Below are 121896 nucleotides of genomic sequence, written 5' to 3'. Positions count from 1 at the left end.
TATAACGAAAGAAATTAAATCACACGTTAATGGCTTATTTTTCGTCTTGTGAAAAATGTGGCGGTGACTCGGGAAACATGAAGCTTGTTTGGTTTGAAAATTCCAAGGTATAATATATACAGCAACGAGCTTATAGACAAAAAAACTGTATTATAATTAGTTTGCTTTAGGTCTCGTTTAATGGGAAAAGGTAAAAAGCTATACGATAATTAAAATGACAAATTTTGAAGAAAAAATGCGAAAAATAACATCCACTTACGCTACCAGTATACCTATGTATATAAGTTTAAAATCATTTTCTAAATTGAGAAAGCAGCCATTAGAGACTAATTTATTCCTCTATAATATTACCAAAAATGAAGTGACTCAAAGCTCCTAGTCAACAGTATATAATAATTCAAAGAAAAATTTCCTGACTACTTACAAAGAACAAACTTCAAAGAAAATTGTTCATCAAATTTTCAAAAGAAATAGTATTCCTTTAAACCTCCATGTTCAAATTTGAACGTCAATCAAGATCCCACAAAAGCTCCTCCCTATTAATATCAATACTCAATCACGCGCAGAACTCGTACGTTCTAAACGTTCCAAAGTGTCGGCGAGCTTATATCGAGAGGCAGTTATATAGCCGAACGACGAGTGGGCAAGGGGCGAAATCAAACGGCGAAAGGAAGGATCGTGAGCAGCGAACGTCGAGGAGTGCTTTAAGTCGTGGAAAATTGTTAGCAGAGTATCGCAGCGTTCGCTTACTCGGCTCTTGTCATTTTTACGATTTAGACGAGCGTATACACCGTCTTATCAAGCATCTCTTGACATTTCGTTCGTTAACAACGTGTCCTTCTGATTTTTCTATTTTCCGTCTAGCAGACCCCGGGAAATTACACATTCCGCGTGGCTTTATCTGCCCCCCTCCCTCGACCCCTCTTCCACCCTTTTGTTCCTCCTTTTTTTTTCCTTTTTTTTTTTTTCAGAAGAACATGAAAACGCACGAGCAGATAGCCTTGGCCCATACCTTTGCCCGTGTGTCGGCCACCGTACCCACTGGTTACCCTGGAAACGGTATCGATTTCAACCCTCAGCTATGCAGTAGAAACCAGCGGCACACCATGGGGGTCTCTTCGTCTCGAGTTTCGACAAGGGAGCCCGTTTAAACTACCCGATTACAGCAGCCTCCATCTCTATTATCCTTTCGTGTTTCGTTTCGCCTGATTCGCAAAATCGGCCCATTTTCGAACGTCAAAGACGCAGACGTTGGGGGATTACTCAGGGAATTTTTCGCCACCCTTCGTCGACCACCCTTTTGGCCACGGTTCATCTGTGGTGTATTAATTCTTCTTTTTTGGTTCAGAGAGAAGCCATGGGTTCATTGGGAAATTGTGAAAAGTTGGAATTGGAAGTTTAGTCGCTGTTCTTTTTTTTTTTCTAATTCTGGTATAATTTATTGTAGTATTTGCTCGATGTAGAGGGTTCTATGAAGGCAGAGGGTTTATAGAGAGGGAGGGGTGTGTTTTTTAAATTTGTTCATGGGTTAGTCAGTTCTTTTTCGTATGGTGGAGGATTGAATGAGAGGAAATGAGAGAATTTTAAGAAATGAGAGGGGTAGTGACGAATTTATAACGAGAAAGGACTGGGATTATGATAATATAGGGTTTTCGGAGTTTGAAGTTAGAGGGAATGCACTTGAAATTTAAATTTCAAGAGAAAGTTGATTTCTGTTTTGTTACAGTAATTCCTATCAACATCCGTTTAAATCGTACAATTTTAGAGGTATATTATTAAAGTATGGAACACTGTAAAATTGATATTGAAATTTCGAATGAGAATATCTTGGTTCTTTAAGGAAAAAAGTATCAAAATATACTATTCTATCAATCCTTCTAAGTATTTGAAAAATACCATCAGGTTTATTCTCCATCTTTTCTAGACAAAATTAGAAAATTTTCCAAAAAGAAGAAGTAATACCAGCACCACAGGGACCTAAAATTAACATAGTTCTACATAGATATAAAACGATACACATATATCCATGTAGGTATATAATAAAATTCCTTTTTAAACCATAAAAATTAATTTCGATACGAAACGAACATATTCATTTTCTTCATGCATCACTTCCTCAAAATACTTTTCTAAGCCACTATGAAAAACACCATTGTCTCTTTATTCAAGTTTCTACATGAAAAATACTGCTAGTTATCAATACTCATTTAATAAATTACTGTATAATAGTGACCAAATCTTACGAATCCTTGCTTTTACAATCTTGTAACATATTATTACACGCTATCGTAAACAACAAGTAATAAAATTGAATCGGTCACATCGACTCAGTAATCGTGAAACATCGTCTCCTTATGTTTTTCGTTCCTCCTCGACTTCGTACAGTCCGCAAAGTTTATTAGCTGGCACTGCTTTATCTGAAACACGAAACGAACAGTTAACACAGTAAACGTTTCAAGCCATAATTAACGAAACGCCAAGCTCGGTATGAAACGGTTAGATAGTATTGCGTGAAATCCACTGCTCAGTCCGTGGAACGAAAATTGCACGAGAACAATTAGCGTACCGATCATCTTCGGGTACGCCAGATTAAGGTTGTTCATTATGTCAACAAATTCATTTAGAGATTTGGTTAATCTCGGATTAAAGGCCTTCTCCTCGGCCACCGTGGTTACTGTTCGACCATTGTAATCGTGGGCTGGGTAGAGTTTGTAATTCGACGGCAACGTAAAGATTTTCGTGTGGACCGACTTGTACAAAACTTCTGGGGAGCCACCCTGCGATACAGAAATTACCAGGATTAAGAAACTCGCGAGTTATAGCACTGCCTTGCGACTGTTGCGTTAGTAGGCGTTTACTGTTCGAGTAATCCTTCAGATTTTCGTTTACGCTAGGGAATTCGAGAACCAAAGGGAGCACAGTTTTATTGTGGTCAAAAGAAGCTTAACATTGGTATTATTTTTTTTTTTTTTTGATAATAAAAACAACCCTTCTCACGATCTGTGATTTTATTTGTAAGAATATATTCTAATTAATAGTGTAACTTATACCTTTAAAAATGTAAATATGATGAATATTTTATTAAAAAATAATTTTCTATATAGAACAAGGACTGAAGATCCTATAATATTTATTTATTTTGTTTCTTTAATATAAATGAAAATTGAGAAGGGCCATTTTTATAAGTAGGAGTTCCTTCTTTAATTTAGTACTGGATCTTATACATCATGTTGGTACTATTGATTCTTTAAGGGGATTTCCTGAAATCTGTGATACTGAATAAATTATACACGCTATTGGAAATATTTGTTACTTTACGTGAATATTTAATTTGATATTTCTTATGCAGTACTTAATATTAAGTACTTGAGAAGATACACGTATAATTAAAGTAGATAGAAACTTATAATAGAAATGTATAGCTCTATGCCTTAGCCAAATTAATGTTAAATATAGTATCTTTGTTGATTATAACTTCGAAACTTTCTTTTGACCAGCATTGTACACTCTAATCTTGAAAAATATACACCACCTTATCACTCCTAAATGAACGTTCACTTATCCCGAAAAAATATGACATACCTCTTCAGCCTTCATTCAAAAATTTTTAAAAATTTAATACAATAAAGAAAGAAAAAAGAAAACTGTTTTAAACTATAAAATAATTTTCAATAAAAAAAGATTCTCTTTGGAGAACTAACTTTTCTGTTCAAATTTTATTTCGTTTTATTTTTCCTAAAAGAATAGCGCAATTTTTAAAAGGTCCAGAATAATGGAACGTTGATTGAAAGAATTTTTACACGTCGTTTAGCCCGTAAAAAATTAAAACTACTAAATAAGTAATGATTTTTAGTGTGCTGGAGCTACCGCGTAGAATATCGAACCAGCACAATTTTACGTCAGCGCTTCTCACCGCCTGATTTTAGGATTGGATGTTTAATATTACCCTCCTGACGTTCGATAAATTATTAACTGCGCAAACGCGATTTTTAGAGTACACGATTGCGTCAATGAAATGTTGTGTGAGCAAGCGAGTACGAGGAAAGATTGTGACCTGCAGCGGGATTTCTGTCACTCAAACCTTCGTTTATTCAAATGCTTTATTTACTATGTTACCGTACTATTCATTCAAGTAAATTACTTTCTTATAAAAAATTCGTTTTTTTCCTGAAATAGTCTTTCTTATAACTATTAATATTAATTTTACATATATGAATATTGCAAAATTTCGAAAAATCTACAATTAGGAAAGTAACCTAAGCAAACAATTTTAAAAATTGAATCATCACTTATTTTGTAAATTAAATCAATGCAATACTAAATAAGTGATAAACTAAACTTTTTTACATTTTTTTTAGTTAAATCACTTCCGTAATTTGTGGCATAATTAACAACATCAATATTTTCATTTATAACTTTATTTTCTCAAATAAAATAGAAAAAATTGAAAACTATAATTTCTGATTATTATGGTTATTATGAATTCCACTTTGTAAAATTTTGTTAAATATTGTGCAATTTAATTGACGAAATTACATAAAACAAATAGATTAAAAATGATCGTTTCTTTATGTTATTCTTCATTCTATTTGCTGCTGTTTCTGTAAGTTAAGATGTTCCCCATGAGATAAGTGAACGTTGTATTATCTACAGATTTTCTTATCCAAATAATAATGGCTGTCTATTAATTTAGGAAAATGAGGTTCTACTTTATAAAATGAATAGAGAATTTATCTTCATAATCTTTATGAATCGCTTTTATCAGAGGAGAACACTTTTTCATTTTAATACGAACCTGAAAGTCGGTTCTACCACATCCGCGTATTAAAAGTGCATCACCCGTGAATGCAATGCCTTGCTGGTCGCAGACATAAGTAACACAACCTGGAGTGACAGAGAACAAACAAAAATCGTAGATAAAATGTATGATGAACTTTCAGTGATTTCAAACACTTTTTCATTTTACTTTAAAATTAGTCCTAGTTCTACGTTTCGAATTTCTCGAACGAAAAATTATTTTTCATCTCTGTGAGTCTCTGCTCGCTGCAAGCTCTCATGGCGAGACCTATTCAATCAACGATAATCCAATATGCAGCAAATTTCGAGTACTGTTTTTAATATCTGCCACGTACCGAAAGTTTAAAATATTTCATGGAAATGTAATATAATATTCAGGGTAATTTAATATGATTTGATAGCCAAAGAAATTCGAAGTGTTTTAGTGTTGTACTTCATCGATCCATGTCTCTGGTGCCTACTTGGATTATTGTCAAGATAGCAGGACATGTGAAGCTTGAAGAAACTCTGATCAAATGTAAGAGAAAATGAGATTTGTAATATTCCAGTAAAATAGGGAAGAGGGGTAGATTTGTTGGAATATTTCTTGAGACGAAACAGATGGGGACTTTCTCTAAAAAATGTACGCTTCAAGAAGATAAACTATCCTTGGGAATATCCACAAAAAGAAGACCTCGCAAGTGTTCTACAGTTTAAAATGTGCAATTTATAATAGAACAAGTGAGCTCAATACCGAAATTCTAAAACTAAAATTTGTTTTGTTTTTGAACATTTTCCTGAAAAATTTCATCAATTTTGAAAAGTGTACTCGAAGCATTTAGGTAGATTGAAATTTTTGTTTTATCATAGGACACCCTATCATTTTACCTTTATGTAATTGGTAGTGGATGAGACCCTACCGAATTGTACGTATTTTTACATCACCAATACAACACGCGTTGATATTTGATCACTATTGATGCTACTCTTTAGTTATGTCGCCTAAATACAGACTTATTCAACAAATTCGCTATTCCTGAATGGTTTACTAGTCTTTGATATTTAATCTTTAATTAACTGCTTGCTTCATTAGCGAACGTACTGCATGGTTTACCGAGCCCATTTTTAGAAAATTTTTAACATAGGAAGTAATTATTTTAACGAGTTAGAGATAATTTATAGTGTATTTAAAATTTAGACCTGTCGAATTCATAAATTTTACCATATGTAAATAATTAAGAATTTTAATATAACTTTCAAATAGTTCTGTGTGTTCATTTTCTCTAAGAATAAAGAAAATAGGATAACGAAGCTGGAAAATAGAAAATAATGGAACAATGTACCTACTTAAAAATATAGTTAGCTTTCTAGCTACTTTGGCTAGAGGAAAGGAATATGTACTTAGCTTTCATTATTTTTTAGTGGGCCAACTGTAACAAACGATTTGAACATCCGTCTATTATTCACAATTTTTCGTTTGTATAATATACTCTTATAAATGAAGGAAAATAAGTACTTCATTAAACAAACAAGTCCCAATTATAAGAAATTACATTAATTTTGCAATTCTATTGAAATAACAAATATTGCAGTCATTACTGAAGCCATTAATTTCAAATTAGGAAGAACTCTGTTAATTTTCTAATGAGTAATTAACCATTCGTCAGCAACCACAAGCTCGTAATTATCAGAATTTTTCTGACGGATACAGGGTGTCCAAGCTGAAACAGGTGAACTAAATATTTCTTCTCTTTTCTAATAACCCACAAAAATCCAAGAAAAACAAAGAAATGATCCTACTATATCACAGAGACATTTTAAAAACGTCTTAAAGACATCCAGTAAAATTCAATCCAAAAATTTCCCAAAAATATAAACTCCACTCCAACATAAATCACTTCCCTCTGTATCACTGTACATACATAAAAGCTCCAACAAAATGAAGTAATATCTAACAATTTCACGGCGTGCCAAGAACTGAAATTTATTTCCCAAACATAAATAAAATCGATATTAAATCCTTTCTAACTGTCCTGTACTTCCTCCATCCATTAACATTCCCATCGATATACCCACACCGCCCCTAATTAGCATTCTTATGTCACAAACATTCTCAATGCCGCGGTACCTGACCTTCAGTGTGCCCAGGCGTAGGTAGGACGCGCAGTTGGTGCCTGCCAAACTTGACTTGGTCGTCTGGATCCAGATGCAAATCGGCCTTAGCGCCGCTGGTACGTGATATCACTGACAGGCAGCCAGGTAACAACGACTTCAGCCTTCCGGTTCCGGTGATATGATCAGCGTGCATATGCGTATTCACTGGAAAACGTACGCTCATTAATTCCGTCGCTCCTCCGCCGACCAGGCCTCAAAATGAACATTTTCGGCGAGGTACCGATGGTACTTCATCATTCAAAGCGCCTAAATATTTTCATTAATTTGAAGGAGGGACCAGCGGCGAACGAGCGCCATTTTGCTAATTACGTTTTACGCCGAACGCCCCACCTCCTTCGAGCGCATTGAAGACGCGAAAGGGTGAAAAGAGAACGTGGCCCCAGGATGAAACGAGGGAAACTGGAAATTTGTTGGAGCATTAGTTTCAAGCCCGGGTCTCTCATACGTTCGCGGGATTGTATAATATGTATTAATGCTCGGCGACTTCCACGCGCGCCTTTTTCTCTATAAATTGAAACGAAAGTAATTGAATTATTCCAGAAGACCCTCATCGCGCTTCAACTCGCGCGGAAGACTTCGAGTGGCAATTTGAACAATTAAACGTTCGGGTTGCTTAATAACGCTCGTACCTTGCCCGATTATCGAATTATTAACTGGCGCATTTGCGTTCAATAGACATTCTACTCCAGTTAAGAAGTTTTAAGGGGGGGGAACGTTTTTGACCCAGCGCACGACAGATATATCAATGCAGGGAATTAAATCGCTGCTGTCGCTTTATGCATCGTATCATTTTCTCTGCATAATGTAATCAAATTGCAACGATTGATCGTTAATTTAGTTCGTTCGTTTCAATTGAAGCAAATCGGCTGAATAATTGACTTTGAACAAGGACGCTGTGCATAAATAGGAGATAATGCATAGAGATATTATCTATGTGAAATTAGAAATCGTGAGATAGTTAGAAATGCAGGGATTTTTTAGGAAGAATGTATGAAAAACGTAAAATTAATATATATTTTTTAAGTTTCTCGAAATTTAAGTATTTTTGTTTAGTGTAATTTATAGTTGACTAGAAGAAGAGATTTTCTAGAATTTTCTAAATTTCCTAGGATCTAGGATTTCCTAATTTCTTATAAGAGTGAATCTTTTGTTACTCAGCATTGTATAAATGTATTTCATGTACCATAAATTGAAATTTGAAGTAGAGATTATATTTGAATACTACTAAAAATAAGATAAGGTACATATACCTACAGTTTAGGAACACTTGACTCTCTTTTTATCCAAAACGTGTTCATCAATCTTTTTAAGACAATTATATCTAATTATTCTTTATTTAAACACCGACAATTTTAACGTTGAATTTCAATTTTAATGATCGTGTTAAGTTATTTATCATATAATTTTAGTTTTACTTTTTATTTTGAAATTAATTTTTTAAGTTGGTTTTCAAATAACATCATATTTTTCATCGATGAATAGAATACTCTTATTTCCAATTATTTCACGAATTTCATCCTACGTAAATTATGAAAAAAGGTTCGATATATCTACAATCACATAATATTTAACTTACAAGCATATTTTAGAGTTAATCCCAATTCCTCGATAATTTTTTTATCGCGTTCCGCCCACTCAAGGACCGGATCGATTAAGATCGCTGTCTTATCGTTAATATCCGCCAGTAGATAAGTGTATGTGCAGGAAACGGGATCAAACAGCTAAATGTATCAATTAAAAATTATTTTAGAAAACTAATATAAAATAGAAGCACATTAAAGTGATATTCAAAATTCGAACACAAAAATTACACCATTTTCTGAAGATATGTAAAAATTTTCTATATAATTCGTATTTCAAAAATTCGAATTTCAAAAATTTTAAATGCATGGTTATGCGTATTTGAAGTAATAATAAATTTATTTTACTATACAAATGCTAATGATACTGCTTTGAAAAATGGTTTTTCAAATTAAAAACAAAATCACGATAAAATAATTCTTATATCAGAACATAATTAAAAGTTACATAATACCTTTCCAAAAATTGAAAAATTGATTAAATATACCATTAAAACTGAATTATTCTCTGTGTAATTAAATCTTCTCAGAAACAGAACATGTTATCAAACAATCTCGGTATCTCAAACGACGTAAACAAAACTTCGATTCGAAGAAGCCAGAGAAATTTCAAGGCTACTATATAGAATCAATTTATAATTGAAACCAGAAACGAAATATGCATGATACCTATTCATAAATAAATACATTACTGTATATCTCTATAATGAAATAAAATTTACATTTCTTTAAATATACTTTTACCACTAAATATAATTTATAATATAAAATTGCTATAAAAGCATCAAACTAATTTAGAATGAAACTGTTGCGGAAAAGTGACCTAGATTACACAGAAATCATTAAAAAATATAAGTCCAGCAAAGATAATCATTTGAATTCGCTGCTACGCAGCCTTACTACTAGATGCCACTGTACACATGATATAATGAACTATATATACTATATACGAACATGTATGGTTGTGTTAGCACGCAACTACGATCTATTGACTCACCTGACGAAAGAGGAAATCTTGTGAGAAAGGAATCGGTACCGTTAACGCTGTCATTACTGCGTAATTTCGTTTACTATCTAAATTCAAATTAATCTTAACAGACGGTAATCTTATAAACTGCTGGCAAATCTTTCTGAATAGAACACTCATATTGGAAATACAGCTGTACTTTTTAGGTAATAGTAGTACACATGCTGACTGTCACTTTTCGTTCGGTAGCACTGACGCAAGTGACGTTTACCAGTATCAAACCTAAGGGGCCAAGGGGGGCAATTATCTTGGTGCCAATCATGTCATCAAGCGCAATCAACATATTGTAACATATGTAATATTACAGATTTCATGCACCATAAATCTAATAAAGAACGTTCGTGCATCCATATTGCTATGAATATGCATAAGATTAATTTCTAATTCTCGATTTCTCTCACATTAACTGAAAATATTGAATTGGAATTGTAGACGTTACGAAAATAAAATATGAGTTACATATTGGGTCATTAATTATGCTTTAAGGGTTATTTGATAATAATATTTGTAACAAAAGTGGCCTATTAAGCTCGAAAGATTTAATCATCGAGTCTCTGATCTAGATAATAGTATTTCATGACCGTTTCCTGCTGCTACTGCCATCTTGTAAATTGCTTCTCATGCCATCTGAATTTCTCTCTTTCCGGTTAGCTTTCGAGCAAAGGTGTGTATTTTCGGCAGTTTTGTGTAAAACTTGCTACTTTAATGTAAAAAAGAGTATTACATATTGTGACACAAAGGTGTGAACGATACTTATGTGTTATTCATACATATTTTTCAATACGTGACGTACTTTATTATAGCATTCGAGTAATTGTTGTGGCTAATGCACGTGTATCGAACGAGACACAAACTTTGTGTTTACTACACTGTTTTATTTTATATATTTGTTCCAGATGCCTTCTGTAACATTGAAAGACGTTGACCAACACAAGTTCGTCAAGGCTTTTGCCGCGTTCTTGAAAAAGTGAGTAACTGCTTGTGTGTAAACGCACCTAACCTCAACTAGGCTACAGTATGCAATAGTTTTGTCTAACGACAATAATCTTTATGATATTATGTATAAGTACTGTAATTTATGTTAAGAATAATATATTAATTTATTTTAAATTTTAGGACAGGCAAAATGCGAGTCCCTGAATGGGTAGACATCGTGAAGTCTGCTCGTTTCAAGGAACTGGCCCCATACGATCCAGACTGGTACTACATCAGATGTGCTGCATTGGTACGACACATCTACATCCGTAGTCCAATTGGTGTCGGAGCAGTGACAAAAATTTTTGGTGGACGCAAGCGTAATGGAACCCATCCAAGCCACTTCTGCAGGTCCGCAGGTGGTGTAGCTCGTAGAGCTCTTCAAAGCTTGGAGCAACTGAAGCTCATTGAGAAGGCACCTCTTGGTGGTCGCAAACTCACCAGTCAAGGTCGTAGAGATTTAGATCGCATTGCGGCACAGGTCAAAGCGAAAAGCAAAAAACAACTTAAAATGCAAGAGACGCTTGTTCTATAATCATTCTGTTTGTGTAATAAAAACGAAAAACTCATACATCTTTGACTTAAGTTTTATCTGAACCTTCATTATTCGGTAGAAAATTCGATCGAAGTAATCATTTTTGACATTTATAATAGAAACCACTCTTAGTATTTTTGCAATTGTAGATGAAATACAATTACAAGCTAAGATTCGAGCATTGAAGAATAAAATTTCTGAAGTTTAAGGCCGAATAGGAATTTTGCTTCGTTCTGGTAGGAAGTTTATATGGAGAAACACGAATTTCAAGGCTCATGTAATTAGCGAAAGTACACATAAAGTTTGTCTTGAATAATTTGAAGGTATGATAAACGCAGCCACGAACTTATACAGTTACGTCAACTTAATGATTACGACTCTAGTGTAATATGTACCCGTTATAAGCTTGTCACTGTTTTTCCTTTTCTTCTAAAAAAATCACTGTATTTTGAGTATCACTTCATCGAGCGAAGAATAATTAAAATATTCTATCGCATTATTCGATAGAATTATCGAAATTTTGTTTATATATTTATTCTCTATGTTCTTGCGAAAAGTATAAGCTACTTAATTTGAGAAAATATTAGAAATATAAAAATATTTTGTTAAACTTCGAGGAATATATTACAATAGAATATAAATTTTTGATTTTGTGCTTAATATTTGGGTGAAACACTTTGAATTTTTAAGGAAATTAAAAGTTCAAGATTTTGAAACGCTTGAATTTCGCGAGAAGTGTGTCTGACTTAGGACTCATTCTACTGTCGTCTTGAAGTAGTCAAGTCAATGAAGTCGGACACTGCGGTCAGTAGAATAAGTCTCGAGTTGGACACATCTCGCGCAAATTTTAGGCGTTTTCTAAATAATTAATAACTCTGGAACAAAGCTTTAAATGCTATTTTCTCATCCTTGATGTTCGCTCCCTTTTGACACGTAGAATCATCCCTTAAAATTTCTGAGGTTAAAAATTCTGCCTAATTTCCTTAATTTTAATCCAAAGAACAATACATGTTTGGAATTCAAACACAAATTGAATAATCCCTCGCGAACAGATTCATTATTTACTCGCTCCATGCAGCATTGCTTCTGCAGCTCCCTCTGTAGTCTCTGCTAAACATAATTTCGAGACTCATTACTATTTAACAATCAATAAACTTATACAAAATAAAAAATACGGCGAGCAATTCACAGATTAGTAATTCTCTTTTATGCAAGTAAAGCAAAGTACGAGAATCTAAACTCTCTAATCTACAAATCCATAAAAAGTAAATACCCTATATTTCAAGTCTGTTCATAACAGTCACAATCTACTTATCTCCCAATTCCCAAATCAACGCCCAATCTTTAACTATATAAAACCGACGACCCAAAAAGAACAATTTTCAATAAAACAATTACACAATACTTCCTTGCTATAGTCTCGCTACTATATTTCTTATAATATAAAATTACTTCTACCAGGGGAGTTGTATTTGCTCTCATTGTCAATGCCTCACAGAACCAAAGTGAAACACTGAGCGCGAATAAATTTCGTAAATCTGTCACGTTATAAAATCGCCATCGAGCATCGAGCCTATATCGAGAAAACACTCAACCAACTCCCCTCGAGATGCCGCCACAGTACCCTCCTCCACTCGGCGCTCTCCCTTCGCACCTCATCCTCAATGGTGAAGGTCCCAACGCCCGCAGCGCCGCCTCAGTGGAACTTCGACCGTGGAGGAAAGCGTTTCGAGCAGGGACCAGGTTGATTTTGGATCGAGCGGCGAGTAGGTGCAAATCCCGTGGTTCTGGGACGTAGCCGCGTACGCGCGTGAAAGTGTGTATGCATCGCGGTCCGCTCGGGGCGGAAAACCAGAGGACGAAATATGTTTCCTCGCGGCCAGTGGGGGAAACTCCTCGGGTCCGAGATGTTAGGGAAATAATCGTGTCGCGCAAGTGTCTCTCGCTGGCAGAGAAGACAGACCCGTGCTGTACTCGCTTTCTCTCTCTCTCTCTCTCCGTCCCCTTCCTCTCTCACTCTCACGCTCGCGCCGTCCAACCCCCTTTCCTCTCCCCTCCCCCTCTCTGCGTCTCGTTCCCCTGGCCCCTTTCCTCCCTCTCCCCTTCCCCGAAGCGATCGTCGTTCCTCTCTGGGTCCGTTGGTCGCACCGGGACGACGTTTACCGTGCGTCACGGGAAACGGCACTGGGAGGAGACAGAAGGTGACAGCCCTCCCGCGGAATTTATGGTGGGCACGGGAGAAACGGTGAAGTGAGTGGTGTCCATCAGTGAAGTGAGGTGCGACGGCACGAGCGGCCGCCAGATCGGTAAAGGTGCACAAGGGGCTGGTCACCATTCGGGCCAATATAGGCGGAAAGAGGGAAAAAATGCCGGGCCTGATCGCCGTCAGCGAGTTCGTCGAGGAGACGAGGGAGGACTACAACTCGCCAACCACCTCCACCTTCGTCTCGCGGATGCCACAATGCAGGCAGACGATCACGTCCCTCGAGGAGGTAACGCGACCGTTTACGTTCGTACGTGCCCAGGAGTTCGCGGCGTGGTTGCTCGAGGGAGGCGAATCGATTAGCGTTTTCTTAACAGCATAGCGTCGCACAGTTACCCACTTCGCGCGAACCACGGGCAACCTCGACGTCGGTGCCTGTCGAACGCGTGCTACGATGCGTGGGCGTTCCGCGGACCGAACCGCGAGCCACCGACGTGCAGCACGATCGGTCGGGAGATGCGTGGACAGACCACGGCGGGATAGAGCGATTCGGTGAAACAGCGGGGTATGGGTCCTTCGCGATTGGAACGATCGACTTTGGGGTGAGAAAACGGGGACCCAGGTACGAACCAATGTATGTTTTCGTGAGTCCTTCCAATTCGGAGCCCAGGAGCTGCAGGAGGGATGTGATCATTGGTACAGCATTGTCAATTAAGCACGCAGGAGCTAGTTATGGAAAAATTGCTAGAACTCATCATTTAACATCTACTTTACTGACATGTTATACCGTTTTTCTGTGTTAGTTTCTTTACGATTTGTAATGTTTGATTAATTATTAATACTGTACTGATGATAATAAATTGTTGAGTAATGGATCCTGTAGAGTTAAGACTTGTTTACCCCTTTTGCTAACTCTGGAGCCCTGGATTGGTGGGAATTAGGAATAAATTTGTTGGTTCGAACCTGGGTCCCAGTTGGCCATCGCAATGCCAATTGTTAAAAGTGTGAAGGACCGATACCCTGCTGTTTTACTGGAATCGCTGTATCCCGCTGTTGAGTATACTGTGCAGAACTGGGGAGGTTGCACCTGAGACACAGGTGGATGTAGTAGGAGTTTTTGGGGATGTAGGGGATACGTCGATTGAATTAGTAGTTAGGACCACTTTGGCTGATAATGTACTAGGAACTAATCCTAGTCCCATCACTAGATGGGAGTTCGAATCCTAGCTTCCAAGGGATTCGATGTTTTTCGAGACTGTGAAGATTTGAAGCACTTCGAACATGATTTGAAGTTTAACAGTCTTGAATGTCTTGAAAGACAACTCCATTTTGTCAAACAGTCTCTAGTGGTTTATGTTAATAGTGCTGTTTAGACTTAGACAGAAATTGTATATTGGAAATGCTTCTAGGATATTCAATTACTACCCAGCTCCCAAGACCTATTGAATATTTTACAACTTTTAAAAGTATGAAGAGTTTCAAGACACCAAAACTTCTAAGAATTTCAAGACTCAAGACCTACCATAAATTCAAGATTTTCTAGAGTTCTAAGCTTCGAAACACGTTCGAAACACGTTCGAAACGATTCGAATTTTTCGTCATGTGTCCAGATTCGAAACGATTCAAAGTGTTTTAGTTGTCACCATTAACCTAGGACCAAAAATGCATGTGAAATTAGTGGTCCTATCTACAATAACCGAAGTTTTTCTAGATGCAATCTTGCTAGTTCTGTACAGTATCTCTGCTGATGGAAATGCATTGGGTGTACAAGGGCCGAGATTGGCTCTATGTCTCTTCTACTCTTGGTGAAATTTGGGGATTATTGGGTTTCACTAGGACTTTTAGACTGGGATATGGATTTGTGTGAAATTCACAAATTTCCACTACTTTTTTTTTCTTCCTTCAGGATAAACCTAGGCGCACGCGATCGACAATTTCGTCAGTCTAAAGGCTGATTGCAGCTTTAACAGAATTTTAGATATCGATTGTCTTCTTATCTATTCGATAGAGATAGAAAAAGAAGGATTGTTCAGTCTGTAATTCCCTATATTAAATGATCTTGATCTCTCAAATATTCAAGTAGTCATGTGTCTACTTACACAAATGTTCATATTTTTCAATATTGGAGTACACTAGTATTCTAATTTTCGATTGATCAGGTTCTTAAGTGTTCAAATGTGCACAAATATCCCAATGTTCAAATTCTTAAATATCCAACTGTATAAGTACATCAATGTTCAAATTTTTAAATACTCAAATATTCAAATTCTTAAATATTCAACTGTATAAGTATACCAATATTCAAATTTTTAAATACTCAAATATTCAAATTCTTAAATATTCAACTGTATAAGTATACCAATATTCAAATTTTTAAATACTCAAATATTCAAATTCTTAAACATTCAAATCTTCAAATATTCAAATTTCAGTTTCCACAAATCCTTAAAACATTCAACTAACCAAGTATTCCAATTTCCTAAATACATACATTTACACATTAATCATTCGAATATTCAAAGCTCAAACATTTAAAACATTTGTCCCTCTATGCACACAGTGTCTATCGCTTCGATACAGGTTCACTAGTAATCAGTAACCTGTTCAAGGCATGCAAGAAACTCACTTCCATAAGTTCACGCCTTAGCAGCTCGAATTTGCCTTCTCGAAGTCGAGGACAAGCCGAAGTGAAAGAATAGCTCGAAGGGGAACTCTCGAGTGTCCATCGAGCTTGTACCGAGGCAACACTAGACCTCTGTGCTTTCGACCGAGATAGGCGTAACGATTTTTCGGCGTATCGAGCTCGCATCGCCTTTTCCGCGGATGTCCCTGGACGAGTTAGGCGCAACTTTTACCACGGCTCTGGCCTGCATCTTGCTTCCACGTATCGGTGATGTAAATACCCGCACGAAGCTGATACGAAGCTCTCCCATTTCGGGCAATGAGCGCAGGTCGGTCGATGGGGCCCCGCTGCCTTTTCGTGGCCGCGTGATCGCGAGGAATTCTCGATTGCATCGCGGGCATTGAGATCGCCTCGAGTGGAATGTTTATACGGTTCTCGGCCAATCGCGTATCCCCGCTGATCGATGACAGTGTTTTCGTTGCGTTACGTGTGCAGCTCATAACGAGGCGTTACGCAGATTAAGGCGCTCGTGCAACGCTTCGCGGGGATTTCGTGCTAATTAGTGGGGCGCAATCGGATTCGGTGTACTTAGGAATTTGAATAATTTGTGTATTTGAGTTGCGTTCGGGGGACAGGGGTCGATAATAGGATCTACTTGGTATTAAATCCCATTTTCACAGCGATTTATAGATTTATTAGTATATAGGTTGATCTTGGTAGAAGCGGTTTGAAATGTTTAAATACTAAAAATTTCAAATATTCAAATACTGAAATTTTCGAATATTCAAACATTCGAATACTGAAAATCTCAAATATTTAAATATTCAAATACTGAAAATTTCAAATATTCAAATACTGAGAATTTCAAATATTTAAACATTCGAATACTGAAAATCTCAAATATTTAAATATTCAAATACTGAAAATTTCAGATATTCAAAAACTGAAATTTTCGAATATTCCAATACTGAAAATCTCAAATATTTAAATATTCAAATACTGAAAATTTCAAATATTCAAATACTGAAATTTTCGAATATTCAAACATTTGAATACTGAAAATCTCAAATATTTAAATATTCAAATACTGAAAGTTTCAGATATTCAAAGACTGAAATTTTCGAATATTCCAATACTGAAAATCTCAAATATTTAAATATTCAAATACTGAAAATTTCAAATATTCAAATACTGAAATTTTCGAATATTCAAACATTTGAATACTGAAAATCTCAAATATTTAAATATTCAAATACTGAAAGTTTCAGATATTCAAAGACTGAAATTTTCGAATATTTCAATACTGAAAATCTCAAATATTTAAATACTCAAATACTGAAAATTTCGAATATTCAAAGACTGAGAATTTCAAATATTTAAATCTTGAATGCTCCAAATCTTCATACCTAAAAAAGTTCAATTATGTATTCAAATTTTTAAGTATTCCCATTGAAAAATATTCAAATATACACGATTTTATTCCTATTATCAATGTCCTATTTGTTTCAATTTTCGGAGTTATATCTTTTATTTCTCGTGGAGTAAAGTTTATAAGCGCTTTAAAATTACCAGGTGAAATTCAAATCTTCTTGTAATACGCGTAATTCCATCTTTATTTAATTAGTGCAGTAACAGAGTAACGTAACGCGCCACGTGAAATGCGGGACCGAGATTCTCGTTAGGCAGAGAAAAGAAAGAATAGTGTCTCGCTCCATTCTTTCGCACAGATGTAGATAATGGGACTGTTGTAAGAGCAAACCATAATATGCTGACGTAATTATCGGCAAAGAATGTTATTGCGCGAGCCTTTCGTAATTTAGCGGCCATCGTAATACCTGCTGGCTGCACTGTTTGACGGAAACGTACATAAAATGTCAATGAAAGGAGTTTAGTCTGCTTGAAATTGAGACGAATAAGTCGATAGTTATTTTGCTGCATTTTTGGACGAAAAAAGTTGAGTCAAATCTTAAAAAAAAGTAAAAATAAATAATTTTGAAATTATCGATTACGGTAAATGTCTCGATAGTTGACCATGTCCCGATATTTGGACACTAACATTAATTTTATTCAATTTTTGGCTTAAGATCTAGTATATTAAGTATACTTATTTAAAGGTAAAAACTAGTGTCATAAAATAGTGTCCTCAGTTACTTAGACATCGTAAATTAAGTATCAAGATATGCAGTTTTAGGCTTGTTCACTTACTGGGTCATTTGACATCTTAAGCGTTCAAATATTGAAACATTTACCTTAATTGACTATTTCTTTTTACTATATTTATATTCAGGATGATTTAACAAAAACAAGCCGATTGATTGTTATTACATCAATATTAGATTGATATTAGATGAGCTTACAGAGCATAAGAAATGTATATTCGAAATAAATTCATGTGCGGATTCTTGTTTCATAAAAAGCAAAATACGAAAAAAAGAATGAAACTGTGATTCCAAAAATATAATGCAAACAGCGACGAACTTATACTGAGAACATACTCAATATCTACTCTATAGCAGCAGTACTCCAAAACAACAAACAATTCAATAATCTCAAATACTTTTAATAATCTTTAATAAAGTCATTTGCAAATGTTACATGTTTTGATATTTCAAGAAATTTTCCTCCTTTCATTGCTCATTTTTTTCTTATCACTAACCGAAATCGTCGATGAGCTAATGCACCAACGCGCAATATTCTTGCGTCGTTGGAAATTGCTTCGTTACACATGTAACGCGTCCATGCGCATAACCTGAGCTGTCCTCAAATTTATTTTCTATACTCTATTAAATTACAAGCAATTGGCGATAAACCGAATGCTTATCGTTGCGACACCGCTCGTTTGCATATTATCGAGTCGTGGGCGTATTTTGTAACGTGCGCGCAGATAGGGAAGTTCGCGCGGAAACTGTGCCACGCTGCTCGGAAGTAGAATTTATGCAGGGGAATTATTAAAGTTTCTTCTGACAAAGGAAAACTGGGAAAACTGGCCGCGATTTTAAAGTAGATAGCGTGAAAGAGCTGCCTGGGGACGATAACACCGTGTTGTTAGCCGCACTACGTTACAATTAATTAAACACAGTGTTGGTTCGTTATAAAGTCGACGCTGTTTCCTTTAGATATTTCTTGAAATAATTCCTTCATTTTTTTCCCACTTTTGCTTTTAACGAGACACTAAATAATTTATTATGTATTTAGTTCTCTGTACCTCGAACAGTTAGTAATTATTAGTTAATAAGTTACCTCAGTCCCAAATGGTTTAGTATTTAGTTTCATTTAATTGAACGATGGAGAATTTCTTAAGTACCTATAATGAGACAGTAATATACAGAAATAATAATAAAAAATAATCTCATGTATAGGAACAGTAAAAATTATATTTCATAATGTGTAATTATGTTTATAGATCTCATTACTCGCGCTGTTAAAATGTAATAGTGGAAAGTCTAAAAATATAGAAATTATATTTCACGTGTTTCCTAGATTTTATCGTATAAAAATCTAGAAAATTCACAAGTTTCTGTTGCTTTCGTTTGAAATCGATATCGCTGTTGCCTGCACCTATAACGATACTGAATCACTTTTACGGTGCAATTCGACTGATGCTCTTTGGCGAATGACGCTCGACCACTTCCGCTTGCTTTGATGCGCCAGCATCTTCCGGGTCAATTCGTTTCCTCCTTCTCCTTAACGATCCGAAGGAATTTTCAGCAAGGAACGTGAAATAATTTCGCGTGAAACATTTTCTATCGCAAACTCCTGATACACGTTTTGTAACAAGTTTTTCAAATGCAGGATATGAAATATAATTTTGGAACCGTGAAAATTAAGTTTAATAGGAAATAGAGAATTTTCATTTTAGAGAGTTCATTTTGTTATTAATAATAGATAGTTGGCTAGTTGGTAAAACAAAACTGTTTTGGTAATTGTTGTGAATTATGGTGACCTTGAAGTGTATGTAATATATATTTTTTAATTGTTTATTAAATTGAAATTAGATTGAGTGAAGAGTATAACACTTTAATGTATTGTTAGAAATACCTATTTCTGTGAGCGAAAATTTGGAGTAATTTTTGTTATTTAGGAACTACAACTGTTATTCATTATAAGCTCGTTGTTCTATATCTGCTATAGCTTAGATTTATATAAGCAAAAGAGCTTCGAGTTTTGAATATTACAATTATTTTATAATAATGATATAAATTGTCTGAAACTAGATACTATAGAGTATTCTCTCGATATAGACTCATAACTCGTGACAAACTTATATCGTATGAGAGATGTATTTTTTGAGACTCACTTGCCAATAGTTCATTTCGTTTTATCTATAGCTAACTGAAATTCTTTGTACACAAGTGTACACAAAGTGATTAATCTAGTGCCCCAAAAAGCTAGAGTCCCCTCGCTCTACCCAACTGCTAAATAAAAAGCAAATGACTTATTAGACACATGGCCCGTTTGCGTGTCTCTTAATTAATTAGCACCGTGGCCTAGGCGACACATCGGTCAGAAGCGTAGAATGCTAATGTCACGTTCACACTGACGAGCATCTCGCGAATTATGTTCGTCAATAGTGTACACATTTTTAGGGAGCTCCTTAACAGCAAACACAGTTCGCTCAGGAAGCAGTGCACACTGTGTTCCCCTCAAGAGATGACCCCCAGGACGACACAGGGGCAAGAGGAGTCTCTCAATCTGCATGTGCGTGTAGCTGCCATGGCGAATCGTGCGCGAGAACCGAAAATACATGTGAAACTGGGCGTGTCCTATTCCACTCTGACCAATTACACCTGCATACCTTTCGTGGATCATCTCTCGAGCAAAGCATAGTACATCGAAGGCTCTATTCTCGAGCTCACTGCCTGCAACTGTACAAAAGCAGCCCTCGAGCTTAAATCTGGTCACGCTGCTTTCCAATCTGCTTACGAACAGTTCTCTGCAGTGTGGACCCGCCCTAACGCGCCAGCCACGGAATCTGCCTAACCCAGTGTCGTCTTCGTTTACTCTTGACCCTGAGTGGTTGTAAGTCACCCACTTTCCCGCTTTAGCACCGCAACTTACGACACGTTGCGCGACGAAAATTTACGTTCCGCGGCTATTTTCGACGTGGCGCGACCGCGGTCTATTCTCGTTAGTGTCGGCCAGCGGAAGAGCCGAGCGACACCGATCCTCCTCCTCACTGTCTCTCTTTCTCTCGTCTTCTGTTCGCTCTCACGGTTCCGCGCGATTTCCTAGCGCCTCGTTCGCCAGAAATCGGAGTCGAGTGCTTCGTTCCGCGGTCTCGTCGCTGAAACGCGTCACGGAAGTGGATACACGCGAGAGATGGCGCATCCGGGTGCAGACACTACTCGAGAGGATTGATTCCCTTCTGAGACCGCGCTTGGATGTGAGAGTAGGTACAGGAGATGGTTAACAGTTTCGTGAAGAATGATTTATGCTTCGAGCACTTTGCGCCTCGAATAGGGTATTGTCTCGATACAAGCTCGCGTCTTGACATCGGTTGGGACTCTATGGGACATGGGAAAGTTGGTATGGAGGTTCTTTTAACCTGTTAACCGGGGAATAAACTTTTGTTCAACTCGTTTCATAATGGGGACTTTTGTTTTCATAGTTATATTATGACGAAAAATGTTGTCATGCCCATTGCAGTAGTAGTTCGTGTATGACGAAGTATTTCGTCATACCTAGTTAACAGGTTAAGCATTAGGGACTTGAATTTCATTTCTTGGTTTTACGTCAGAGTACAGGGTTTGCTCGATGAGAGCTTGGGATTTTTGTTTAAGTCTAACAAGTAGAAGACTTAGAAAGTAGGAGTTGTGTCTCTGACAATGAGCCTATTTTAGAGTTCGTGACACGTTTTTGAGAAAAATTGTGAGATGATGGTTTTGAGAAGTGAAGAAACCATTGATGAGTTTATAACGAGTAATACTGTATGGGTTTGTTTAGTAATTGATAACCTTCTGGGGGGAAATATTAATTTTATTGTAATTCTTAGGAGTTTTGTGGATACTATGGTATAGTATATACTCGTTATGAGCTCGTTATTGCCTTCTACATAGTTATTAGGAACTATTATACCATTTGGCAAACTGAATACCATCTATTGACACTTATTTCAACATGTTTCATTTGACGTGAATTTCCTTCAGAAATATTAGAAACGTACTGATAACGAGGTGCGAGGTTGTAGCGAGTGCAGACTGTATTAGATTGTTTTGTATAACTATGCAAGTTTCACTGGTTTTAAAAGTGGTTCAGATAAAATGCATGAAGTGATAAGGTTGTCTGATAACATATCTTTTCCTGGTATTTTGCAATACCTGCAAGTTTTTAATACATTTATACATAAATACTTTGCAATATGAGATGTATCTTCAAGTACTCCTTTTTATTTTAAAAAAATATTTATAATATTTAATATATATTAAATTTTATATATATAATAATTTATATAATATATTAAATGTTATAAATATTTTTAATATTTTTAATATTTTTTAATATATAATATTTAATAAATTTTTTTATTTTAAAAAAATATTATAAAAAGTGCCTATGATAATAATAGTATAATTCACACAAGACTAGAATTTCGATGGAGGTACTAACAACTTGTAGAACAATATTGTGTACAATTATTTCTAATTACTATAGTTAATAGTTTCCTGAAGAGAAACTGTCATATTTTGTTAAAATATGACAGCTCAGAATTGCTGTATTATCAAAACCATTTATCAAAAAGACATGTCAGTAATTTCCATTTATCTAAACCGAAAATTGGAACAAAACAAGCTGTAAGCATTGATAACATAGAAGTTACATCAGTTACACATAATCTCTGCTTTCAACTGTATCCCACCATTTTGTTCATTAAAAAACCATCAATTTCCAAGCAGTTACATTTATTGTTCATTCACTTTATTAATGAATTCTTTATTTACTCCTTTAATGTCTTGCTGATGAGTATCTCACTACGTGTATTTATTTAAAGTTGTAATCATGTGAAGATTTTGTAGCAGTCTTATTTCCATACAATACTCTATATTACTCTACGTTTAAGACATAATTGTCTCACGTGATCAGTATCACTCAGTTTCAATTTTGTAGTCGTAATTAGTTTGAAAAAGTAATCGGTGTTGAAACTCGAACACTTATCGAGACAAAATAGTAGGTGCCTATTATTTTCAACACAGAATGATCCAGATTCTACCCTCTTCTACTACCCCCATGGTATGGGATGAAAAGTTTGCCAATGACGTCAAAAAACTCTAGTTCGAGATTCAAATTTTGAGTATTATAAATCAACTATTCTCTTTTAAAAAATTCTCATTTAAAAAAAGAAAAAATCAGGTTTACTATACATCGAATTTCCAATCACAAGAACCAATTACTCTAATAAGAAGAGCCCACGGGCATGGAAATAGCTTTTAGAATAAGACTAGGTATAATTTGTGGTGTCCACATAGTGTAATAAAATCCTCATACCATTCGTGAAAATGAGTTTTCGTTCTTGAGAAATTTCGCTTTAAAGTTCTATCATAAACAACTTGGCCGTAATGAATGCCTTTTAAGACTCCTAAAGACGTACTGATTTGCAACATCAGATATCTCAAAGACGTCTTTTGGACATTTTTGGGACTTTACTGTATACCTCGAAGACGTTTTTAAGACGTCTCTGTACTAAAACTTCAAAGTGAAATTTCTCAAGAACAGAAGCTCATTCTGACGAATAGTATGGGACTCTGAATACACCATGTCCATCCTCCAAATTACACCTACTCTTATTCTAAAAACGATCTCCATGCCCATGGGCTCTCCTAGTCAGCTTCGAAGGTAAAATAATCGAATAATTTTATGCAGCAGTACAGATCGTATTCTCAGTCAGTAAGGTTTCCACTTGGACAGCCCTGCACTTTATCGATTGAAATACTTGAAGGAAGCATGTTGCGTGTGCTTACCCTCAAAGACGGTAGAAGAGGAGTACCGGTAAGCTAATCCCACTGGAGTGAATTCGAACAGCATGCTATTGGATTTTGCGTAACCGGTCGTTTACACGCTGACGATACATTAACACGCTCCAGATCGTTTTTTGATAATTGTTCACACCGCCGCGACACCTTCCGCGACAGTGGACGTCTTTCCTGGATCATTTTCCTGTGTTCTATATTTATGTTTTGTTTATACAGGGTGCTTCACGCGACTGGGCCAGGCTGTAGCTCTTGAACGATAAGAGATAGAAGAAAATTTTATTGGACGAACTTAGACAGTATTGGATGACGCGTATTTCAACATATATGTTTACTTCGAAAGTGGAAACGTTTCAAAGATGGAGTAGTCTCTATTATTTTTTACGAAACTATACATTTTTTGTACACCATCAGATGCTTCTCGTTATCCTCTATAAAAATGTGTTAAGGCACTTGGGTCGAAAATTAATTCATTCAGACGACATTTTAACTTTACTGTTCTCAGTTCATGTTCGACATTGTTGTCTTCGTCATACTCATGGACGTCACGACGCTTCCACTTTCGGAGTAAACACATATGCTGAAGCAGGCATTATGTGATATTGTTTTAGTTTGACTCATGAAATTATTTTCTATCTCTTATCGTTTACGAGCTGTAGCCTGGTCTAGTTGCGTGGAGCACCCTCCATGGGGGGTGGTCCATAAAGCGTGAACATTAAAACCGAATGTGCCATGTAGACATAGTGAAAAGTGTTTATAGAACTGTTTAATCTCCTTAGGAATGTTTTTGAATTAGCTGTTTTTCTGTTTTAATAACTCTTAGCAGAAAATAACTAGGAAATAACTGGATCTAGTTTTTTTACTGGAGTCTGTTCTCAGAGGAAATTTTGCAAATAGTTGGTTATTTGGTTTATGTTATAAATAGAATTTTGAACAATTCAGTTAATGCATTATTATTTCGTTACGAGTTCGTCACTGTTTTTCTCCTTTTTTACAAGCATTTTTTTATTCTTCACTTTGTTTTTTAATGAGATTTAAATGAACCACCAACGCTTATGTCAAGCTTGCTCACAGTGAGCAAATATTCTGCCATTGTCATTAGCTAATAGAACAGTGGAAACAGTGAATGTGTAGGGATGGCATTGATTATTCGAGCCCACATTGTAACGAGAATTATGAAGCACCTTGTATGTTCAGCGCGAGGAGCTAAAAGTGTCGTAGGTTGTTGCCTTTGAAACTGAGAGTCCATTGTCATTGTTGAGGATAAAAAGGATTTTTTAAATAATTCTAGGGATAATTTGTCGTCACTATTTAATATAGGGAAGTGAAGCCTGTTTTTTAGAAGTTTTAGTGAAGATAAGTACCTTACGCAATATGAAATTGTCAATTCTATTGCTCTCCCTTGTTAAAAAGTCAAGACGAGATGCAAAGTGGATTGGTACATAACCAGGATATACGTAACATATTTTTATATTATTTAACTTCGACACATTATGAAAGAACTGACACTATTAATATTGTTTTCATTCATCAACCTCAGTTTCATTTTCTTTACTCTTACTACGTAATTGAGGATTAATAATATACTTTCATGAGTAAAGCAATTACGAGAATTAATTACATTATGAATACATATTGTATTTAAAATAATCACGTAATCCCACGTTATGTTTGCATCATTATATCAGCGAATGAAAGTTATATTTTAAGATAGATATTGATCGTTAAATCATTCAACTTTTTGTTGTATCTGTTACACAAGTTTCTGATGCTGATGACTCACGATATTTATCAGAAACGAGGCTTTCATTAATTATTCATTAATTCATTGACTACTCGTTGAAGCAAGTCGAGAAAACAAAGGTTATGTAAAACTATGTACCACTTATTCTGACTGTTATTTTTCAACGTGATATTTAGTTTCTGTTAAAGATTTTGAAACTTTTTTATTCTTCTTTTTTTAAATAAAAAATATTTTTTAAATCATTTTCTTTATTTCATATGCTCTGAATTTTGTTTTATGTTCTGAAATTATGTTTCTTTGACTTTCTTGGCCATACTTTGATCAAAATGAGTGAAAAATATAACCACAGGACAGACATGTTTCTGAGAAAAGACGATAATTCACTTCTCACTTGATGACTTCTTAAAATAAAGTTAGATGAACTACTACTCAGAACGAACTAATATTTTACCCAACTATGTAGAAAGATGAATGATGAGAATTTATAATTAAAAAAAGAAGATAATTTTTTTCATAAATTTTGGCTTCTGGGATTCTCTTAAAAATCACTGTTTCGAGTCATTGCCTCATTAGTGATTTATATCTAATAAATATCAGTGATCTAAAAAGCGTTTAGCCTCTTGTGCAAGTGTTTTAATAAAATCTTCGGAGAAATTTAATTTAATCACACGGATAAAGGAACACCATTTGGGTTTACGTTTATCCGCGATCATAAATGCCAGTGTCAACCTCGTAAAGGCTCATCAGATAACAGGAAATTTCGCCGCGCAATAAACGCTGATAAAGCAGCAGGCGCAGGATTTCCATTCAGCTGATTCGATTAAAACGCTGATTTCCGCTGGAATGTTTCGCGGAGGTTAAAGTAATATTGAATTTTAACCTATCTCGGTTGAATCACCGCGATGTTCTGTATCAGTCTTGACGATTCGCCGATACAACCTGCCTTTACATATTTGCCAAAGATACATCAGATCTACCTAATACTGTCATCCTTTGTTACATTAACATTTTAATGAAAGAACTTCGTACAAAGTAAAATAGGTATGTTAAGGACTTCAGAAATTTAATTTTCTGAATTTGAAATAATTTGTTCCTTAAAAACATGAAAATCTCGTTTTCATTTACCTAGAGCAATTTTTTATTATCAGTACTGTTAAGTATATTAAATAATTATTCAGTCAATTTTCAACTAAAAAGTAGAAATTGAAGAATTGAAAAAAATTTGAAAGTTAGAGTAGAAAATAAAATTGTACTAAAAGTATAATTTATTATAGAAAAATAAATTCTGAGATTCTATAAATTATTCAAAGGAAATAAATTATATTTGTAATATAATTCTTAAGTCAAAATGAAAACTGTAAGAGTAAAACTGAAATTAAGAAATTTTCTATTAAAGAGAAATCTCACTTATCAAGCATATCTATAGACACTAATAGAATCTACTTGGCACAAGTGTTGTCTCTTCATCTTGAAAATCGTCAGGTGTGCCTGCCCCCCTGCGCCATGCTACTCTATGCAATGAAATGGAGCATAATCATTTGAGAAGCTCTAGACAGAAAAGAACGTTCAATCAGACGAAGTGCCCTGATTGTTTCAAGCCGCATAATTTTCTCCCCGTGTTTCTATGCGCGTTGTTCAGATGAGAAGAGTCCTCGACGCTGCTGGAGCACCACAGACGCAGCCCCCTGACCGTTTGCAAATCGGTCCAGGTAAACGACTCGGATATGAACGACCTACCAAGGTCGCACGACCAGGTATTTCTTTCGTTCTTGGTCGCCTCACCTGGTTGTCGCGCGAGAAAGAGAGAAACAGAGGGACCGAGAGAACCTGACTCAGGCGGTTTAAAGGTGGATCCACAGTTGCCCTCTGACGATGAGTTCCTAATTGGAGTCTCTAATGGCTTTCTGAGGCGATTTAGAAATCTCTTGATGCCATACGAGGTTGTGAAAATGATTTTCAAAGAGAAATTGCATTAGTGTCCTATTCATTCTGGAGAAATGTTTTTTTATTTTAATTATTCATTTCCTGAGTACTGTGCATATGGGGAGTATGCTGTGTAGATTTTGTATGTTTTGTGTTTCCTTTAATTTGACTCTAGGACGTCTAAGCCAATCTAAGGTGTTAGAGATATTGAACTTAATAATTCATGGAAAAAATGTTAAACTGAAGTTACTGAAGTCTCTTGTAGAATTTACAGAAGAACTCTAGCAGGCCTGAGTTTAATAGAATCAGTAAGAGTTGGCTTTGTAGATTTAATAAAGCTGATGTTACTGTAGTCAAGGTACCTTTGTTAACTTTGCAAAGGTACATAGCAGATCCTACCAAAGTCTATTTTACTTGAATCTACTTAGAAGACTTCTGCAAGATCTGTATGATCATTTCTTCCATTTAATAGTAAATTCGAAAGAAGTATCTAATGAAGAATATTAGATCCTTTTTTAAATGAATATTAAGCACAATTATTTTGTAATATATGATTGAATAAAGATGTTGATGACCTGCTGGAATTATTCGATAGCAAAAGTTACTGTGTCTGACTCCATTTTAGTCCGACTAAAATGGTGGATTGATTTAACACGAACCTCGGTTCTAACTCGTCCCAAATATATCAGAATGCATTAAGATTCTAAAAATGGAAACAGCGAAGCAAAGGATAGAATGTCTGACGGACGAGAAATCACCAGTATCGTTCCCCTTATCTTCGTAGTTTATTATTAGTTTAACGCCCCCGAGGAAAGGAACGCGCGAACTTCTGCAGATTGATTACTTCAGAATCGAATATACGAGAATTTTTGTAATCTCTGCTATTATTAACTGGAAGAAAAGAACCTCTCCACTCAGTGCAGATCAGTTTCCCTTATTAATTAGTAGTTATCAATCACTGCCAGGCGATTGTTAATTATTCTTTGAAAATAAATCAAGAACAGACTGTAGCTTGGTACAAGCAACGAGTTTGCAGAAAATAACTGATTATTCTTCAATGAAAGATACATTTGAACGAAAATAGTAATTCGCGAAAGCGCATCCCCAAAATAAGTTTGTGATCAATAATGAGGTCACCTCTAAACTGGGTCATTTGAGTCCAAACACACAAAAAAGAAGAGTGCAATAAGCCTCAGTTTCTTCCAGGCATTGAAGCCAGCGATTTCATTCATCATCTATAGTTAGTGATACATAAAGACCACAGATAGAAAAATACATACAAAAAAATATTGCACCCAAAACTCTTTAAAATGAACATTCCTGGAGGATTCCTTGTAGGTATATGAAACACGCGCAAACAAAATAGAAGAGTGTAACAAGCCTCAGTTTCTTCTTCCAGCCATTAAAGCCAGCGATTTCATTCATGTCTCATAGCCAGTGATACCTAAAGACCACAAATAGAAAAATACATACAAAAAAGTATTGCACTCAAAACTCTTTAAAATGAACATTCCCATTCTCCTGGAGAATGGGAATTCTTAATTCTTAATTCTTTGTACGTATATAAAACACACAGAAACAAAATAGAAGAGTGTAACAAGCCTCAGTTTCTTCCAGGCATTGAAGCCAGCGATACCTAAAGACCACAGATAGAAAAATACATACAAAAAAATATTGCACTCAAAACTCTTTAAAATGAACATTCCCATTTTCCTGGAGGATTCCTTGTACGTATATAAAACACACAGAAACAAAATAGAAGAGTGTAACAAGCCTCAGTTTCTTCCAGGCATTGAAGCCAGCGATACCTAAAGACCACAGATAGAAAAATACATACAAAAAAATATTGCACTCAAAACTCTTTAAAATGAACATTCCCATTTTCCTGGAGGATTCCTTGTACGTATATAAAACACACAGAAACAAAATAGAAGAGTGTAACAAGCCTCAGTTTCTTCCAGGCATTGAAGCCAGCGATTTCATTCATCTCTCATAGCCAGTGATACATAAAGACCACAGATAAAAAAATACATACAAAAAAATATTGCACTCAAAACTCTTTAAAATGAACATTCCTATTCTCCTGGAGGATTCTTTGTACATATATGAAACACACAGAAACAAAATAGGAGAGTGTAACAAGCCTCAGTTTCTTCCAGGCACTGAAGCCAGCGATTTCATTCATCTCTCATAGCCAGTGATACATAAAGACCACAGATAAAAAAATACATACAAAAAAATATTGCACTCAAAACTCTTTAAAATGAACATTCCCATTTTCTTGGAGGATTCTTTGTATGTATATGAAACACACAGAAACAAAATAGGAGAGTGTAACAAGCCTCAGTTTCTTCCAGGCACTGAAGCCAGCGATTTCATTCATCTCTCATAGCCAGTGATACATAAAGACCACAGATAAAAAAATACATACAAAAAAATATTGCACTCAAAACTCTTTAAAATGAACATTCCCATTCTCCTGGAGGATTCCTTGTACGTATATGAAACACACGCAAATAAAATAGAAGAGTGTAACAAGCCTCAGTTTCTTCTTCCAGGCATTGAAGCCAGCGATTTCATTCATGTCTCGGGCGCGAAATTTTGCTGAAACGCTGCACATGCACGCGTCACCGTGTGCCGTATATTAAACGAGGTTCATTGGCTGAGGAGCGAGCGCAAAACCTGTTCCATCGGTTTTACCAGTTCCTCGGCGTCGGCGCGGCAAGCGTAAGGGAGGTCAGTTCCGGAGTGGGCCAGGTTCGCCAATTTTCCCTGACTACGTGGTACTGGCCAGCTCGCGTTTCGCAAGTTTCCAATTCGAGAGTCCAACGCGCGATTTCTGCGCTCGATTGCGCCACATCCTCGGCGCGTTCCGCGCCAGATTTGTCTAAATCAGGGCGCAGGATGGTGTTGGGATGGCTTGAGAGGTTCCACTTCCAGATGACCCAAAAAGGATGAAACTTGCCCTGTTTAACTGTTTCAGTAAATGGGCTTGAAAGCATCTTGGTGGAATTTGGAGAACTGAGGAAATTGGGGATTTGGGAATGGTAGTTTTATGAGTGAGAGTTGTAATAGGGAATTGTTTGGATGATTTTCTTGGGGTGATTTTGAAGCTGTTGAAGGTGGTAGGTAGTTAAGATAATTTTTATGTTGATTATGGTTGAAAGGATGGAAATCTTGGTTTAGGTTGCTTTATAATCTCTCTAACTCTCTTTTTCTTTAATTATTTTCTGTTTAATTGATTTTAATTTGCTTTTTTCTTGACTAATATTCAGTATCTACCTATAGTATCTAGAAATCTTATTATAGATAGTTTCATGATAGCTAAATCTTAAAATGTGAAGTATGTGATAATTACACTAAATTAACAGACAAAAAATAAGGAAACAGATCAATTTAATTCAACATTATGGCAAATAGAAATAAAAATAAAACTATTTTATTTGCTTACACAGAAAGTCATTTTTATGGTGCAAAAGCAAATACTTTTCAAAATTTATTTTACTGTTTGCGTTACTTCATATGCAATTCCTGCAAAAGCGAATTTTTAGCTGAACAGAAAATGGTTAAAGGGTTTTAATCCTCTCTGAATAAAAATAAAAAAAGAGCATACTCAGAGGATCGATAATTCCAGAGATAAAACTTTATCTGAAGTTCAGGCATTCACGAGGAAATTACTTTTCTCTTTTTAGGAGCAAGAGATCTTAATCAGAAAATATTATTCTAAATTCTTACCCTGCTTCTTCGCAAAAATAATTATTTGAATAAATTCTCTGCAACTGAATATTTAGTCTGAATAATAATTCTTGTGTTACTTTTGGAAATTAATAAAGTAGGTATTCATTTAAAAAAATATTCTATAATTTCTTCGCCTTGTTCCATTAAAAAGCAAACTTGAAAAAAAAACAAATTTTTCCATGCTGTTATTTTATAAAGTCTACTACTGTTTCTTCCATTTTTATATTTTATTTCTTCACCGAAAGTACGATCGTTTCCTATGCTAGTTTGTTTCCCTTTCACATTTTCCGACCTCTCTAAAGCGAACAAAATTAGAACAAAGTTCCTACCTTATTATAAACTCTCAAATATGGACCTCAGAGACAAAATAAAATACTTCAATCTACACGAGAAAATGAACTAAAAAGATTGCAAAATAGCAGCAAAAACAAAGGCAAAATTTCACTCCTCGCATAATACAAATATCCCCTTTAGTCTTTGCCTCTCCCTCGTGCTACAAATTCGATAAAAACCCGAGTGTTTCAAGCCTCCAACTCCGACGCAGTTCCTGAAGCCGAGGTTTCACTGTGCTTTCACACGTAGGAAAACAGAATATCGACAGCACGCGTGAAACAGGATTCCGTTATAGCAATGCTGGAATCTGCTCCGTGCTGAGACTTAACGGAGCTGTCGTTACGCTGCAGAAAATCAAATCGACAGAGTTTTCCTTGGCCAGCAGGGCGACCGAGCCGCTGTTTGCCGAAGGGGGACGTCATACGTTGGGTATAATTGGAAAGTTGGAATAGAAGCTTTCGGATCGATGAACGTGGCCCCCTTCTCTTCCCTCCCCATTGTTCGCGCAACAACGCCGCGGCACATGCGATCGCTAAGCGAATTGAGTAAAATTGGGGACAGAGTGACAGAAATCTATTGACCAGGCTCGTGACTATTTTCCAGGGTGGGAACTATCAAATGGGGCTGGATATCATTTGAGTGAAATTATTGATAATTATTTGGTTGAGTGAAAATATTAGAGGAAAGAGGGATGCAGAGGGAATGGGGTGGTTGTCCATATTTCTGTGCTTGTACCTAATCTGTGTTCAAATTTAAGAGCTGATAGGGAGACATAATTTAAGTAATCAGCTATTGCTCTCTTTATACAGACTGAGTCAGACAACTCTATCACTTGAATTTTTTTGTAAACTACTTATTGCATGAAAATATGTCTCAAGCTAAAATTCTTTGGTATCGTGAGTATACTTCTGTTTGGTATGTTCCTCTTGGTACCAAACAACTTTCATTGGAAACATCTCTTTATACAACAAATAGTTTAGAAGAAAATTTAGGCGATACAGTTGCATGACTCACCCTGTATATTTTATTTTAATAACTAAACTATGATTGAATTAAAAATATATAATTTCATCCTTTTCTCTTAGAGCCTTTTTTTACCCTGTTGCACCTAAAATAATGTTAGAAGCTTAGCCAACAGAAAATAAATAAATAAAGAAATAAAATCTGCTCAAAAGTCATTCAGTCACGACATGATTGAATTAAAAATATATAATTTCGTCCTTTTTTCTTAGAGCCTTTTTTACCCTGTTGCACCTAAAATAATGTTAGAAGCTTTGCCAACAGAAGATAAATAAATAAAGAAATAAAATCTGCTCAAAAGTCATCCAGTCACGACATGATTGAATTAAAAATATATAATTTCATCCTTTTCTGTTACAGCCTTTTCTTATGCTGTTGCACTTAAAATAATGTTAGAAGCTTAGCCAACAGAAAATAAATAAATAAAGAAATAAAATCTGCTCAAAAGTCATTCAGTCACGACAGGATTGTTCCAAAACAAGAAGTCTCACATCGTAGAACCAGCTCTCAATCTTTTCGTGCCAGCCTCGATGCAAGGTGCACTTGTTAACGAATTCACCTGGGCCTGCAGTTTGCAAGCTTCCACTTCGAGACGCGACACAGTTTTCGCGTACCGGAATAACGCGTGCGTGTGCGCTATTATCGTGCATCTTTCGTGCTAGGGAAAGTCTTGTTAACCACGTGTTCCTCTCTGAATGCGCATAACTAAAATTAGAAAAACGTAATCGCATCTGCCGGCACCGATCGAGAGTTCACCGCGTGCAAAAAGAGATTCCAGGGGAACGATTTGTTCCCCGAGCCGCGTTCTCTGTCGAGCCGTGCGTGAGCAAGCGAAAATAACGCGAGATTCTCGTGAGAAAGTTTCAGAAGCTTCGAGAACTAGAAATTACTCTATTAAACTTGAATTTATGGTATTCCTCGGCATTTTCGTTCGAGCAAGTTACAGTGGAGTAGCTATGCGTTTGTAGTTTAATAGATAGACATTGCTTTGGATGGAATTATGTGAAGAAAATTTTGGTTGGAATAAGTAATATATAGGGTGGTCCATTTAAGACCACATAAATATATATCTTGCTTTTTTTTTTTTTTAATTTTGAATGGTATCGGGGAACCAATATACAGCAATGCTTTTTTCGAAGTTTAAAATAAAATAGTTTCAAATTAAACACTTTTTATGTCATCACAATTGAAATAGATATCTAAGTGGTTTTGTTTAGCCCCTAGGAAGATGAAGCTCTGTTAAAATAGAGGTAAACTGAATCCTTAATAAATCCTTAATAGTATCTATTAATTAATTCAATCTTTGTCAATACAGTTTTATTTATTATAAATTAACAAGCCTATACAGAGGACAAGAGTAAGAGGCATGGTTCTGAACCTAACTCATGCTAACAACCTGTGCTCATTCTGTGGCAGGTGAAAGTGAATGACTTTTATCAAGAATAAGGAGACCAGTAATTAGTTAATATCGAGGAATTACCATAGTATCAATTATAAAACGATCATTTCACCTAACGACCCTAAAAGTGTAAAAACTATGATTACTCCGAAGCAAATGACTCAATAAACGTGCAATCACAAGTTACGTACACTGTGTTCCTTATTTAAAGAAAAACATATGAATGTGTTCAATTTATTGACACTCGTAAGCCAGTTCATGTATCTACCGCAAAGATGGAGATGCATAGCGGAGAACATGATGCAGTTGCATCTGCAATCGTTCTGCGCGTTCTTCCCACAGATAACGTATCTTTTTATAGACAGCCGCTGCCCGAAGACTTCCACAGATCGTTTCTACACATAATCGCGTCCTAACACGCCACAGGTGTATACTCGTGTTACTTACATTAATATCGTTGTACAAAAAGGCGAGGATGCGAAGTGATTCAATTTCTTGTCAGCCGTAGAAGCTGGCCTTGAGTGCACTTGCTCCATTAGTATCTTTCTTTCGCTGGAACAAAAGCCAATTGCACTTCGTGGGGAACAAAGATCATCTCCAAATGTGATTCTAGTTTTTTAGTGGTTGTGAGAAACATTCTTCTGATGTTTCTATTACAGTAGGCACTTCTGGTAATGTATGGTTATTGCATTTCATTGACGAAGTATGTGATTATTCTGTGAGACATGTACAAAGGCATTTCGAAATTGAATTTTATCCACGTGGTTAAGAAATTTTTAAGAGAGTATCTATTACTTAAAATTGGACAATAAAAGTTAAATCTGAAAAGATTTTTTTTAATAAGGTTGTACTTAAAATATAATTGAACTTTGAACGAGCAAATAGATATTTCGTATTTGGAAAATATTCTAAGGGATAGAATATTTAGAATATTTACATAATTGGATATTCGAAGAGTCGTAGCTTTAAATAAGACGAAATAAAGGTAGCTTAACGAAAAAAGAAAAAGAATGGAAGTATAAAAACTGCATTTGGGTGCATCGACGATGCATCTTCATAATATTTGGTCAGAACGTAAAAAATAGATTTCTAATGCCAATTCATGCGCGAGTGACTCATGTACACCTCATCGAAGTGAAATAAGAGATAAAATGAAAGACTAATTCCGAGAAGCGATTGAAAGTCAGCGTCAGACTTATAATGAGCAAATACTTTACTTGAATGAACTCTTGAATGAGCAAATACTTTAGTTGATGAGCTTATAGTGCTTACCTACTCTTCAATGCAACGCAATATTCATAAAATAAGTCGATACCAAGACGCCAGAAATTTTAGGGATATTTGAAACTTCAGGGATACTTAGTATAGTAGGGATATTCGAAATTGTAAATTTTAGGTACATTTAAAATTTTAGGAATATTCGAAACTTTAGGGATATTCGAAATTTCAAAGATATTTGAAATTGTAAATTTTAGGGATATCTAAAAATTTAGGGGTATTCGAGACGTTAGGGATATTCGATATTCTAGGGATATTCACATCCCCAGGGGTATTCAGAACTCTAGAAATACTCAAAATTTCAGAGATATTTGAAATTGTAGATTTTAGAGAAATCTAAAATTTTAGGGGTATTTGAGACGTTAGGGATATTCAATATTCTAGGGATATTCACATCCCCAGGGGTCTTCAGAATTCTAGAAATATTCAAAATTTCAGAGATATTTGCAATGGTAAATTTTAGGGAAATCTCAAATTTTAGGGATATTTAATATTCCAGGGATATTAGATAGGGATATTTGAAATTCTAGGGGCATGCAAAACTTTAGGGATATCCATAACTCTAGAGATATTCTAAACTCTAGGCGTATTCGAAACTGTAGGGATATTAGAAATTCACAAATTTTCGATTCTCAACCCAATTCTGAAATAAATTCTCGACAATCTCGAAACTCGAAACTTCGAGTACCCTCACACTCTTAACACTAGAACTACTACTATATGCCACAACTACAAATGTCCAAAAACGTACATAATTTACAGAAATAACATTTATTCATATCTTCTCTCGATATTCTTCAGCACCAACTAAGAAAGAAATCAAATTTGTAAAAGCTAAAACGTCTACAAGGAATAATGCCTACCATTTTGCCTAGTTTGTTCCACTCTTAAATAAAGCAAACCACCCAAATAAACCGAACAAGCAGATCACACGAGCACATCGCGCTCGATCGCCTCCAAAGAGGCGCCCTCGACAGTATCGCGACGATATTAATTAATTCAACGCCTATCGGCTCTCGTCTGCGTTAATTAAAAACGAGAGCCGCGAATTCGATTCCTCTTGCTCTCCCGATCGCGATACCGCGATAGGTGGCGACGAAAAGCAGCGTCGATCGAGTCCACGCGTCCCCGCCGTTCGAAACAGCCGCGAGGGTTGGTTCGCAGGGGATGAAAATTCCGGAGGAAACAGTCGTCGAGGGCGCCGTATCAGCGTAACGTGCTCAACAACGCGTCGCGACGCGTGATATATCTGGGCGCGATCACCTGGCGACTCGAGGAGCGACAGAGGAAAGGAGAAAGGAAGGAGATCGACCCTCTGTCACGTGTATTGTAAAACACGCCGCGTTCCTCTTTGCCATTCACCGAAAGCGCTGATACGTATCGGCGCAGCGGCCGCGAGTTCGGCTCAGCCTCGCGGGGAACGCAGGGCAATTAATTACGAGAGTGCTTTGTCAGGGCCCTTCGAGGTCTCGCGTGTGGGAGATAGAAAATGGACAGAATGGGAGGGAAAGATGATTTATCGCGACCTTCCCAGGGGCGATGCGTGGAGTTTTTGTGGTTCGAGGATGGGGCTGAGTGCTGTGGCGGGTTTCGTACCTAGTGCTGCTGTCTGGAGATGATCTTTGGTCAGATTCTTTAAGAATGATGCTTCTACTTCGGTGTTTTTATGGTTCGAGATAAAGAATGGCTGATTCTTTTTTTTTTTTTGAGACCTTGAGAATTGTTCTCTTTGGAAGGATGTGAGGTGTGAGCGTGACCTTCATGGAGTCTTGGTGTTTAATTCTGATGTTAAGGGTCACCCTGGATCTCTAAGACAGGTTAAAGTTTTTTAACCTTAGAGAAGTCGCATTTTTTGAACTTCAGAGGAAAACAAATCAGACATACGAAGTATTTTTTTGTTGTAAGAATTTAGTGTTACAGGACATCTAGATCATTAGCGACAGTTTCGATTATATTCTAGCAAATAAGTTTGGTTCTATTAAATCTATTAAATTAATAGAATTAATTGTATTTTTATATGTTCTTGTGAGATTAGAGCTGTATCTAAGTTGATTCCATATTTTTGTCTTTGGATTTCAAATTTTATAACTAGACTTCTGTGTATTTATAGACATTTTACATGTGTAAAAAATACAGAATACATACATGTGCCTATATTAAAAAATATTGAAAGCATGAAAAATAAAATGCAAATGATATATTAGTATTTGGAATACGAAACAGACTTTTATTTAGGTATCATTTCTTTAGCTCTGTTTATAGAAATATGGAATTGCATAAAAAGCTAGTCTACTTATATCTTTGGGATTACTGCACATACCTACATATGTCTAGGTACACAATTTTTTAAATAAATGATCAATATCATATTATTTCATGGCTTGAAAGAGAAATTGTGTACTGGATACTGTTACTGTTCCAAGTAAAAAATAAATTGAACTTGATAGAGTCTGACTCTAACAATAGATCTGACAAGTATCTAGCAGCATCCGATACCTAGGATCTGATATCTAGGATCTGATATTTCAGTGGCTTAATATTAACAAGTCTTGGCTCAATACTCTCTAACTCCAGTTTTGTATCCATCCTCATGATGAAAGAGTTCTTTAAAATACTATATCGTATTACCTTGTGACTTGTTATTTATCAGTCACTAGCTTGCAGAATATAAGAGTTACACTTTAAAGAATAAGTCAAGTGTTTACAGTTCGTGTCTATCTCATGAAAGGTGAAACTGAAAGAAAATGACAGTGATCCCAAAAAAGAAAGTAGAGACGATGGAGAGATCGGCAGGTTTATAGTTAGCAAACACTATAGAAGCTTTTAACCAATTTTCGTGAATTATGGTACCAATTTTAGGTACCATCATGTCTTGTGCCTTAAATGCATGAGACTATAGGACACATTAAAATCGTATTTTTACACAAGAAACTAATTTCTTCATTGCATTAATATTTCTTTCATAATCAAACAATAAAATCAGACACGTTTTAACCACAAACCTTCCCCAGACTCTTAAGATTCGATTTTCTAAAAGACTCAAACAGCACTCAACTCATTATCACTCACTTCAGCCTAATACCCCTGATCGAAGCTAAAAATTTTCAGTGTTCGTCATTAATATCTCACGATCAAATCTCCCAGCGCTACTCCAGGCGAAGAGGCTGCGCAAAAATGAGATTTCAATTTAAGATAATTGCGAGAGGCGCGTCTTGGAATCCACTGCTTTTATCTCGCGAAATGGAGATTTAATTTGCGATTTTTTAGGAAGCTCAGGTCGATCGATAACGACTCCAATATACTTGAACCCTTTTCTACGTTTCGGTTCCCCTTTGCGGTGGACTCCGAGGAAAAATGGGAAAACGCCATACGCTAATGCAAAAATCGCTGATAAGAGAATCCTCTGCGCCCCGAGGAACGAAGATATGCGAATCTTCCGCTTGGCGAAGCATGATCCGATAAAATGTATCGTCGCTTCGTTCTACTCGGGAATTCCTTTCCTCGTTGTTATGTTGCTCCTGTTTCACATGTTCAACAGTCGATGGAGCCTTTTGCCGCCAACTCGTTCGCCGCGTCCTCGATACTCCCCAGGATCGCAATATTGCTCCTGTTGGCTTCTATGAAGCTCGCGGCACTGGCTGTGGGAAGCTGAGAAATGCTTTGAAAAGCTAACGAGAATTTATGAAGAATTTATGCGTCATTCTCTTGATAATAATTTTAAGTCGGGCGAGCCAAGTGTAGAGTTTGGGTAGAATGATAGAGTTTGGATGTAGCCTCACTGTCTATAGCGTGGAAGTTTTTGCTCATGGAAGTCCACTTTGGTCTCCTAAAATATTTCGAGTGGCAGAGCTTGTAAATAAAATTCTTTCAGTCTAAATAATTTCGAAGTATACAGAAATATTGTAACCATATTTTGAGATTCATTGGTGAAAGAGATAAAGTTCTGATATTGCTATTTATCACGTACGTCTAAGTACGTCTAAGTACATGAAATTAATATTGTAAAATAGGCTGTTTAGCAAACTGTATTTATTTTACCAGCAATACAAATATCCCTATGGATATCACAAATGTTTGACTCGAGAGTTGAGCGAAGTTTGACTGTTGCGCAAGAAGATGTACAGAGGTGGAGTATGGCTAAATTCTATTGGCTAATTCAGTGTGAAGGAAGATAGATTAAAAATCTACTATTGGTGAAATTGCAACAAGGGGTAGGCAGTGACATTACTGTGCTTCGAAATCTTTGCTTAAACAGGAAAGGGAAAGTCTCTGGACATCTTCACAGAAATTGCTTTCTACTAAACACGTAGCTTCAACATCTGGAGTCCACTCCTTCAGGACTGTGCACTCTTGCTTAAATTTATAACCCTTTGACTGGTCGACGAGAAACTTTATGCAATAGAATGCAATACGTGACACAAGTCTTGCAGGGTTTATTTTTTATTTGCTATTGTTGATGGTATTGAGATTGACAGCTGATGTTAAGAGAAATCAAAGAAATTAAAGTACATTAAGATTGAAGTACTGAGTACTTCAGTGTTAGCTTTCGCAACGATACAGCTGATTATGTGATGAATAAAATTGTTTTAGGCAATATTAGTCAGAATTTAGTGGCTGTATCGCTGCATTAACAGTTATGGTGTTATAAATTTATGGCGATGTGAAGCGATTTGGAGTAATCAAACTCGAGAGTTCAAGAGTTTATGACTTTAGGATATTGAGCCTAATCGTGAGTCATGTAGTGGAAAGACATTTGTAACGCAGTCCATAAGTTGTGGGTGCTATTTATTAGTCTATATTATGAGTTAAAGTGTCAGAGATTTCTAAAATTAATTTTGTAAGAAAAATAAAGTTCAAAGCAGAAACATTTATGAGATTTTATGGGTATTTCTACTTTGCTATTGGCACTGATTTAGGTACTTCTGTGTATTTATATAGGGATTGAATTTGGTACATGTTTCTGTTTAGGTATTAGGATTTAGTTATTTACTAGATATAAATTCTTTTCTAAATATTGGTACTGAAATCAGTACATCTAAGTACTGAAACTAATTAAATACCTGCAGCAAGTTGTTGATAACGAACTAAGTTCCACTGTTAATACCTAATAATTTCAGATACAACTACAAATAAATCTACAATTTAACAGAAAATGTTTTACAACCCCTATACCTCAATCCAAATGAAAACTCAACAAAATGATGTTGTGTGCTTGAATTTTATAAGCCCCATGTTCAAAGTCAACCCTTCAATCTAAAGCAAACATGTCTTACATATCTACCACCTTATTTGTTTCTCCCACTTGGTCCATGATCGACTTCTACGAAGTCGAAACCGATTATCTATGAACAAAAAAAGAATAAAATAGCCTGTCTGAATTTGTTGCCTAATTTGAAATTTGCCTGAATAAATAACCACTGAAATTCTGTTTGCAGACGTTGGACTTCGACAGGGACGGCCTGACGAAGCTGAAGAAAGCGATCAAAGCCATTCACAACTCTGGAAACGGTGAGTGCGCGTCGGCACGAAAATTTTTATCGAGTCTCGAATGAAAGTTTCAGATTTTCTCTCTCACACCGCCAGACTCTATGTAACGCGAGTCATATCCTGCGCGCGTTTAATGAGCAGCATCCAGCCTTTCGTTTAATTGAAATTTCTACCGGGTCTCGTGTTCTCCTCTCCTCCGCGTCTTTGCGAGTCGCTTTCTCCTTTTTAGCTTTTTTTCCTTTCTGCAATTGGAGCCACGGTCGTTTTCAGGATTTTTTTATAGACAAAGGAACGCAGCGAGATAGAAAGACCCAAGTTTTTACTTTTACTGCGACGATAAAAGGAGCGCAGCGCGTGGATTTATTGTACAGGACTTATCGAAATTATTAGAAAGGCATCGAGCTGGATTTTTTTATGTTTTCACATTCCAGAAGAACTAATAATTTTTAGATTCCTATGTTTTGATGTTCTAGAGAAATTGATAATTTTCAAATTGCTATGTTTTGATATTCTAGAAAAATTGATAATTTTTAGATTCCTATGTTTTGATATTTTAGAGAAATTAATAATTTACAAATTGTTATATTTTGATATTCTAGAAAAATTGATAATTTTTAGATTCCTATGTTTTGATATTCTAGAGAAATTGATCATTTACAAATTGTTATATTTTGATATTCTAGAAAAATTGATAATTTTCAGATTCCTATGTTTTACTATCCTAGAATATTTATACACTATTATAGTACATCAAGAAATATTAAATTAACAAAAATTCTGCAGTGCAACGTCTTTTAAGAAATTGCATTTATAGAATTATTGTGAACTTTCTTCTTTCTTGTTACAGTTAGAAATAATTAATTAGTTATGGAGATAAGAGTTTCCTTTCCACTTTTCTCAACAATCTTATCGTTTCAACTTGCGACAGCTTTATTGCAGGGGCGCGGTACTTTGTGCAATAAACAAACTCGCTGCAAGCAGTTAGTCGCGAATTTATGAAAAATATCAATCTTTCCAATTTTATTTAATATTTCGTTTCTTCTCAATCAAATTGTTACCTTATGTTTAAAATTAATCTTAGCACGTTTTAACATACTTACTCACATTAATTTCTGTATCCACTACCATGGATTATGGATCATGGTATCATGTTTCTATGTATAATTCTGAGTGTGCTGCAACTTTCCATATTGCTCTATGCATTTATGTGCATATATGCAATAGGGAAGAGCAATGGTATCTCCACTCCCTTTAATGAAACCCCATTTTTTAATGCACTAGTTTAGTTGATGCACTTTCTCATTTTTTAAAAGAAAATATTCAAAAATTCTCATTTATATTTAAAAAATACTCAAAATAGTATAATTACAATGTATTGGAAAATATTTGTTATAAAATATTAAGGAAGTAAGATGGTCTATAAAATTCAGTTTTGAAAAAATGGACTTGGATTAGTGTGACTCTCAGGTACAGAATTATTATTAACTTTCGTGCTGTAATCGATACATCACACAGTTTCGCAACTATTCTACACAGTTTATATTTATCAAACCAGTTGCTTATACATACCTGGATATAATTACAAATGCATTTCAAGCGTTCGAAACACGTAAGAACTAACATAAATACAGCCATCGTGACGCATTTGAGTTACTATGTGCGTGGAACGAATTTTTAGAAGCTGAAGAATAAGGAAAATGATAATAAAAGGAAGAAAAAAACGTAAAAATCACAGTTTTTCTTAAGCATGTGATTATGATAATGAACTTGTTATCCGACATCTTTTACGCACTTCGTTTATGCGTTTAACTTTATAGCTCTTGAAAGGGAGCACAGTTCCTTTCTCTCGAATTATGACGATTTTTTATCGTTGTTCGCTTTTTAATCTTTTTTGCTGATTACTACTTTATAGAAAAATAGCTTATGAAGATTTTGAACATTCAATGTATCTAGAGAATTATGGTTGATACATTTTCAAATATTTTACTTTCAGTTTTGATGAATTGTGTGAGTCCAAGTCTGTACTAAAATACTTATATCCAAACATTCCATTAGAAAGCGTCATATTGTCATATAGTTGACCCACCATATGTGCCACCAGCAGGTTTGATCAAATGGATAAGCATATGTCTGTAGTTGTAAGGCAAAAGACTTAAGTCAGATGTTTTGGTTTTCTAGATATCAGCGTTTTTAAAGTTTTTAACTACAATAGTATCTTATAGAGTTCCGTCTTTTTGAACACTTATTTTCAAGCCAAAAAATTCTTTTAATGCCTTGCCTTCTTCTTATAAATATAAATTCTATATTCTAGATCTCAATTAAAGCTTTAACTTAAATTTTTCAAAAATGTGATCTAATTTATTTTGCCTTGCAGCCACAGATGTACCCTCTGCAATCTAAAATTTAAACACGAAGAAAGAACATTGAATTTAACAAAATGCTTATCTTTCCATTATATATTAAACACAACAATTTCATTTCTGAAATGGTTTTTCGACTTTAAAGCAAGAATATAAATTCCTGCCACAGAAAATACAATTATTTTCATAATGTTAAAAAGCAAGCGCCAACTTTTTTCTGAAATAATTTCTCTTTCTTTTATAACCACAGTGTTGACTTAAAAAATATGTATCTACTTGCAACTTGGGACCGACGACGTTACTATTGTGTGGGATTGTAACATGGATGGTGCATGCCATTTTTGAGGCCCATTCATTTCTTGGTCGCTCACTATTCATTTGTTTGACGTCATTTACTTCACACATGTGCAACATATGGTGGGGATAGCGTCGAATGTTCGTCACGACAGGGAAACTAAGCGTCAAACTAGGAAACACTATAACCAGAGTAGTCTCCCAAAAGTTTCAAACTTGAAATTTGAAATGAAGCTCTACGACGAGGTAGTACGTCATTGTGGAAAATTTCATTTGTAGAATTAATAAAAATTACTTGTTCCTGGTCGACAGTTTGAACATTTAATTAATTGCTTCTTGTCTGTCTTTTAACTTCATTGAAGCATCTCGTTTCGAATTTCCAGCAATTTAACTTTTGAAGAGACAATTGTAAAATAAAATGTTTCAGATAGAAATTTCTCGCTTTTAATGCAAATGTTGAAAATAATTGCATTCAGTTACATAAATTTTTATTCAAAATTTTGTAACAATATTCAGTTTTAATCTTCAAACTGGTTGATTGGAAATCACTCTTATCACAGATTTAAGGACTCATACAATCCATAAAACTTGAAACTAATAGTATTGAAATTAATCCAATAGTTCCATAGTGTTAATATACTGTAAAACTCACAAGTAACTAATACTTTAAAGTACCAAATTTAATACACTCTTGAGCCACACAATTTTTTCCTTTTTTTAAAGATACAGCGATAAAGATATTTTTTCTTATTTAGATTTACAATTGCAATATTTTTTCCAGCACTTTTTCTCTCTATATCTGTTCCTGTTATTATGAACAGTTAAGAAGTACTGTTATTGTGATATTCTTTTGTGTGATAGCCCACGTCGATAACGAGGTGTACCTTGAAAGGGCACTGGAGAGGCTGGGGGATGCAGCTCTCAAAGAACAGGAACCAGATATCGGCGCTGCCTTTTTGAAGTTCGCGGTCGTCACGAAGGAACTGAGCGCCTTAATGAAGACTCTGGTGCGTACGAACGATATGCAACCACATACGTACAATTCTTCACTTACTAACTTCTCTTGCGTAGCAACGACTAGTTAAGCTGAATGCGAGCCTAATTAGTAAATCAGCGTTTTAATCAAAAGGATAAGGAATAACTCAGTATATTAAAATGGACGATTTGTCGATCGTAAAACGATGTTAATGTTTTAGAGTTGATGAGTGCTATTTGAGAGAATTAAAACGCTACCACCTTGTTTTATGGTCACTTAGGTTCTCTTTAGATAATAATTTCCGCCTTTGTTTCGCATAAATAAAAGGAAGTGTAGCTGTTTTTGAAAGTGATACGTCTTTAGGCCATTTTGTCATCAAATTCGCAGGCTAAAGTATTACTAAAATTATATCATATTCATAAAATTGTATTTTTATTTTACATCAAAAACTTCTATCCACATTAAAACAAGTCATAAATATTCAAATCACAATTACCAAAGAAGATTCACTCCTATAATCATCTCTGAATAGAAATGAAAAAGTGTAGCGTGATCGAAAGAATTTGTTCTCCTTGTGTAATGGCTCGCTATAAACGACAGTGAAAAGATACAATCTCTAATTGTCCAACAATTTTTCCCCAGATGCAGAACATCAACAACATCGTGATGTTCCCCCTGGACTCGGTGCTGAAGGGAGATCTGAGAGGTGTGAAAGGTGACTTGAAGAGGCCGTTCGAGAAGGCGTGGAAGGATTACGAGGCGAAGTACGCGAAAATCGAGAAGGAGAAAAAGCAGCACGCGAAAGAGGCTGGCCTCATTCGGACGGAAGTTACTCCGGCCGAGATCGCCGATGAGATGGAAAAGGAGAGAAGATTGTTTCAATTGCAAATGTGCGAGGTGAGGCGGGCCTCCGAATCATAACTGGAACAAAGGACAGTGTTTCTCTCTCGCTCTGTCTCTGTAATTTAATGCGTTCACTGCCGCAATTTGCGGCGCGGATTTTCGTGTTGCTGGGGGGATAATTGTTGAACCCCGTTCCATGTAAAGTACTGAAGTAATGCAAGCTCTAGAGGCGCGCAGATTGTGGGACTTAAGGGGTATTCTTACTTGGAGGCGTCGATTTTAAGCGATTTTTAAAACAGAAAATTATTATGTACAAGTATAAACCAAGAGTTTTGATATCTTTTTTTACATTTCTTGATATTCTTTGAGATTACATAGGGTAAGCTAGATGCAGTTTATTGTCATCATTATTACTCAAGTTGGCTGTTGGGATTTAAGTTGCCTATTGTTATTCAAGTTGCTGTTTACTGCTACTCAAGCTGTTGATGTTTATTGCTACTCAAGTTGTGGTTGTCTATTGCTACTCAAGTTGATGTTTATTACTACTCAAGTTGTAGTTGTCTAGTGCTACTCAAGTTGTAGTTGTCTATTGCTACTCAAGTTGATGTTGATTGCTACTCAAGTTGTAGTTGTCTATTGCTACTCAAGTTGATGTTTATTGCTACTCAAGTTGTAGTTGTCTATTGCTACTCAAGTTGATGTTTATTGCTACTCAAGTTGATGTCTATTGCTACTCAAGTTGTAGTTGTCTACTGCTACTCAAGTTGATGTTTATTGCTACTCAAGTTATAGTTGTCTATTGCTACTCAAGTTATCATCTACTGCTACTCAAGCTATTGCATATAAATATTAATATAATATAAATAGTAATCCTTTATTTTAAACATCTCCTAAAATGATCGCCCCCAAGTGGGAATGTTCTTCTAAGCAGTAAAGAATCGAGAAATGTGAAATCTATGGACAACTTTCTGGTCTTCAACAGTTGTAAATTTATACTTTTTGCTGTAGCATTTGTATGCATGAACTTTCCAGAAAGCAAGTTTATCTTCATGGAACAAAACAAGTCGTAAAACTAGAGAACAATAGATACGAGTTGCATTATACGCGTGCTATAAAAGATATTTTTTAAAACGGAATACTAAAAATATTGAAGTTCTATGGAGCTACATATGCAATGTATAATTAAAGCTTTTGTTTCTTATCTTACGTATACTTTGCACATTTTCATATTTCATAAATGACATCACAATTTTTAATATCAGTATCGTTTTTAAAGTTATATGTTGGATATAGTACAATAAAATTAGTAATTCAAATCTAGAATTCAAATCTAAATTTAGAATTCAAATTCTTTTCTTGGATCATAAAATAGCATTGTTATTTTGTTGTTTCTGCAGTACCTCATCAAGGTGAACGAAATCAAAACGAAAAAAGGAATTGAACTACTTCAGCATCTAGTCGAATATTATCATGCGCAAACCAAGTAAGTTAAATATTTTACAATATCACTAAATTGATGCTAAAAGTCTACTATAAGTATTTAAGCACTTGTCCCTTTTGGGACATCTATTCTATACTTCTATACTTCAATTTTTACACCCATAAATCTATCTACATTTAGATATGACTATCATTGTAAAAGTATTCCCTATTCAAGTATCGTTTGAGTTAAAATCAATTAATATAAAATTCTGAGATGTCTCTAATAAAAAAAGCATAATTTTCAAAGTACTGCAAAATTCTCACGTGAAACTTCCTTGTTCAGTTACTTTCAAGACGGCCTAAAGACAATCGAGCACTTTGGCTCGTACGTGGCGGACCTCAGCGTGAAGCTGCAAAAGATCAGACAAACGCAGGATGAAGAAAGAAGACGCTTGACGGAGCTGAGAAATCTTCTAAGAAGCTCAGGTTGCGACAAAGAGGTACAAATTACGACCACGAATTTCCCTCCTGCTTCCTTAACTATACTTCTGGTATAAACATTGAGAATTCTATCGTTTTCAGTTAAACGTAAACGCGAATGCAGGGTATTCGCTCCACCAGCTTCAAGGAGACAAGCAGCATGGCGTAACTCGGTCTGGTCACTTACTGAAGAAGAGTGAAGGGAAAATGAGGAGGGTCTGGCAAAAACGGAGGTGTGCCGTTCAGGCGGAGGGTTATCTTGATATTTGTCACGCGGATGAAAATAAACCACCCACCAGAGTGAATTTACTGACCTGCCAGATTAAGCTAGTACCAGATGACAAACGGGGATTTGATCTCATAAGTTGTAAGTTGGATAAGAGTACAAATTACTAAGCAATGTAGCCTGTATTTAATGAACTTTTGTGTAAACTGTTCCTGGAGCAAATTTCCAGTGAATTAAAGCTTATAGATTAATATATAATAAACACGCTAACCCATTTGCTATACAAAGCAAAATTTACATCCTGAAGAAATAATCACCTATTTTTACAAAAGCAGCATCTATTTACAAAATGCTGTCTGTAAGCTATTGTTTCTCTTTAGTATAGGTTCAGAGCTCATTGACAAGTTTATACTAAGAGACCCTCAGTTTTAAGATCAATTTTTGTATTGTAGTCTAATATAGGCTTGCCAGAGATGTGAAGAATACTATATCTCTGGATTCCAAAGCCAGTGTTGTATTAAGTCCACTTTTTTCAGTGTGACTTAATACACTTTGGCTCTGTAATCCATATCTGTAACTCTAGATGCCAGTTACTTGTATTCATCGTCTCTTCATATTATTACAGTAGTTAGCTATGGTATGAAGCTATGGCAAAATACACAGAGATGAGGTTTCCTTCCAACAGTACTGTAGTTGAGACAGCTTATATAATAATATGGAAAATATATCCAATATAATTATAAGCCAAATTTTGATTTTTTTCAGATAACAGAACATACCACTTTCAAGCAGAAGATGAGGCGGACCAGCGAGCATGGATGTCCGTTCTGGTCAACTGTAAGGAACGTGCTTTGCTACGAGCATTTGATGCCAGTGGCAAGGCAGAAGCTGGTAGCGGGAATCCCAGTTTAGTTGAACTACAACAGGCTGTGATTCGATGTGTCATGAGGTTACCTGGGAACGACCAGTGCTGCGACTGCTCCTCGCAAAATGGTAAGTCTGATGAGGAATCTTTTTCACCGAAATACCCAAAGATTTCAGAGACACTTCATATTTCGTATGAAATTATAATAGGAGAAAAAAATAGACTCCATTTTTGTTTCGGAATACAACATTCTAGGTAGATTAAGTAAGTTTTGACCATGGACTCCTTCGAAGACAGTCATTATTTTGTTTATAGATGCCACGTGGTTGTCCACAAATTTCGGCATAATCGTGTGCATAGAGTGCAGTGGCATCCACCGAGATTTAGGTGTACACATATCCAGAATACAGTCTCTGACACTGGACAATGTTGGTACTGCACAACTACTTCTCGCAAGGAACATGACTAATCAAGCGTTCAACGAAGTGATGGAGGCTACGTTACATCATAAACATAAGCCAACGCCAACGTCCACAATGTACGTGATATATTCGTTCATAATTCGATTAAATTCTTCCTCGTCACTCATTTATAATTCAATTTGTTTCGTCTTATATCACACAGGGAAGAACGATACGAATTTATAAGAGCAAAATACGTAGACAAAAGATACGTGATGAACACATGCGCGGACGAACGAGATCTCCTGTCCGAATTGGAACATGCTGTCAATAACCGTGACCTGCAGCAGCTGTTGCAAGTTTATGCCGAAAATGTAGACCTAGCAGCACCATTGCCTACTTCGGTACGATATTGAAATTAAGAATAATGAGGAAACAAGGCAAATTTTAGATAATAAAGAGCTAATAAAATTACCAGGCACAAGAGAGCAAAAATGTAGAATATCCTACTAAAAATCAATATTTATTACAAATTGTAGGACCTAGGCGAAACGGCATTGCATTTAGCCATTCTACGCGAAATGGGGAATAGTTTACACATCGTCGATTTCCTGGTACAAAACATGTCTTCAGGTGGTATAGATAGAACGACAGTCGATGGCGAAACAGCGTTACATCTTTGCGCGAGGCACGACAGAGCTGAGGCGATGAAATTACTGTTACGAGCGGGCGCCGATCCAACAAATCGAAATAAACAGGACAAAACACCGCTGGACATCGCTCAAGAAATGGGGCACCACACTTGCAAAGAGTTGGTAAGCTATTACAGATGTCCATGTAATTTATGTAACAATACTGTGCAACACAATGGACGTGTCATAATGGGGATCAAATAATTTACTCGCAGCTGAGCCACGCTCTGCAGAGACAGAAAACATTGTTCGACAATGTTAATATCGATTGGAATCTTTCACATGACGAAGGCTCCACAGATTTCTCTGATGACGAAACGATAATAGAAGACAGGGTATGTTAATGAGGCAACAAGGAAAATGAAAGTGTGAGAATTATTTAAAACCGTATTTAAGATGCTTAATTGTTCTTTTCTTCCAGAATGGATGCTTGACACCCGAGAAGAAGTCTCGTAGCAGGCCACCCTCCTACGTAGGTGGAGGTGGCAGTGGTGGTGGGACGGGGTCAGGAGACTCGCCAGTTACGCTACGAAGTCGAAGTAGCACTTGCGATAGTTTGCAAAGCGGTTCTTCCCCTAGTTCCTCAACGAATAGACAACAGATGCCTCCGCCACCACCACCTCAGTCGAGAAAACCTGTCGCTGGTACGATCTCCCTTAAACGCAAATAGACAGCGTGTATTTTAGATCGCTGCTTTTATCGTATTCTATAATTGTGTACAGGAAGAATATGCAGGATATATTTATAAAACTGTCAGTATATTTAAAAGTTATTATCAACTCTTACGTCAAGCCGATTATAGACGTCGAAGGGTTGAAGGGCTAATTATATTTATTCCTTTTTTAGTACCTGCACCAATGGCTCCAGATATTTCGGTCAATATTCACGGGTCACTGAAGAAGCGCGTAGCTCCACCGCCACCACCACCGACCGGAAGTACAGGTGGTATACCCTCCTCTCATTACGGTACACTACCTTCGTCCGCGTCCTTAGCAGCCTCGACGCATAGCCGTACAACGAGTGAACCGATCTTAGCTGGGCATTCTTTACATACTCTACCACATGCGTTAAATACATTAAACAGTCAACATCATAAAAGATCGCCCAGTGGAGATTCTTCAACGGGACACGGTGCGTTTGAAAATTCACGATAACTTCTCTACGAATCGCTGACTTGTTCGGGTAAACGTAAAAGCCTGTCGCCTCTTTCCAGTTCTGGAATTCATGAAATTCTGTCTGTTCGATAGGGACGGACAAGGTGAACAGCTCGACGCTGCAGAGACCTAGGAATCCACCCCCACCTGCACCCTCGGGTATCAATTCATCGAGATTGAGTAATGGCCGTAGCAGCGAGTCATTGAGTTCTATGTGTTCGGATCACGGATTGGGTAATCCTGTTCCGCCTCCACGTAAGGTAAGTTGCTTGTCTTTTACACAAGCTGTAGGCATTTTTTAAGGATTTATATCCAAGTTAAGAGGTACTAAGTCCTAAACAGATGTCAAAAGATATCAAGAACCACGTCATTTTCTAATCTGAAGCTCGATTTTTAAATGGCAAAAATTGCACTGCATTTCAAATGAAGAAAATAAAACGAGTTCACAGTTTTTGAAGAATTAGAATACTTATTAGCTGTCCAAGAGACGTGACGAGCATTCTCTTGTGGATTTTGTATGCGTATCGCTGACAATTAAGTAATGCGCGCCGGAAGTTCATGTACTGAATTGTAATTACTTATATCGTGAAAGTAAAGCTTCAGAATACGAAATGGTGCAGGGTGTTCCTGTTGATTTCATTTGATGTCAAGGATTCGCGTTTTATCTTATATTTTCGGAGCATTATAAATATGAAGAAAGGGTTGTGGTTCTTTTAAAGAAGAAATAGGGAATATTGAAACATGGAAATCGAGGAATACTCCTTTTTTTTTTATATTGTTTTCGGATGTGTAATGCAAACGTACTGAAATATTATTTCATGCTGAAGCGAATGATGTTTTATTTGTATTTTATTTGGCGCATATCAGTCATCAATGCCGGTAGATTTCTAACATCTCCTTTAACGGCGTATGTGTATGTATATACATCCGTTCAGAATAATGATCGTTCATATAACACACATACTAACCATAGAAGTCTTAACTAACACGATGTTACTCCTATCACTTTTCCCATGTAGTAGTTAATTAATAGCTTCTCTTCGATTCTTTTTTATAAACTTTGATATTTTGCATATCGTCATACTAATCACACATACCACCCGTGATCTTTTAGTAGTATTGGTATATATTCATCAATTGCAATCATATTTTTATCACATTTTGTCATTTCTGAACCTTTGCAGAAACATATAGTAATATATATAATGCACTTTTTATTCACATAATGCATACTTCATCAATTCATCAATTCAGAATGCAGCTGGAGCAACAGTTTCTAAATTGTAATGTACTAATACCTTCAATAATTTTTACAAAATTACGTAACGCCATATGAAAATACATTTCTAATGTCATAAAATATATTATTGAAAATAAAAAAATAATATTCTATGCAGTAAATAATATTCTATAGAATAAAAATTGAACACAATGTTTAAACATCAAAGACTTCTTCTTAATTAGAAAGACTATTTTTGAGAGTTAAAAAAGAATTAAAAACACTGTACTTTCTTTAAATTTTCGAATTGGTATTTAGACACTGCATGTATTTCAAAGACAGTGCTTTATGGTTTGTTATTAACCATTGTTGGTACAGCGAAGGGACCGGTCCAGGCTAGAGAGCTACGCCGAGGAGCCTTCATCTATGCTCCCAAATCTGAATCTGGTAAACATCAGCCATCCCACATTACAGCTTGCTACACTTGAAATGTATTTTAGCACTAATATACAACACGTGAGCCATGTAAAAAAATGATACATTTATGTTATAATATCTAAATGTAGATATTGAACCTTGGAAATTTCAATTCTTAAATATTCTATTGATGCTGCTTTAATTTTTCTGCATTTTTAAAGAATTTATAATATCCCTTTTTTCGTGAATGAACTTATAGATAATTTATTTCTGGAATATTTCATTAATATAAAGAAAATTAAATTCTATACTCTTATCAGACTCTTAAAATACTTTAAATTTCAATTACTAAATTTTCTATTCTATACTTTATTCCAAGAAAATTCTTTGCATTAAGTAAATGATAATGAAAATTTGTATAGCAGGAAGTATTGATACAAAAATGTTGCATTATTATAAATATCCTTTTCAAGTGTGGTAATGCTTTGCATGATCAGTCGTGCTGTCTGTAACCATCGTTCTTTCATTGTCAATGTTTTTGTATAATTTTTATAGAAATAACATTTTGCTTTGATTCGTCGAATTTGTTGATTTTCTTTCAATTTTAAAATAATAATTTTGTTCAGTTTTTACTCGACGTTATGTTACTTCCTGGATTTCTACTATTCAATTATAATCAGTATAAAGATTCTCAAGATAGAATGTATAAGATGATTGATACTGGATGACTAATGTAATTTTCTGGCCAACTTTCGTGCTTTTTGCGTACATACCAATTCTAATCTGTCACTGTGACATTTCCATTAATCAAAATATGCCATGTTAGGATGTAATCTTAATTTCCGCATGATGTTCCTAAATTTGTGTTTGAAAATAGCACTTGAACGTACTAAACCCTTTAACTATTCTGATGTGATACTAATTTTGTAAATTTAAAAAGTGGATGATATTAGTGGTAAAACTAACTATAGGTCTCCTAATAAAAAACTTATCACACAGAAGTTATCATATTATCACACACCAGTTGGTTGTACCACGTTCATCTTCCACTTTGTCTGTAAATAAAAATATAATGGACAACCTGAACTTAAGGGAACTGAATTTAAAATTGACTTTTAACTGGCATGATACATATTGGAAATTCTAGTTCAATAAATATTGTATATTTAGTAAATTGCAATGTAAAATATGATAGAATATGTAGTAGAAGTATTGGGTTTGATAACATGTTATTGAGTTCCTTTAATGAATTCAATGTTACACATCTATTTGTATGTAAACGACATAATTAGAAATATGTTATTAATAATCAGTAGATATATTAATGATTAATTTCATTTAAAGTATAGGTGATAGATATATTGTTCATATATACAGTGGTCTAATAACTATTGCTATTTAAATACTTCCAAAACTGTAAAACTTAATCTTTCATATTTATAGCTCTTTGGCACAAAGAGTTGTTTTCCAGATCTACAGTTCTAGAAGTATTTAGATATTTAGCAATTTATTATCTATGTATAATTCATGATTCAACAAATACACTGTCTATAATTTCTGAGATACTGTAACATCCAATTCTTTTAGTTAAACATATTGGGTACGAATCACAAAGTTCTTTATTTTTATGTTCAATTTTTGTTGCTCAAAGAGTATCTTTCAAACTTAAAATAATATAGTTTGAAGATTCTGAATAATTCTATGCATTGAGCCAGAAATCATATGAGCAAACTATCGTACACAATGTGTTAACATTTCAATACAATCTTATATTCTTCAAAAAAAAGTTCTCTACATGCATGATCTATTAAAACAAGAGAAAAGCATACTAAAACATATTGACCATGCACGATCTACATATACTCTTGGAAAGAAACTATCATCCTTCTACCTTTCTCTAGAATTTCCAATTTAGCTGTCCTCGTGACTTAAGGAAGCATTCTTTACATTCGTTGCAGTCGTCTCTCAATGCTCTCATGAGTTGAAAGAGTGCTTGCTTCGTCCATGGAAAATTAAAATGGACGTATACATCAGTGACCATTCTAACTGTTATCTTTGTTAATTTCCTTTTTAGCCAACTGCATCGACCCTGAATGGCTTTCGGCGTTGTCGAGCTCTATACGACTGCGAGGCTGATAACGAGGACGAGTTGTCTTTCCGGGAAGGTGAAATCATTATCGTCACCAATGAACACACCGACGACGACAACTGGATGGAGGGCGCCCTCGAACGAGCACCAGAAAGAAGAGGAATGTTCCCAATCAGTTTCGTTCACATGTTACAAGATTAACATTCGGTAAGCCTGAATTCATTGGCAAGTGTTACCAGTACTGCCAGCACTTTGAGCGTTGCTAGCCTCGGCAGAAAATCTTGGATGAGGAAACCGAAGGATTGAGCGAGGAAATGACGCTTCTTGACACCAGACTTTATGTTGCTCATACTACCAATTCTAGAAGGCTCTTCAAATTGGAACCTTTGTAACAACTCAACTCCTTTTAATCAAAGAGAATGGTTCTTCACCTTCACAGAAGAATATTAAACCTGGCAATCATGTTCTCTCACAGACACTGAGACATGAAAACAGCAATTGAACTTCTGTCAGAGCGTGCTGGCTTGGAATCAAAGAGAGAAAAACATTGCTACAGCGCTTCCTTGCTGTAGGTTCAAGACTCATTGAAGAATATATGAATGATATTTCTGAAGTCAACTCGTATACTTGTAATCCAGTTATATCTGAAAGAGAGTACAACGAGCAACTCTAAACTTGCTTCAAGTAACTTCAGGATATAGTATATAGAGTAATGAGCTTATAACGAGCTAATACTGTAAAGACACAATTGTTTTTCTAAGGAAACACCTTTCCTAAAGGTAGAACCTGTTTCATATTCTCACGAAAACAATCTGGGTGTCAAGCAAACGTGTTCTAAGGAATATGATCAAAAAGCAGCAAACTGTGCGTGCGTTGAGGGGAAGTCTGGCAAGACTTAGGGTTAATGGGGAAGACTGGGGGCGTTACACGGTTTCAAGGCCGATGCTAAAAATGTGATATAAGATATATTTCAGTATATAAATTATTAGTATTACAGAATCGGGTTAATGAACAAATTCTATGTTAAGCAGTACCGTTGTACGTGGCGCTGTAATTTCACTCGTAACGAGAACTATAGCAGAGCGGATACTGGTTTATCTTGCTGCTAGTATCGATTCTACTAGGTAGAAGAGGTATTCGTTATTCGAGATAAGAATTTACGTTCAATAAACATGCACAATTTAAGTATAGAGAGAAGTGCGTGTTACGTGTGTGCCTGTTTATGCATGCGTGGTAACTGAGCGAGAGTGGAGACAATTAATATTCAACCTCTAAATTTGTCGCATGTCTTAAGTATTTGATGCATACTTCTTTTCCGTACTGCCAATGGTGAATATATTCTATACAGTCGCGTTCCAGATGTGAAGAAACTCGTAGAGATTCTCGTCGTAGGAAAACGTAATTAAAGGGATAAATCTAGGGATATTTAATTGGTCCTTGCCTCGGTAAGGACGAAATCGTGACATTAATATTGCATGACACCGATAGTATTATTAGCGTATTCGATATTAAGAATCACGTGTCGTTACAATTTTATGTACATTTTTTGTAATGCCATATTATTTGTTAGTACATACATAATTACACGTACATACACCACGCATATTTCACAATATATTTATATATGCGTATATGCACGATATATTGTGAAATAAAATTATCGAAATTAGAGGTTTATTAGTCATTAAGTATATGAAGAAGGATATTGAAGAAATGGATGAAGTCTAGAGATGTACGTGCGATTCGATGATTATGCACCGGAAGCGAATTGAAATGTATTTTTTATTTTACTTCAAATATACATACACGAGACCAAAGAAAGATGTTTGCAAAAGGGAAAAGCAAAGCTGTTTAACTCTTTTATCTACGGGATTGTAACTCCTCTAGGTGATGATTGTAAATTTAATTGCGATCGTTATGGTTGCTGTAAGTTGTAATACAATTAACCGACTGCTGATTACATTGCCAATTTGCATGAAAGCACACAAGATCTTCGACAGTACCCAGCAGCCAGTTGATTTTATTCCAAGTACAGCTTTCCATTTGCTTTATTTTCAATGGTGAACTGTGCACTTGATTCTTTTGTATTTAAACATTTCCGGAACGTCGCCAAATATATTGTTGTGAATGCTACTCACGCGTTCTATTTGTATCGTTCGATCGGTTCGGATGAGAGGGAAAAGAAAAGCGTGAATCGACGGTCAACTGAGGACCGTGTCTGCTGCCTAGTCGAAATCGGAATAGAGTTAATATTTTCTCCAACACTGTCTCCGAGACTCTACTTTTTGTCGACTCGGGATTTCGAATAAAATCTAGTATCGTTACTTAAAGTAGAAAGAGAGAAAAGAATTTAAGAAACGTCTAGTTCGCTGTTGCAAATGAGAAAGAAAAAGTAAAGTCCTCGGAACGGCGTTATTTCTTACGTATAATTAGGCTAGGCTTGCAACGTTTTACTGTTTTACTCGAACGAAACGGACAAAGCTTTTATAAGGACAACTACTGTTAATTAGTATTAACGTTTCGAGTAGCGAGGGTATTACGCGCGAAGGATAACGATATACGTTTTGACAAGTCCGCAGAACCGAAATATTTCAAGAAGAAATGCCTTTCTTCTTAACGTCCCCTGATCTTTTTCCCCCAGCACGTCTATCTGTGCAATGTACTGATCGTGGCAGGCGGAAACGAACAATGAGGAAAATTTAATGGAGCTTTCTAATTGCGGACGACTCAAAGCGATTCTTGTTAAGCCATGATGAAGATGTATACTGATCTAATTCGTAGTTTCATGGATTTATGGATATTATGTACCTAGAGATACGCGCTTCTAACAGGGAAAATAAGAGAAAAACAGGGTTCGGCGTAACTTTGATTTCAAATCACGTCACTGTGTAATGCCAATCTGTAATTAAACAAGAAAGAAAAAAAAATGAAAAACAGTCTAATCCATCTAGCATTAAGCTGCCTTTAACTTCGTTTATGATATCGTCTTTGTAATCTTTGACGCGTCCACAGCAGTGCCAGGCTGATCGATGCTAAAAGAACACAGATGATAATGTTGGTCAGTGTATATATGTGTATAGAGTAAATAAGCGAGATGGGGGAGAGAAAGAATTGATGTTTATACTATTAAGCATACAGTAAACGATAACGTAACATTTTAAACATGTATTATACGGATATATTTAAAAAATGGAGTCATGTAAATGATCGTTGCTTTTCGCGTGAAACTTGTGTTACGAATATACTCTTGGACTAAATGTAAGTGAAGTTGAGTGGAATTTCTTTTAATGCAGATCTTTATGGTTCTAATTATTTAAACATAGGAACTGTGGTTATGCACAGTTATTTACCAAAAAATATAATGTAGTATTAAAATGTTCTGTCATATAATTATTATTAAATTATATTATTAAATATAGTATTTCTATTTTGAACTTCTCGTAGTAAAATTACCTCTGTATGTTCTCATATGCAATTTTCTTTTGTAAAGGAGACTTAACTTTTTTGTTCGTCGATATATTTATTTTAAATAAAATAACTCGGTTTATTTTACTCGAAATGCTAAGAAGACTTTCGTTTTAATTGAAATGTTTCTCTTGTATTAATTCTCCATTACAACTATTCATTGAATTAATTTATTTTGTCTATATGTATAATGCTAATGAGAAATTAAATTAATTTTTAAAAATTCAATACTGCAAATTTTTTACATATTAACAATTCAAGTTGAAAATCATATAGTTACTGTGAAGAAGTGTTTTGAAATAATTATTTCATAAAAGAAAAAAAAGAAAGAAAATATAAAATAATTTTTATTGTCCAAAATAGGATATTTCCTTTTTCTATTTCTAAATTCTTATTTGCAAAAATATTCTAAATTGTACGTGAAGAGTATTTTTTAAATAATATCATGGAGTCCATAAATAACCAAAAGTTTCTAATCTGTTCAAATTATCCTGTCCTAGTTTTCAACCACAAATCAATGTATTACCAGATTAAGTTTCTAGCGAAAAGCAACAACTGTAAACATGAACTTTTTCCTCTAAACTTATTATACTTTACGCATTTAATAGATAAGTATTTATTATTATTCTGTAGTTACTTACCCTAGGTACGGAAACACACCTTAAGTAGGTACGTGATTATACGTTTCATAAAGAATGGATTTCTAAAATAAGAGTACGAAAGAAATTCCTCGTATTCCTGGCATTTTAAAAGCCAGATCCAATCCAGATATAATGTGCCGTTATATTATTAAGTTTACCTACGTGTACGTACCTAATAATACTGTGCTACTAAAAAGAACGATAATCAGACACAAGTCATCTATTTAGATGCAGCCTTCGATGGCATCGAAGCAGGTCTAAATATTGATATTACATGAACGGTAATGTGTTAACATTTACTGTATTCTTTGCGGCTAAATCGTCACAGAGTTGTCTCTTGGGCGGTTCACAACTCTGAAATGTATCAGAAATAAATATCATTTAGAGAACCAGAAGATCTCTCTTTCATTTTCTGTGCGTTCAAAGACCCACACAATTAACAACCTCCTAAAAAGTAATCATAATTTATGATAATATATGATGCAGCTTCTATAAAGCCTGAGGAGAAAAATATTTAAAAAACACATAGACAAATAAGCTAAATCAAATTACTATTACTACAAAGCTAAAGCAAGCATAGTGACAAAGTAGTAACAAGAATGACTCCCCATCCAAGGATGGCGAGCCATTAGTAGTTTCCCATTCTTGCAGGGACTCTTCAGCTTCTTTCTTCGGGTAGTCTACCCAGCTGAAACTTAGCTCTAGGCTCGAGATTCCCCATCACATTGAGAACGAACTAATTCTCAAGCTAGGGTAAAGCACGAGAACATGACCAGCAATTGCGAGGAAGTCTAGGACTCCCAGGAAATTTCTGTTCGTGAACACGTACCTAATCTCAGGCACAACGTTCGACCTATCCTTCCGACCGCGGCCCAGCGACCCTAGTGCAATGTCGCTGAATTTGAAGAGCCAAGAGCAAAACTGAGGCAATGACATGCTCCATCGCGCCAGCTTCACCTTGTCCCTTCAAATGGATTACCCCAGAAACAAGTCATCACGCGAGAACACGCCTACCCGATCAAAGAGACTGTGATGACCTGCCCCAGCCCTACCTACTTACATCTAACATTCACACCAGAAGGTAAACTACCTACCTATCTACTTGATCCCCCTCTCCTGTATTTAAAAAATGGCAAAAAGACAATCACAACAAATGCCCACGACCCCCCACCCCCGACTCTTTCACTCCACGGTTCTCACACATGACACCCGGGTGCAAGGGCCTAGACTAGGGAGAACGTCCCGGGACGCCTCCGTCACCCGAGTTTGGCACACAACAATCACACTCTAAAGTACGTACCATTTTCCTGAAATCGACTGGCAAAGGCTAGCGACCATTGCGTACGAATGCAAATTTAGATAAATAGCAAGAAATGATTGGGTATCATGTAAGAATTTGCTGTTTGTATGCTATAGTGATTGGACTATAATACACACTTTGTGTAATTATTATTACTTTATACGTGCACATATTCTGTGAAGTATATACTATGTTAGCATGAGTAGAAATGGAATATGTACACGTGAATGCTAGTTCGAAGAAGAATCGACGCAATTCCACAGCCTAACCACATACACACACACGAGTGGAAAATACGTCGTGCACGATACACTAACACAGTGCCAGTCGCTGAGAAATTTCATTAAAATCTTATGAACTAAGTCATCGTGCCCCTTTGCCTCCACCTACCCAAGAAGCACCTGGGCACGTGAGTAAGTCGAAGGCAATGGGTACGGGATTGGTACCTGAAAATCCTGAACTAGAAACAGTGATTAATACATAATAGAGAATGTAGCGGTCTAGTATCTTTCTTTTTTAATTCAAATGATTCTATTTTTTTTTAAATTCTTTAGCAAAAGTAAGGACTCGAATTTGTATGAATTTCAGCAAGGAAAAGGCTCTACTAAAATTCTTTTTATTAAAAATGGCTCTACGTAAAATTCTCTCTATCAAGATAAAAAAGACTCTATTCTTTATTTTACAAAAAATTCTATTTCAGAAACTTTGAAATTTTTAATCAATCTCGGGCGATTCCGTTGTCAAAGTAAAGTTTTTATAAAAAAAGAAAAATTTACATTCATTTTCAATATTTGACAACGAATTGCACCCGTCGCGAAATGTCTTCTTGTACATGAGATACTTAGAACGTACATTTTTCTTACACTATCGAGCTTTTGTACAGAGGAAATTCTCATATCACTTTATTTTATATATTATTATTTGGTTGTCTTTAAAATTAATATCTGAATCTTTTCAATGATGAATATTCGTGCAACCACATTATAAAATAGAAAATATATACATATATTTTACTAAAAAACGCGACGTACAAGAAGACCCTAGCCTGAATTAAGAAACACACAAAAAATATGTTACTACTCACGAGTATAAATTTATAACCGCGGTCACTATGCTCGCAAAACAGCAAATACAACAAATACAACCAGTCACTCGTGCCGCTTAGGACCTTTGTGTCCTACGACATGATTGAATGACCAGAGGAACCATAAACATGCGTTACCTTAACACCCACGGGATGAAGGCAGCTCGACGAATTACCCAGGGGGTGTCTGCTGGGCCTGCAATAAAACAAAAAGGAAATATTGAAAAATCACTTTTCTTACTTTCAAATTTTCAATTCTATACTCTACGTTTTACTTAAAATTTTAACGAAAGTAAATAATACTTACATTATTCTTCTCCTTCCGGCGCCAGAGCTCGCCAACATAGGAACATATTGTCACTGACTCTAAGTACAAATACATGTATCAAGCGTCTCAAAGAAAAAAAGTAAAAATAATAGACTAAGAAATAAAAGCTTGCCCGTAGCTCTAGAATTATTTGTAATACGAAAATAAACACTGACTCTAATATCGCGTGTACCTAAAATCTGAATGGACTTTACATTTGGACCAACTTGTCCTATACAATCAAAACAAACACTAAACAAAATTAAAACCGCATTGCACGCGGCTACTATATCATGACAATTCTACTAAACGCAAAAAATCCTTTTTCTTTTGAGTGTTCATTTTTTTACTTTCAATAATAACTAGGACTCTGTAAAAAAAAGAAAGAGCATATACATATCTTTAAAATTAAGATAGTTAAATATATACAAGTATATATTTTACAAGTATATTGCATAAAGCTGAGGTATTTTGCAAATATTACAATGCAGAAGCCACATAAAACAATTTAAATATTTTCTAAGTATAAATTTTCACTAAATAAATAATGACCTTTCGTTTGCCCCAGGTATCCAATGGGCATAAAATAGTGGGGAGACGCCAGCCATTGCTGTAATTTATGTTGCAAACTAGAAATTAAATACGGAATGTTTGCAATATGTATACTTGGTAATTTTGAAAAAAATTCCCAACAAAAAGGGATGTGTAAAGTCATAAAAGGGACTCAAAGATAATAAAAGACTAGTTTGGTTGTGCATTATTACGTAGAATTTTTTTTAATTTGTATTCTATATATTTGTCTTTTTGACCGTTTATAGACTGCATGTGAATTTTTCAACAAATACGAAAATATATAGAAGGATAGATATAATTCTACTGTGTAATAATACGACAGCCTCTCATATTTTATAAAAACATACAAAAATCCAATAAATTTTGCAATAATATCAAAGAAAATAATGAAAAACTTACCTCTGCGATCGGTTGTGCACTTCGGCGTCCTTCCATTCGAAGAGGCTGCGCACGCACCTTCGAGAATCGCAAGAACGTCATTCGAGTTACGATAGTATCGTATTTGACTCGTTTGTGATCTTCTATCCTCTGACTATAACAAACAGTATGAAAATACACCAAAAATTAAAAAAACACATTATATCCTAACCCTGTTTCATTTCAGAATTAATAAAAATGTATCTGTAGTCGACAAAATGTGTCATAAGTTAATAAATTTTATTAACTTTTGCAAAAATGTCTAAAGTGTCGCTTGAATTTTGGCGCCATTAAACATGGCTTGGGATTCATCAGGTGATATAAAAGAATATGAAATTTAAGAAAATACAGTATACAGAAACTAAACATCGTTAAACAAATTGTGAAAATAAAAATGGCATTCGAAATTCACTAAAATTACTTAAATTTATTACTGTAAAACAAATTAGTGAACACAGAATAGAAATATATTCACCAATACTTCCATACAAGTCAAAGAATTTTAACGATTCTAACAAAACTGCATCAGCAGTATTAAAAACTATAATTAACTATTCTTAATTCAGCCAGATATAATAAATAGATAATGTATGTGTGTTAAAATACAAAATAATTTGTTGGCGAACTGTGCATTTGAACAATGAGGGTTACGAACTCTTCATATGTGAATTGTGTCTTAAATTCATTGAGATCAAAGTTAATTTCTTATAAAATAGACAATAATATGTTAAAGTTAAGAATACATACCTTTAAAATCGTTCAGAAGCCGCTAGAAATAGAATTAAATACGTTTAACATGATGAACGATGCATGCACGTCCGACCTCCAAGGCGTCCACAGAGGGAATGACGCCGCGCGCAATTTGAATAGCCATGAATGGAGTCATGGCCACCGAAATTGGTAATAATAACAGGAGAAGAGATAAATTTATAATCTCTGAGGAGTAGACAGTATATAAACTGCGAAGTTTATTATTCTAATGAATAATCTTTATTTATTGTATCATTCCCAATTAAAATCCTTTTTTTTCTGGGTTGTAAACGAAGATATTAGTTCGAAAGTAGTGCCGCTAGGTGGCGCTAGTCTTCAGCTAAAGCCCAGTGGCACGGCTAACTCTGTTGGGAAGTGGATCTCTAGTTTTTGTGGAATTCATTAAATTTTTGAAACGCTTGTGCATTAGTAAATAAATAATTGTTTTATGCTACACCATTATGTAATTAATTGTAAAATCTCTACAAGGAAACTGGATTTTTAGATTTATAAGTAAGTGCATTTTTATTACACTAAACTTTTCCAATGGAAGCACAAACGTTGCCATTAGATGTCTATAGTGTTGCTATTCCAAATTTTAAATACGTTTGTAATATTTTCTTGCAGTGTGACAATTTCAACAATTTCTTCGCTGAATTAGATTGCAAAGTTAATTTCTGCATCGTTGTAAGTGTAAGTAACTTTCATATTGTATATGTGTATATTGTGGATAAATAATTTTTGTTTATTGTTTTATATTTGAGACTTATTCTACTGATTTTACTGTGTCTGATGTCTGATCTGACTAAATGATTTCTGGTAGTAGAATAAGTCCCAAGTCACGAAATTTTTGCAACAATTAATAACTGAAACAAAGCTCCAAAGGCAATTTTATTTTTCTTGATTTTTGTCCTATTTTGACATGTAAAATCATTCTTTAAATTTTCTGATACCTGTTATGAAGCATCCTGCAGGTTTTATAATAAGAAAATTTATAAGATAAATTGGAAAAGTATATTAATAATTGAATACTGCACTGCAAAAACCGGTCTGTTCCACTTTCTTAGCAAAAAACGATTTTTTCTGAGGATTTTAATATATTTTAGTACTCAGTAATTTCTTTTTAATAAAGGAAAATTTTAAAAAATGGAGCTGACTAGTTTTTACTCCGAATCTTTCAATATTATTACATTTTATAGTCACAAAATGCAATTTTTGGCCTCTAGAATAACTCTAGATTCCTAAATCTCAACTAACTCAACAAAAATTGATAAGTTATCATTACTTACTCACACAACAAATTCTTAACATGCATAATTCTTCATATTTGCACAGCAATACTATAGAAGACCTACAATAATTCTAGATTAAGATACGTACATATAAACCCATAAATAACTCATATGATTACGTATGTCATACAATCTGGCGTTGGTCTCTCGTCTCTGTTTTCTCCCACGTTAAAAATGCAGGAAATAGGCACGGGCGAAATAAATCGAGCGTACCTTTAACGAAAACACTGCATCACAATACTGTTAAATTAAACAAATAACACGCTTAGGGTGTGGCCATGCGTTAGCTGTCCCCGTCGCTTTGTCACGTGTCGTCCGTGCAAACAGACAATATTCAACCGCGGCACCTCCGGGATATGTCATCAGCAGCGCATTGTGCATTCGGGGGGAGTAGATGAAGGATCCCACGAAAACAGTATCGCGTGAAAAAAGGGGGACTGATGTGTAACTCCAACCGCGAGCAATATTCGGCAACTGTTAATTTAGATTTATCTTATGGGAACAGACTCTGGGTGGTAATATCTGTCATTCTTGAGAAAGTGTCTGTGTACACTATCGTGCATTAGTATTTGGACACTTTCATGTTATTGGACATGCATGAAATGCATGAAATACTTACACTTTCTTATTTGTACTAACTGACATTTAATGTTATTCTCATGTAATGTAATTCTCGTGTGGTGTAAACCTTATAACTGTGGATGTAAGGTAAAAGGACCTAAGTCACATTTGTGAGTTTCTTTAGATACTGGTATTTAATGTTTTCAGCTTCAATGCTGTCTTATGGACTCGAGTCGCCTTGAATCCCTATTTTTAGGTCAAAAAATTTGTTTAATGTCCTTTCTTCTTTCTGAAAATATAAATCCTATATTTTAGATGTTGATTAAAGTAGCTCATAGGTTATAACCATTACAGAAAAAGAATTTTGCAATTTTGCAAGAACCTCACATAGCTCAATCTCACAAATCAACATAACTAATACAAACATTGAAATACACAAGAATTTTCATAATCATACATATACATCATCCCAGCTATAGTCATAGCTTCTTGAGGAATTATAATTTCATATCGAGACACTTCTAAAGCACATTCAAGTCCTTATCAGCATTTTCCCATCTTCTCAATAAAATTACACAAAAATAAAACTCACGTCAAAGTATTCTCAAATACAGTAAACAACCTCATAACAAGACCATACTCGTAAACAGTTCCTAGTCTCAGCAAGAGACTAGGATAGAGAAGTACACAATGAAGAAGATCGTCTTCTCCGCGAATAGGCGTCTCTATAATCGACGCGATAGCCGAGGATAAATTAAAATGCGGTGGAGTCTAAATCAGAATCCAGAAAGGCAGGCAAGAGCCCCGCTGGAGAGGAGCCCTTTCAAATTTATCTGCCTATCCTTTTCATCTCGAGCTGCTCTTACGAGGGACTGGAGCAAGAGGGAAACGTCGGGAGAAGGGAAAGGAGACGGACGATGCGGAAGGAGAGATATGGAAGAGGACAGGGGATGCGCGATCGTCTCGCCAGGCCCGAATATCCGCGTGGGCCCTTCGGTTTTCAAGGAGCAGCGGCCCCTAATAATAGGGTACACCGAGGATAAACAAACATACACGCCCCTGGCATCTCTCGTTGAAAGAACACACGAGAAGAAATGTAAAAAAAAAAGAAAAAGAAAAAAAACAATTTAGCCACGCCACTTAGAGGATGCAAGGTGAAGTATGATAGGTACTGAAAGATTAAACAGAAAATCGGCCGCGTGTTTCGTTTGCTCGGAACTCGCACCGTGAAATTTCAAATAAAACCCGAGGACTGAAGGGCCAATTAGTCTGCCGATTTTTAATATGTGATCAAATTACGATATTCCAATTTTGTTAGTTGCCCGAACGTTGGGAAAGACGTGTGTATTCGATGATGGAAAAAAAGGAATAGTTTGCCAAGTTCATCTCGGCAGGAGCTGTAAATTTTAAAAGGCAGAACTGTTAGGTGAAGTTGCTAATTGCGAGACGTTTTTGCGACGACTCTTCCTTCAATATCGCTGATTTCTTTGCAAAAAGAATGAATGTGTACATCACTCTGTGTAATTGGTTCCGCGAATTCGATCAACTTGGAATGGGTTTTCGTGCACGTAACCAGCTTCTGTCTTCTCTGTCGTTTTGGAACGGTCCCTCGCAACAAATGGGACGAAACGAATCGTGAGGACTTTTTTAATTTTCTAGGCTATGGAATGTATAAATTCGCCTTGTTAGCATTGTGTTTTATCCAAATGGGGCACGTGGATTATTTTTATTATAGAGAGTCAGCAGCGATGAGTGTTTGAAAGATGAGAAGAGCCTTTCGCAAGAACTTGGTTTAGAAGAATCGTGCCGACATTTGACGTCCTTTTGCACTGTATCTCTTCATTTCTTGAAATGGAAGCAGAAAAGCGCGGAGGCTGGAAGGATCTTGTACTCCGCCATGTAATCAAGGGAAGTAAAGATACAGGAGAATAAAACCATGGTCGAGAGACATTACATCTTGGATTTCAGCACTGTTTCTGAATAGACGCTTTCTGTACGTATTTTCGAGTTTCTCAATACTTTTAAGGACTCAGCTTTTATTTCAGATTCCAGACTTGCGTTGGTATAAATTAGAATCACTGTCTCATATATAAGGTCCATAAATATTTCGATACATTGGCTTTGATAAGCAATACTTCATCTGCTCGAGAGTCTCGAATATGTTGCACAGTTATTTTAATCGACACGAAGATAAATCGCGTGGAAGTTAAGTGGTATAGGTCGATCCATTTGTCTCTAGCACGTGCAAAAGACGAGCGAAGAGACGCGCAAAATACGAGAGTACGAAGGCTTGAGTAAAAAAGAGTCGAGGCAGGAGAAGAAGAGGAGGAAGAAGTGGAGGAAGAAGAGCGCAATGGAGAAGAAAGAGAGAACGAAGGTAGATGAGACAAGAGGCATTCTGGTTTGTGGGCACAGCCGCTGCCTGCAGCCCACAATTATGATAATAGCTTCTGAGTCCTGAGTCTTGTTAGTCCAACGTGCAGCCAGCTCTTTTTATCTACATCTTCTTATTTTTCCTCTCGCCCCCTTGTATCTGTGGCCTACTGTAATTTCTGCTTTCACCCCTTTGCACGATCATGGGATCGGTCTGACGACCAATCTGATTTTGAGAAACAAGGATGACCTAGATTCATATATACTACAGTATTTCTTCATATTTTTGTGTCTTTTGCAAATAATCTTCTGCTTGAGGAAAATTAGTTCAATCTGAATTGGAAAAAGATTCCACATTTCTTTAAAAAAAAATACAGGTCATCCTACTGTAATTTCAAGAACAGAACTGTCTTACATACTTAATAGTAATATAATTTTCATTTCCATATGCAAAGTTCATCCACATACAAACATGTTCTGTCATTAAAAGATGATCTTTCTAAAATACTCAATAACTTCTAGCTCCACCATTGTCCTCAATACACTCTTGACAAGCCTCTAACAATTATCAATAATAGCCCAAAGACGCTCAAACACGGTATTCCACTTCTGTCATTGAGGAAGCTTAAGCAGAAATAAAGGGCTCGTAAACGTAAAAGTTAAACGCGCAGGGAATGTATGCAAACGACCTAAAGGACGCACAAAGCTCAATTGAAACGTAGGAACGTTCCTGTCTCATTAATCGCAAATTAAACTGGTCAATACGTATTTTCCTTGAGCCTCGCTGTCTACGCTCTGCTGGGGAAGGTTTTTGCATGTCAGCGGATTGAATGCGCCTAGAAAATCGCGCGAGGAGTAAGAATACAGGCGGGTAGAGTCGGCACCGACTGCTCACAAGGAACAAACATCGTGTACGTGCACGCCTGCGCGTTCGTAAATGTTGTAAAAGGCGGTAGCAAACGGAGCACGCTTTAATCCACTTTACGACTCACCGTCGGTCCTTTTGACAGAGCGGGAAACGTTAATTGGAGACTGCGCCACGATCGAGCAAAGAAAGCTTTTCAAAGCGGGAACCTACACGCGTGATAGTGCCCCGAGCTTTTTCAGGATAAGCAGAGAAACGCCGTTTCTTCCTTCCTGATAGGCGAGCCGCGGTTTCGCCGACTGCGCATCAAAGCTTTCGTTCGAGGCCAAACGGCGGTCTATTGAAAAGTCGCGTCGTTATGCGCCCCTAATGATGCATTATTAGGCGAGATCCATTGGAAAAGCGCAGTCGTGTGAGGGAGGTTAATGGTATGCTGGAAAGCTGAGTGTCTTTCGAGGGTTTGCGGGCAAAGTTTATTAGAGGTCGAAGTGTTGCATTAATTTGTGTTAATAGGGGACTGAATTTTGCATTGTAACAGGACTATAGTCGATACTGTTAAGTACTTTAAAGGTGATACCTATTTTCTGGGTTACTAAAAAATGAGTTAAGCAAATATCAGAAAACATGAATATTCTACAATATGATGCAGAGGTTCAAAGATATTTTTGCTCTTCTCAAATCTTTCGCAGCTAAGGATAAATGCGGATGAAACAAGAATCTGGACGATACCATCGTGATATACGACTGTTTGTTCAGATTAGAACCGACAAAGGAGACTGTTCTCTCTTCTTGACTCTTTCTTGATTTAAGCGAAGCGCCCTGTATTTGCTCTAGATTAAATGGAGCTTCACGGCACGGGCGGCGATGTCCTCGCTACGATATCTGCTACCGTACATTACAGCCCTTTATATTGTACATTGTATTCGCAACGTGTTTGCTGGTAAAAATATCGCCACAAGAATTTTTACCACTGTGTATAAGATCGTGGCTGTGTGATAGAGGAGAAATTGAAGTGAAACGATTTTCTCAGTGCAATGAAGAATTGTGAAAAGTGTTGAATGCATTTTATTCATTTTATTACAAATTTGAAATTTTATTATTTATATGAATATCCAATGACTGATAAAACTATTTGTGGAAAATTGTCATTATTAAAAAATATTTGATTTTTAGAAAAGATTTTTATTCATACTTTAAAAATTAATTCAGCAATATCGGTACTTTATTTGTTAAGTAGATTATAAAAGCTTATTAATTTTAAGAGGATTTAGCCGAAAAATCTACTTCCTCGTATATTTAACAATATAGGAAATGCTGAACTACAAATATCATCTGTATTGATAGGTACATAATACAATTTCACATTAAAATGTCATAAATTAAATACGGAACACATAGAAATTGAATTCTGTACTAGAAATAAAGGATATTGAATTATTATTTAAATAGCTTTCTGCAAGTTTAAACTCTGAAGCACTCTGTACATTTAAACGTACATAATAGGTAGGAAGCTAGTTAGTCACTTCTCGGAACTTGATTTATTACCTCATAAGCAATAAATTATTAAAAGTTACGAGGTATTTATCGATAAATAATATTTCATATTTTATTGTCGTTTTCACATACGCAAGAAATGCGAAATAACAATAACTTCGACGATATGATGCCTTAAGATTTAATGGTGCACAGTAAATACTTAAAGAGGAGAAAATGGAGATGAGAGAGGAGGTTGATGGAACTAATTTGCCTTTCTTACGAGCTACCAAGCATCAATAGTTCCAGATCAGTCGATACATGAACGCTTTCCTGAAGTGCTTCTTATGGTGGTCATCGCACAACAGAGCAATCAGATTTTTTCTCCTTGTCCACGGGAATCTCATCCTTTTGCTCCTCGTGAGCTTTTCAATCAACCGCAAATTTACAAAACGAGTCCTGTCTTCCCCGACCCACCCTTTTTTATACTGCATCTTGTTCTGCCTTTTTTCCCCGTGAGACAAGATCGTCTGCCTTCTTTTAGTCTTTCGTCCGTAATAACGGCGTTCAGTAATCAAGCTTTGATAGACTAGAAGGGTAAAAAGAAGAAGGCAAGTCGTAGCCCTACGTGGGCGTTCTTGCCAGCCATGATACGTCTCAAATTATGTAAATGATAAAGACAGAAATTACAGTCGATTCTTCGTCGATTAAATATAAGATTGAGATGTTGAAATAGGGAAAGTGGAGATAGGGCTGTTTGTTTGCTGTTGAAGAGATACAGGTGTTCTATAATCCTTATTTCAACAGAAGGATTACTCTTCGAAAACGGTATGAATATTTATCTTCAGTAGATATATATATATATATATAAAACAGAGTGATTAACTGGAAACCTTCTAATGAGTGTTGACAGCATTTATTGTAAATGCTGTAGCATTGTAAGTGCTGCCAACACTCATTAGAGAGTTTCCAGTTAAACTGATCATCCTGTATATGTATAAATGTATGTGCTTTTATTTGAGATAGGAAGATACAATAAAATACTGGCTTATGACTAAGAGAATTTTATCGTTTATATTTTTTTAATAAAATTATATATTTTCATTCGAATAGTATTATATTTTGTCATATGTGAAAATAAAAAGGGGAACACAGTAATCATATAACATAGAGTAATTGGCACTATAGCACTCTTGCCCTCTGTATACTCTAAAAAATCAGCCAGTTCAAGAACCTAATCACTAATCACTGCTTCCAATAACCCCCAATCACAGAATCTCTACTTCCTCAAAATATTCTCAATACCACAGTCTGATCCACGAAATTCAAAAATCGAGACTCCTTCAGCTCTCCAACGCTCCCCAACCCTCTTACCGCAATTCCCAGCAACCCCACCCCCGTCTCAAAATTCAAAAGCAACCACCCGCATAGCTGCATACCACATATGCAGCATGCACCGTGGAAAATGCAACAAGTAACATCCGACCGAAGCAGACAAAAGCGCGCGCTAAAAACTCCGCCGAGCATCGCTCCTCCTCCCAGAATCCTCCCTTAAAAGAGGCACCAAAAATTCCCTAGAATCCCAAAAAACCCCTTCGCCGCATCCCCCAAGCCAAATTTCAGCCAGCCCCTTCGCGAATCCCGATTCCAGTCCCTCCGTAGTCTCCGTGCTTCGAAAGACGAGGTCATCCGACCGCCGCGACGCTCTTGGCTCGCGTCTCTTGTGGGTGGACCTCGGTCGAATTCGGTCCGACTCGGGCGGTTTCGGCTCGGCGAAGCTGCCTCGACCTCGGTCGACCCATGGCGGTCGTAGCACACAACTGGTTGCGGCTTTCACGAGGCAGGTCCGCGTCGCGCGCTCCTTCGTGCATTCTCTCGCTCCGCGGCCAGTCTCTCGCTTTCCGTCGTTTTCCCCGCGCCATCGGTCGGAGCGACGTGCGCTGTCAATGCGCCTCGTCGACGGTGCCGTTACGCGACCGTAGCCGAGTTACACGCGGCAAGAGCTGTCAGAACGTCCCCATCCGACACGGCGAGCACGCTCGCGAGCACCACGGCCGTGATCGCGGCGGCTTATTTTCGTCTGCTGCCGGAACGGCGTGCTGTCACGTGCACTTAGGCCCGTGAAATCGGCGGGGATTTACGATCGTCCTGGATCATGAGCCGAGCCAGGAGACTTTAACGTTGTTTACGGCGGAACGTGACGCGTGTTTACGGGTGCTGGTTTATACGTGGACCGGTTGAGCACGTGGTGGACGCGATGCTCCTAAAATTGGCGGTGTTGCTGTCCGTTCTGGTGCGGCCAGGTGCAAGTTACTTCAACCTCTTCCTCAGCCAGGCTGAAGTGCGGAAACTAATGGGTGAGTGGAGATTGTATACTGCAGCTATTTCTGATGGGTTTTGGAGCTTGTTGGGCTGATGCGTGGTGGATGCAGATGGTACAAAGTTGGCGAGTAAACCTAAGATATTGCTTCTTTTGGGAGATTTTGAGGGGATCGATGCAAATTGGTCAGAATTGAAAATGGTGAGCTCCAAAAAGTGATCAGTCGTACTGTTTAGCAACAACGACTCTTTTTGGGGGGTTTTGATGTATGTTAATGTTCACTAGTTGCTTGTCAGTATTGTAGAATTTTTTAAAATGAAACTGACTAGTTTTTCCACCCAGCCCTTTAATTTAAGGTTGATAAATAGTACAGAATCTACGCAACTTGTGAAAATATACGAACTATGTCTTAACTACATGTTATAATATTATTGGGGAAAAAAGTCTCTGTTTTTGAGTTCCATTTCCTTAGTCATGTTCATGGGAATGTAAATTCATTAGACATTGTCATCGCTGAAAGTTTAAATTGTCATCGAATCCATTAAGGCAGCTGTGCTCAGCATTATAATTGAGTAATAGACAGTGAAGAATCGCTCGCATTAAAATTCATACGGCAGATTCATTATCTGGATAAAATGATCGAGATTTCATCAACGATTTACAGATAGATTGAAAAATTTAAAGACACCATGATACTGAAGTATTAAAAAATAATTACTGATAGAGATATATTCAGAAATTTTGACAATAGTACTCTGTTGAAAAAGTAGTATTTATAAGTACTTCAATGATTATTCATTGAATATTATGCAAAAGTTAAAAAGGTTGCTTTTAATTGCTTGCAATATAGTTATCTTTGTAATCACAGTATGCAAATTAATGTTGCTAATTTTCCTATTTTTGTACAATATTAATTGAATAAATTCACTCCTTTCATAAATCATATCTAGTGTCAGTGGTATAAACACACGCCACATTTACAAATTCTAAATTCCTATGGTAATACACTTGCCTTACTAGCAGAGAAAATAACTAGTCACTCTCACAGAACTAATCTATCAATCTCTGTCAGACCTACTCTTTTCGGTCTACATTTCAGTCAGCGTTACATTCGTTCTTATTTATGTGTTCGAGTGATCGTTTTGTAATCCAATGAATGATCGATAAAAGTAGACCTTTGGACGAACGTAGAAAGGTAGTTCTTCAAAGTAGCGCATCTAGAAGTGCTCCGCTATTTAGCACACTGTATTTGATCTGATTATTCTGTTCTCAATAATGTTTAATGATCTTTCTAATACGATCTAATATTATCCAATCTAATATTGCCCTTGTTTTCCTAAAATAATAACGTGGAAAGCTACTTATTAGTCGCTGCAATTAAGTAATCACAAATGTTATTGAACGAGTATTCGACTAATTGGACACAAAGTGGATAGCTAACAGCTGAAAATCTTCCCACGAAGTCTGTTATTCTACCCCCATCGTAGTGATTTCTCCTCCAGTGAATAAGTTTACTTAAGACAAACTTAGAAGGAATCCGCCTGAGAAACTTAGATGAGACAAACTTAAGTTTAAACTGGTGGCTTGTTTTTGCCTAGTTAAGATACAACGAGAAGGCATAAAATTGTGAATTGTGATCATTCCTATAACAAGGATGCATTGTTGGAATTCTTCGTCTTTAAATCTGTGTTGGATATCATGTCCAAATAACCATACTTATTTTTAACCGAAAACATTCTTTTAATGCCTTTCTTCTGTCTAAAAATCTAAGTTCTACATTCTAGATCTCCATTGAGACCTCAACTCGAATTTTCTGAATATGTGACATAGGTCGTTTTGCGTTACAGCCACAGATCAAGTCTCACGAATTTAGCCTTTCATGTCTAGCCCAGCCTAGCTCTTTCTTCTTCAGAACATCTCCAAAACTCCTGTTACCATATTGATCTAGAAATCTAAGTTCTACATTCTAGATCTCAATTGAGACCTCAACTCGAATTTTCTGAATATGTGACATAGGTCGTTTTGCGTTACAGCTACAGATATAATCTCACGAATTTAGCCTTGTATTGCCCAGCCTAGCCCAGCTCTTTCTTCTTCAGAACATCTCCAAAACGCCTGTTACCATATTGATCTAAAACTCTAAGTTCTACATTCTAGATCTCAATTGAGACCTCAACTCGAATTTTCTGAATATGTGACATAGGTCGTTTTGCGTTACAGCCACAGATATAATCTCACGAATTTAGCCTTTGTCTAGCCCAGCCTAGCTCTTTCTTCTCCAGAACATCTCCAAAACGCCTGTTACCATATTGATCTAAAAATCTAAGTTCTACATTCTAGATCTCCATTGAGACCTCAACTCAAATTTTCTAAATATGTGACATAGGTCTTTTTGCGTTACAGCCACAGATCAAGTCTCACGAACTTAGCCTTTGTCTAGCCCAGCCTAGCTCTTTCTTCTTCAAAACATCTCCAAAACGCCTGTTACCATACTGAACCATCACGAATCAACACTAATAGCTAAATCATCCAGCAGTACGACTCTTGCCTTACATCCAGAGAACTATCGTCTTCCGTGTCAGCTAACCGCCAAGCCTAACCAGGCAGCATCCTCCCATCCTTCCCCGCCTCGATCTTTCCTCTCCCACACTCGGCCCGATTTCATTTGTCCTCGCTATTAGCTGCGTCGAAGCTGTTGCACAGGAGCCCGTGTACCGGAAACGGGGTAAAAGCCACTCGACGCGAGGAACTTTCCAATATTTCCCCGATAAGTTCCGCACGGCGCTCTCGGCTCGTTGATCCGTGAAAAGCGTTTAGCTGGTCGCCTTGCAACGCGAAGCGCCGAAAGAGGAGGCAGGGAGGCGTTTCGACGACACCTGAAGCAGGGCGAAACAGAGCGGCGACTAGTCGTCGCGGGGGACGCGCTCGCGCGTGGGATTGCGCGTTTTCAGTCGTACATTTTGCGACCCCCATCCCCCCCTTGCCAGTTGACGCGTATTCCGTATGCATCTGTAGAAGCTTACCCGACCAAGTTGAGCGTGGTCGCGTCAAGAGCTTCGCGTGAAATCGAATTGTGCCTAGTGGCGCGCCGAGTTCGACCAAATGAAAGGAATCGGGTTGCACGCTTCCCTATTCAGCCGCGGCGTTATTAATTACGCCTATAAATTCAGAGCGCGTTAGGTCTGTAGAGTCGAAAGAATTTTCGCGAGATTATTGGGCATTTGCTTTTAAACGCCGAGTCGTGACTAGATTCGATCGGGTATCGTATGCTGAATTAAGCGCTGGAAAGTTGATGGAGGTGAGCGCTCGGTGAGGAGTAACTTGAGCTGATGCAGTGACTTTTTTGGAAATTGCGATTAAGGGTATAGAATTATAGTTTGGCTTTGAGAGACGGGGTGGAGGTGGAGGCTAGACTGAGGGACTCTGTGAAGTACGGAACATTGAATATTGATGATGTTTTATAAATAATGTATTTTAATCCTTATACCTCTGCTGGTACACTTGATTTTCACAAGTTTCGTGGACACCCTGGTTCTAGTATTCTGAGCTAGTGCTGTCCAAGTACTTGACATTCAAAGCAAGACAAAACCTACTTTTTTGAACCAAGTCAGGTATTTGATTATCCAGATAGCTTGAATATTTCAAACGTTTGAGCAGCTAGGAGAGAATATAGGAGAAATCTCAAAAACACAAATGGTCTGTATCATAAAGGACCCAGGCTGAGGTCCAATAAATATTCTAAAATTCAGAAAATACTCCACAGAAATGGAATTCCTTCGTTCCTTCTGCATTCTAACGTCTACATCTACCAATGTTCATTTCAACAATTTTCCATCTCCCAGTAAATCAATTCCAGCCACCTTCCACCAGCCCACCACTTGCACAGGTCTCAAATTCAAACTCCCAAGCACCTTTTAGCAGTGTCCACGTAGATCCCTATCGCCTGGAACATCGTCAATGGTAATTGATCCAGCTAAAAAAGCGGTTTCCTTGCAAAACACTCGGCGACAAGCGTGAAGCTTCTGCTCGAGGCTGATTGTTTCCTGACCCGTCCTTATCCGTACGGCTGTTTCGTCGCCGTTCCTCGATAAGGTGGATCTCGACAAGGCAGAAATGAGCAGGATACGAGGTTTTGAGGATAACACGGGGCGTCGTAATATACAAGGAACGCAATAAAATATTATAACGAGGTCCTTGTTAAGCAAATGCAGCGTGGGGTGCCGAGGCCCAGGACCGGTCTAGTTTGTTTAGACACCGAATAATCGATAGTCTTGTCGGTTTTGTTTTCCTCAGGGTCGACCCGCTCCTCCGTTGCTTCTTTTCGTCGCTTTCTCATTTTAGTCCGATGGCCATGCTGCTGCGCAAGGCCTGCAGGCCTCCTTAGATAGACCCCTTGATACCGATTTCGGGGGGCCTCTTGGGTCGCTCTCCATATGGACCACGGCTTTTTCGAGCTGCACTCGTGCTTCCTCGAACAGGAAGGTTTCCAATTTCGGTATTTACTATAGGGTTTCCCATCTTCGCTTGCGTTCCTCCACGATCCACAAGAAATCGATCCTCAGCGAACGGTACAGGTTATTGCATCGTTCGGCGAAATTCATGATTGAAAGCTGTGTCGATGGAGATATTGATTAATCATGTCGTCAATGTATTTTTTACCGTTTGTATTTATGGGTAACGGGGAAAAGTTGGGGCTACAGGATTTTATGATTTCGGGGAACTGGTGATAGTGGATTCTCGGTGCAAACTGGAGGTTTATGGAGACTTGGAGGACATGTTTGTTTTTGTTAATCCAATGGATTTTTTGTGGTGGAGTGTTACAGATACTGGAGTTAGGAGGAAAAATTGTAGGGAAATAGTGGTCGAACATGTGTCTCAGAAAAAGATAGCTTTGGGAATATAGTAGAATCTTATTTGCTTAAGTGAATACATAAAATAGATAAACGAGTTCTCAGATAATAGATAATACTAGGTTTATTTTTAAAAAACCTTAGCTATTATTATCAGTAAAATATAGTACACTTAAACTCCATTTGTTAAAACTCTGTGTCTGCTAAATTTTCATAAACTTTGTGAATTTACTCACTTACCTACAACTATCTTAATATTTCCTTCAAACACTATCACATATCTACAAATACTATCACAAGCATAAATTTCACATATTTCTAAAGTAATTTTTCTAGTATATATTTTTGAAGCAAGCAGTCATTGGACTTGGATGAATACCATGCTTTTAAATTTGATATTCAATTTTAATTGAATTTTGTTACATCTCACCTCATAACTAGTAACGAGGTGGCAAAAGTCTACTTTAGTGTAATAACCTCAGGCTCACTAAAATTCAAATTTTTAGTCTATCAGAAGGTATGTATCGAAGTCCTACCACTTGGCTACCACTTCAGTATCGTGTAGCATTCGCTTTGGATAAGATAACTCGAAATTCCATCGGTGCCAAGTTACATTCCTATTTCTCCACTTTCTCACTCTTGGAATGGACAAGTAAATTGATGGTCGAGCATCGAACATTCGAGACGCGACACGTCCGCTGAGATTGTTCGCTCGATTGCACACAAAGACGCTCTCCATCGTTTACGAAAAATTCTTCACGTACCATGATTCATAGCGTATCTTGTATCGGCAATTAGCGAACAATTTTTATGCCTGAACAGCTTTCTCTTTATTGGCTGTCGTTAATATCTACGCGAAATAAGTAATTTTTAATGACTTTACAGCGATAAACTCTGTGTGGCAAAGACTGCGGCGTATCTCAGCTGTTTCATGATTAATTTATTATCCTCATAATTAATTGCGATAATGCAGCAGCTGTGCGTTCAACTACGCATGGTATTCAAGCTTTTTCCCTGACTTTCGTTAAGTTATTTTATGCTAGTTACTTATGCTTGCATATTCAATTTCCCTCTAACCTTTCTGAAAGAGGCTGGGTTATTAAGCAGTCTGTCGTAAATGAATATCTAAATTGGAAAAATAGAGAGTAATAGAAACAGTACTGTACACTTCATCACTGTTGAAATTGAAATTAATTATACAATGTGTTAGTTTTTGATTGTATTCTAAAATACTTAGACAGAAAATTCCTAAAAAGGGATAATTTCTGAATTCCCACAAAACATGAAAAGAAACCTTTCCAAATTTAGTGAGAAATACTCAGCAAGCAAAATATTCTCGAGTACCGAATATTACGAAAGAAACTAAGATGATTCCAGAAAAAATATTTCCATCGTGAAATGAAACAACATACTTCTAGTTTTAAAACCACTTCCATGAGTGTAATAGAGCCAGCTCGTAAAGAGTGATAAATGATCAAGCCTGCAATTCTATCATCGAAGAGAAAATGGAATTCCTCTTGGTTCAATAATCCTCTATTCGATAAAGTCCCAAGTAAAAAGAAAATCTCGTCGCGAAATTAATACGTCCAATCAGGGAAACGTTAAAGCACAACGATGCGCACGAGCATCATCCGTCAGAAGTCCGTGTCAAAACACGAAAGTAATGTGCACTCGAACAATCTCGTGCCCGAGGCGGTGTTCTGCTCGTGTGAGTTCGGCTCGGGACCGACCTTAGCTAGTTAGGGCCTGACAGGCCCCTCGTGATGTTACTTTAGGAGTGGGGCGGCCTCAAAGGTCCCGCCGAGGCTCCGTGAAAACGTTTATGCACGCACAGTGGCGTAGCGAACGGCGGCTCCACAGAATGATAAAATACCAACTGTGTCCTCGATCTACCGCAAAATATCCTCACTTTTTCTCCACATTGAGCACCTTGGCGCACCTCGTTAATTTTTAGCACTGTCATGGAGTAAAGAGGGAATGGTAAATCGCTCTAATAATTCACTGTGACGTGATCACGTTGAACCCAAGACTGTGCATACTCGAAACTCAAAGACTGATCATCAGGAGTTAGGCTAGGTGGAATAGGTGCAGGTGGAATCTGAGGAAAGAATCGTAGACGCAAGTGGGCAGAGGGAAGTTAGATGGTATCTGTCGATGCAGAAATGACAGAGAATGATGCTGTACGAGGGTTAGGCTGCGAAGAAATTCTCGTGTACGGTTTCAAGATGGACCGACGGGCGGATGCTGCACCGTTGTCTGCATCAATCTTCGACTCCTCGTTAAGATCCGCGCCTTAAGCTTTCGCCTGTGTGCGTCAGCTCGTTTCGTTCGGCTTACGTGCCAGGGACACTCTGCGGGATGTGTTGGCCGGACATTTACATGAAGAGCTGTCGGAGGAGACTCTGGTCCCCATGGGTCTCCTTCGAACAAGTTACGCGTCTTTCCTCGTGTCTTTTATTTATGTCTAGGAGAAAATCCCGCGAGGAGACGCTGAAAAGTTTCGATAGGCGACACGTGTAGCGTTTCCCAGCCGGAGTCAAGTGGGTTCGTGTTTCCCTCGCCACTTGGCGAGCGGAACACTGATTCTGAAGTAGACTGTACATATATGTTCTATGTTCTATATTAAAATTAGATGCAGTTGACAGACCTTTTCAGCTGATCTTCTTTCGCTACTTCGCGATTCAACTCTGTCGGTTTAAGGATTTCTTGAGTGCTTCGCGGGGTGGTCTACTGTCAATCAAAGTGTTAAAAGGTTCCTCGTAAATGTTCTTTGCGAGGTACTGTAGAAAGCAGTTGATAAGAGAGCTAGACGTCGAGGCCAGGATGAAGCTGTAACGAGATTGACTACTTGGGCTACGTATTCCTCCAGGGACTTTGAAGATGCGTACTGTAGGAGGGTGAAAATGCTGTACCCTGCTTCCCAAACGCTCTTGGGAGATCTCTCTGTCAAGGGCTATCAGGGAAGAAGAAATACGTCCCAAATGGGATCTGCTTCTGTACGGTGCTTTACAAATTTAGCGTTCCAGAGATACCTAAATGAGGAAAAAGATGGGCTGAAAATGGTACAGCATTTTCTTGCTGTAGACTTGGCAGGTCTAGTTAGTGGAGGACACGTTTCTGAGGTTAAGTGCACGTGTAGTGGTAGCACAGTGTGATTACACTAAAATATAAGTAACTCATGTTATATGAAGTCCATTTACTTTAATAGTCTCAAGATACAGTTAATACAGCAATGAACTCGTAACAAGGGATTACTGTAATGATATTCGCATTTATGAGCTCAGCGATGCTATTAATTTTACGAACTTATAACAAGAGAATACTCTAATGATATTTACATTTATGAGTTCAGTAATAATATTGATCCTATTGCTATTTCCCCTTTTCTTCCTATTTCGTCCTTTCCCTAAGCTTCTTTATGCGTTAACGAGAGTATTCATCAATTCCGTAGCGCTATCAACACAAAGGATCTTTTTAGTCCCCGTTCGTTCGTCTGTTTTGGCTTTCACATAGAGAGTCCTGAGTGACAGAATCTTAACGAGCATCTGCTTCTCGAAGATGAGTCGTCATTCCCTCTGAATCCTTTGAGAAAACCATCTCTCGCACTTGGAGTACTTAGGAGCTACGGTGCTTTCCCTTGATTCAATATAGGATCGTGATTCAGGCCCTATGGCGAAGAATATATCTTTTTTTATCCATAAACACCGTCCACTCCAATACTAACTACGTGCCTGGGAGCGGGCATTTTCTGACGTATAGGCTTCAAAGCGTCGACCCTTATATAAGGTGACTCGGCAAATAAGAACTCGTACTCTTTCGAACGACCACAAACAGTTCTTGACAAATGGGTCCTTAAGTGGTACCCGTCCTCGCCTTTTATCTGCTACCTAGAACTAACTACTGTGGAAAAGGAAACTCGAAAATGCCGCCGTTCTAGAAGTCTTCGATAATTTCACGTTTCGTGACTGAGACTTACAAAAACTAGTTGTGGTGGGAATCGTGATTAGAGTATCGAGTCCAGTTGCACCTGACAGCCTCCTAGTTGTGTATTCATGGAGTGGTTTTGTTGTAGACAAACACGTGGAGGAATGCTAAGATAAAATAATTTGGGAAAAAGAACATATGGCTAATATCAATTAACCTCTTGTATTAGGATACAATATTTTGAGAGCACACATTTTAGAAAGTATTCCTATAGTTTACTGCTAGGGTTGTAATTATTAATATTCACTTTAAAGTAAAATGTTAGTAAAAAATTTAGAGGTACAACCAGTATTTTAATCATTTGAATTCTCATAAGACTTCTTTTAAGATAACTCTAGGTACATGTAAAAATTCCTTTACACACAAAATCCATGCATAAACAGAAGACTAAACATAAGGACAGACCTGGACAAACGTGTACCCAAAAGCAAAAACACATTTTTATCGTTCCGAAAAGCGTCGAGTCTTGTTCCACGTCATCTTGACAGCAGACGGAACTGCGAACGCGTCTCTCGAATTATCAAGGCATCGGCGCCAGGAAAAGGAACACATGGTGAGGTCCATTTAAAAATTCAAAGACTTCAAACCATAGATAGCATCTGAACCCTGGGTCTATGGGAGCTTCACAGCAGGGGATGGTCTGCCTTTTTATGTTCGATGTCCTTCCTTCTCAAGGAGAAATCGTCCTTGTAGAAGGTCTCATCTCTTGGCAGGCTTTCCTAATAAATCGCACGTGACAAACCCCTCCGTGCTGGCAGCGGGGCTCCTGACGGAAGATTGATCTCTCTGAAGACATTGAGAGGAGCCCCCAGGTTGTCACAGAACACGTGTATCCGTAGGTCAGTTCTTTTCCTGGAATCCAGGACGCATTCATGTGTCAGTGAGTCGAGGATCAAGACGGCCGAATGGGTTTTGTTATTTTATGGACGCGTCATTGGTGTTTGTTTTATGATTTACTTTCACCAGACGGTTATTGGCTGTACTTCATTTGGCATATTTAGTACCGCGTTGACTGGCTTTATTACGCTTGAGGATTTTGTTCATGTTGGTTTGGATTTGTTGATTTTCGCTGTTTTCAGTATAAACAAAATTTACTGGATTAAAAAAATTGAAGGTACATAATTCTGAAGACGTAATTTCACTGAGGCAATACTAAGCAATGTCATATACATATTTTACAATAGTTGAACAATTATTTAGAAAAAATCTCTTTAACAAATCTATGACACGGTTTTCTAGATAATTTTTCAATTATTGTAAGATACGTGTATACTATTTTACTAAAAAGATATTACTGTAAATCGCCTAGTGTTGCCTCACAAGGAAACTCTATGAAGTGCTCCGAGATATTTCTTCAATTTTCTTTTAAATCCAGGAGAAGACAAACAAAACACTTTCACAGACTAGGAAGGAGTGCCTCTGCCGCGTTCTCAAGAAATGAATTATTGCCAGAGGAATTGCACTTCAGATTCTAAAACTACCAACAAATGCCAAAAGAATCGAACAGTATGAAGAACGTGAAAGCTGATTTCCTTATCCACATTAGATATATTGGGACACTTCCACCCATTTTCCCTGAAAGACGCTTACCCAAGTCAGCAGCTTAGAGAGTCTGTCCCCCACGTAATTTGGAAATAAAAGAACTATCCGAGCGACGTGGCGAAGCAGACAGCTTGAAGGATTAAATCTGAAAAGGAGGAAGATTGTTCGCAGGAAGTTCGAGAGGATCAGGTCGGTCGGTTCTTTGGAGTCGTCTCTTTCCTGGGGGATCCTACTTAACGAGCACTGTCGATCGAAGAGCACGAACGAGCTACAACGAAAGGACACCCGATCGAACGTCACGATAAACTCAGTCGTCACGTAATCCTCTCCACGTCCGAGTTCTGATTGCTAGTGCAGCGCCATATGTCCCCTACGCGGTGGCGACAACGTCTCAATCAGCCCGCCCATCTGTCAGTCCTCGTTCGGTAGGCTTTTACTATCGCTGCCATGCGATATAGAGGCCTAGCCGTGGCTCGCAATCGCGTTTCGAGGGTGCACGCCAGGAACAATATTATTTTAGCTCCCGATGCCAGAATCACGTCCCAACCCATCGCAGGTTTGCTTTGCTTCCCGTTTCGCTGCCTTTCCACCCTCGACAAATAAACGGGGCACCCTGGTTACCTATCATGCGGAGAGTCCATCTACTGTCGCGACTCTTCTTCGCAGGACAATGAACCAGATTTAACCGCGAACGTGGAGAAGCATATTCCGTGTGGATGTACGAAGATAAATGGATCGATCATTATTAGGGGAGGATTGCACGAGCGAGGATTGCAGGGAGCTAAATGATGACTGTAGGCTTGTTTGTATTTGAGGGATATTGCGTTTTGCCGATGTGAGTTGATTTTTAATGTTTGTTAGAGTTTCTTTATTTTCTTTAGGTATTTTGCAGTTTTAGAGGATAGAAAGATAGGAAAGGAGTATTTTTTTCTTTTGTCTTATTTTGATGAGATAATTTGTGCAAGATCAGTCCCACTAATTTAACCTGACAGCTTTTTGACAGAGTCACCTTGCTTTTGTTTATTGAAACAAGACTGAAGTTGTCAGAACCTCAAAAAGGAAGAAGAAAATTGTTTCTCATTCAAGACATCAAAAGAAGTGCCTCCAGAAAATTAGATAACAACACAATTGCTTCCTTCAAGCCTCGTAACAGTCTTAAATTCTAGAAACTCTGGAAACATAAATTCTGGGAACTTAAAATGGTGGAAACATAAAGCCAGCGTAATTCTTTACGATCATCAGCGAAGAATGCCACGAATTTCAGGGCAACGAGGCTGTCAGAGAAGTTCCTTTTAATCCTTCCGTTGGGCAGGGCCCATAAAGCGGACGTTCGAGTTTCGAGAAGACACGAGAAGCGACGAAATAACTCAGCGGGCGTACGCTTCTGCTTCTTTTTCTCTCGTTTTGTCACCCTTCCCTCGCTCTCTGTCTCGTTACCTACGATCTTCCGGAGTGAATTATAACTGGTGTCGCGTGAAGTTACGCCTTCCTGGATGTGACCTATGGCCCTCGAGGAGAAACAGAGAGGGAATCGGTCTTGCAGCAATGGAGGATGATAAACTCGAGGAGCGAAGGGAGGGAGTACAAACGACGACCAGGACTTGGCCAGGACTTATGGGTTATTCAGAGGAGACCCCCGTTGGCGGAGGATGAACCCATTCGTTCGATATATGCTAAGCAGTCAGCCTTCTGTATCATATAGAGGGTGGGTCTAGCGTAGCACACTTGTCCCTCATAAGCATACTCACAATGCTAGTAATATAACCAGACGCGACTGCTCTTCTACTTAACTGGACCTCCAAATGGCCCTAACTCTCAATTAATTTCGTTGGCGAGATCAGATGAACGGTGTAATTGATATTTGTCGAGAAAGTAATTGTACGGCAGAGGAGATTGCAAGATACAGATACTGGACTGGTAACATCCTATAAGCCTGGTGTTCATAACTTTGGATAGTAACTATAGTTGAACGTGGGATATAAACGCTCTGATAACTTCGCCATCGCAGTCTGTTGTAATGGAAGTAGTATAAGAGGTCCTTATGATTCCACCATAAAAATTGATTTAACGAACAATTGGCGCTGGGTTAGTATCGTAACCAAATATATGGCGATCACTGTATTTTACCAGTTTCAGGTTTTATAGCTTACAGAACACTGGGATTCCATAAATAAACCTATTTCTGTCTATAGAGAGCCATATTTCAGTTTACGAGATTCTCTCATTTCTCGGTTTAAATATCTGCAGTTTATCCTACGTAAGCACTAAAATCAGTACTAAATGTGACGACAAGTGGTAATTCCTTCGCCACACCACTCGAGGGTCAAAGTCAAACGAAACGAGTGTATTACGCACGATTTTGCCTTAGGTGCTCCAAAACCGCGAAGACACACCCTGGCGTGTGCATACGGTCCTGAGCTCGCACGTGGGTGAGGGTCTAGCAATATGCAGTTGCGTGTGTAGGTGCATCGGGTATGTACGCACGCCCACATCGTTTGTACGCGCTGGCGAAAGTGAAAAATATCCCATGCAGCGGCAGCACGCGCTTATGTACACATGCGCATGTACGTATAAACGCGAACTCGTTTGTACAAGCGTACGCGTTATTAGATCTGGCCAGGCAGCGTGGCGAGATATCGGCGAAAACCAGCTGCCTGATCTGGTCGTTAACCTCACCTCGCGGATCATTTTTGGATCGGCCTGATGAGTACGAGTTTCCTGAGGAATCTTCATAGACCCCCTCGAGTTTCTTATAAATCGCGTCTGGCCGTGCTCTGGTCGAGAAAGTGGAGCTCGATGCTCGGCCTGTTTATGTCCGAGGCATGGAACTTGTTTGGAGATCCTGCGTGTTTACATTTAGAGTAACAAACGAGGAAATAGTAGAACTGTACACTGCACAGTTGTTTCAAGGGAATTTAAAAATATTGATGTTGTTTGCGCAGAGGCTGAGTTATGGTGTTTTCTTGTTAGGAGGTTGTCAGGGTTCGAATTAATTCTTGAGGAATTTTCTCGTGTGAGAGGAGCTGTTTGCTGAGGAGGAGTTTGGGGAACTCGTTAAGATGAATATTCTGGAACTCCATTCTGGGGAACATGACTACAATTTGGGAAATATTAACACAGTAATTCTAGTTATTCTTCGTGTCCTAGGTAGTTCAACTCTTTCGTGGCTTTTGGGACACATACGTTCACACTTATTTTCTTTCTACTATTACGCTTAGAATGATATTAGAAGCTTAGTTAACACAGAAATACTAAAACTGCAAGATAAAAAAAAGTAAAAATTGAAACTAAAAAAATTATTCAGTCACGAAAGCATTCAAGATTTGAAAATCGAAAAATTTTCAGTTCATAAGAAAAAATATAGAAATTTTCAAAATCTCAGATATCAAAATTGTTAAATCTTTCAAGCAGGCGAGGTACGCGAAGAAACATTAATTACTAATATGTCATAAATATATTTGCCAGATGGCTCAAAAGAAGCCAAGTTTGTCAAGCTACATAAACTGACAAAGGCCCGATTTTCCAAAAGATCGGACCTCTACAAACAGACAAAATTTCCGAGTCAAACAAACTGTAGTAGAAAAGAAACGTTTGGCCCTGCAAATTTCACCATAAAATTGCATCCTTCCCAGAAAGCACCGTGAACCGTGCCGAAATGCACTTAGCACAAAGAGTATTCTCCCCAAGGATGATGGTGTGTGCATAAAGGTCGGTGCTTTGGAGTCGCAGTGAAATCGTTCGAGCAGGATCGGGACGGTTGCATTGTGAGCAGGCGTCACGACGTGTAAATCTAATATTTCCTGTTCCTTCGACCTGCACTTCACCCTTCTGCCTTTTCCTTTTGCTGTGTCCCTCCCTCGTGCCCCTGCCACCCGCCGTCATCTCTTTTTGAAACCCTCGGCGAGGGAAGGCCTCGTTATAAACGTACCGGGGGTTTTCAGCTCGAAAGGTGTTGGGTTTCTGACCCAAAGCCCTGGGCTTAGGGAGGACGGGGGCAGAAAAGTGGGGCCCCCGCAGCTAGCCCGCAATTCAGAGGGCCCCTTCTTTCTGGACCCCTTTATAGCGCAACTCTTGAAGCTTCGCTCGTCAACTCGCCTCTATACCGTATTTTGACAGCGGGGGACACGGTGCCCTGCGAAATTTTGCCGGCTGTTTCGCGCCTCGCGAAACGAAGACGCCCGAGCGTTTCTATCGCCTTTGTTCTCGAGCCTTTGCGACCACTTTTTTCTGTCCTTTGTCCGGTGCACGGTCGAACACCTTACGTCTTTATGGATTGATCCTGGCGATCCTTGAATATCCTAGTTTACACTAGTTCAGTGGTTTTAATTCTGTTTATTGGGTACCAAAGTGATCGATAGAATGGAACGAAGTAGGCAGAGTAGTTCTGTATGATTTTTAATGGTGAAAAAATTGCTCATTTAAGTAACTTCCAAAAGTGTAGCCATGACATACACCCCAGGACTGATGTAATTAACCCTCAAAGCAACATTTCCTATGTTCAGTTCTTCTAAAGTACCTGACCCCTTCGTAGCACTTTGAAAGTCCTATGAAAAAGGCTGAAGACTCAGAAGAATCTGCATATACGTGACTGCAGAGTCTCTTGGGGGTCTCTTCCAGCTTCATCTTCTCCGTGTCGTTGATCGATATTTGTTTCGGGCGAGTTGACAAAGCCAGGCCTGGCCGTCTGAGTTTCCCTAGTTCCTTATCTTTGATCCCGCACGTTTTCCGGATGTCAGCAGGCTGGTAAGAGTTCCGTAACAGTTTGAGAGTTCTCCTGGCAGCCGCGTCGGTCGCTGTACCTAGAGATCGTACACGTTCTAAGAGGAAAGGTTGCCGTGGAACCCCCTCGTGACAATTGTGTCTGGCACTCGTTGTCGAGGGTCGACGCCTTCGTTGAAAGGGCTCTCTCTCTTTCTGCATTTCCTTCATCTTTTTCTTCTCCCTTTGCCGCTCTTGCTTGCACTTCGGCCCCGCTGTAGGCGTAACAGACATCAAAGGATCTTTGGTATTCGCCACCCCTCGGTTACCCACATGCAAAGTTCCCGCATAAATGCGTGAAAGAAGATCCAACCGCGGCGCTGACTAGATAAGGGCTGTAAGGACACCTAAAGCTGGTAACGAGGTCACAGCAAAGTTGTCGCGCAGGGACCTTGACTGCAGTGATAATTAGGTTCAACTCGTCCAGCGAGTTTGCGGCGGATGTTTGCTGAGAGGAGTCAAAGGGACTGGATGGGAGAGTGTCTGAACTTTGGTTTGAATTGAACACTCGGCAGATGTTTAAGCTTTAGAATTAGTATGATGGGTAATGAGACACTTGATAAAGTCCCTTTATGTTTTTATTATACTTAAGTTTATGTTGTAAGTATCTAGTTTTCATGACCTAAGCACTAGGGTAAGGTGTTTCCTTCCTCTAGTTTCACGGTTCATTTACAATGGGTTTACACTGAGGGTCAGGCTTTTGGAGTCAACTCATGTGTTGGTACCTCACCCTTTGTCTCGTCAAACGTGTGACTGAAAGAAACTTATTTATTCTAAATAATTCTAAAATACCAGGGGATAGCTTCCTCATTAACCTAAGGCTTCACATTAGAGTTATTTTGGCAATCTTGGCAAAATACACCCTGATGTTGAATGTGAAAATGGTGTTTCGACATTGTACTTAATACCTCCACTTAATCTATCAAAATTCTCTTATTCTACTAAAATCCATATTATCCAAACCAAAAGAACACTCATCCTCAAGAGCCTTGAACCTCTCCAAAGACAAAAGACCTCGACCTGTCATGGTTGAATACGACACAGCTGACACTGCATCGTAATTTTTTTGACCACTCCAGAATCCCCTTGGCTAAGAAAGTCTCCTAGGGGCCCAGGTCGTCGATGAAGTATCTTTCCCCCAATAACTCAGGGTGACTTTGGTCGAATGTCCGGATCACCGATACCTGGGGCACCTATAAAAGTGTCCTACTCATGGTGGACGAGGGGCCGATTTTTAGCGGCGATAACCCAGCGTGGTTTCGAGGATCCAAAGGTAATTATTTTCCGAGAGGATCCCACAGTGTGCCCCGTATCTTTTTTACGATGGACATTGCGCCTGGTCTCCAGGAGGGAAGGCGAGAGATCTTTGGCTGAAGGAATGGCCAGCGCTGGGGTCGTGGGTATACGATATCTGATGCAGAAAACCGGTAAAGGCCGAAGGCCGATGGTGCCGTGGTACGAGGGATGGCGAACGAAGAAGAAGGACCAAAAGCAAAGACACGATTGTGGGGGCACGGCACATTGTCTTCGGGTGACTTAAAAATCCAACTCGTGCCTCGTTAACCGTCCTATCTGATATAACGAGCGTAGACCTTCGAAGGGAGTACACGACGTGTGCTCCCGTCCTTTTCCCTCCTCTGTTTCTCCTCTTCGTTTTTTTATCTTCCACCTCGACCGACTCGCCCACGTAACCTTGCGGCTTCTGAATGCGAACTCTCTGCCGGGGGATTACTTGGTAGCGTAACATCGAATTGCCACGGTGCTCGTGGACGTCGGCGTGCTCAGGGTATATCCGTTACCCTCGACGACCTGCACGGCATTTAAAGCCCTTTGTAGGGCTTTCTAAACATAGTTTAACGTGTATAGTAACGAGGGTCTGGTGTATCGTTTGCAACTTTGGCACACAGAATATGGAAATGTTTCTGCATTTTATTTTCTGCTTTTTGAATGAGAGTTTTGGAAGTGGCATATGCGAGCCAATTAATAGATTAGATGATAAACTGATCAAGTATCCATGTAAAAAAGTAGAGAAGAATAACGATAGGATAAATAAGGTATTTTTAATGCAGTAAAACTGGAGTTATTTCAAAGCAAATAAACAAACTAATATGGGTAGTACAGTGAAAATGATTAGAATTCTCTGGTAAGAAATTACAATTTGTCAAAGTGACTTCAGAAATATTTTGAACCCTGCTTACCTGACAATCATTCTTGTAAGTTGGCCATTGGTTAAATACTTTGTCAATAAAATACAAAATTTTACAGAAATTAGAGTTAGTTTGGATTCTGAATATCTTCTGTGTCGACGACAATTTTTAGTGTAACAGAAAAATAATGGTAATTGTATACAAAAAATCTACATAAATGAATTTCAGAGAATTCTATTATGAGTTCTCACAATCACAACGAAAATGGAAACAATCGACACATACATAGAAGAAGCCAGCCTCGCAAATGTTCCTCTAACCACCACAGAAGCGTCGCGATTGTAAATTGTGTATGCAAGAAAGCTACAAGCCCATTGAATCGATAAAGCGAAAGCACCTTGTTTCCTTTAGACAATGTGTTTCTACCTACGCTACTTGCTCGTTCTCGCTGGGTAAATTGTTGCAAGGCGAAACATAGTCTCTTCTGTTTCCCATTGGTTCACACGATTCATAGACGTATTGGAGCAGTCGATTGCTTCTCACATAGGCTTGTAGACGTTACATCACGTGTCTCTAGAGAGATATCTAGACGCTTATTACTTGAAAGGATCGTTTTTCCTGCCTTTATCTGCCACAGGTTACAGGTAACCTTTTTCCTTCGCTTCCTATTTCAGCTATAGGAGACTCCTGTATAGGTATCATTTTATTTTGCACTGTGTTGGTCGGTGTTCCTGTTATCTGGTCACAGGTGAAATTTCCTCTATTATTTTAGCCCCGTGGTGCCTCAATGACTGTAACTGGATATACCCTATAGTGCCTCTGCGTTTTTTGAACTCTTTGATATCGATTTAAATTGTAGGAATTTTCTATGCGAAGCTGATACAGTGTGCCATTTTGTGCCATTACGATTTATATTTAATGGTACTCGTGGACAACAGATAGCGTTTATTCTTCAGGTTTTTAAGTTAAATTTTTATACAAGAATTTAGGTTCATTTATTGGACATTAGGCTTAACATAAGTTTACTTACAAATTGTTAGTCGAATCTTTCGACCATGTCTGATTAGTATTACCCATAGGAACCCTAGATGTTGACCTAGGATTAAAGAAAAAAATATTCTTCAGATCACCTCCATTTTTCCACGATATTGAACAGATTTACATCGCAATGACTGTCATCATATATCACTTTCCTAGATTTGTAGAGGGAACACACGCCAGGTTGATCGTGGCACGAAGGCTGTATGACTCATCTTTAGACAAGCATCAGGGAACTCCATTCGTCCACGAAATCGACCACTAATAGTCTCACCTACCCTCTTTTTCTATACCTATTATTTCTTCCGCATTACGGGGACACAAACTTTTGACTACAGTTCACAGGTGTCCATGTCAGTAATTTACAAATAAAATTTAAACAAAATAAAACAGTGCAAGTGAAATAGAAAATTTCTAGAACTGTGAGATTGAGTAAGTCTCTTTACATATACTTAGTATCTATTTGGAACTATTTATAAAAGAAACTACAGGGTGATCAGTTTAATTGGAAAACCTTCGAGGGTTGGCAGCATTTGTTTAGCATTGTAAGAGCTGTCAACACTTATTAGAGAGTTTCCAGTTAAACTGATCATCCTGTACTAATACCAAATTTTGAGAACATCTTCCAAAACCAAAACTATGATTTTTGCTTTATTTTCTTCAGCAAATTACTATTATTTCGTTGTTTATTATAATTAATAATATAGTGTCTGCTGTATTCTTATTGCTGTGGCACCCTAATTAAGAGAAACTTTGAATATTCAAGGTTCTATGGTATTTACGTGTAGTTACTAACCAATAAATACCAACATAATATTAATTTTCCTAACTGAAACATTTGTCTCTCCTTCCAGGTCTCCAGGCGGAATTGTTCTACGTGAGGGAGGGCGTAATCAACGAGTATGCAATTAAATTCGTCGTCCCTGTGCCAGCGCAGGTCCACAAGCTGCATTTCACCTGGGAGAACCTGGCTGGCAGACCCGTAAGTCTCCTAAAGACCTTTGTGGATATTCGAAGGCGTTCTTTTTCATGCAAATCCTCGGCGAGTAGAGGATTAAAAGCCGAGCAAGACTTTGAAGTGCAAGGAAAGGCGGTAATGGAAAGGCGACACGGGATCTCGAAGCGTTTCTGCTCCCTGTATCTTTCCCTCGCTTTATTCCTCCTTTACATTGCTTTGATTCCTCGGTTTAATGTCATCCAGGGCAGAGGAAAACGGTGAATTCGCTCGTTAACGAAGGAATCCACGTGTTCGCGTGTCTGAGACCCTTTGCACGGGGCGCATCCTCGGCTAGCACGCTTCAGGCTTGAACGGACACTGCGCAGCCATTCGAAACCTTCACTCGAGCCTCGTTCCCTGTTTCTTTCGCGTCCTTCCGAGACGTACTTATCCGGATTACCGAGGCATGCTGGGTCCTTCCCGGTTCTCAGATTCTTGCCACGAAGCAGTGGCGTTGAACTCGATATTCGTCATTTAACCGAGACGAATGCTACAAGAGGCTTCCTACCCGAGAGCGTCTTCAGTGGGAGCTGTTCGAGTCCGCTAGTTTCGAGTCTATTGGAAGGAAGTTTTAATAAAGATTCAGCGGATCTGAGATTTATTAACCTGACGAGCAGGCTCTTTGCTAGAGTTTAATATCCTGATTGGTGGGACTTTGATATGAAGGAAAGGAAGCTTCCATTGGATTAAGTATAAAGGTTTAATATTCGAGACAGCAATAAGTGCAAGACGTGTATTTTACTACTTTATATTGTTCTGTTCTTTTTATTAACTGGTTTCTTTTGACTGGACGTGGATATATTTTATGAGTATTCAATATTTTCAGACTGAGGCCTGGATTAAGGGTAGGGTGATTAGGGGGGGCTATAGCCTAGAACTTCGCTCTTTAAGGGGCCTTATTTTTCCATATAAGTACTAAAAATCAAATTTTTGCAAATACTTAAGAAAAAATTATTCTCTATTATTCTGAGTTATTAGTGGTCTGTTTTGAAAGTCACATTTACTTTGGAGCTTTGGAGTTTGTTTGGACTCAAGAGTTGAGAATAATTATTCTCTGTAGAGTCCTCTAAAAAAGCAGGGATATTTAGTACAGTGTCATCCCTTTCTCTCTAGCTCTAGGTCTTACAAAGTTTAATTTAATCCTGCTTGGAATAAAAATCTGTAAATGTCTTCAATCTTCAAAAGTCTCTTCAACCATAGAAATTAATTTCTTATAAATCTAGTACCTATATATATTAAAATATAAAGCTTTCTGCTACTGAGGGACTCGAGTACAAATTTAAAATTTTAAAAATTTTACAGTTGAATATGAATTTACAGTTGAATATGAATTTACATTTCAATATAAAACCCTTTATGGAACATCCTGTATAACATCAAGCGTATCTTACAAATCAGTCAATGGACACGGTTAACAGGTCAGCTAATAAAAAAGCTGCTCACTGCGTAGCCTCGTTAGGTTTTACCAAAGACATTATTTTCGCCAGTTGCGTACTATCGTTGAGGATGAAGGTAAGTACTTTGACAAAGTGGCGGCGAAAAGTGGGCAGAATGCGGCACGGTGTCGGATTGACTCGTCGACAATGTGTAGAAAAAAGGAACAGATCCCAGAGTAGGACAAAGTGGTCCAGCCACTTCTTCGACTTGTCTCGGTGGAGGGAAAAGGAAGAAGGAGAAGAAGAAAGCTGGAGACTGATGACCAGCGCGGAGACATCCGTCACCTCAGCGACAAAACCGAGTGTCCCGAATGCTACTTTGACGCACCGACTACCTGCCAATCAAACTGACCACTTTTGATCCCATCGATCCCTCGTTTGGACAAATTCATGGGAGATTTTCAAGCTGTTGCGTTATTCGACTTTTTGGATTAGATCGAAGGATAGACATCAATTGCAGACTGTAGAATCATAGAAAATATATTTTAACATCGATTACTTTTGAGAGAATTCTATTAATTCTACAAGAAAATTCTGACAAAAAATTAACCGAATAGAAATCACGAATAATGAGCAGAGAGCTTATATCGAGGATACATGATAAAACTTAATCTAGTATCATCTACGTTTACTATTTTAAAATTGTTCTCCTGTAAAATTATACTCTTTATAAGATCAAAAATGTGGCTCGTCGAGTTCTTCTCCTGAGGTCCTCAGACATTAAAAGCCAAGTTAATAAGAACACACTTATAAATTCTGCGATCTACGATGTACCATTTAGTTAAACTATAAAACTCAGTGAACTGATTGAATAATCCTCTTTTTAGCCTAGCTAAAAACTGTAAAAAAAAGGAGAAAACGACAGAGAACCACCACAGTACTTCCTATCAGTTTAAATCGAGCGGTTAGTGAGTTTGCAGAGTCCCTGACTGTCAGCACGTAGTTGCCTGCTCGCAGTTATAAATGATTGCAAGCCAGAGAAGTGCAGTGCTCCGACTAGTGGTAGTAGCGACAAGCCAGCAAGTTGACGAGGTGTCTTCCCCGTAACTAGTTGGAAACCGATCATCATTTCGAGCTGGTAATCAGCTCTGAGCTCTGCCACTCGCGTTCCTCTTTCTCAGCTCTAGCCATTCTTCTCTCGCAGAATCTCTCGCTCTTTAGCTCCCTTCGCTTACCTTCTTCCTCTTCTCTGACTCCTCTTTTCAACGTGAATCCTCGTCTCGTTCCCTCGGGCTGTTCCTGGCCAGGGTCCTCCGGATTCACTTTGCCCTCCGTTGGACGCAAATTGTCTTCCGAGAATGGTACGTTTCAGATTATAGGAAGAGTTCAACGCTCGTCTGATTACGAGCGAATAAGCTGCCTCGTTCCTTTACGTCCTTCAGCTTTCTGACGTTTGCTTTCCGTCTTCTCTGCCCTTCGATTCGCTTTCTGAAAAAGAGGCTGGGCTGATCGTCCCTTTGAACTCTTGTTTGTTCTTCTTTCAGCCCATTTGGTTCCTTATTCGATTACAGGGACGCACAGTAGTAATTATGAGCTGCATCCCTTCCTTAAGTTTATTTCTATATCTTCAGGGTGAGCGATTGGAAATGTTCAAATTTTGATGTTTTTAAATATTTATATTGTAAAATTATCACATTTTTCGTTTCAGTTTCTGAATTTATGAATCTTTAAGTATCTTCTACATTTACAATTTTAAAATTTGAAATCTTGAGCTTTGGAATCATCAAATCCTTGAGTTTTAGACTCTTTGAATTTTTGGATCTTTGAACCTTAGACTCTGTGAGTTTTTAAACTTTTGAACATTGAGTTCTAGAGTCTTTGAATTTTTTTAAATTTTTAACCTTTGAGTCTTGAACTATTTGAACTTGGAATATTTGAATCTTAGACTCTGCGAATTTTTGAATTTTTGATTCTTTGAATTTGTGAGTTTCTGAGCTTTAAACTCTATGAGTTTTCGAATTTTTCAATCTCTGAGTCTTTGAATTTTTGAATCGCAACATTTTTGAGTTCTCAAATATTTGGACTTTTAAATTACTTAACGAAACAAAAACTCCTTAACATTTTCAGTTGCCGTACACGATGTCAGTGGACATTAGCAATCCATCAGCTCTAAGCAGCTCCCTAAACATATCCCAAGCAGGTGAAATCCCAGTCGGTGGTTTACAAACTTGGGCTCTGGCACTGCACTGTGGACCCTACGACGCGGAAGTTGACCTAAGCCTTCGAATAAATGTGTCCTTATCGAGGCGGAACACCACCAGTTTGGATTTCAAGCGAAAGAAGATCTGCTTGAAGGATAAGAGTAACATAGGAGCTGAAGAAGTTTTAGTCGCTGCTTCCGGATCCTCTTCAGGTGGCCAAGTGTTTTATGCTGCTGTGGGCTGCGCCTGTGCCTTCATCGCTGCTGTTTTCGTACTGGTCATTGCTTACTACGTGCGCGATAAGAAGACTAGGAGGCATCGTGATCCTCTGCAGTAAGTAATTTTTAATTTCATTACTTCAGATCTTCAGGTTACTAAAATTTGTAAATAAAAATTGCTTTTTAAAGAGTTTCTTGAGAGATTTTGTTAAAGAGTTTTAAAAATTCTTTTAAATGTTCAGACCTCACATTTGAGATTTAGCTTAGCTGATTTTAAACTCAACTGCCCTCCAACAGTTCCATTTATTTTAATTTTAATATCTCGAGTCACTTGGAGATCAAAAAGCTGTCTCTCTAACTTCATTAGCGAGTATACTATTTTTAAATTATAGGGAGTCGAGAGGCCTCAGCTCCGCGTGCAGCGTTGAAAGGGGTACTGGAGTTGGACCTGCGCAAACATTTTTGTCTTCTGAAACGCCTCCACCGACGTCTACGACCTCCACTTCCGCATATAGAAGGTTGGACGATCGACCCAGTCGAGAGTTACATGAAAGGATCCAGGAAATCACAGTTCAAAGGTGACTGCTAATTACTAATTCGATTTCTATTAGAGCTAGCGCTTGCTCTCGTTAGTGGTCTCAACGTCTCGACTTGTCTAGCAATAGGTTATCGTTCACGAAGGGTGAGGTAAAGAATCTTAGACCAATCACCTAAATATATTTTCTGGTCTAGTCTATTTAGTTGATACTATTATCTATGAGAAGAGAAACTAAATTAGTAAATGCTCTAATTTGTCCAAAAATGAAATTGACAACTCAATATATAGTTGTTTCATCAAGAAATCTGATTTATAATTATTGTAATTTTATTTCTCTTTTTATTCGCATTTGCAAGTGCTGAATCAAGCTATTCAACACTTAAATGGTTACTGAATATAAAACTATCTAGGGTTGAATATCTTACGATTCAAGAAATTTTTCTTCTCGAAAGTGCTGGCAAGCGTCGACGAAAGCTTGGCTCGAGTTTTCGGGTCAAGTAGATTGTTATAGCAGCAGAACAAAAGAATCTTGGCATCCAGCAAGTTTTACTACATGGAACGTGCTGTGGACACTGTTTGACGATCGATCGACTCCAGAATCGTCTAAGCAGCAGTTCCAACCTACCGAGCCGGTTTCTACCCTTTAACCACTGATATTTAAATTTTTTCATGTGCATCTTGTGCAGTCATACTCTGATTTGAATTGTTCTAGAACTAAAGGTGTTTAAAAATTAGATTGTTATAGAATCGTAATATTTAAGCATTAAATATTTGATGATTTTAGAATTTGAATACTAAAACGTTTCAAAATTTGAAAATTCAAAAACTGAGAAACTTTTAAATTGAAAAATTTGAAAATTCAAAAACTGAGAAATTTGAAAATTCAAAAACTGAGACATTTTTAAATTCAAAAACTGAGAAATTTGAAAATTCAAAAACTGAGAAATTTTTAAATTTAAAAATTTGAAAATTCAAAAACTGAGAAATTTGAAAATTCAAAAACTAAGAAACTTTTAAACTTAAAAACTTGAAAATCCAAAAACTAAGAAACTTTTAAATTTAAATATTTGAAAATTCAAAAACTAAGAAACTTTTAAATTTAAAAATTTGAAAATTCAAAAACTAAGAAACTTTTAAATTTGAAAATTCAGATACTAAAAAATTTTTTAATTTAAAAATTTGAAAGTTCAAGAATTTAAAAATTTAAGAATGTGAAAATTTAAATATTTAAAAATTTAATATTTAAATATTTAAGAGAATCTGAATACTTAACAATTTTTGTATCTAAATATTTGTAAATTCAAGAATTTTAGTTTTTGACAATGTTAGTATTGGAGTACTTAAATATTTAAATATAGTAATACAATAATTAAATATTCATAGTTACTATTCGTATATTGCAATTTCAACTAATTATTGAACACAATAATGTTTCTTGAAATAAATAGTTAGAAAGCAGAAAGTAGTGTTAAATGAATTTTTTGAACACAGACAGATGGAGTATGAACTTGGTTCAGACTTTGTTTCAAGTTTCGGTTCGGTAGTTACCCGAACGATACCTTCCCGATAATCTTGTAATTTCGTAAAGTGGAATTTGAGATTTGTACTGAATAATTGTCGGGTTCGCTGATGCTGGAAGTCACGAATCTCGTGGTAATTTCGTCTCGCACTTGTTACAGATGCAGGGTACGCCTTCTCAGCATCGAGATGGAGGGCACATTCGGTCGCGTGTATAGAGGCAGTTATCACGAGGAGGGCGCGTCTTCCTCCAGGGATGTCCTGGTGAAAACTGCAGCTGAACATGCATCACAATCACAGGTAAATATCTTTTCCCTCGCCTCTGAAATCTAAGAATACTTGTTTCAACGCTGTTAATTAAATTATATACGGCTTCTTATAAATTAATTTACGACTATCTTGATATAACATCACGATACAATTATTGCGTTTCCTGTCCTCTTTATGGAAGTGGTGTGAAGAAACCCATTTACGTTTGAAAGGCAATGGCAATATAAAGTAAATGTAATTTATTTTGATGATTATCGAGGATTATTTTACATTCGTTTATTTCGTATTTTTAACTTCCATTTGATTACTTTACGTGCAAGGAAAGTTATATTGATGGAAGAGTATGCGTAAGGTGTTTCAAGTTTTTTGTTATGGATGCAGAAGGGGGTCTAAAAAATTGCTTTTTAATTGATCATAAAATATTTCACGCAATAAGAATAGTCTGCCATCAGATATTGTGGTTTCTTGGATTTTTCCCGAGATTTTATTGTGTACTTCTTAAAAATATTTAATTACCAGTACATTTCCTCTTAAATGTAGTTTTTCAAAAATCGATTCACTATAACTGCAAAAGAAAATGTTGGTTTACAGTGACATGATTTCCTCGAATATTAAAACTTTCATACAGTTAAAAAAACTTCAAATAATAGACTTTTCATTGTACTTCCCTAGTATGTGTGTAGACATTTTCAGTGTCATCAGCACTTACCAACAGAAGCATTGATAGCGATAACATTAAGTAGAACTCTCTGTACTATTAAGAACAAGTGATGCGTGGAACTAGTCAACACTTCAAAGTGTCCTTCAATTTCGCTCCCATAGGTGGCACTTCTCCTACGAGAGGGATTAGCATTGTACGGTTTAAGTCACCCAGCCCTGCTCCCAGTTTTGGGTGTCTCCATCGAGGACAGAAGCGCGCCCTTCCTTTTGTATCCTCATACTGGTTATAAGAACATGAAGAGATTCTTGCTGAGGTGCAAGCTGAGCAGCGAAGGGCCACCGAGAGCCCTCACTACGCAAGAAGTCGTGGAAATGGCACTTCAGGCTGCCAAAGGGGTCCAGTATCTTCACAGAAAGAGGCTGGTGCACAGAGACTTGGCCGCTAGGAATTGTGTGTAAGTAGACAAGCGAATTATTTAATAGTCCACTCTCTGCTGAGAAATGCTTTCCCTTGAATTTACTTAAATATTGTGCAAACTCGGAAAGCTTAAATGAAGTCTCTAGTTAGCGTGAAGAGACTCAATTGTGAACCTAAACTTCTGCTTTGAGGCGTCAGGAGCACTTTTTGCAGTATACAGGTTCACCTAAAGGCTTGTTCATATTGTGGAGATATGAGACTCATTTTTTATGCATTTAGAATGGTACCAAGGAACCAATAGGTTGCAAAGAATGTACATATTTTTTGAAGGTTACTTTTTTGGAATATTGGTCTCTTGATACTGTTCAAATTGTATATAAAATATGGTTTTATGTCTCTACAGTAGGAAGAGATATTTAGGTGGCCTAGTTTAGGTAGGCTACTTTGTATAAATAGTATGAGATAGATTATGCAAATGGGACATCTAGAGTCTAGACATTTGCAAGAACTGTTCAGAGTTTTAGAACATGTTCCAATTGTCACAAAGAAAGGATAAAAAGTCTATAGAAAAATTTCAAAGGCACTCAAAATGCTCCACATTATATAATAACAAACTTCGAGCTTTTTCCTATTTCTCTCTTTGTTTTTTCTTTTTAAATGAAAATGTTTGTATTATTGCATTTCTATGAACAAATGTTTATCATTCAAAATTCATTCTAACCGACACTGTAGAACCATTACACCACTTACGTCTCTAATTACTACACTATCTCCATCATCGTTGAGTTTCCTGTTCAAACTGTTTTTATCTAAGTTACGAGCTCTCGTACAACATTTCAATTCAAAACATGAAGATGTCTCCTTGACTTTCTTTTTACCTCCCTGCCAGTGATATAAAAGATCGTAACAAACGGTAACAAGTGAACTGGAGATTTTATCGCTCCATCAGTATTAGTAGTCACAAGAGAGAACGGTTTATAACACCTCAGCTAAACATCCAGAATCCATAAACATCGGAGAGCTGTCTAGCTGTTCACGTTCGCGTAGCCCCAGCGCTCGTTGCACCGAATATTTTAGCGAGGCATCGGCTGAAGCTCCCATAAACCTAAGGTCGTTACGTTTCGTTACGAAATTAATTGGCCATGCGGCATTAATTAGCAATAAATACTCTGCCCTGAGACTGTTTAATTGCCGTACCGCTACTGTTTCGTCTCGCGAAGATGACTTCAGCGCGGCTCCCGACAGCTCCTTTTTGCCCGCCTTTTTGCGTTGCCCACGCGAACCAGTCGACAAATTTAAACCGGGACTACGGTTATTGTGCGTGCCTCTCGTGCCTCGTGTCCTTAACGTTTATATCAGCATGCAGAACGTCTGGGAGACGTTTAACGATCGACGTTCTGTGTTTCATTAGCGTTGACGATGATCTGAGGGTGCAAATCACGGACAACGCTCTGGCCAGGGACCTGTTCCCCCAAGATTACCATTGTCTTGGCGACAACGAGAATCGACCGATCAAGTGGCTCGCTATTGAGAGTTTGCTCAACAAGACGTTCAGCACTGCCTCTGACGTGGTGAGTTGACTATTGTGTTGGTAATTATGGTAAGATGCCAGAGACCTTAGGCCAGCAGACTCTTCGCGGTGTAGGGATTTTTGTGGGATCTGGTTTGGGAATCTTTGTGCTAGCATTTTGAAGTCTGTAGGAATTTTGTTTTTGGTGGTAATTGAGATTTCTGTGTATGTTGGGTGATTCATAATATATGGGATACATTTTAGTTGTGAATGAGAGAGATGACAGCAATGAAAATTATTCACATTTGACCTGGTTGTGACTGTATGTGTAGTTTAATGTTTTTTATTGAGAAACTGATGTAGTAGGGACTCTTTAATGATTCTTGACCTTGTAAACAATTCTGTCTTGAGTTGCTGTAGATTAATTTTCTTTTATACTAGTCGAAGTACTTTGGAGTACTTTGTATGGAAGTTGATATGTATGTAGTTGCATATTATTGGTGTACAAAAATAGAGTGATCTGTAAAAACAAGTTTAAGAGTATTTTAAAAGTTTTAAGGGGTAACTACTACATGATAAAGTAAGAGGAAATTACGTTTCAGACACCGTTTTCGAATTATTAATTGTTGACTAAACACCCAATGAAAAAGATGTAAAATGTGTCTGACTTGGAACTTATTCTACTGATTTCTGTGTGTCTGATTTAGGACTAATTCTACTGATTTTTCTTTGCCTGCTTTAGGACTTATTTTACTGATTTTTCTGTGCCTGCTTTAGGACTTATTCTACTGATTTTGCTATGTCTGACTCAGGGCTAATTCTACTGCCTTTACTATGACTAACTCAATGCTCATGCTACTGTCTTTTCTGTGACTTTTAGACGTCTTTGCAACAATTAATAACTCTGAAACCAAGCTCTAAAGACAACTTTATCATTCCTGACTTTTTTCTTATTTTGACATGTAGAGTCAGCCATTCATATTTCTAACTGTTGTTAAACATTTTGTTTAGTTTTGTACATCTAAAAATTCAATTTCAGATTACATCTATTACTGATCTATTTTAGATAAATTCCTGACTGCATATAGGTCTTTTTTGTCACAAACGGTACTTTCATTATCGTCTAGTTTTTAAACTTTCTTCTAACCAGCACTATAGTTGTAATTATAGAAGAAGGCCAAACAAGTCACATATTCACGTAATCTTCTTTCATTATTTATGTTTCCTTGGTCTACCATTTAACAGACGATGAATAAATCTCACATGTTCTGAAACCCTTGTTAAATCTTCCACAAATGTTCCAATACATCACCCCAATACTATCTGATAACATCTTCGAAGATGAATTCAGTGAGCTATTCAAGAGAAATTTCATGAACTCTAAACGTCCCTAATCTATATTAAGATCATTGAACCCTCCTCGAAAGTCATTGAAATCTTTCTCATTTTATGCAGTTCTTTTATGAATCCCCGAAGATATGATAAAACTGCCTAATACCTTAAAACTTGAAATAAAATACCCTCTACGCGATAAACGAAAAAATAACGCTCGCAGAACGTGTAAAGCTGACAAGATCCAGACATTTATCAGCATCAAACTGAGACGACCTCTTTTTGCTGATTTTCAGTGGGCATTCGGCGTCTTATTGTGGGAGTTAACGACGCTGGCGCAGCAGCCATACGTGGAAGTGGACGCGTTTGAAATGGCTTCGTACCTCCGAGATGGATATAGACTGGCGCAACCAATAAATTGTCCAGATGAGCTGTTCGCAGTTATGGCTTACTGCTGGGCAATGTCCGCGGACGAGAGGCCGACGTTTAGCCAGTTGATCGTCTGCCTGCAGGATTTTCACACTCAGTTGACTAGATACGTTTAAATCCCAAGACTCGACGCAAGACTCGCCCAAAAACGAGTTTCGCCTCTAAAATGCCTTCGAAACTTATTATGACACGAACGAAGAGTATGATACAATAAGTGGAAAGCAAGTGTATATAATAGTAGTACTTAAAAAAAAAAATACTAGTTTTAAGATCGAGTCAAGCAAAGTTAATATCTGTGACTGTAGGCACATAGCTTTATGTATATGGTATATGTATTTCAGAGGAGGAGCGAAGGTTTAACGAGGTAAAGATGTTGCCGCAGAAGTCGTTCTCGTAGAACTTGCCATGCAAATGTTTCTATAAAGCATTTAGTAGACACGGACATGTAACACGTGTGTTTTTGATAGCTCGCTGGAAGGAGTAATGGTAGAGGTCTACATATATGCAGTTTCCATTTTAAACTTTAAGACTGAATCAGATATTCGCCAAGCGATACGTCGTCGTATTCCCAGAAAAACTGCCAAACTGTACGTCAGCGTGGACTAGGAATGCCGATCCTCGAAGAAAGCGATTTTTTAAATTGATCCTACTTTTCAGTAAATCGATTTAAAAAATCGTTTTTTTAAATCGACACGAAAAAAATCGATTTTTAAATCGATTTACTACTGTAACAAATATCGATCTTTTGAAAAATCAATTTAAGATCGGCATCCCTAGCGTCGACTGCCAATTTTTGTACTCAGGAAGCTGTGAATTGGGCAGAAAGCTGCCCGATGGCAATTTCGAGTGATGTGATACGCGCTTCGCTTGCCGCGTGAGTGTTTCGAGTGTGCCAATATCCTTTTGTATTTTTGTACATATTTATATGTGCTTAGGGACAGGCTGGCTGAAGAGCTTGGAGGTAAATTGATACAGCGTGTCAAGGAAAGGAGAATAGGTAAAAATTTTATGTGAATCTATTTTTAATGATACTTCAAGAGAAGTTATGAATTATTCAAGTTTGTTAAACTATTCTTGGAGTAGCGTAGATAAAAGAATGTTAATACTATTATTAGACTGTGGATCTTTGTGTATTCTTGGAAAATTTCGATTTGCAAAAACCTATAGAATTCCTAAAAGTTAGGAATTGCAGAATCTAGTAAAATTGTACAGGATATCGAGAATTAAATATATTTTAAAATATTCGAAGGGTGAAATAAATTTCTAGTTAGGTTTCACTTTTCGAAAATTGTGTTTGTGAAAATACAAATTTGTATAAAAATCCGCAGTCTAATTATATTATTACAGATACTTTATAAAGGAAGTAGAAACTGCCATGATGTTATAATTCATTTTTATATGGAAATAGGAAGTCTTTTACAGTTTCTACCATTTTGTGGTATATCAACTGCTTTGCATGATTTCATAAGCAAAAATGAAATTGCATCATGTCTGTCTAATGATGTAGAAGATTCAGAAACTTATCTAACATTAAGAGAATTTGTGACGAAAGAAAAAGGAAACAGGAAAGGCCTTGCAAAGAGATGTGAGTAGTAATTAAGATAATAATCATTATTTGTATATGAATTTATGAATCAAGAGCTCATTCAAGGGAATCTTAGACAATCAACATTTATTAGCAGTATTAATTTTTTATGGACGACACTCGTCAAACAGGGGCCTGAAATTATTTGAAATTAAATAATTTCCTTTCCCCCCTAATTAAATATTTCTTTATTAAAATTAGTATTAACCCTCCTAGTACCAAGGTGCCAATCTATCGGTAATAAAAAACAGTGCCAAAATTAGTACCTACTTTAAACTAGGTACTTTAATTTTAACTAGATACTCTAAACTATAGATACTAGTTACTTTAAACTACTTTAAATCTCTTTTAATTTCTATTTCTCTTTGCTATTAAAAATTAGACAGAAATATTGATTTGGCAATTTTCACTATATTTGTTCCTAGGGATTGGCACAAAAAGGGTTAACAAGAAGTTAATCGAGAAGATTGATATAAATTGTCAATTCTACTAAATATACCAACACATACTGCTTCAATTTATCTCTTCCCATATTCATTACTAAAATATGGCCAATAAATATTGATTGTCTGAGGACCCCAGGACCACACAAAGCTAACAGACATTGTACCAAACATTTGATCTTCCTATACCCCTTTAACGAGCCACTTTTGGTCGCTGTTTCGCATAAAAATTCCTCATCTATTCTCCCTTAATATATTGTATCAATCTGGCACCGAGCTTTCCAGAAACCCTGCATATACAAACCCGTTAGCTATAAATAAATGGCGGCGCAGTACGCCGAACTGAGGAGGATCTATGTACATAGGGAAAAAAGCATCGAAGCGAGATAAAACGATATACTGTACAAATAGCGGGCGTTTCGAGCACAATAAACAAATCGATACACAATTTTTCTTTCTTTTAGTGCACTGTACCAATATCTCCATTTAAAGCCCTCCTTGTCCGCCTTTCGAGGAAGACCTCTCAATTCCTTCGACTGGCTATTTTCAGAGGCTCCTCTCTGGTCGAAAGGGGAGAACACGAGCCTGAGGGAGTTTTTGTTTTCTCGGAAATCGTTCATCAAACCGTGAGATATCGTCTCGTAAACGACTCCTGTAATTCGTGCACCGTGCACGTCGGGCACGTCGAGTGACAAAATTAATGGCGCCATCCTGACGCCTTGTTTAAAATGATGGATGGACCCGCGTCTAATTTTCTGGTGTCTCGCGCTGGCTCTGTTTCGCGTGTAATCGGATACATCGGGAATGATAAAGAACGAGCTTCGCGGGGACCACTGAATTGTCCCCTCGATGCTGTTTTTCTTCCTTTTGACAGGGGATGCGTTACTGTCGCTGCTTGGCCACCGCGTATGGCGAAACGAACACAGCTGAGGGTTGTTATATTTTTTTTGTCGATGAAGTATCTTAATTTGGGGATGGTGGGTAGGGGAAGGTTGCAGAATTTGGATCACTAAAATATTTTTCAGTCTTCTATTATCTCCTATTTTTTAATTTGTGCCTTCAAGGTAATATGAAAAGGTAGATAAGTAATTTCGTATAATTGTGGCATTAGATGCAAATTGTTTGAATAACCAAAAATATTCCACACACGTTTCTTCCAAATATATAGAAATATCCATCCCCAAGGGGGTGAAAGTAACCCTCAAAGTTAATGGGCAAAAAAGTATGTTCCACAATATCCTAAAAACCGCTTCCTGTACATATACAAGTCATTTAAATTGCAAAACAAGAATTATATAATATCCTTTATAACATCTAAACCTAAAATTGAAATTCTATCCCGTCCAATACGAAAGCTCTAGAAATTTGAATTAATTAAAGTCGTAAAACATTAAAAGAACTCCTATCCCGCTGGGGCTAGAATTACACAAAAATTGCAAATGTTAATGACAAACCTCGTATTCAGTATTATACTATATCAGCTCTCTCCTTCGAGAGACTATAAACTTCCACATGAAATATTAATGAACCACTCTTTAATAGAACTCCACTATGCATTCAAGCACACGTCAGATTACCTGGTGAATCATAGAACGTAAATATCATTCTCCTCTTTCAAATTAACGAAATTCATTCTTTCGTGAATTTATTACAGACAATTACGTCGCTCGGCCATAAACTGTCGCGATTAATAGCATAATTTTCTCCAGCCGTACGCAGAACGCGTTAAACCCGCGGAAACGGTTCTGCAAAGGTGAAGCGAAGGATCGTAAATAACGACTGATCGTAGGATGCTCGTTGTGGAAATGACGGGAGCGCACACGGGGCGCCAGGACATAAATTTTTCGCATATTTGCATTGTTGGGATCCAGGGGCGAGCAGCGTGTGTCCTGCCCTCGTGATTCCTCAATAAAGCGAGCCCCGATTAGGCACGGTACATTAGCCACTCCGTTTTCTACGCTCCATCAGCGGTGAATGCGTCTGGAAGCGTATCGGGTCCATGGTTCTTGGGAAACCGGATATAAGTAGCGACTGTGCGTCTATAAGAGCGCGAAAAACAGCACGAGTGGATGGCTGGGTAGAGCTTAATTGGTTAACCGAAACCAATTAGAGATCTAAACATTTCTTGTGTAGGCACAATTACTTTAATAGTGGGATACAGTGGATTGAAGAGTGTATCGTCCTTTTAGTAGTTATTAAGCAGTGTGGGCTGCTTTTAATTACTGGTTGATGCATTAAGATTACTTGAATATTAAATAAAATGGCTTAGAATCTTAGAATACGTTCCACAGATATGGTTTTTTTTTCTTTTTAATGAGCTGTGTAGCTAGTCTTCCTGTCTTGAAATTCATGGAGCTATGCTTCGGCTATAAGCTGAAAGGTAGAAGTTATTTTTAGAGATTGTTTGAAAATAGAAAGAATAGAAAACAATGAATTCGAATTATTGCATCTAAAATTATAGACGTAGAAAATTTGATTAATAAATATTGATCTATGTAAAAGTTGAAACTATTATTGCCAATGGGCTTAGGAAAAATGATTAGTGATTTATCTAGGGATAGTTAGATTAATCAAAAAATGGTGACAGTAGAAAAGATTCATTCTTTGTAATAAAAAATAATTTATTCTGTAATAATACTACATATTTCCAAGCTTCTATACTTGGATCTGTAATTATTTTAAGTAATTATATTCCAAGTAAAAAATTAAAAAATATTGAATTTATCACTTATTTTGTAATGTAAATCGATACAACTCTAAATAAGTGGTAAATTCAACTTTTGTAGAGTTCTTACTTAGATCAGTTTCATAATTACTACTAGTATTATTTAATAGTACTAAAAATTGCACAAAAAGTGAACATTTAATTTTAATGAGGCTGTCATGTTTTTGGGATTCCCTGTAGCTTTTTAATTAAACCTTCTACTTGCTTGTTTAGTTACAATGTTGCGGCAGCCTTCTAATACGATGTTAGAAACTTTACGTAATGCAATTTCCTTCATCCGATGGATAGCTTACCACGCAGTTCTAATTACGTGTTTGCACTTTGAACGTTGCATTCAAGAATGCATTCAAGCATGCTTTCATGTTACAAATGAAGAAGACTTAACATTTTATTTTGAAGAACAGAATTCAACCCTTAGCTGTTTATAACAAATTTAACGTCCCCTCTGAATAACTAAATGTATTTTAATATTTATTTCACATATATGTGAAAAATATACTGAACCTTTTCAAGATTTTTTACGTATAGCTGTTACTAAATATTTATTTGTAAATTATAATATTATAGCATGATAAGGAAGGGATGAAGATTTGAGTAATTTTAGTAAAATTTATTAAACACTTTTCTCATGGAAACTTATATTTTTAATTATAAGTAACTATATCTAATATCAATTTTGAGTGACAACATAATGATAAAGTAAGTAAATCATTCTTCAAAAATAGAACAGAATATGTAAAGAAAAATTGATTATCTTAAGCCTTTCTATTTAAGAAGTTATAATCAGAGACACAAAAAAGACTAAATTAAGATTAGCAAATGACTCAATTATCATAATTATTTAACTTTCATTGAAATTCTGAAAATGCACATTTTCTACCTAATTAACAAATTTCTCATTTAATGAACAGATTTATCATTCATGGGAACGTCACATTTGTCAGCACTGTCACCAAATATTTTAATCACAGTACGATTAAGAGAAGTCGTACCATCGTGTCGCATGACAAAAGCCAGAACGATGATTAAGAGATCGATTATTGCAGTCTGCAGGGGTGGATAGTTGCAGCGAGGGTTTTAATGAATTTCAATGAGCTTTCACGACCCCTCGTTCACACAGGGGCTTAGCCAAACGTTAAACGTGAACGGGGGAATTTAAAATTGCTCGAACCTCTGTGTACTCGCTGTGATCACACTGTGGCAGGGTGCATTTCAGAGTAGTCATTCTTTGTTTCTCGCGTCGAAAGGGCAACGTGCCGTCCTGCGCGTTTTACGAGTTCATTCGCGCGCCCCCTTTTTAACGCGGGAACAATGTTACACGCCTCTGCCTTCCAAATTGTGCTGCAATGGAGATCCGATAACGAATGCGCAATTTGTGAATTCTTGGCAACGATGAACTTTCATTACTTTTATCTCTTTTTATGTACGTTTTCAGCCCTTCAGCGACCTCTGAAAGAGGTACTTTGAATGAACTCATTTTTTTGGGAGGTGATTTTTATTTGGAGTCAGTCTGTCAGGTAGACCTCCTCAAAGAGAGAGTTTTTAGAAAAATGGGTTTGATAGAAAGAATATTTCTCTAAAGACTAAGTTTAGAGGAAAGAGCAGAGACTAGAAAGAGGTGAAAGAAAAATTCTTTTGGAAAAACTACATACATATTTCTCCTCTTAATCTATATTATTGTCATTATTAATGACTAGATATTATAATATAAGTTGGTACAAGTAGACTAAACCTAATTACCTATTATTGTGTAATAGTCAAGGTGTACTTAGTTAATAACACTTAGCTTGGATCCTAATCTCTTCTCTTATTCTCTTTTCGTCAGTTTTACTCCTTTCTCCTAATCTCTGATCCTTCTTCAGTCACTCACAAATCATTTTATACAAAAGAGTACAGACTACAGTTCTGTACCTGAGAGCCCAGTCTCTTTTTGTCATTTTTAATTTCTTAACATAGTATTATACTATTTTCTTTCATTTATAACATAACTTATACCTGTTATTCTAATAAAATGAAGATAAAGCAGTAAGATCCTGTAAGAAGCTCAATTTTTAAAAAAATAGACTCAAGTTAGTCTAGCTATCAGGTGCAGAACTTTTCCTCCTAAAGCCACAAGGTTCAGTGGCAACAAGTAATTTTCTTTAAGGTCAACTGATGTGCTATTTCCAGTAATTTTTCTCTCTTCTTTTCCTCTAATCAAGTAACCAAAGATTCACGAACACAAAACCTCTGTTCTCCAAAGAATACAAGCCTACCATTTCAAAGAAAGACTGCACCTCGGGAACAAAGCCATTCACAGTATTTGAAAAAACTTGCTGAACTCCATCTCATTAAAAAAGGTGCAAAAAATTGCCGACACTTCCATGCACTCACGTTAATTGCCCATAATATCAAAATGCTCGATAATGGCTCAGATCGTACCTTAGATAGCTCTTGAGGAAGCAATTAAGATCACCGATTCGTATCCGTTCTCCGAGAGCGGTCTTTCGCACGTCCTATCCCCCTTTTTTTCGTGTCTTGCCTACGGAGGCCATTGTAATTTTCTTACACGTAGACGGCAATCATTGTCATTACTGTACCATACACATCCTGTCTCAATGCTTATCCCTTCCTCGAAACGACTCCTTTGTACAACGGCCGAAGTTCCTCGCGAAAAAAAAATACAGTGCCAGTTTAGCGAACAATGGAGAGACAGACGAGAATTGTTCTCATTGCCCTTTGGGTGACACTGGCGTCCGAAAATTTCGCCTTGTCCTCTGGTGTTTCATCGCAGATCAGCCTTAACCAGCGACGAGACGAAGCGAGTCGTGACGTTTCACAGATCGTCGTGAATTTGAACGAAGTCGATGGCCAAACTGGTGAGACTTCTAAAGAGATCGTTTTTAGGTCAGGTGACGATGATGGATTTGTTAAATCTAATAATATGAAGAAGAGAGTGGCTTATTTCGTACAAGTGAGTAGATTCATTGTATGTGTTATGGTTTTTGAGAAGTGTATTATGAACCGAGCGATAATAAAATGAAGAAGTATTTAGTAGGTAAAGAAAATTTGTAAAGGCTCTTAAAAGTTCAATATTTTGATCTCATTTCCATTACAATTAATGAGTACTTCAAGGATATTCCTTGTTTTTCTTTTATATCGCAAATAAAAACTTTTCTTTGCTTCAATATATTACCGTGACAACAAAATTAAATCTGTTAAAAATAGTGATCACAAAAAGAAGCTTACAGGTTTGGTTAAGAAATTTTATTTTATATTAAGAAAAAATAGTTAAAGTATACTCGGAGTAAAATATAAAAACTTTTATTTTCAAATGTTTTATATGAGAATTTTGTAAATACTTAAAAATTCAGTACTGACCAAGTAAAATGTACATAACTTAGCAGAAACTATGATTAATTAAATAGAAATGATTAGTAAAAGATACAATTATTTCATATATAATTCTAGTATCAATACATAAAAAATATTTCTAAAAAAGATTGAGAATATAATATTAAAATTGAAGAAATAGTGAGAAGTCATTAACCTTGTAACCTTTACCATTTTTTAGGACACCACAGGGAAAGAATCGAATACGTGTGGCGATATAAAAATCGTTCTAAACAGAAATGACACGAAACCTGGCGTCGCCATCTGCGAAAATGGCGCTTGTGAGGTTTCCGTGTCGTCCCACCGAGATGAAGATGGCAATATCGTGACTGATGTACACCTAAAAATAACAAGAAAAGTGGAGGACGATCCTAAGATAAATGATATTCCAGTTGTCGATGGAGTTCGTGGCTTAGAAGATACTTATGATCAACCTAGCAATTTTCAACCTGTGAATCCTCTACGCTCACCGACATATTTTCGTAATAACAATATTCCACAGGTAAATGTTAACACTTCAACTAGAATGTGCATGTCATTAGTTTTGCTTTATATTCTAAGTACAACTTGTATGTATTTAATTTGGAATATTATTTTTTAAATTTTAATTGAGCAACAGAAATTCTTTAGACTTTAGAAACTAGTGTTTTTAACTTTCTCTTTACTATCAACCCCTAATACAGTTTTTATTATCATTTTATTGTCAATCGAAAACAGTACACTACAAGGATTAAAATTTTTCTCTCAATGTAAAAAATTCAATAGCTACTATTAAATTATATTTAGCTTTTAGTTTCATTGACAGAACTGTGCACCACTTTCCACTTCTTGACAGCTTTATAAGTTAATAATATTTCATAGAAACGTTAAAAATACTGAAAAAGCTCAAATTCCACTGCCTAAACATAACTTCCTCGTTCCTATTTATATCACAGCAAAAGTTCCTCGATACCTTTGGTGTTGTAAAATTCATACTGCATCCATTGCAAGGTATAACACAAAACATTTCAGATTCAAACTCGTTACCAAGGCGGAGAGCCTTGGTACCAGGGTCGAAGGACCTATCAAAGCCCCCAGGGTTTCTGGCGTTATCATCGCCCTGGAGAACCTGTAGGCAGGTTCCCAGGCCATAGTGGATGGTCACTTAGGAGACCAGTTGTTGACGATAAAATTGATCCACCACTCAGCAAATCTGAAGGGAACAGCAAATAAGCAATGATTTTCAATCACTTTTCTGCCTTGTTGTGAATATTACCATGAAGTCGAATAAAATAGACGTTATATTAAATAGTGTTGTATTTGACGTTCTCTCTTTACAAAAAGGAGTTCCGAGCGAGAGAAGTGTATGCAAAAAGTTGCACACGCATCCTGAAATTTAAACGCCCGTGAACAATACAGTCATCTCGTCTTAAATAAATTAGCAGATAGTTAAATAACGATTATTAGGTGGCAAATGGGAGGGGAGAAGTACTTGGGAATTAATTTCACTGGTACGACTGCCAAATGTGAATTTATAATAACAGAATAGAACTTCGATTAAGTGGACCTGCGTCATCTAAATTGCCTAGTATTTAGAAGACAGAGTTTCCATTATACAGGTAATAAAAGTACAGTTCTATAAAATAATTATAAAGCTAAGTTTACAAATACAGTTTAAAAAACTGAACATCAGGAATACAATTCAACTTAGAACTTGAATTTTTGATTAATCGAAGCCCTGTTGTATTGCCTCCTCTCAAAAATGGCTAAAGGTCCCTTTACATCGACCAGCCAACGTAAAGACAGTCCTACTTGAGTCATGCTTTGAAGTACACTTAAATAGATTGAGTATCTTTATGGCATCATGTCAGTATATTTGATAAGTAAACGGTTAAAAATATCGTTCATAACCCTGAGTTACAGAGTACCTTGTTTTATAAGGGATACAAAAAAAGAGACAAAACAGGGTGCAGTGATCTGCACCAGGCAGAGGTTCCAGTTAAGCGGTCATTGACAGTGCGTATCTGATCGACGATAGATGTAGCACGTTTTAATCCTGGATCGTTCGGAAAGTAATTTTTCCATTGTCGTTGACTCCAGTGGTTGAAACCTTGTGAGAGATTGGCTTGCCATCTGGGCCTACCACTGTTCTAGAACTAGAGCCAGCAAACACGCCATAAGAGTTTCCAGACGGAGGGGGAATGTCTTCGCCGAATCTGGAAGCAATTCCTGGCGCAGCCTGAAAGATTTGCAATGAAGTGTATTAAAACAGATAGGTACATAAATAGACTTGCATAGAGTTCTCCAGGAATATCTAGAGGCACAGGAATCAGTGACGAGTTAGTAAGGGGCACTTTTCTAAGGTCAGCTTATAAATATAAGTACTGGCAGTATGGTGTGGTTCCAAAGTTAATAACAGTGTAAAGCACAAAACTTGATTTTTTTAAAATACTATCAAGATTCAGTGAAAATATAGCAACGAACATGTAACGAAGGAATAGTTTACTGCTCAGCTATAGAGAACAGCAGTATCTACTAAAAATATTTTAATTCTGTTTTGCACTAAAGCAAGACATAAGATGTTCAAAATGATCCAAAGATGCATAAAACTTAATTTCACATTTTTCTATAGTTACTGCCTCTTTCCATATTTGAGCAGTATAGGAATATTTGTTTCTATTGTGGAATCAGGGATAGACTGTATCTTATGATCTGTTTATCAAAGAAAACAGTGTGGAATACATTGAAAACTTACTGGACTGATTGCACCAGCTTGATAGCCACCACCTGGTCCTAAATTAATGCTGGAGACTGCGCTGCTTCCTCCTGGAGCGCCAGAGCCTGAGTATCCATCAGTTCCTATGCGATTAGCCGTGTCAAAGAGTCTGTTAACAAATCCATATCATTCTTCATAGTTTTTTCCATAAAAATATTTTCATAAAGCAAACCTTAGAAAATAATTACATGTAAAAATGGAAAAGAAATGATCCTCGAGTATTTACGATATTCTTTCGTCCCTATTGTCTCTTAAAAAAAGGAATACGCCTTAGCAAATAGTTTTTTTCTATACAGTTAAAAAGTCTGTAGTTCCTCACTAATGTAAACACGTCGCTGTTGAACCTAAGTAAAAATTATTCTCCTTGGGATAAGTTTTCTCAGAAGTGTCAAGGTTGTGGACGATACTTTAAATCAACGTAGCCTACGGATGAAGCCTTTCGCGTGACTTTGTAGCCTTTTACTTGAGATTTCATACTTGTGTACGTGTGTGTAACGTGTATGAGTAGCATAGCGACAGGAAGCAGTCTGGGGAAACCCCGTAGTCAAGAGTTTACTTGATTGGGAGTATTCGGACATTCTAATAGTTCGAAATTGAAGAGGAAAGATACTTCCTTGAGTTGCCTGATCGAAAGGAATACATTATACAGTTATTCAAATGAATTAGTAATATGAATTTTTCAAAATATACAATTTGGAATCCCATTATGTGATTCTGGATAAATCACATTTCTCACAAAATGAGTAAAGAATACTAAAAGACCTGGGGACCTTTTTTAACCATTCAAATAGACTTTTTTTCATTAAAAATATGTTCCCTGAACTTTTGAAACTTACGCTTGTTGCTGTTGCTGGAACTGATTCTGTAACTGTCTGAAGTTCTCTTCAAATTGCTTCTGAAGACTGTCCAGATTGTAACCAGGAAAAGCAAATGAGTTCGGCTCGAAAAGCGTGTCTGTAAAAAAGAAAAGCCATGTTAAAAACTTGAAACTAACAAAAACATATACAAGGACTTTCGAAAAGAATGTTTTTCTAAATTCTTCAAATTTCCTACCATCTTCTAAATAATTGAATCTAAACAGCTTAAAAATTGAAAATTCTGTACTTCGTGTTAACTGTAACACGTTCATCAAGATTACAATTTCCCTTCCAAGCAATCAACCTAACTCCATCGAATCCAATTAATTTTCCTAATCGTGTATGGTCAGAGAGCATGCATTATCCATCTAACAGTCTTCCATTACCCATCAATGGAATTCTCAAGAGCTCGAGTATGCCCTCCCATTGAATATTACCTCCTCCAGCGTTACTAAATCCTCCAGGGTTATTAAATCCTCCAGGGCTACTAAATCCTCCAGCGTTACCAAATCCTCCACCATATCCCCAACCGAAACCCGTGTTCGGCGCATAATCCCTGTTGGGTACGTTGCTGGTGTCAACGAATGCCCCACGATCAGCAACCGACCCCTTGTCAGAACCAGCCCCAGCGAAGGCTCCAGCCGATGAACTAGCGAAAGCACCAGCCGACGCAGCTCCTACCCCAGCGCCATCGCTGGTTCCTGTCCACGTATTGCTATTTGGACCTGGGATAGAGTTGAACAGGGGATCACTGTAGGGATTATAAGACCCAAAAATAGGAACGAAGCTGGGCATGAAGGGAAACGAGGGCGCAGGGAAGTTCTGTGCTCCAGGTCCCCTAGGACTTGCTGCAAGCGGTGCTCCTTGTGCATTAGGCTTGGAGGATGACACAGCCACTGGTTCGTTGTCAGATTCCTGTGGTTCATCTTCACTACCACCGAATCGTACGCCTATTTCAGGTGCTGAGGACGTTGTTGGTGGTTCTGGCTTGGTAGATTTTCCAGAGTCTGAAGGCTTTCGAGTTGTAGACGCAGGTGTGGTGGTTGTCGTAGGTGTCGTGGCAGCAGTGGTGGGCTTAGGTGTCGTGGCAGAAGCAGTTGGCCTAGGTGTCCTGCGGGAAGGAGGGGTCCTAGGTGTCGTCACAGCAGCGATGGGCCTAGGTGCCCTGCGAGGAGTGGTCCTGGGGGCTCCAGTGGTCGAGGCAGAGGGTCTAGAGGTCGTGGTGGTTGGCTTGGGCAGCGTAGGCCTGGCTCTAGGCTTGGGCGCAGGCTTTGGCTTTGGTTTTGTCGTAGATCCGGTTGTTGGACTCGGCTTAGGTGCTGTTGAACTTGAATCAGGCGTGGAACTGGTTGTAGGACTTGAGTTGGATGCAGGCCTGGCGGGACCTGGCTTATTTGTAGATGTCATTGGGGGACTTGTGCTGCGTGCAGAGGCAGTGGTAGGGTCTGTAGGTGTAGCGGTGCTTTTAGCAGTGCTTTCAGTGCTGGAAGATTCCCGTTTCGCCCTGGGCACTCCGACGAGTTCCACGACATGTGATTTACCATTTTCTTCCAATCCGTCTTCGCCGATGAAAAGAAACAGAATACCATTTTTTTTCGTTTTGTTAATTGTTTCCAGGTAAATCGTGGCGCAATGCTTTTGTGGGTCTTACTTTCGGTGTTACTGTCAGCATGCGTTTTAAGGTTCACTTTGAAGTGTTACTTCACCAAGTACAATCACGTGTAGGTTGTTAATATTATACATACACTGGTACGTTTTGGGTTTCGTTTTTCAACATTTTCTCCAGCTTCTACATTTTGCGTTATTTCTTAGAGGAATGTAGAGACAGACGATCGATTGACAACACACATGCAGGGAAATTTTCAAGCTGACGAAATAGTTGGTACAACACGTTTAAAGATCGATAGTAATAATTTCAAAGACCAACAATGATTTGTTTTAAGTAGATATAGGTTTTCCTGTGTGATCTATAGATCAAACTTGCGTAGTACAGACACAGATGAAAGGTTCATTAACATATATAGAAATTTAATATGTACGATATTAAAGAATTAGTTTCATAGTTTCTTCTAAGAAGCAGTTAATTCTCCTTCAAGTAATTAAAAAAACTTTTTTAATTACTCTTTTAAGATCTTGGCGTTAACATTGTGTATCCAATATGACAATTCAATATCATTAAAGAAATCTTCTTTCCCGATAACAGAAAACAGAAATCTACCATAATTCTTCCTCGAATTTGCCAAGTGACTCACTTAATAGCTTCACAAAAACTTCACAACACTTTTCCTGCGATTTTGCAGACTAATGACATAAGTTGGAAGATGGTAGCAGATTACCAGAGAGTCGATAATGCGTTTTAAAAACCATCAGGGTCTCTTCTAGACGAAGTCATCGATTATATGTTGTTTTTCGAAGACTTATGATTAATGCATATTCAACTAGCATTTTTTCATTTGTCACTAAAAGCATCATAACAAAGTTTCGTGTTGCAAAGATGATTGGAGAACTGCGAGGCTTTGATGCGATCAGAAAGAAAGAAAAACAAAGGAAGCTGAATGAAAGTGTGTATCTTAGCAAGGGTCAAGGTGAAAAACGAAATAAGGTCACGGTTCGCGAACGACGTGGCAAGTTATCTTCGTTCTGCGACATTGCATACGTAACGTTTACATGCAAAGAGGAATGCACTACACGACAATATTACACGCTGAAAAATATCGATTATCGATGTTGTTGCATAAGGTTGCACTCAGGAACTTCTGATGATATTTTTCACTGATGAAAACAAATTGTGAATAATTCTTCACAGATTTTTAAATGGCATTTGGTTATTTGAAAATTTTCATTAAAGTTGCAGTCCTGATTTTTAGGATCATATGTTTGTCTATTGAAAAAAGTGAATTGGAGAGAATTCGTTTTAATTATCAAATATTATTTCGTCTATGGAAATTGCTTTTTTTATAAATTATATACTTTGCTACATTTATTCGTTGTGAGTTCATTTATATTATTTTTACTTTTTTTAATGAAACCTATACAAATTGATATATGGCTTAATTTTAGACGCGTTTTCTACACTTTATAAGCTCACTGGCGATAACGAGTTGCGAGATTATAGCGAATAGAGACTGTACATTTTTTCATTCTTTGTGTTAATGACGTTTTAGGTTTAATTTAGAATGATTACGTGTTAAAAAAATTTTCATAGAATGGAGACCTAATAACTAAATGAATTAATTATAAACTACACGAAAGATTCTTTTCAAAAATATAAATAATTAAAACAAAACATAGAGTTTAATTAATAAGTATATTAATTCTAATCTATTCCTCATATAATCAAGTACAGACGATTAATATGTTAGTATGTTCTGCAATAAAAAATTTAAAAAAATAAAGAAACTGATATAGAAGAATTAATGAATCCAAGTATCAAAATAGTTTTTTAATTGGATTTTTACACACTGTCTCTATAGATATATCTACTGCAAACATATCCCCAATGTAACTAAATAATAAAATGCTAATAAATTCAAGTTATTTTTTAACTCTCTTAATCGATTATCGAACCTGACAGAGTTCGTTTCCTCAAATAAAAGATTCCCACTTCGACTCTACGATTCCAGCTCCTTTTACCAAAGAATAGTCAGCCATAAATAAAAATCCAGACTCGCGCCTCAGCCTCGTAATACCAAGAATTCCCCAAGAACGACTTTACATATCTCCCAGGAACATAAAAGCGATTTCGTCAATGGGTACAACCTCGACGAAAATCTATTAGCACTTCACAGCTCAGCATAGTAGACGCATCTACCAGTTTCGCAATTTTCCTGAAATCTCTGTATCCAGTAAGTCCGGTTTAAATTGCACGACGAACCTTACGTAACTTATTGTTGGATACAATTTTTATCATCCTTGGCTTACGCAACGAAGGACGATTTCTTTCGAAATAATATTCGATAGTTAACACGACGCCGCTGGAACGATGGAACAATGTCTCCATGTGCGCATCTGAGCTGCAGGTGTCCACGAAGCCGTGAAACGTGTTATTAAAAGCCAGTGCAATCGCAAAGGATGATAAGTTCCGAGAATAAAGTGCCAGATTGGACCAGCTCGCGTCGTGATTTTATTTAAACTCTGCTTTGGACATTGAAATAAGTTGACATCAGGTCTGTTAGGTACGAGAGAGTAATTAGAGATTAATGTGGAATATTGCCATTTTTGTGAGCAAGAAAATCAGGCCGTGACATGTATGTTAATTAGCAGAAGTACGAAAGTGTTTTGGAGCTACGTTTATTAATTCGAATTATTTGTAAGCGTGGTGGCCTCTGTTTTCGGTGGTTACTCACTTCTGCGCAGCCTGAAAGGCGAGCGGAGGTCCGCCGAGGATCCTGCTATGGTAATTAACACGAGCAAGGTTAAGATCCTGATATCCATGATGGTAGGAAACAAGTCAATGCTCGGGAGGAGAAATAGTTCTTATCACTACCGAACGCACGATTCCGATTGATCTTGACGTTGTCGCTGTTTGTGAGAGAATGACTGACTTCATTGCCGGTTCCGTCATCTTATATAGCATTCGCTGGAACCGGCTTCCTTGCCTCCACTCTTTTTAAAACTGTGCACATGCAAGAAATCGAACATTACAGGCTGAAAATTCATAATTGGGGGAAGAGGTGTTCTTTGTTGCAAAATTGGTAAGCTGGGTTGGTGGGCAGATTTTAAGGGAATTTAAGAGATTTTGTGTTCAGGTGTGAAGTTTCAAGTTTTCAAGAATTAGAAGCTAGGATTTAAGTTTTCAATTTTTCAAATTTTTGAACTCTTATTTTTTAAATATTCAAGGTTCAAGATTACAAGTTTTCACGTTTTTTCAGCTTTCAAATTTTTAGACCCTTATTTTTTAAATATTCAACGTTCAAGATTACAAGTTTTCACGTTTTTTTCAGCTTTAAAATTTTTAAACTCTTATTTTTTAAATATTCAAGGTTCAATATTACAAGTTTTCACGTTTTTCCAGCTTTCAAATTTTTAAACTCTTATTTTTTAAATATTCAAGGTTCAAGATTACAAGTTTTCACGTTTTTTCCAGCTTTCAAATTTTTAAACTCTTATTTTTTAAATACTCAGGATCAAGATTGCGAGTTTTCAAGTTTTTAAATTTTCAGAAATTTTTTAATCATACGTAATTATACCTGAAATATAGAGTTATACGTGTGAATAAGAAATTTTTCTTCTTTTTTAATTACATAATTAGAGAAAAAAGGAACCTGAACATAATATTATATAATAAACCAAAAAGGACTTTTTGTAAATATACATGGAAATAAAGTACCTATAATGTCACTATAGTGTTAATTGTATCATAATATTTAAAGTTTTCGACTATTTCATTCGTAGTTTCATCCTAATAGTATAGTTAACTGGTTTTTCCTGTTCAATTAAGAAATGTATAGTGCGTTCAAAGGAACATCAATTACAAGAATCTACTCTGACATTATCTCTTTTTTGTATTACAAAGTAACACTCTAGTATTATCTATTCTTTATAATACAAACATTAAATAACTTAACAGTTATCTAGATTCTATCTCAACTATTTTACTTCAATAAAAGCGTAATATCTACTAAAGTTGTTCACAAAGAAACATTGACAAACACAAAATACATTGTCATTTAAGATGTTTCTATATTTCCAAACTTTTCTAACCATTTGCATAATAATGTCACATGCATAGTATTTTACTTTGATTAATTACTTCAAAATGATCGATAGTAATTTTATTACAACAAATGCATTGTGAATTGCAAACCAAAATCTACTTTTCCTGTTTCTCACCGTTTCCTACGAAACGAACTACGCTGGCAATCATTCCTGATAACCCCGTGATGATGACAAGAAAAAAGGGAAACTAAGTTTTAATAATTCGTTTCGATGAATGGAAAACACGTGAAATCATGAGACAACTAATCAAACATCGAGTAAAATATTGTATTTAATATCAACGAGACGAAACATGACGAGTCGAATCATTCGTTCAGAGACCCCATTCGAATCCGGAAAAGGTACAAATCATTATCTACGTCAACGTTAAATGCCACTCGAAGTTAATCACACCATTAACTATCGTGTAGCCAAATCATAGAGTTAGGTCATCGAATTTTTTTTGGTGGTAGATGAATGATCAAAACATTCGTATTTCTCTTAAAGGAACTTGCTTGAAGAATGTCCAAGTGTGCTTACTATATTATCAGACTAAAGTACTATTGTTAAGGAATTGGGAAGCTACAAATGATGACACTTAAGTAATTACTTGAACACATAATTGAGGTGTCATTAGAAGCACACTGTTGTCATAGTTAAATTTTCTCTTTGCATATGACACATTCCCAAGAAATGTCATAATTGTGTTGTCACTTAGGATCAGGTTCAACTTTTTTGTCATATCGTACAATGATATAGTTGTGTCACTAATATTTTATTTTAAGGAAAGAAAGGATTCTTTCGTTTCCTTCTGGGAGCCTAATAACGGTACACTGTCAATGTCAGGGTAACTGGCAAATAAAAATTTCATCGCTACCTTTAATAGCTCTAAAGACAAGACCTCGTAATGCCTCAGCTGAGAACCTGTTTAAAAATAGTGGAAGTTTGATCGAAAGATCGATAAAGCTCATTAGATAGCAGTTTAGAAACAAATCGCTCATTTCCTGCAACAGTGATAAGACTAAAAAATCATGATTTTTCAAAAACCGAGACAATAGCGCTACTCACTGCAAAAATTCTTAAATGCAATTTAAAATGCATCACATTATATTATAGTATTATACTTATATAGACACCAAAGTTTAAGAACTGATTCATTTATTAACAATTGTGAATTTTGGAGTTTATTAGTAATTCAAAGTTATTAGTTCCTAGAATTTTAGGATTGGTTTGATATTTCACAATTATTTAATGAGTGGAAAACAATTTTGAAAAGTACATTTATTGATATGTCAATAATTGATGATTAAATATAACTGTCTCCATTTTTTTACTGATAAAGTAATCTTGAATAGCAATAGTACTTAAAGGATGACCTAATATCAAACTTGGGTGTGCATAATGTTGATAGAACATTATCTACAGGAAATTTCAATACTCATTTTTTTTTAATTTAAATCTAGTAGTTTGAACTTTTTTTGCACATAATTTCTTACTCATTTTCCTTTTTTTTAATTTGAAAGAAAAAGTGTCCTTTTTTAAATTATTTTGGATGATTTTTCATCGTCTCTAAAAAGAGATACCAAACACCACTTAACTCTTCCACTTATTTCAGTCTTCGATTTGGATTAGTCGCCTCTGAATCTTCTTTGCATTATAATATCCACTGAAGATGTTTACTCAATTCGTAGGAGGATTTTAAAAAACATTAGGGCAAAGATATTCAAATACCGAGGATGAATCTTCGAGGATGAATCGAAATAAATTATTCAAATGGTTCATGATATAAATCAGCTTTTCATTCGTCGTCTATGTCTATAGTGAGAATCTACGTTTCACATTACTCACAAGTTATAATCGATGCATCGATTCATAATTGTTCTTGCATCCTGTTGTACCTGGCAATCGATTAAGGGTAATCATCTTTTTTCTCGAAAATAACGAAATTTTACATAAAGCTACTTAAACAGAACCACCTGTGCTCTGAACGACTTGGTGAATGTATTAATTAGAATAATTCTGTGGTCGATTGATTATTGGGTAGCAAGTAGCAAATTGGCACCTTCTAGTGCTGCGTTCGCAGAATTTCTGATGTAGATTCCTCGTGAATAATAATAAACACTATGAAATATTGTTGCATAAGATTTCGTAAAAGTTCTTAGACAGTGGCCTCTTAGTCAGAGTGGAAAATTGTGTTGGAGGTGGGTTTTGATAATAGATAATGATCTTTTAATGAATTTATTTCCTGAAATTATTCTCCCTTAGTTTGTCATAGAATTGTCATTTAGTTTGCAAAGAACTTTGTAACTAGCTTGTTCAATTATAGTCATAAAACAAATGCATACATTACCAGACTTAAGCTATACTTAGACTGAGGCAACAACAAGCAACATTTTGACCCTTCTTATTTAAAACATAAGAAAAACATAGAGCACTCCTGGAGTGTAGGTTTTAGAGATAAAGAAAGCGAAAAGTTTTTTAACAATGCAGACATGGCTTGAGATCTTTGATGAGGCAATGTCTCCACTGACGCCTACTAACCTGCAGCAAACATTCTACCAATCAACAAATTGCCATGCTTCAGGTGCTTTTTCTGTAATATCTTAAATGGTAATATCCTAAATCACCAGTTTTAAAAAATGATTCTATGTGCTGAGATAAGACAGAAATGAGAAAAGACGAAATTTGAGGCTTCCTTTTTGAGTTATTAATTGAGAGTGAAGTGTGTCTGACTGAGGACTCATTCTACTGACTTCGCTGCGCTTGACCTGGCTAGTGCGTTGTTGGCAGTAGAATAAGTCCCAAGCCAGACAAAAATGATATGTAGCTCTGAAATTAAGGAACAAAAGAATTTCTCTGAATTTTACTGTCAAAGCATGGGAATAATGCTTCACGTTTTATACTTACAGTAATTTAAATATTTTTGTTTTATAGAGTTAACCAATTTGGCAAATAAGTGCTTCATATGTCAAACATTAAATATTACTCAATTTTCATGGACACTTCTTCATAGAGAATTCTTTTAACATATTTGAAT

The 121896-nt window shown here is 36.9% G+C and overlaps 6 protein-coding genes across 12 annotated transcripts; 4 read left to right on the top strand and 2 right to left on the bottom strand.

Moving 5' to 3' along the window:
* Positions 1-2135: 2135 nt before the first annotated feature.
* Positions 2136-9773, bottom strand: LOC143187399 (persulfide dioxygenase ETHE1, mitochondrial). The gene is made up of 6 exons (XM_076391629.1): positions 9529-9773; positions 8528-8672; positions 6910-7095; positions 4796-4884; positions 2567-2777; positions 2136-2417 (listed from the first exon to the last, which is right to left on the bottom strand). Exons 1-6 carry the CDS (start codon positions 9676-9678, stop codon positions 2353-2355), a joined length of 846 nt encoding a protein of 281 aa, XP_076247744.1. The 5' UTR covers positions 9679-9773; the 3' UTR covers positions 2136-2352.
* A 396-nt stretch (positions 9774-10169) lies between these two features.
* On the top strand, positions 10170-11104 carry LOC143186750 (small ribosomal subunit protein eS19). Of its 2 annotated transcripts, none has more exons than XM_076390492.1 (3): positions 10170-10222; positions 10455-10525; positions 10675-11104. In XM_076390492.1, exons 2-3 carry the CDS (start codon positions 10455-10457, stop codon positions 11066-11068), a joined length of 465 nt encoding a protein of 154 aa, XP_076246607.1. In that variant the 5' UTR covers positions 10170-10222; the 3' UTR covers positions 11069-11104. The 2 variants fall into 2 exon arrangements, with proteins under 2 accessions (XP_076246607.1, XP_076246606.1); XM_076390491.1 differs by lacking the exon at positions 10170-10222 and adding an exon at positions 10277-10298.
* A 1692-nt stretch (positions 11105-12796) lies between these two features.
* Positions 12797-58719, top strand: Asap (ArfGAP domain of ASAP). Of its 6 annotated transcripts, XM_076391627.1 has the most exons (18): positions 21062-21283; positions 23752-23877; positions 40729-40801; positions 44296-44441; positions 45053-45307; positions 46651-46736; positions 47019-47175; positions 47258-47522; positions 48147-48374; positions 48562-48784; positions 48871-49051; positions 49187-49462; positions 49555-49674; positions 49761-49983; positions 50186-50470; positions 50587-50753; positions 52091-52159; positions 54204-58719. In XM_076391627.1, exons 2-18 carry the CDS (start codon positions 23833-23835, stop codon positions 54417-54419), a joined length of 3015 nt encoding a protein of 1004 aa, XP_076247742.1. In that variant the 5' UTR covers positions 21062-21283; positions 23752-23832; the 3' UTR covers positions 54420-58719. The 6 variants fall into 6 exon arrangements, with proteins under 6 accessions (XP_076247738.1, XP_076247743.1, XP_076247742.1 ...); XM_076391623.1 differs by lacking the exons at positions 21062-21283; positions 23752-23877 and adding an exon at positions 12797-13560; XM_076391626.1 differs by lacking the exon at positions 21062-21283 and having other exon boundaries at positions 23708-23877; positions 50186-50281.
* Positions 58720-71576: 12857 nt separating this feature from the next.
* Positions 71577-101543, top strand: Dnt (tyrosine-protein kinase Dnt). Its single transcript, XM_076390585.1, has 8 exons — positions 71577-71676; positions 90813-90940; positions 94459-94865; positions 95143-95328; positions 96968-97106; positions 97899-98191; positions 99566-99725; positions 101293-101543. The coding sequence occupies exons 1-8, from the start codon at positions 71577-71579 to the stop codon at positions 101539-101541; spliced, it is 1662 nt and encodes a 553-aa protein (XP_076246700.1). The 3' UTR covers positions 101542-101543.
* A 7318-nt stretch (positions 101544-108861) lies between these two features.
* On the top strand, positions 108862-110832 carry LOC143186673 (uncharacterized). Its single transcript, XM_076390380.1, has 3 exons — positions 108862-109131; positions 109732-110052; positions 110562-110832. The coding sequence occupies exons 1-3, from the start codon at positions 108862-108864 to the stop codon at positions 110760-110762; spliced, it is 792 nt and encodes a 263-aa protein (XP_076246495.1). The 3' UTR covers positions 110763-110832.
* LOC143186954 (uncharacterized) lies at positions 110825-117688 on the bottom strand. Its single transcript, XM_076390845.1, has 5 exons — positions 117509-117688; positions 113600-113887; positions 113142-113259; positions 112285-112414; positions 110825-111768 (listed from the first exon to the last, which is right to left on the bottom strand). Exons 1-5 carry the CDS (start codon positions 117594-117596, stop codon positions 111580-111582), a joined length of 813 nt encoding a protein of 270 aa, XP_076246960.1. The 5' UTR covers positions 117597-117688; the 3' UTR covers positions 110825-111579.
* Positions 117689-121896: the final 4208 nt, after the last annotated feature.

Source organism: Calliopsis andreniformis, unplaced genomic scaffold, assembly GCF_051401765.1.
Source record: "Calliopsis andreniformis isolate RMS-2024a unplaced genomic scaffold, iyCalAndr_principal scaffold0022, whole genome shotgun sequence".
NCBI classification, from domain to species: domain Eukaryota; kingdom Metazoa; phylum Arthropoda; class Insecta; order Hymenoptera; family Andrenidae; genus Calliopsis; species Calliopsis andreniformis.
The sequence above is the reverse complement of the archived record's forward strand: the minus strand, read 5'-3'. Positions and strand labels throughout refer to the sequence as shown.

Coding starts and splice junctions, on each gene's coding strand:
- LOC143187399 (XM_076391629.1), bottom strand. CDS start 9,678: ATGAGTGTTCTATTCAGAAAGATTTGCCAGCAGTTTATAAGATTACCG. Junction 4,885..6,909: donor TACGCCTGGGCACACTGAAG/GTCAGGTACCGC, acceptor CTGTCACTCCAG/GTTGTGTTACTTATGTCTGC. Junction 2,418..2,566: donor GGCGTACCCGAAGATGATCG/GTACGCTAATTG, acceptor TTCGTGTTTCAG/ATAAAGCAGTGCCAGCTAAT.
- LOC143186954 (XM_076390845.1), bottom strand. CDS start 117,596: ATGGATATCAGGATCTTAACCTTGCTCGTGTTAATTACCATAGCAGGA. Junction 113,260..113,599: donor ATTTAGTAACGCTGGAGGAG/GTAATATTCAAT, acceptor TCTTTTTTACAG/ACACGCTTTTCGAGCCGAAC. Junction 111,769..112,284: donor AAGCTGGTGCAATCAGTCCA/GTAAGTTTTCAA, acceptor CAAATCTTTCAG/GCTGCGCCAGGAATTGCTTC.
- Dnt (XM_076390585.1), top strand. CDS start 71,577: ATGCTCCTAAAATTGGCGGTGTTGCTGTCCGTTCTGGTGCGGCCAGGT. Junction 98,192..99,565: donor TTGGCCGCTAGGAATTGTGT/GTAAGTAGACAA, acceptor GTGTTTCATTAG/CGTTGACGATGATCTGAGGG. Junction 99,726..101,292: donor TCAGCACTGCCTCTGACGTG/GTGAGTTGACTA, acceptor GCTGATTTTCAG/TGGGCATTCGGCGTCTTATT.
- Asap (XM_076391622.1), top strand. CDS start 23,746: ATGCAGCAGTACAGATCGTATTCTCAGTCAGTAAGGTTTCCACTTGGA. Junction 23,878..40,728: donor ACGGTAGAAGAGGAGTACCG/GTAAGCTAATCC, acceptor TTCTGTTTGCAG/ACGTTGGACTTCGACAGGGA. Junction 49,052..49,186: donor CAGCACCATTGCCTACTTCG/GTACGATATTGA, acceptor TACAAATTGTAG/GACCTAGGCGAAACGGCATT.
- LOC143186673 (XM_076390380.1), top strand. CDS start 108,862: ATGGAGAGACAGACGAGAATTGTTCTCATTGCCCTTTGGGTGACACTG. Junction 109,132..109,731: donor GAGTGGCTTATTTCGTACAA/GTGAGTAGATTC, acceptor ACCATTTTTTAG/GACACCACAGGGAAAGAATC. Junction 110,053..110,561: donor GTAATAACAATATTCCACAG/GTAAATGTTAAC, acceptor AAAACATTTCAG/ATTCAAACTCGTTACCAAGG.
- LOC143186750 (XM_076390492.1), top strand. CDS start 10,455: ATGCCTTCTGTAACATTGAAAGACGTTGACCAACACAAGTTCGTCAAG. Junction 10,526..10,674: donor TTTGCCGCGTTCTTGAAAAA/GTGAGTAACTGC, acceptor TTTAAATTTTAG/GACAGGCAAAATGCGAGTCC.